This window comes from Manis javanica, chromosome 6 (assembly GCF_040802235.1).
Source record: "Manis javanica isolate MJ-LG chromosome 6, MJ_LKY, whole genome shotgun sequence".
Classification (NCBI taxonomy): Eukaryota; Metazoa; Chordata; class Mammalia; order Pholidota; family Manidae; genus Manis; species Manis javanica.
Genome location: NC_133161.1, coordinates 51,821,442 through 51,932,112, shown reverse-complemented (window position 1 = coordinate 51,932,112; position 110,671 = coordinate 51,821,442). Strand labels below are relative to the sequence as shown.

General features: G+C 36.2%; 1 protein-coding gene across 5 annotated transcripts; it reads right to left on the bottom strand.

Moving 5' to 3' along the window:
* Positions 1-6,887: 6,887 nt before the first annotated feature.
* On the bottom strand, positions 6,888-99,297 carry HYCC1 (hyccin PI4KA lipid kinase complex subunit 1). Of its 5 annotated transcripts, none has more exons than XM_073238708.1 (12): positions 98,623-99,297; positions 94,114-94,200; positions 53,719-53,797; positions 48,244-48,345; positions 42,620-42,799; positions 41,692-41,772; positions 41,120-41,235; positions 40,639-40,734; positions 34,278-34,394; positions 31,354-31,441; positions 30,677-30,836; positions 6,888-11,603 (listed from the first exon to the last, which is right to left on the bottom strand). In XM_073238708.1, exons 3-12 carry the CDS (start codon positions 53,767-53,769, stop codon positions 11,029-11,031), a joined length of 1,566 nt encoding a protein of 521 aa, XP_073094809.1. In that variant the 5' UTR covers positions 53,770-53,797; positions 94,114-94,200; positions 98,623-99,297; the 3' UTR covers positions 6,888-11,028. The 5 variants fall into 5 exon arrangements, with proteins under 5 accessions (XP_073094809.1, XP_073094808.1, XP_036877992.1 ...); XM_073238707.1 differs by lacking the exon at positions 94,114-94,200 and adding an exon at positions 63,121-63,275; XM_037022113.2 differs by lacking the exon at positions 94,114-94,200 and adding an exon at positions 12,367-12,662 and having other exon boundaries at positions 11,466-11,603.
* Positions 99,298-110,671: the final 11,374 nt, after the last annotated feature.

Below are 110,671 nucleotides of genomic sequence, written 5' to 3'. Positions count from 1 at the left end.
GGCTTCTGCAGAGATGGTTCATGTATTCATAATCATACAACCAGTATCTTCAACAAAATTTTATCCAGCCACACCCTAGGTGTTCTCTCTAGACCATGCTTTCTGATCTTTTGCTATCTGAAGCTGATTGAGAATTTTCCAAATTATCAAGTGCTGGTTCCTTTTTGCCTAACAGTTCTTTTCCCAGTTTATCTTTCACCTCTCATTTTACCATAGGCAGCAAGGAAAAACCAGGCTGCACCTTACACACTTTAATTGCAAATCTCCACTGAATCTCCAAGTTTATAATAGTGACCACTTCTTCAGTTTCCTATTTCCTTTCATCTCATCAGAAGAATTTTGAACATTTATATTTTGCTAACAATCTTTTGACGATGATATACATATTCTTAAGATGATAGAAGCTTTGCTACCATTTTCTCTTCCTTATGAGCTCTCACTAGAATCCTTTTAACATGCATATTTCTAAAAACAACCCCTTCAAGGAACTCTAGGCATTTTTATCATGCACCTCAGAATTGTCCCAGCCTCTACCCATTATCCAGTGCCAAAGCCACTTTCACAATTTTAGATATTTGTTATGGCAGCACCCCACTGGTACCAAAAATCTATATTAGTTTCCCAGGGCTCTAACAAACTCCCAGATTGTTTGGCTTAACACAATAGAAATTTATCCTGTCACAGTTCTAAAGGATACAAGTCTGAAAGTAAGGTTTTGGGAGAGCCATGCTCTCTTTAAAGACTCTAGAGAATAATCATTCCTTGCTTCTCCCTATCTTCTGATGCCCCAGGTAGTCCTTGGCATTCCTTGTCTTCTAGCTGCATCATTTCAATCTCTGACTCTGTCTTCATATGGCCTTCATCGCTGTGTATCTTCACATGACTTTCGTATAAGGACATAGAATTTAGGGCTCACTCTAATCCAATACGACCTCATCTTAACTGCATCTGCAAAGATCCTATTTCCAAATAAGGTCACATTCTGAGGTTCAGTCTTTTACTATTTTGATGCTGTGGGGTTTTAACATGTTTTTTTTAATCGGATTTAGGAAGTTCTCTGATATTTACAACTTATTGAGTGGTTTAATCATGAAACAGTGTTAGATTTTATAAAATGCTTTTATGTTCCTTTTGGGGTGTGTATGTGAATGTTTCTTTTTATTTAATGAGGTATGATTGACACACAAAAAAGCTATAATGTATACATCTTGATTTTGAAGATATATACTCATGAAACTGATACCAATGCCAAAAGCCTAACCGTCAATCACCTCTAAGTTTCCTCTCCCTCTTTTTTTAATGAGAACACAAGGTTTACCCTATTAACAATTTTTAGAGTATACCATGATATTGTACAATAGATCACTAGGACTTAATCATCTTAAGTGAAAAAACTGTGTGCCCGTTGACCAAAACCTCCTCCATTCCCTTCCCCCCATCAAATGCTTTCAGTACATCTATCAAGATGATCACATAGTTTTGGTCCTTTATTCTATTAATATGGTGCATTACATTAATTTACTTTTGAATGTCAAACTAACCTTGCATTCCTGGGATAAAGCCACTCAGTCAATTTCTTTTGTAGAATTTGTTGTGTTAATAACAAATATGTTCTGCTTGTTTTAAGGCCTAACATAGGGTCTATCCTTGGGATTGTTCCATGCGTACTTGAGAAGAATGTGTTTTCTGCTGCTGTTGGGTAGAGAGTGTTCTACAGATGTATTAGGTCAAATTTATATGTAGTATTGTTTACGTCTTCTATTTTCTTGTTGGTCTTCTGCTTTATTGTTCTATCCATTATTTAAAGTGGGGTATTGAAGTCTCCAAATATTACTGTTGAAATGTCTTTCTTCTTTCAATTCTGTCAGTTTTTGCTTCGCTTATTTTGGGGGCTCTGTTATTATGTGCATATTTTCATAATTGTTTTAGCTTCTGAATGGGCTGATCTTTTAATTATAAAATGTCCTATATACCTCTAGTATTTTGTTTTAAAGTCTATTTTGTCAGATAATACAGCCACTTCAGCTTTCTATGGTTGCTGTTTGCATGATATATATTTTCCAGACTTCTATTTTCAATCTATTTGTGTATTTGAATCTGAAGTGTATATCCTATAGACAACATGTAATTGGATCTTATGTTTTATCTGGCCTGAAAATCTCTTCCTTTTGATTAGATAGTTTAATCATTCACATTTAATGTTATTACTGACAAAGTTGGATTTACCTATTATTTTGTTTTCCACTTATGTCTTTTTAAAAATTTTCCTTATTCCTCTTTTACTGCTTTCTTTTGCATTACATGAATATTTTCTAGTGACATTTTAACTCATTTAGGTATTTTTTTCACAATAGATTTTTTTCTTTTGTTTTAGAGCTTACGGTATACATATTAATGTATCAGAATCAGTTTCAGATTTACATTAACATAAACCCAATGAGACACAGAAATGTTACTCCGTTACCTCTTCCCCCTTATATGCTATTATTGTTATACATACTAAATCCTCATATGCTACAAACCCAAGAATACATTGCTATAATTATTACTTTATGTCACTTATGTCTATTAAAGAAGCTAAGAAAAAAAAAGAAGAGAAAGTACATATGTATAGCATTTGTTATAGTTATTTACCATTTTTGGTCCCCTTGGCTTGATTTACTATTTGGTATCATTTCCTTATTCCAACACTTTGCTTCAAACCACCTCCTTTGTATTGTTATTGCCAAACATATTACATTTCTATATGTGATAAGCCCAACAACACAATTCATCATACACATATTGTTTTATACAATTGCTTTGCAAATCAGAAAAGAAACATGCATTTATACTGCAATATTTATTTATCATTACATTATTGCCCTTATACATGTTTTTGTTTTTGTTTTCATGTAGTATTTCTTGTGAGTCTACAAGCAATGAATTCTTTCAGGTTCTGCTTATCTGGCAATGTCTTTATTTCACCATAATTTCTGAAGATATTTTTGCTGGGCATGATTCTTGGTTAAGAACTTTGTTGTTCCTGCTGATAAAATCTGCTTTTAATCTTATTCAGGTTCCTCTGATATGATGGAATGTTTTACTCTTGCTTTCAAGATTTTCTTTTTGTCTTTTGTCTTTTAACATCTCTACTATCATGTTAGAGTTTCTCTGTATTTATCCTATTTGGAGTTTGTTGAGCTTGGATGTGCCGATTAGTGTGTGTGTGTGTGTGTGAGAGAGAGAGAGAGAGAGAGAGAGAGAGAGAGAGAGAGAGAGAGAGAGAGAGAGAGAGAGACTTGGCTACAGTTTCATAGTATATCCTATGTTCCCACCCACTTCCTGGATTGGATTTATTTTCTGTCTAGTAAAACAAATCTTTGTTTGGTATTATACTAAACTCATACAGGGAAATGGTCTTGTGAGGGAGACAGATTATGTGAAAAGATAATCACAATACAATGAGGTGAAGCTATTAGAGCACTTAAGTGTGAAAGAATTCAAGAAACTTCAGAAGAAATATTTGAGATCATCAGTAGAACCCTAAGAAGTCACTAAAGATACATGAATATGCTGTGTTTATAATACTGATTTACAACTTTGAATAGGGAGAAATAAACCTGATCATCAGTGTCAATATGGCTTAATGACTACAGCCCACTTATGTTAATAAGACTTAGTTGTTTATTCCAGGAAACCTTTGCTCAGGAAAGATAAGACTGTAAACAAAACAAACCAAAACAAAAAACAATCTCTTAATTTTTTTTGCATAAGGAAATTCCTATAGTATGGAGACAGTAATCTGCTTACCTGGGCAAACAGCTGGCTTCTGGAACAAGTTTACTTTTCAAGAATCTTCAAGGCCCTTGATTGCTGTGTCCACCAATCCTCAACCATTTCATTAACTTTGTCAAATCCAGTCAGTTCCCTTTCTTGACAAATGTGCCTTAAGCCAGCTGAGCAGAGATGCCCAAAGCTCTATAAATATCTAATTTTCAGGTTCTTAGACTCAGCTAAGCATATCAATGTGGTACACTCTTTTACTGCAGTAAGTTCTAGTGTTTAGTTTTGCTTTATTGATAATAGGTCATCTGATGGTATCTGGGAGAGTTCAACAGTAAGTTTTTTAAAAAAGGATTGCTCATTTAATTAGTATGTACTATATGGTCAGGAAAATTCACTTTTCTCTAAGAAGTCTATGTTGATGACTTTACCTTATAACAGCTCCACTTAGAATACAAGATCTTCTCAAGAAGTTTGTCCTTTCTGAAACACTAAGTGTCCATCAATGCATGAATGGATAAAGAAAATGAAGTATATATAAAATGGAATTTTATTCAGCCATAAACAAGAAGGAAATCTTGCATTTGTGACAACATGGATGGACCTTGAGGGTATTATGCTAAGTGAAATAAGTCAGAGGCAGGGATAGGAGGGTGAATGAAGGGGGTCAAAGGTACAAATTCCCAATTATAAAATAAATTAGTCATAGGGATGTAGTGTACAGCATAACTATAGTTAATACTACAATGCATATTTGAAAGTTGTTAAGAGAGTAAATCTTAAAAAGTTCTCATCACAAGAGAAAAAAAAAGGCTAACTATGTATGGTGATAGATGCTAACTAGACTTACCATGGTGATCATTTCACAATATATACAAGTATCAAGTCATTACTTTGTATACCTGAAACTAATATAATGTTGCTTATCAATCATACCTCAACAAAAAAATAATTTTAAAAAGTTTGTCCTTTCTAACTACAAACCACTACCAGACACACAAAGACAACCAGTTTATTGCTGTCAGTCACTAGGCCAAATATTGCTTGTATAAGGATCAACTGAGGAACTTTAATTAGAGATACAGGTTTCCATATATCCACTGTGTGCTTCCCTCACAGTGATTCTGATTCAGGGGAATTAACACAAGGCATTCCTTTTATTTTAAAAAGCATCAGTTTTTTCCCAATGCAGGCTATCTTTAGATCATATTTAGAGAAACAATGCTTTCCTCCCCACATACCAGCAAACATGCATGTGTATAAACATGCACTGTACATATGAACATTATATACTCAAATGTTCCACACACTTATGAAAATGGATCATACTACATACATATATGTATGTAAACACACACATATTTATAGCTCTATAACATGCTTTTCTCAGGGAGCATTAAATTATATCTTTCTGAATTATCAAATACAGAGCTGTGTTGTTTCTAATGGCTACATTGTATTCCACTACACGCGTGTCCCATAATTTATCCAGTTCTCCCTCTATTAATGGTCATTAAGGTTTTTGTTGTTGTTTTGCTATTACAAACAATGCTGCAATTAATTACCTTTTTTCTAAAATTTATAATGGAGAATACAGAGAGTAGAATAAACGGATAAGCAGGATTCCTAGGTCAGAGCTCTGTACACTTTAAAGTTTGATAGTGCTCAATTGCTCCCCAACTAGTTCTACTATCTACAGTCCTGCCAATGGTCTTGAAGACTAATGATTTCCCTATGCCTATACCAATACTAGTATCACTCTTTTAAATCTCTATGTATTGACAAGTAGAAAAATAAAATAAAATCATAATTTGCATTTTCCATGTTTTTAAAATAACCAGCATTCAGTTTATGACTGAAACATAATTATCTGAAGTTCTACAGAACATATCATAATTTATTTTTGGAAAAGTTTTATTTTTACCTTAAAACTTAACTCTATCATCTATAAGACAGATGGGATGAGTGAATTTCAAATTATGTCCATAATGTGGCACTTACTTAGTATCTTCTTTTGCCTAGTGATATAAAAGAAAAGTCGTCAGTCGTAAGAACTTGTGTTCAAGCCCTAGTTTTGCCACCCAGCAGCTAGGTAATCTTGGGCAAGTCACTTGCCCTCTTGAGAGCTTCACTTTCCTCTTTTGTAACACGGGGGTTCTACTTAATTTATATTATTTTGAAGATTAAATGGAATTACGATTTTTAAATATAAGTATTAGTTAATACTATTACCGCAATAACAATGCAAGGGAAATTACCAAATGACTAGAATTATTTATAAGTCTTTCTTAATAATTGTAAAGTAATTATGTTGTATTACCAAAATCAGATTCTATTAGGTGAGCCAACTGTTTATTAGGATTACTAAAGTTGTTAGAAGAACATACATTTCATAGGGCTAACATACTGCTTAAAAAACCACAGCACTGGCTCTCTATAAATATTCCTTTAAGAGTAACTTCAGAAAACATTTCCTAAATTACTCAGTTCCTTAGATTAAATGAAATTATTTAAGTATATAATCAACTATACACCAGAATATTTCCTTTCAATTTTCTAGGAGGGTCTTGTTTCTAAGCACACATAGTAATTCAATTCAAGTAATACCATGGAGATTTCCTACAGCCAATAAATGAAATTCTAAAATTTTACTGTAGTATAATACATTGGAGATCTTATCCTTGACTCTTTCCTCTAATATCAAACTAACTCATTCATTGATTAAATGTCTCAATTTCTACCATGCATAAAATTACTATGCTAGGCAGTAGGGACATAAAATCCTTACATTCAAGAGATAAAGACTTACATTAAAGGAAAAAGGGCAAAGCATTATTATTTGAATTTGCCTGTGCTTCTGATATGACAAATAATTGACCAATGGCTTATGACCATGGAGCTCATCTACTTTCGATGGACATTAATGGTATCTGTCACAGTTCGCATTCCTAGGCCATAGAAAACAAAGCCAGGAATGAGATGTCATTGTCTTAGGGCTTACTCCCAAAAGCTCTCAACCGCTCAACTCACCTAAGTCCTCCTCCTTTACTCTCTTCCTCCACATCATGAGTATTGCAAGATTTTATGATGACTTTTTTAATGCATAAAATGACCTGGAAAAATTTATTTTTTTCAATTTTTATTCAATAGAACAAGAGGCAACACTGCTATATAAAGTACTGCATATGGGGAAAATTACACACATATACAAAACCTCAAAAAATTAAACTCCAGTTTATTTCCACAGCCTTAAAAAGGTAGAGAACACATAAAAATATCCAAAATCATAGTTTATTCTTTAGGAATGTAAACTATAAGAATATAATTAGAAACAAGTATACTTACTATGAAAAAGTATCACTACATGATTAGAAGTAAAAATAAGAAGTACACAATAAATTCCACATAGAGAAAGCAACAATATGCAAAATGGTATCTTGAGTTTACTAGCAGAAACCTTGTATCAACACACAGGTACTCTAGAACTCTACTATCTAAAACACAGAAACAGCTTCCAAAATGTTCACTGCTAGTCTCTTTAGATATGCACAAGTTACAAAATACAGAAGACAACATACAGATGTTCTCTGATGTGGAATTCAGCAGTATTAAACATAAGTGTAAATAACTCAAAATATTGAGTATAATTTTACTAAGCAACAAATCTAAAGTATAAATTCATGCTACTTAAAGGACTAGAGATTTTCTATTTTTTATCCAAAGAATGGAAAGACACTATTATACATTAATTTTTCTATCTACAATGCTTAATTTAAGTACCAATCAAATTTTTGTTCTTCTTAAAGTTTTTAATAAAATACTTTGTTACAACATTTAACATATATACTTCCTTAATGTGCTTCCCTTTAATAAAGTGTAGATTTCATTGTGCCTGTAGACTCAAATAGTAGCCTTAATTATTTGTCAAAAATTCTTTTTTTCTTTATAATTTAAAAGTTTTAACTTTCATTTTTCCAAAATAGGCAAAATCCCTTAAAACTGGCATCATTTAAAAAATCTATTTTGGTTTAAAAAACATATTTCCCCTTAATCCAAGTTTTATTTTTAAATGTGTAGTGTTTGCTAAATAGTTGCTTCATAATTGAAAAGGACTGAGAATTTCAACTCTACAAGTTTACAAAGCTGCCTTCAAAAGTTCCATAGTGGTATAGCAGAGATTTCAGGTCCTCACTTGTCCAGGGTTCTCTCTTGAAAAGTCTACTTTGTTTCTCTCCCCACTTAAATTCCAAAAGGCAAATGCTGGGACTCAACTTCATGAGAATATACGCTAGGCAGTTGGGTATTTGAAGAGTGAGAGGTGGGGTAATTCCAAGAATCTCTAGAGGTTTAAAATGTAGAATGGAGCTACAATTCCTGTTTAGATACTCTGAGCTATGAGGTACAAGGCCCCAGTTTTGTGCCGAATCCTTCTTGTGATAAAATATATTATTCTGAATATATAGGGGGTCTGTGCCCAAATGGTCACATCAGAATCCTCATGAGAAAATGACCTAAAAAGCCACCCCAACTTGCAAATTTGGAAAGGTGAGTGGGAAGAAAGTAGTAGGGATAATTACAACCATTACCACAGCTAGCATTATCCAATATTTGTAATTGCTACAAAATATTTCAAATGTATAATTCTTATTTGAAATAGTATCAAATGTACTATAAAAGAATTTTACTGTTAACTCCATACACCAGAATATCAATCAAGGCAAATTACTTGAAGCAAAAATTCAGAACCACTCCGAGTGAGCCTTCAGAGTTTTTAAAAGAATATACACATGCAAATTTGTTGTGTGTTGTACAAAAGGGTGGTGCTTCTTTCATGCTTAAAATTGTAGCCATCCACAGCTCTGATTCCATTTGATTAACAAGGAAAATATAAAATGTTATGTTTTTATGGCAAAAATAAGTGAAAATCAAAAATATAGAATTGAAGGGCTTAAGAAGTCAATGTCATTGACATTATTAGAAAATAAATTAGTTGTTGAAAACAATTTAGGTTATAATGATCTGGTAGCTAACATATTTGATCTAGAATTATGAAACCACTGGAAATTCTAAACATTACATAAGTTATTTGTTTGCATTTTGATTTGCTCTCCTCTGAAACTTTAATGTGCATAAGAAACCACTTGAAAATCCTTCTAAAGAGCAGATTATAATACAGTGGATCTGAAATTCTTCATTTGTAACAAGATGCTAAGTGATATCAATTTATTTACTGGTCCTCAGACCAAAGGAGTAGCAATGACTAGAATACCAAAATGAGGTTTCATTACAGCATTTGAACATCAAAATATGACCTCAGCTAATGTTTCCTCAAATTTATTGTATGTTTCCTAAGCCCCTTAACTTGCTTAAAATGCCAATTTTTAAAATTAGCTCCTAAGATTATTAATACTGTTAGTAGCTATACCTAGGGGGAAATTCTTTGTTAAAGAATTAAAAAAGACAATAAGAAGTTAACAGTGACATTTTACAAATATTTTAAATTGTATACAGGATTCCTATTAAATTTATACTATATCAAATTTGTCTGGTTGTCTTACCTTTTCTTTACTACAATTTATGCCAATAGACCATATTCCATTTTCTATTACTGGAACTAAAAAAAATCAAGTTCACTTAAAAACCATATTCTATTCAGGGTTAATAAATGAAAACTAGTTTATGCTTTTTGAAGAATTAGATTTAAAATGGTAGCCAAAGTAGTTATGGTCAAAAGTGCATTCATAGTATAAATGCCTTAGCACTCTTCAGGACATACACATTTTTCACATATTTTAGTTCTCTATAGGCAGATATAAGAGGAAAACTAGCATTTGCTCTGTGTGACCACAACTGGGGATCATGAATAAGGAAATCACTATGTACAGAGACCAAGACTTGCTAGGCCTTCCTTCCCTGTCAACTTACTCTCGTCCTCAGGCCAGATTTCTCTTTTATTCTGAATTATTATTTAAGCATACTTGATTCACAGAGAACCTTAACCAGAGCAGAAATGACCACCACTATCAAACACCCAACTTTGACATCCATTTAGAGGTCACACTGTTCTCTACAGCTACCTGCAAGTTTGTTTAGCTTCTGCCATATTGCCTTTTTTTTTTACCTTTTGGCTGGGGAAACCACATTGATTATTCCTTCTGTAACAACATGGACTTTTAAAATGAGTTTGTTCACAAGATAACCTATATGATTTTCTTGTATTTTATAATTCTCAATTTAACAACACAAACATAAACAACCCTAAATTAGTTAATACATAAAGGTCCTTTATCCATATTTCACTATTTTATAGGTAAAAAAAATTTACCTAATTTCCTTCATTTGCAGACAAACAATTCAATATTGTATGGTTGACACTGGGTATCTGGAGAGCTGTGTTGCAAAAATTACAATGATTTCCAGAAAGTCTTTGATGATGTGTGCTTTGAATTATAGGAATCCAAACTAAGTAGGATTTCCAAAGTCGAGCAGCAGGGTAAGTCAGTTGTGTGATCTATTACATCTTAGGAATTGAAAGGGCTCTTCACCTGCTAAATCCAGATCAAATACTTCAAAACAACACATCTGCTAGCACTCTGATTTTTGATAAAATAACAGAAAGCCCTCTCCCCATCCCCTGGAATTACATAATACTCTAGGTACTGAGTTACCAGGTATTTTCCAGTGCTTTTCAGAACTACTCCACTAATCTTAAAGATGATCTGGTTACAAACATTTTTTCAGGCACTCTTCATACACATCATTTTTGTTCTTTCACATGCCTGTTTTTCAGATGGGCTTGCTGAGCAGTCAGATGTAGAATTCCTGGGGTTGCACCTCAGCCTTGTCCTTTAAAAAACAGTTTCCACACATAGAGGTTCCCTTTTATTCTGAAGGTCAAACATATAGCTACCAAAATAGGAGTTATTAAAAACAAAGAACAAAAACCTCATAACGTCACATGAGATGTAACCAATCTGATCAGACAATCTGCCAAAATATATTGTCACACTGATGATCTTAGGGCAATAAAAAACAAATGAGAAAGACTCAAATCAAAGGGGAAAAATGTAACCAAGAAATAGCAAAACCATATTTCACCTTAAGTACAACCTAGGCATTATTCCCTTCATAAAGTCAGGGTAGCCTTCAGAATTTAAGACACCAGGGCTCCTGACAGGAACAGGGAGGAAAAACCCTAAGCCCTCTCATAAAGAAGTGCTTGTGTTTCCACATTCACTGGTTACATGAGAAAACTACTATGAATTAATCTGTGGACAGAGTAATGCTAATACTAGGAGGTCTCTGCTGACCTGACTGGTGCTTCACTGGGAGCTCAGTCCTCTCAGAACCATAAATAAGCTTTTCTTCTTGGAGACTGCAAGCAGAAAACCTATTGGCATCTGTCCCAGTCCCACAGCCACCAGCAGATGATGGGTTATGTGGGACTGGGACACCACTGACTTGTTCAAAGGATTTACTAAATACAGTTGTGGCAGTCTTAGCCAAACCATGGCTACTGGGTTTCGGCAGGGATTGGCTGGTTGTTAACGTAAGTCTCTTCAGAGAGAGAAGCTCAAGGTTCTCACTTTGGGCTCTCTGAGTCTGTTTTCGAGCAAAGTGATCTTTACAAGACTCCACTGAAGTTTCTTTTTCTTTTCCTCCAGTTTTGCCTCCTCCTGACCGTCTCTGAGTCTTTCCTACACCTGTCTTGTTACTAGAATTGTGACTACTGTTTGATAAACCCGACTGGCTGGTACTAGATGCAGCCCTGGAATAAAATCCCTCATCAACTTCAGATATCTCCATCAGTTCTTCTTGACCTGTTAATTCTGTATTTCCTAAACAAAGAAATAACAAAGATTAATTAAGGATCTTCAGTAATTATTTTTTCATGATCAATATCAAATCAGTTATACATTAAATAAATTAAACTTTAGCATAATTACATAAAGCAACAGATTATAGACCAAAATCAAAGGAAAAATCAACACATTCTATAAAATGTCAAAAAGTTATTATAATTAAATAAGAGCAATTTAGAGTATATTAAACAAAAAGCATGCCATAAATAAACTACACCCCACTGTGTTTTCAGAAAGAGTTCTCTTACTATTCATGCAAAAGATCAGAAACAATTAGGAAATACCACACAGTAAAACTAGGGGTAAAGTCTCTACCAGTAGCAAGTAGTATAAAATCAAAGCTCTTACCAGGGAACTTTTTAAAAAATGCTATTAAAATATTTTAAAGATTTTTGTAAAGGTTGCATTCTACATTCTAGATTAGTTTACTAAGATAAAAAGATATAGACTATGAGTATGACAAGCTCAAACTTGTTAAAATTCTATCCAAAAATACAAAGATGAAAAAATAATTTCAGATCTCAAAACATATGCAGAAAACTGGAAGCAATTTTTTGCCTGTTTTCATAGCAATTTACTCGAGACAATATCAGTATGACCATTCCAAAGAGCATTAAAAGTCATTGAGAAATTGTGGTGCATAATTCATGCATTTTGATTATTAGATGACATGCAAAATTTTTGTGACTGTGCAACTGTTGCTTAAAACATGCAGCAGTGGCCCTGTGCCATGAGATACCTTGGAGTGCAGCTATAAAGTGCTCTGCTAAAACTGCACTCTGCCAGGTGAGTTTATTCCATCCTCCATCATTTTTCTTACAGATTTTTGCCTCCTGATCTCTGGCAAGCCTTTGCTCTCAGTTCTAGGATCTGTGGCTGTTTCCTGCACACCCTGTATATGCTGAGCATCAATCTCTCCTAGTGTTCTGCCTTTTTCCCCATTCCCGGTTCTCTCTCCGGCCACATTTGTGACACTAATCTCAGGAATGACAAGGATGCCCAATTCAGTAGTATCATTATTGTTGTCAGGTTGCTCTAGAATTGAAGATGATAAGACAAAATGACGGCTGAAAACAAAACAAAATAAAAAGGCAAAACAAGAAAAACAAAAGCTCCAAAACAAAAACTGGACAACTGAAGGTTATGAATTAAGCCAAATATCTGCACTGTAGAAACTAACACAGTTTACAATACTATGACAGCACTGGGGACAACAGGATCATGTTCTTTAATTTTAGATGTCAATGAAAAAACTCACAGAGCATCAATTTATGTTCTGCATGTTTTCACACACACATTTGACATGGACTATGAAACAATTTTTCATGAATCAAAACACAATTTCTACTGTTTTTTAATATTGTGACCACTTTAATTTATGTCAAGTACTAGGCAAATGTTTAAGTATGTACAGTCAAAACTCTACCTCTGTTAACATAAGGAACCAAGCCACTTTAGAAATTCCCCTTGCAAACTTAAAATTCTACTTTTTTATTAGATTACACTGAGGCTTAGTAAACTATATTAGAAAAATGCTTATTCACTTAAGGTATCATGGTTAATGATATCATGGTTAGTAATGTTACACATATAGTTTTTGTCTCACATTCCAATCATTGTGTATGTTTGTAAATGTTAATGTGGCTATGACATAACTAAACAGTCTATTCCTTCAGACTCATACCAAGTCCCTAAATTTAGGCTAGCTTGTAACAGCTAATTATTAAACTGAAGAAAAACAAAAATGGATTTGGAAAAACTAATTGGCTTATTGGTGCTTTATTATGAAAATGGCCATTGTAATCAAAACAAAGGAATGAAACTCCTAACTAGTTAATACTTGTAGACATTTTATTCTGTCTTACATCACAAAAGCATGGTCTTATTGAAAGTTGTCAAGAAAATATCTGTAATAAATGGGGAAAAAATAACATGAATCTATCTACTATGGCCCAGTAATGAAAAGTTAAAGTTCAAAACAATGTAAGACTATGCGAAACAGTAAATACTCTTAAAAAAGGTAGACCACAAATCTGCTTGAGGGCCATTACCTTCCTCTTTCAAATGTTTTTTATGATAGGTTTATCAAGCTCTCACTCATACTGCTAAAGCATGTGAAACAATAACAGGGGGTGAAAGAATGGAGGCTAGAGCCACACTCCTGTGAATCCTAAACTTTGCAGCAAGTTGGGATCCCCTCATTGTTAAGCACTACTGATGCCTGGTTCTCACCTAGACATTCTGCTTTTATTAGTATGAGGTATGACCTTGGCATTGGGATTTTTAAAAGCTCCCAGGTGACTAAGGTGAGCAGTTAAGGAACCACTGCTCTTTTTTGATCCTTTCACATTTTGAAAACTGAAAACAAAAAGTTATTAAGAATGCACTGGATACTCCATACCCAGCAGCAATGTGTACTTCTGGAGGTCCTCAAAGCTACATGAGCCTTGGGCTCATGAGCCAGTGTGCTGGTATAATAATTTCCCATTTACTTGGTGCTTCAGAAACTTTTGACTGAAGGTTCTCTAAATAGAATTTTTGTTTCTTAAACAGGCCAAAGCATGTTGGTGAGATAGTATCATGCTGCTGCTTTGAGTGCTCCCTAATAGAGGTTTAATAAGATTAAACAGCTTCAAACATTTCTATTCCCCATTGCTAACAGCTGTCTTCAAAGTGAGGGGAAGTAAAATCTAACTGGGATAAATGCCAGAAGCCACTGCAACTCAGAGAAGAATCGCCATGGCACTGATGGGTAACAACCAAGGCTGACCCATTTATACTGCACATGTAGTTTCATAAAACATCCATTGAAGGGACCATAGGTCCAAAAGAAATTATAAACTGTGGAAATTATCCAGACATATCAAAACTAATGAATATTAAAATTTAATAAAATTTTAAATGATAAGCATAGGTGGCCTAACAGAAAACAAAACTACTTACATTGGACGGCACTAAAATAATTTTTGTGACTGTATTCACTGTATCATTCAATTATATTCTCAAAATTGTTGGTGAGCCTTTGAAGTAGGTAGTTGGAATCCCATTTACAGACAAGGAAAGTGAAGTTCAGAAAAAGCAACACAATTATTCAGTGAGGGATCTAAACAGCAAATCTTTTGACTTCAAATGTCCATCTAAATATACTATGAATTCTAACTCTTCAATTCATTGAAGTCAGTTTGAATTAAATATCCTCTGAAATACTTCAGTTAGGTTTAACTTACTTGCTTAGATTCCTGATCACTTCACAGAAAGCAAATAATTTACTTTGGCTGAACAGAGAACAAGAGCAAATAACAGTTTTTAAGAAAACCTAAGTAAGTCATATCTCTCAAGTTCAGTTTTTTTTTAATTGTGTTTATTTTTTAAAAGATGCCAAAGAAAATTATTGATTTAAGTGGTACAATGGTGAAAATTTATAATTTTGCAAGAAAGACTAGAAAATAATGAGAAGAATATTATATAGAGCAGCACTAGGTAATAGGATTGCTAATCACATTTATGGGGATTGTGGTAAAGACTGGCAGCCCAAGAAACAATGACATTAAATTTTTTTTAATCATGAAATTCAAAGGCAAATAGAAAAATGAGACTGTGTTCTTCCACAGCACAAATATTTGACTAATTTATGTCTTATCACTCAAAAATGGCAAATTTTTTAACTGTCTATTGAAGTAAATTCATGAAAAGAAAAGCATGTAACTGTTCAGAGCTAGAAAGAACCGAAATATAGCTCTCAGGAAAATCTGAGAACAAAGAAAGTCTTACGTAACTCAAAACAAAGATTTCTTACAGGCTCCTGCTCTCTTTCTCCAGCTTCTTCCTCTGTATAACTCTGTGACCCAATGCCCCTATGCACACCTGCTTACTGTCGTGCTGTTCCCTAGGCCTGGAATGCTCTTCTGACATAGCTACATGGCTCATGCCCTTACTTCCTTCTAGGTCTTCTCTCAAAAATTTTGTTCTCTGTGAAAAGCATTCTCTGATCATCTTACTAACTTTTAAAATTTCCCTTATTTCATGTACCCTCTTCCCTACTTTGTTTCTTCTTCTCAATTACTCACCAACCTACAGATCTGTATTTTTTTTAAATCTACTAGATGTCAGTTCCATGAGGGCAGGGATTTTTGTCTGGTCATTGCTATATATCTACTACCTGGGAAAGTAGCTTGCATATAGTAGGTACCCAAAAAACATTTGTTTGATGAATTGAATCTCCTGTTATGAGATGAAATTATTATTAGAATAAATAAAGGCGAAAAAGCATGCAGAAGACATGGGAAAAGCATGATGGGAATGTGTTTTTGACTTGATAAAAAGGAAAAAATAATACATCACCTATGGTAAAAAAGAATTTTTAGATGGCAGAGAAAAGCCGAAGGCTTTTTGTTTTGGAAAAGTAGCCTCCTCTAAATGTAGGTTTTGGTAAAATTCTTAGTAATGTCATGAATAATTTTTAAATTTACAGTTCTTTTTAATGTATAGTTCTGTATATCTAAGGAGAGAAAGCTAGTTCTTTCTCTAAGAAAATTATAGGGGAGACGTTTTAAAGAAATACAAATGCATAGGAAAATAGAATCTGTTTAAAAGCCCAGAACTTAAAAATCTATGTGAAAGCTTTCATGAGTGTTCTATACCTATAAAAAACCAATGCTTACATTTAACTTCAATTAATTCAAAAAGTTCAAAAAAGATCCAAAGAGAAACTTCTCAGAGAATATTTATTTGTAAAACCTCTACAAACAGGTAACCTTCTCTCCATATACAGAAATGAGGAGAGTTAAAGAATACTGTTAATAGACATTTCCAAATTGGTTGTCAAAGGCACTCAAATCACTTCTCCCTACAAAATTTCTTCTGTCTTTGAGGAGAAAGAAAAGGTGAAACAAATTGCAAATATCATTAAAATTGATCATGAAAAGTTGTGATTTCTCTCATATGTAATTTTATAATCCCAAATATCTATCGGTCATGAAACTCTGTCATTCATGAAACTCTATCCCCATTTTAGCTTTTATTTTTTATTGCTTCCCTATTTATGAAAAACAACAATTTAAATATAGGATCACTTTTTTACAGCTCCATATTAAGACTACTTTATAAGTCTAAAGGAATCTGGTTGTAACCCAATGCACTTACAAATTTATTTGTGAAAATAGTAAAATAAACTGAAGCTTTAAAATAACTAACCTATCCCTTAAATGCCTGCACCATACAATTTTGACATTCATTATAAAAAGTATTTTAGTGTAAATCTCAGAACAAAGTTATACACATTCCTTTACAACTTGTAAGATATAAATATTTTACATTTCATAAAATACCTGAACTTCATACCCTTTAATCTAATCAGATTATGTTTATAATTTATTCTGTTCACTGGAAAAAATGTTATTTATATTCATTAAGCTATTCATCGTAGTGTTATCTATAACAGCAAAAATTAAGAAACAAATTGACAAATTAACATGTTAAAGAAATGGTTAAATAAATTATGGAAAATCAACTCAATGTGGTATTATGTAGCCATTAAAATAATTAGACTTACTAGAACTTGAGAAAATGTTTGACAATGTTAACTGAACAAAAGCAAAATACCATAAAAATTTTAATACAGCACAACTATGAAAAATACATACACATATGGAAATATCTACAAAATGATAACTCTTTAAGAACTGGGATTATAAAACAATACCCCTCTAACCCAGTTTACTATCATGATGTCACACTGTTTTTTTTTCAATAAAATAAGAGGAACAAATTGCTCAGCTATATTATAAATGTCCTCAGCATCCATTTATTCATTTATGTATTCAACTACTATTTCTTGAGTACCTATTATATGCCAGACATTGTTTTTAGATGCTGGAGATACACTAGCCAACAAAGGACGTCTTGGCCTTCAGATGCCAGAAACAGAAAAGGGGATGCCCTTCTCTTCCCTGGTGTCTTTCAGATTCGCAAATCTGAATCTAAGATCATTTTGGTCACTACTCCTCTGGGATGCAGCCTTAAAAAATGGAACACCTATGACCCCCAAACCTTGAAGAAGCATATGATCTTCTGCACCCGTGCACTAGGATCACCTAGGCCACAGTACAGAGCTTAGATTATGTTCTGATGCAAAGGGCAGCCATTGACAGGTACACAGATAAACTACTTGCATACTTTATTAGCATTTTTCATGAACAGAAGTCACATTTGTATAACAAAATACTGAGCATGAAGTGTGTCCTGAGTTAGAAAGAACAGCACTATAACACTCCACATCCTGGGCCAGGAAATTTGTAAGGTAGATTAGAAGAAAGCAAAGCTGCCACGGAAACACAGAATAAGGATCTGGCAGTGAGAGGGCTGCACCTGTGCAAGGACATGAACAAAGACTAAGATTTAGAAATCCGGGTCCTGAAGCCAGTAGATTTCCCAGATAAGAAAAGAGCAGCCAGGGGCACACAGGAAAACACAGGCTGGACCAGAACGATTATTTATAACCACACTGTTTAGGAACAATTACTAGTTTCCTCAAGTAAATAACAGTCAAGCTTTTAACTTTTGTGTGAACATAGAAAATGATACAATTCTCCTTATTGGGGTGGATTCAGTCACTCTCAGTAACTTTTTTAGTCATCTTTATTAAGTCTCAAGTTAAAAAAAAAATCACTTTGAGAACTGCAACATATAGATAATGCTGGACCAGGTGAATCCTTCATGATGATTAAGATTTTCATGACCATACAGACCAAAAATAGGTAAGCAACATCTATTACAAAATTATCTATAAAAGTTTATTTCCTCTTCTGTATGTATTGTGCAACAAAATCTCCTAAAAAGGGAAGGTTAATGTTCAATAGTAAGTAATAATAAATAATAACTTCCCTAACTACAGCAAGAAGCGTATGAGGTTTCCTTAGCAAAAAATGTAAAACACAATAAATAATATACAAACAATATCCTAGAGGGTATTATGCTAAGTGAAATTAGAGAAAGGTGAATACTGTATGATTTTACTTATATGTGAAATCAAAAACAAAACAAATGAAAAAATAAGAAACAAATGAACAAACAAAACTGAAATAGACTCATAAGCAAAGAGAAAAGACTGGTGGTTACCATGGTGGGTCGGGGTTGGGGGTGGAATGATGAGTGAAACAGAAGGGAAAAACGTAGTGAGCATGTTCAGTGTCTTGATCAGAGTGCTGTGGTTACATGACCATATACACATGTCCAAATTCGTCAAGGTGTACACTAAGATTTGTGCATTTTATTGCATGCGCCTCAATTTTTTAAAAAGTGCTTTTGCCTCATAAGACCAATAACTCTGATATGTCTTGCTTCACTGTGTAGAAAATGTTTATTTTACCTAGAAACAGAGTTTTTGTTCTTATCAAAAGTTGGCTATTCTGAGACTCCTATTTAAACCTAAAGTTCACATGTGTCAATTGTAACATGATATTTAGCTCTTTGGTTAATGCGTCCTTTTTCTTTGAGTCATCTGATGTTTCATATTGTCCTCCATGAGTATAGAGCGCTATATCAAGAATGTCAGTTAAAATTCATGCAATGCTAACTTTGGTCAGCTTATTTTTGGTCCAAATGTTTTATCATCTATATTGGGAAGGGAAAATTTGTTCCTCAAATAGCATTTTAGCATCTGAAAATAATAGTTTCTTAAAATAATACTAAAAACATGTAAACCTTTTTATAAAACTGCCAGTTTTTTCCCTTAATAGTAGAGACTTTTAAAATAAAAACAGCATTATAATTTCTAATTGCAGATATAAAATTCCAATACCAATTCTTTAATGCTTGCTACTTTTGAGTTTAAAATGACCATTTCTGTGTTTTTTGAAACACTTTTGTAACTATTAACAACTTTGTTTTTTCTCAACTAAACACTTTTCTCAAAGTCATAAAATCAGATTCACAAAATAAATGTTCCATCTCAAGACTTACGATACTTATCTTTTGCAGTATCTAGAAAAACTACCTTAAATGTGTTGATTTATAAATATTTTTTAAATATTTTACCTACATATGCCTCTTATAATTATTCAGATTTGTTCAACAGTTAGAAAGTTAGTAACATCTTGTTTCATCAATATATAAGTTAATAACCAAATTAATAAGTTCTAAATCAATAATTTTCCAACATGAATTATACCTTTGTATTGTTCCTTTTCTTTTCTCATCTAATATATTAGTAAGATTTCAATTACTAAATCTTTTTAGTATGTTCAGCCTCCTTACGTTTTTAAGTTGTTTAGTGGTTTAAGCAAATTGAAACAAATCACATTTTCCATGTTTTTTAAAGAACATAATCACACATCTTCGAATTTTGTTGTAATCATATAAGTTTAAATACCACGGCATCCATTAAATAGAAAGTTAATAGCTCTTTAAACGTTATACCATTTATTAAAATTTATTAAATCCTTTAAATAGAAACTTAAGACTGAAAATAAACAGCTACAACATGAAACTCCACTTCCTTTAGATTCAATCTGTGTAAAATGTATTGTTTGATTTTTCACTTAAACATTCCATAAAATTAATTACTCTAAAATTCTCAGTTTACTTATTTTGTATTACTACTGAGTTAAAGACTTAAATATATAGATAGTTATTTTCAATTCCTTTTTACTACTTGAAACTTTATACTCTTGGATCCCCTAAGCCAAAATAATGAAATGCAATGTTATAAAAAATAAACCATTTAAAATATTCCAGGACCAAAAGTAGGGAAAAATTCAAAGTACCTAGTTTATAGATATTGATTTTTTTATTGATGCCTATCTGTTGCAAATGTAAATATACATAATTAAGAAATATGACTTCAATCTATTTTCATGTTAATTTGGGATTGAGACATATATTAAAACAACATTCTAAAAAATCCTGACTGTAATGGTGACATAAATGTCAGATAACAATTAAAGTACTATAATTCAGGGCTACAGAAATTACCAAAAAAATAATTAAATTAGTGTATACTTTTGTGTTTAATATTATACTAAACATGTTGATTTCTAATTGAGAAAATATATAGTTTCATGAAAGGGCTAATCAGTCACAGGACCATTTGAATAGTAAATCAGCTAGTAAAAACTTATCAGAACACTATTATTATGTAGCTATAAAACAAATAGTTAATTAATTAATAATTAGCCTTTACGCAATGCTTGAAAGACTACCAAATGCTTTTCACTTTGTTGTCTCACAAATGCACAAGTGGAAAGAATGCTGGGGAATAACAAGGAATTGGAATTTCACTAGATAAGGTTTTTATTAGATAACTAGTTAGCCAAAGTTATAAGCACTCATTACTTGCAACAATAACTTAGTAAGGGGACTTTTATAGAACAAAGAGTGGTATTTCAACAACTATTTTAAAAGAAAGGAGTAAAGTTGGTTTCATTGTTCCAAGTATAGGTAATTTTTTAAAAAGTGGAAGAGTGAATCATAATGGTGTAGTGGTTGGGGTGGAACAGATAAAAGAATAGCAACTTAATTTGCTCTGGAGGAGAGGGAATGGAAAAGTACTAGGAAATAAATAAATATAGATTGTATAATAGAATCTCGAAGTGATAGAGAATCATTTGGGGATTTAAGAAAAAGGGCTTATCTTAGAGCCAAAATGGTAGATGATGAAAATAGTTTTGAGACAAAATTTAATAACAGTAGAATTGAAGCATAATTATAAAGACATACTTTGTTTTCCTTTTAGCTATTCTGCTTATTTTTTTAAAGGAAATAAACATTTAAGAAAATAAAATTGCATTTTTATTATTAATTCTAAAATTAATAGATTATTATATTGTTTTATTTTTTTATTGGGATTTTCATTTTGATTCTTGTTATGGTCATAATCTACTCATTCTTCTCTTATTTTAATACTTTTTAATGTTTAATCTATTATTATTCTTTTCTCATTGCATTTTACTTTCAAATTATGAGTTCCAAATAACCCTCAATCTGGAGGTGCTTTGAAAATCTAGGTTTAAAAATCAGTACACTAAGTGAAACACAATATGCATAAAAGAATTAACAATATATAAATAAACCTATTAATTCTGAAATTATGACTCTTGAAAGTCAAAAGCAATTCTACATTGTTATTTTAGATTCTAAACATATGTATTGACATGGTATTTTCAAGTATTAAAATTGTCTCAAAATTTATACACAAAGTTGAAAAAGTTTGAAATTCAACATTAAGTGAAACCATGTCAATACAGTATCAAAATAATCAAGTAAAAAGTGGGGAAAATTAGGCAAACTTGAGTTATCGAACATGTTTCTCCAAAATAATACCTTAGTTGAAACAAACCCTTTAAAAAACACTGTTTGGTTGATAGGAGAGTACACAGTATGGTCAAAATTAAAATAAGAGGACCTTACAAATGTACCTCTCTGGTGCAGGATGTTGATGGTGAGGGAGGATGTATGTGTGGGGTGGGTGGTGGTGAGAGGATATATTGGAACTCTCTGTATTTTCTACTCAATTTTGCTGTGAACCTAAAACTGCTCTAAAAAGTAGAGTTTATTAATTTAAAAAAATGTAGGGCCAAGCAAATAATAAAACTGGTCAAAATAAAATCCTAGATCTTTGAGTTGTTATGTAAGAATAACAAGACCATGTCAAGGGCTATATGTTCTGAAATGTGGGGAAATGTTAAACCTAAAGTAATTTTTTACCTTCCAAAAGAATACTGTCCATTAAAATGTAAGCTGTGGATAGTTCCTAATTTTAAGAAAAGAATGGCAGATTTGTGGAACTTCAGAGAATCCTTAATACATTCTAATTACTTTAATGTAAGTAATTAAAACTGTTCTGAAATAATTTTTATAAGACTAAAATATGAATCAGTTTTGGCTGTAAAAATAAGATTTTTCTGTTACAAACAAGAGAAAAGAATAAATGTGATCAATTGTTCCAGTTTAATATATTTATTTGCATGTATAATTTTTGGTGACTCAGATATGCAAACACACTAGTATGTTCACATGGCTTGATTATTTACATTCCTTAACAATAAAGGGAGATGGAAAGGGAGGAAATGAAAAAAAAAAAAAAAAAAAAGCTCTGTTTGGCTGCTTCCAATGGAAGAACCTCATTTACTCCTCTCTCTCTTCTCCCCAGAAAGGCGGAAAAGGGAGAGGAAAGTAGAGAGGCAACAAATAAAAACATAAAAATGGAAGGAACATAAATGTCCATCCATGAATAAATAAAGAAGATGTACATGTACAATGGAATATTATTCAACCACAAAGAAGCAGGAGATCCTACCATTTGGGGATGACATGGATGCCTTGTATGGGCATTACACTGAATAAAGTATGTCAGACTGAGAAAGATAAGTACTATATGATCTCATTTCTATGTGGCACCTAAACAAACAAAACAGTCAAACACATAGATACAGAGAACAAATTGGTGGTTTCCAGAGGTGGGAGAGTAAGAGGTAGTTGAAATGGGTAAAGACAGTCAACAGGTACAAATTTCCACTTATAAAATAAGTAAGTCATTTAGTGAAGACCTAATACCCATCCTCCTTAAAGTTTTCCAAAGAGTAGAAGAAGTGGGAATAATTCCAAACTCATTCTATGAGGCCAGCATCATTCTAATACCAAAACCAGCAAAGACACCACAAAAAAAGAAAATTACAGACCAATATCCTTGAACATAGATGCAAAAATACTCAACAAAATATTAGCAAACTGAATTCAAAAATACATCAAAAACATCACCCATCATGATCAAGTAGGATTTATTTCAGGGATGCAAGGATGGTACAATATTCAAAAATCCATCAATATCATTTACCACATCAACAAAAAGAAGGATAAAAACCACATGATCATCTCCATAGATGCTGAAAGTGCATTTGACAAAATTTAACATCCATTCATGATAAAAACTCTCAACAAAATGGGTATAGAGGGCAATTACCTCAACATAATAATGGCCATATATGACAAACCCATAGCCAACATTATACTTAACAGTGAGAAGCTGAAAGCTTTTCCTTTAAGTTCGGGAACAAGAAAAGGTTGCCCACTCTCCCCACTTCTATTCAACATAGTACTGGAGGTCCTAGCCCCAGCAATCAGACAACACAAAGAAATAAAAGGCATCCAGACTGGCAAGGAAGAAGTTAAATTAAACTGTCCCTGTTTGCAGATGACAAGATATTGTACATAACAAACCCTAAAGAATTCACTGCAAAACTACTAGATCTAATATCTGAATTCAGCAAAGTTGCCAGATACAAAATTAATGCACAGAAATCTGTTGCATTCCTATACACTAATGATGAACTAGCAGAAAGAGAAATCAGGAAAACAATTCCATTCACAGGTGCATCAAAAAGAATAAAATACCTAGGAATAAACCTAACCAAGGAAGTATAAGACCTATACTCTGAAAACTACAAGACACTCATGAGAGAAATTAAAGAAGATACCAAAAAAAAAAGAAGATACCAATAAATGAAAACACATCCTGTGCTCATGAATAGGAAGAATTAATATTGTCAAAATGGCCATCCTGCCTAAAGCAACCTACAGATTCAATGCAATCCCCATCAAAATACCAACAGCATTTTTCAATGAACTAGAGCAAATTGTTCTTAAATTTATATGGAACCACAAAAGACCCCGAATAGCCAAAGCAATCCTAAGAAGGAAGAATGAAGCCAGGGGAATTATGCTCCCCAACTTCAAGCTCTACTACAAAGCCACAGTAATCAAGACAATTTGGTACTGGCAAAAGAATAGACCCATAGACCAATGCAACAAACTAGAGAGCCCTGATACAAACCCAACCATATATGGTTAATTAATATACAATAAAGGAGCCATGGACATACAATGGGGAAATGACAGCCTCTTCAACAGCTGGTGTTGGCAAAACTGGACAGCTACATGCAAGAGAATGAAACTGGATAATTGTTTAACCCCATACACAAAAGTAAACTCGAAATGGATCAAAGATGAGAATGTAAGTCATGAAACCATAAAATTCTTAGAAGACAACGTAGGCAAAAATCTCCTGAATGAGCAACTTCTTTCTGAACCCATCTCCTCGAGAAAGGGAAACAAAAGCAAAAAACTAAAAATAGAAATACCATTTGATTCAGGAATCCCACTCCTTGGAGTTTACCCAAAGAATACAACTTCTCAGATTCAAAAAGACATATGCACCCTTATGTTTACTGCAGCACTTTTTACAATAGCCAAGATATGGAAGCAACCTAAGTGTCCATCAGTAGATGAATGGATAAAGAAGAGGTGGTACATATACACAATGGAATACTATTCAGCCACAAGAAAGAAACAAATCCTACCATTTGCAACAACATGGATGGAGCTGGAGGACATTATGCTCAGTGAAATAAGCCAGACGGAGAAAGACAAGTGCCAAATAATTTCCCTCATTTGTGCAGTATAACAACGAAGCAAAACTGAAGGAACAAAATAGCAGCAGACTCACAGACTCCAAGAAGGGACTAGTGGTTACCAAAGGGGAGGGGTGTGGGAGGGAGGGAGAAGGGGATTGAGGAGTATTATGTTTAGTACACCTGGTGTGGGGGGTTACGGGGAAAACAGTGTAGCACAGAGAAGGCAAACAATTAATCTGTGGCATCTTACTACACTAATGGACAGTGACTGCATTGGGGTATGGGTGGGGACTTGATAATATGGGTAAATGTAGTAACCACATAATTTTTCATGTGAAATCTTCATAAGAGTGTTTATCAATAATACCTTAATAAAAAATTTAAAAAACTAAAATTAAAATAAATAAAATAAAATAACATAAAATAAGTAAGTCCTGGGGGTCTAATGTAGAATATGGTGACTGTAGTTAATGCTATATTGTACATTTGAAAGATGCTAAAAGAAGTATCTTAAAAGTTCTCATCACAAGAAAAAAAATTTGCATGTGAAAAAATTCAACATCGATTCATGATTAAAAACTATCCACAAAATGAGCATAGAGGGAATGTACCTTAACATAATAAAGGCCATATACAACACATCCACAGCTAACATCCTATTCAATGATTTGAGTAGCCAAAAGCTTTTCCTCTAAGATCAGGAACAAGACAAGGATGTGTACTCTCACCACTTTTATTCAACATAGTACTGGAAGTCCTAGCCAAAGCAATTAGACAAGATGAAGAGATACAAGGCATGCAAATTGGTAAGAAAGAAATAAACTGTCACTATTTGCAGATGACATGATATTATACATAGAAAACTCAACACTCTATCAAAAAAACTATTACAACTAATAACTGGGTTCAGCAAAGTTGCAGGATACAAAATTAATACACAGAAATATGTTCTATATACTAACAATGAACTAGCAGAAAGAGAAATTGGGAAAAAAATTCCATTTACAACCACATCAAAATGAAAATATCTAGGAATAAACCTAACCAAGGAGGTGAAAGACCTGTACTCTGAAAACTGTAAGATACTGTTGAAAGAAATTAAAGACACAAATAAGTGGAAACCTATCCCATGCTCATGGATAGGATGAATTAATATCAAAATGGCCATCCTGCACAGGGAAATTTACAGATTCAATGCAATACCTATCGAAATATCAATGATATTTTTCAATGAACTAGAGCAAATAATCCTCAAATTCATATGGAACTACAAAAGACCCCAAACAGCCAAAGCAATCTTGATAAAGAAATCCCTGACTTTAAGCTATACTACAAAACTACAATAATCAAAACAGTAAGGTACTGGCATAATAACAGACCCACAGATCAATGGAACAGAATAGACAGCTGAGATATAAACCCACGTATATATGATCAATTGACATATGATAAAGGAACAATGGATATACAATGGGCAAAAGGCAGTCACTTCAATAAATGGTGTTCGGAAAACTGGACATCTACAAGCAAGAGAATGACACTGGATCACTGCCTAACTCCATACACAAAAGTAAACTCAAAATGGATCCAAGACCTAAATATAAGGCATGAACCCATAAAACTCTTTGAAGAAAACAGGCAAAAACCTCTTGAACATAATCATGAGTAATTTTTTTCTGGACACATCTCCCTGGGCAAGGGAAATAAAATAAAAAGTGAGCAAGTGGGACTACATCAGACTAAAAAGTTTCTGTACTACAAAGGACACCACTAGCAGAACAAAGAGGCAACCTACAGTGTGGGAGAATATATTCATAAATGATTTATCCAATAAGGGGTTAACACCAAAAATATATAAAGAACTCATACACCTCAACACCAAAAAAAACAAATAACCTGATTAAAAAATGGGCAGAGGACCTGGACAACATTTCTCTGAAGAAGTACAGATGGCTAACAGGCACATGCAAAGATGCCACACATCACTAATTGTCAAGGAAATGCAAATCAACACCACAATGAGGTATCACCTCACACCAGTTAGAATGGCCACTTCAAAAGAAAAGAAATAAAAAGTATTGACGAGAATGTGGAGGAAAGGGAACCCTCATGCATTGTTGGTGGAAATGTAAATTGCAGCCACTAAGGAAAGCAGTATGCAGGTTCCTCAAAAAAATGAAAACAGAAATACCATTCAATGCAGTAATCCATTTCTAGGAATTTACCGTAAGAAAACAAGTTCCCTGATTCAAAAGGACATAATGCACCCCTATGTTTATTGCCACATTATTTACAATAGCCAAGATATGGAAGCAACCAAAGTGTCTGTCAATAGATAAATGGATAAAGAAGATGTAGTGCATATACACAATGGAATATTATTCAGCTATAAAAAAGAACAAAATCCTGCCATTTGTGACAACATGGATGGGCCTAGAGGGTATTACACCAAGTGAAATAAGCCAGGTGGAGAAAGATAAATATCATAAGATTTCACTTATCTATGGAATCTAAAAACAAAGTGAACAAAATAGCAATAGACTCATAGACACTGAGAAGTGACTGGTGGTTACCATCAGGAGGGGTTGGGGTGGGTGAAGGGGATAGGGGTACAAAAATCTCAATCATGATATAAGTTGGTCTTGGGGATGGTAGTATAACATGGAGAATATAGCCAAAGCTTCTGTAATATATTTCTATGTTGACAGTAACTGCACTAGATGGGGTGAGAATTTAATAATGTGTGTTAACTGTTGAACCACTGTGTTGTACACTTTAAAAAAATGTAATATTGTATACCAACTACACTTCAATAAAAAAAAGAAAATGTGTAACTATGTACAGCAATGGACATTAACTAGACTTATTGTGGTAATCATTTTGCAAAATATATATATATGGAATCATTACGCTGTACACCTGAAACTAATACGTCAGTTGTACCTCAATTTTTTATAAAGTCGTAAGTAAAAAAAAAAAAAAGGGAGAGAGAGAGAGAGAGAAAAGAGGGAAGAGACCCAGGGAAAGAAAAAGGGGCCAATCGCTCTCTTTTTTCCCAGCATTGGCAGTAACAAAGAGACAAGGAGAAAAAAAAATACTCCTTAAAGTTCATGTTTCTTGTCCCTTTCTCCCCAGTTCTCATCATCACTAGCTTAAAGTTACTATTCCATGTTCCCACTGTATTTACAGTTTGGGGTCTGGAAAGAAATCCCTCTTCCTGGGAGGGTTGGTGTGCTAAGGGTGTTATAGGGATGTAGGTGGAACAGGAAAGACATTTAGAGTTCAATCAAATAAAGAAACGGTGAATGTGTTTTTCCACAGTCATAAACTAAACCTACATTCTACAGTGCTATGCTTCAAAAACATTACAGTATGAAAAGGCTTCTGTGGGTTCTGGAATCTACAAGCCCTTTAACATAGTTTCTGCAAAAATTAATGTATAAATAAATTAAATGTTATAATTTGTATATATTTAATTTATATATAAGTAAACTTAATTTTAAAATCCATTTATTATGTGAGAATTGTTTATATATTTAAGAGCTATAGCAAAGATACCTATCCTCCCACCAATTAGTCAGTGTTGGCTAGAGAGACTAGAAAAATTATGAGGTATTCAAGTAAGGACCAGGACCATGAAGATGGAAAACAAAAAAAGTTTTTAATTCAGCAGTACAGAGTAGCAATGAAAAACTATTCTAGGGAGGAAAGTCAAGATTGCCCTAAAAAGGGAGCATGCTACCCGCCTGTATAGATAAACAAGGATCTTAGACTTAAGAGTCCAATGGATAAAGGGAACTTGTACTACAGAGGAGTGGTAAGCGAGTAAGCTATATTCACTATCTGCTCTATGCACGTGACATGCTTCCAAATCCTCATCCGTGACTTTTGTTACCATAAATAGGAGTTGCCCAAATGCAAAGTTGTGAAGACAGAGTAGGTGATAAGGAAGGTTACTTTAATAAGTCTGTAGCCCCAACACACAGTGGCCAACCCCTCAAAATGGTATTTGGAAGATCTGGAAGAATCTAATAGATACAATATATTTAAGTGGTCTTTTTCTCTTGTTTATTCCTATAAAATATTTCTGAAAAATAGCTTCTATTTTATTGCAGGGCACACATCTTATTCTGTTAAATGCACACATGGACACATACACACACCTTCTCTTTCCTACACACACATGCACAAATACAACTGAATTTCACTATTTCACATTTTTAACTGTAGGACCTATTGTTCTCTCTAGTTCCCCATACATCCACCTAAACAGCAAGAAGGAAAAATGGAAAATGGAAATTCATTCTTGCATTTCCTATACTGGTAGTTTGGGAGTGATTTTGGCCTGAATGACTTATGATGTGGTTCATTGCTTCTATGCTATTTTCACCTATTAATGCCAAAACTGAAAACTGATCTCAAGGGTACCACTGTATCTAATTAAATGACTTTCTATCTTTAATCTAGTACCATTCAGCAGCATAATTTTTACTGAAGAAACTGAAGCAAGTTTGGACTTTCTTTTAAATAGCATAATTTGCCTTGCTAATGGCAATGTTACCACCTCTTTTTATGCCTTCCTAAAAGACTTTCAAGAATTGTCACAGTACTTTAAAAAAGAAGAAAATTGAAACATTGGTGAAGCTGGAAAATTTCATCATCATTCTTTTTTGACATATTATCTCTTAGATTTCCCAAGTAGGAACAATGGTAACGGTTCTCATCATATTTCACCATGAATCATCTCATTCTTTTACATTTTCTCTGTAGAGACCCCAGAGACCATTGTAACTGAATGCCCCAAAAGGAACTACCATTTTCACTGGATTTTATAGGAGGAAGAATACAGAATGAATTTTGTTTTACCCCTAATATAAATGTTTGCTTGGAACAAAGAAGTGGCTTTGCTTCCCAGTCTACAGTCACCTTCTGAGGAAGGTGACAGTAATCTTTTTACACTGATTCTCACCACTACAGTAACTTCTAGCTATGAGTCGTTATAAAAAGAGTAAGAAATTTAATTAAAAATAATAAATTAGAAGAGAAAAGAGGAAAATAGAGAAGCATTGAAGGCCATGGTGAATAAAATTAGCTTCCAGTAGAATTTTTAAATAATAAAATGAAGCAATCAAGAAGGAATATAAAAACAATCAATCTAGAAGAAAATTAACTTCTAGAAAATAGAAATGTCTAGAGTTACATCAATACTATGGTAATCTTTGCCAGAAAGTGCAGAAGAAAATGTTAAAAGTCCCTATAGTTGTTCTACATTAATATGCAAGTTTATCTGCTGAAGAGTTACTTGAGAAATCAAAAACATTAAGGAATATTTTCAAACAGTTGTGAATAGAAATCCAAAATGTATAAACAGTTTTAAAATGCATTTTCCTACTCTCCTACTCTATTGAAATAAATTTAAAAGACAATACAACGTTTAAATAAATTTTCATTCATAAATGCAACATAAGGGGGCTCTTATTTTCCTTGTTGCCTGCCACTAGTGGATAATAAATTGGGAGCAAAAGGTGATCTAACAGCTCTTTCTTCCATGCCGCTATGATACTATTTACTAAAGTTAAAAGTGTCAAGAAAAAAATGTGATAAAGTCAACAGTCCTCTAATTTGAAGTTTTTTATTTCTTACCATGTCTTTTCCATCTATGACCTCTTATTGACATGCTGGTTACTGCATTTCTTGATATTCTAGAGGAAGTTGGTGTTATTTCAACTTGAATACACCTTGTACCCTCTTTACTAGATTTCATGGTGCCATGAGGCAATGAAGCCTTTATTGCATTAGCAACCTAAGAAGAAAACACATAGTTTATGATTGGTATTAATGGATGTATTATTATACCCTAGATAAAACAAGTGCTATATATTAATAGGGTTTGAAAAAGAATACTTTGTCCAAGGTATTTCATAAAATGACATAAATCTTCCAGAATAAGGAGTTAGAGTTCAGAAGGAAACTTAAGGTTAAAAAGAATATGTAAGTGATGAAATTTAAAATTCCAAAATATTGAATTATATTTCCAAATGCCTAGTGCTAATTTATAAATGCAGAACTACCATGCTAAGGAAAACATTCTTATGTTTAAAAAGACCATTTATCACCCATATAAGAAGTCAGCCTAATGAAATTTTCAAATTTTATTATATGTACCCTATCAAGTACAAAATTTTCCTACTATAACAGGAGCATGAATTACTGAGTATTAAGGACATATTAATGCACTATGAATGGTTACTTCTCAACCTATAGTTCCAAACTGAGAAATTCTAAATTATGAAATTAACATAAATAAGTGAGGCACCCACCAGCAATGGCTCTGGATATAATTCTAGCTGGGCTCGGTATGTAATATCATCCAATGCTTTTTGTGCTAGGTCCCATTCACCATTATAACTATAAAATTAAGGAAGGAAAGTATAATTATTTTAAATTAATTCTGTATAACTGAACAAAATATAATGAGAAACTGCTATCTTTACTGAGGAAAATAATAGATCACATAAGCACATTGCTTAGCATTCCATTCTCCTGAAAAACATTTTTAAATCTTTGAATTTCTTTCAATTGTATCTGAGTCTATTAATAGCAAAGAAAACTTTATAGATATAAACTTCCTCTCTAAAGAATATGTCTTTTTTATAAAACAGACACCAAAAAAGCTAGACCATCTCAAAGCATTTTACTTTCAACGCAAGTCAGAGCATAATAAATTATATAGTTTAGAATAATGTTCAGAACAATTTATGGTCAAATTACTCTGTAACTCCCACAGTTTTTAATGAGAATCTACAACTACTGTGGCTCACAGTATCCTAAGTTGTTACTTCTTTGCTTCCTGATAGTCATTTAGAAGTGTATGTGATGTATGGTACAAATATCAAAGAGATACTGGGAGAATAAAATGTGTGTATATATTGATGTTCAAGGATATGGTCTAAAAGTCAGCTAAATGATGAAAATGGACAGAAAAATAATGGCCGGTCATCTGCCAACAAAATAAAGAAATTTGAGTTACATCAAAAGTGCAAGTGAGATCTGAAAAAGGGAGACCATTGCTTCTACCCTACAAACAAGAGAAAGCCAGGTAATCTGCAAAATCATAACTTTTCATGAATCCGGCAAAGGGCTAAGTTCACTGGACAACCAAGTAGTCTGAAACCTAAGGGCAGAGACAGAGAGGCTACAATGCAAATGGGTCAGAAGAATTCAGCTAAAGTTTTTAACAAATTACAAGCCAAGTACAGGCCAGCATAGGAGCATAGAATCTCTGGGAGCAGATACAAGGGGACTCAGACCCATTCACAAGCTTTCTCCCCAAACCTTCTTCAGGTGCTCACAAGAAAAACTGGGAGGAAGGTGGGGAACCAGACAAAGCTGCCCTTAGTCGCACAGGCCTGAAGGAGAATGACCACCGAGAAGGAAAGGCACTAATATCCAGCCAGATGCTTTTCTTATGTGGAACAAAAGTTTTAAAGCCTTTGGGAGAGAGCAGCAAGCCCTTTCACCCAAGGACAGAGGTGAAAACTACTGTTGCTGGGACAAAAAGAAAAAGAAAAAAAAACCTCTATCTGTGGGGCAGGATCAAGAACTCATCCCATGCTGAGACCACTTGAAGTCTCTCACCACTGGAGGAGGGGCAGGAACACAGGGCCTGCTTATAACTGAGGCTGCATCAGGACAACAGAGAACACCACTTCCCCACCCCACACTCCCAACAGGCTGGGGCACTTAGAAACAAGCAGCAGCAAAGCTATTGCTGGAGGAGGGGCAAGAACATGGAGAGAGACATCTGTGGTACAGACACGAAGGATGGAGCAGATACTGAGAAAAACCCTCCAGCATGCCAGACCCCACTCTAATCACCAATAACAGGAGAGGAATCTTTAGTCGGTGGTGCATGAAGGTAACCATAGCAACAACAAAATCCACCCCAGCTCACTCCTATAGCTCCACTCGCAGCCAAGAAGAGGCATTCCCACTCCAGGCATAGTAATATTTACCTCAGTCTCTACTGTTCTGTTCACAAACAAAACGGTGATCAATCAAATATTACCAGTCACACAAAAAGCAAGAAGAAAACAACCCACTGTCAGGAGACAAAGAACAATAGAACCAAATTCAAAGATGACTCAGATTCTAGAGTTATCAGGGAAATTAAAATAACACAATTAATATATTAAAAGCTCCAGTGGAAAAGATGGACAACCATGTGAACAAATGGGGATTTCAGAAGAGAGATGGGAACTGTAAGAAAGAGTCAAATGAAAAGGCTAGAAATAAAACACAGAAACAGAGATGAACTCCTTCAGCAGGGTCAGTGGTGGACTCAACCCAGTTAAAATCAGTGAGGGTGAAGACAGATCAACAGAAATTACTCAATCTGAAACAAAGCAAAAAGAGAAAACTTAATAGATGAGCACATCTAAGAACTGTGGGAGATAGAATCAGCTAACACAGGGGTCGACAAATATTTTCTTAAAGGGCCAGTATTTTAGGGTTGTGGGCTTTAAAGTCTCTACCACAGCTACTCAGCTCTGTCACTGCAGTACAAAAGCAGCCATAAATACAGAAACAAGTAGATGTGACAATGTGCTAATACAGCTTTAAAAAAACTGGCAGGTGGACAGATTGGCCCAATGATCATAGATTCTGCCTTCAGTCAAGAAGCTTATAATCTACTATGGAAAACTAAGGTATCAAGTGACTACAATGCAAAGCATAGTAAGGTATGTGTAGCAAAAGAATTACAGTATAAAAGGGTTCAGAGAAAAATATCAGTTTTAAGGCATTAAGACTGAGTATCAATATTAGAAATTAATAGTAAATTATTAATAAACTATTCACAATCAAAGAGGCTCTAAGATGTTTTTCAAGAGTTAAATTTCTGGAAATAGAAATAGACATTCATTGCAGATGAAAAGCTATTTGGAAATTACAGCAAAAATAAGAGTAATGAAGAAATGAACTGTATCTGAGTATATGTAGGTGTTGCTAATTTTCATTCTGTCCTTGAATTACAGAAAGATGATGAAGTGTTTCAGGTGGTTACAAATTCTTCAGAATATTAAAATACATGTTTTAAATAATAAAATTATTATCAAGATCTTGATTCATATTCTTTCACAAAAGTATGCTGATTGCTCATCTATTCAAATTATAATAGTAACAATAACAAACTATAATTTTCCAAAGTGATCAAAGGTTTACTTTGTATATGAATCAGACTTACAAGGCAAAATAAATCCCTGTTAACATCTGCACCAGGAATCCTGAAGAAACTGGTATCCTGCTACTTATACCTTTGTATTTTCTTACATGTTGCCTGGGATATCCACAAACACAGATTCTAGAAAGACCAAAACAAATATATTGGTAAAATTGGTAAAGATTTAGATAATTTATTTCTTAACATTTATAAGCCAACAATGTATTAGGTATGCTATCATAATAAACCTAATAGCTATAAAACAAAGTATCTTTCCTTAAAGATAGATACTTTCTATCTAAAGATAGAAAAATTGTAACATTTTCCTGAGTAACTTAGACTGGGGAAAAAAATGTATAAAGCTAAATGTTCATACATATTAAGGGACAGTCTCAGAGTTGGTTCACTAACTTTGGTCAATTCAATGATTAATTTTTTATTTCTGTAAAACCAATTACAAGGAACTTGGCACTATTTATCATAAACAGATCTGTGGTACGATCCTCTGTTCCTAACAAGGTTCTTGACCCAAATTGCAAGCTCCAAAAAAAATACTCTAAAATTACACTCAAACCTCAAAAAATACACCTTAATAAATTTCAGATAGATTAAAAAGAAACCATAAGAGAAATAAAACATAAGCAAATAGTTATTCTTTGCATGCCTAAATATGACACCAAAGGTAGAATCCTAAATAAAGACCAACAGAATTTATTTAAATTTTTAAAGAAGCTACCATAAACAAAATTTAAATGTAAAGAAGTATTTATTATAGTGAAGGGTATTTAAGGAGTACTAAAGTTAAAGAGTATTTATTATAGTGAGTAGGACGCCATCTAAAAGCCCAACACAGGGGACCAATTATATAAATCATTCAGAGAAAACTATAAAACAATTAAATGTGTTTTGAAAATCTTTTAAATGATGGAATAAAAATTTATGAAACAACACATGCAGCCCAATCCTGTTTTGTATTAACCAAATGGGTGAATAGCATGTTTCACTGCACAAAGATCATATATAAAGTCAGAGAATTATCTCTGAGCTGTGGGGATTATAGATTTATTTTCTTCTTTATATTTAAATGCATTTTCTAAATTTTCTGCATTTCTAAATGATCAACATGTATTATTTTGAAAATGGTAAGTTTCTATTTTTAATAAAACTGGAATATAGCTATTTCCTCATAATATATTGTGGTTGCTATAATACAACCTTCACTTCATTAGTACTAACCAATAGATTGTAATTATTTAACCTCTCCCCTATGCAATTACAACCTGGGACTTAATATTTCCTTTACCCAATGAATCTAAACCCTCACTAAACATACCCAAGTATACCATAAACCATATCAAAAATATCCCCCTGAAGATATCATTAATTCAAAGCAACTTTAAAGAATAGATATAAATTCATTCAATATTGAGAGGACCTTAGAATTCCCTAGAACCAAGAGTAAAAAGGACTAGGGATATTTATGGACCAAATGTTTGTGTCCCCCACACAATTCATATGTTGAAGCCCTAATTCCCCCAGTATGATGGTACTGGGAGGTGGAGCCCTTGGGAGTAACTAGGTTTGGATTAATTTCTGATGTTGGGGCCCACTGATGGGATCAGTACCCTTATAAGAAGAGGAAGAGAACAAAGCTCACTCTCCAACACAAGAAGACACAAAGAGAAGGCAATTGCAAGTAGGCAAGAGGGCCTTCACCAAAAGCTAAATCTGCCAGCACCTGACCTTGGATTTCCCAGCTTCCAGGACTGAGAAATGAATGTCTATTGTTTAAGCCAATCAGCCTACAGTATTTTGTTACAGCAGCCTGAGATGACTCAGACAGAAAACTGAGAAAACTTGGCTGTGCATATCAAAAATATCCTCCTGAAGATATCATTAATTCAAAGCAAGTTTAAAGAATAGATATAAATTTTGTCTGATATTACAAAAACCTATACTCCTATACAAACCAGAATACTCCTCTGACTCCTACTACCTAAAGGAGCATACTTAGACAAAAAATTTTTTCTTACACCTTATACCTTTATGATAGGGATAATAGTAAATAGTAGAGAATCAACATGTGAAAGATAGGCTTTTTCAATTAATTCATTTATTCAGTAAATATTTTTTCTGTGTCAGATACTATGGATATAGATGAAGAAATAGTTCCCACAAGAATTCAGTCTAATCATGGTGACTGTGTAATAAACAAGTATTTACAATGAACAAGTTACAGGGGTAGCAAAAGGAGGGAGAGGCAGACTCTACTGGAAGTAGTAGAGGAGCAGAGAAGACTTCCCAGAAAGATACTCCTTTGAACTGAGCCTTGAAGAAACATGGTACTTTCCAGGTGAAAATAAAGGAAAAAGCAAAAGCAGAGAGGAATAGAACAGCATGACACCAAGGAGACTGGGGAAATTTCAGTAGGATAGAATACTAGAACACCAGAAAATAACAGAGAAGCTTGTTAGAGGTCAGATCATGAAGTCACATCTTATAACCTGCAAGGCTTATATCATTATATCATGTAGGCAAAGGGAAGCAACTAAAGGTTTTTGTTTTGTTTTAAGCAAATGGAGTAACATGATCAGATTAGAGTTTGGATAATGCCACTCAGGTTTATTAGAAGAGTTCACTGAAACTAGTGTGGGGAGTGTCAAAATATCCCAAGAGTGAGATGAAGGGAACCTGAACTAAAGAAGTAATTGTGGGGAGAAGGAAAAATGTTGGGATTGGAGTCACATCCAGTAGGATAATTAGGGGTAAGACTGAAGGAATAAGAGGAACATATAATTATTCCCACAGTCAGTTTGGATAGATGGCTGGATTATAATGCCACTAAATGAATTTGGACAATAAGACATGCTGTTTTGGAAGACGACAAGTTTCAGATATGTTGATTTGTAGGTATATGGTACAGATGTCACTTCTGTCCACTACATCCTCTCCCCCCATCCTGCCTTCCATTAATAGCCCCTCTATCCCTCTTACCTTAAGGAACTAGTCTTCCCCTGTATAATCAAGTATAAACACATGATTGTGGTGTGGCTGCCAGTAAAATTATCTGTAACAAGAGATCACTACCCTACCATCTGTTTCCCTTCTTTCTTTTAATACATAAGGTAGGCTCTCCTCCACTCTATCCACCAATTTTAGCTAGAACAATAACTACCTGCTAGAGACCTTATTTTCTAGGCTTCTTTGCATCTGTGTGACCTTGTGACTAGTTCTGGACAATGGTCTTTTAATTGACAATGGTACAACTTCTAGGTTGTACCCCTAAAAAGCAGCTGTACGCCTTCTACTCTTTCCCCCAGCTTATAGGAGAGAGGGCAGTTATAATAGTAGTGACCCATCACCATACAGACAAGAGTAATGCTCTACGGAATGGCAGAACCCCAAGAAAGAAGAAGAGGGAACACCTTAGAAACACAGCCAATATACCCCAGACCATCTACCAGCTTGGACTTTCATGGTAAAGAAAAATAAATACCTACTTAATTTTAAGTTACCATTATTTATTTTTGTTAAAACAGTCAAACCATTATTTAAATTGATACAGTACTCTTTCAATAATACCACCCAACATGGCCCCGGGGTTGGAGGTGTTGTGGAAGCCTCAGGCTGGCATGACCAGAGCCTTTTGCTTGATTGCTTTTCATAGTGAAGCTGGGAGAGATGTTCTTTCTTCTGCATTCACTAAAAGCTGCTTGGATCTAGTTGGCTCTGAGGCCAGTTCCATCCCTGCAATTCTCAGAGCAAAATTTCCCTTTGCCATAATCTAGTTTTGTGTAGATATCAGTTGGTTGCAACGGAAAGAGCTCTAACGTTTATAAAGTATCTATGGGACATCTTGATAGAGATGGTTACTGAACTGGATACACAGGCTTAGAAATCAGGAAATAAGTATGGGTTCAGAAGAGAGGATACATTCAGAAAAATAAGTCATAGCTGTTACTACACAATTTTTTAAAAACAACTTTGCCATAGATCTAGGATGGCCAGTCAACTTTTAAATTTACTTTAGATAAGAACTAGAGAGATAATTCTCTCAAACATGAATACTCTTGAAAGACTCACAAGGGAAATAAGACTCTCGTTTTCTCTGTAAGATGCCCATAAGGAAATAAGCAGTCATCTATTAAAGGATGAACTAAAAGTTTTATTCAGAAATGCAAAGGGTTAGAGTCTTGGTCCATTCATGCCACTGTAACAAAGTACAACAAATTGGTAGCTTATAAACAACAGACACTTATTTCTCACAGTTGTGGAGGCTGGAAGCACAAGATGAGGGTGCCAGCATGGTCAGGTAAGGGCCCTTCTCAGGGCTGTGGACATCTTGTTGTATCCTCACATGGCAGAAGGGGTGAGGGAGTTCTGAGCCGTCTCCTGGTTAAGAACACTAATCCAACGCATGAGGGCTCATGGCCTAAGCACTGCCAACGGTCCCATCTCCTAACAGACCCACATCAGGCATTAAGATTTCAATATATGAATTTGGGGGAGAAACAGACATTCAGACCATAGCAGTTAGTTTTTCATAACTACTAAAACTACCCAAACTGCAGCAATTGACTACAGGAATTTTGCATTTATCAATGAAAGAGTTCCTTTAAAAAGCAAAAACCAAATTATTTCCTTTAATCATAATTGTACTTAATGAGCCATAAATCTGAAGAGATCACATATTATTTATTCATTTAACAAATATTAAGTATTAAGTATCTACTGTATGCCAGGCACTTCTCTCAACTCTGAGGAATCGGCAGTGCATGTAACATGAAGTTCCTGACCTCACGAAGTTCCAGCAGTGCCAGACTACCCAAATGAACAAACAGGGAATTACAGTGTTGTAAGTTCTAAAAGGAAATAAACTGGGGTGGGACGGTGCTACTTTAGAAAAGACGGTCATGGAAGGCCTCTCCAAGGAAGTAACATTTGAGCCGAGACCCAGACTAATAATCTACTCCTATCCAGGTGCATCTCATTCTCTGTTGAGAAACACTGTCTCATTCTTAGACTGAAAGTGCTTCTGAAGTGTTGGTCCTTTCTTTCTTTCAGTCAATAACAAAGTTTCCACTGAACCATAGTGAAATGGGAAGGAAAGCTGAATAATCCATTTTTAATTATAAATTGCTATTCTTCTCTCCCACTCTCCCCCCCTTTTTGGTGTTAAAATTGTCTTCCCTTTGGTAAATAATGTTGATAGTAGATATTTATAATATAATGACTTGCCAAAATAAAAAGTGGCAACACTATGTGGATACCTCACCTGCTCCAGCTTTTTTGAAATTTTATAGATCTGTGAATTCAGAACTCTAGGCATTTCTGCCTTTAAAGGACTTAAAACAAGAAACATATTAGAAAGACTCAGTAAGTGGGAGAGATTGCACATTGGTACTATCTTCCAAAGTCTGGGAAATGGGATTATGCTCTGGGATAATGCTCTGATTCAGGAATCATCTGAAAGATTCCTCATTTTGCTATCCTCTCAAAAAAGCCCTTTGCCTTGTTACCTCCTTCCTCCCTCTGGTCCTGCGTGGTTTTCTATTCTATTTAGTATCAGTTTCTGCTTTTTCTGTTTGTTTTGACCTCTATGTATTGCTCTATGCACCCTCCCTCTCACTAACTTACCAAAATAGTATTTTCTAAATAAGTTCCTCAAGTCTAAATCATTCTCAAAGTTCCTCAGTTCTACATTTTTTCTTATTTATTTGAATTACCAAAGGCATTCTCTCTTGTTTTGTTTTTTTGAAAAGGTAGCATGTTCATAGAAAATTTGGAGAACAGAAAACCCACACAGGAAAAAACTTAAATAAATCATATTTACACCAACTAGACATAACTATTGTTAATATTCTGGTCACATTTAGTCAATGTTGCAATTATACCAAATATATTATCATTAATACTCTTTTAAATCAGAATTTTTAATGTTTGTATAATATAACTAAGGACTATCATAATTTATTTATCTAACCTCTTGGCTCAATTTTTTTGTAAATAAGTAAAGTTAAAAAGCCTGTGTCTCTTACTTATTTCTTGGAACAAAATTAGAGCACAAGAAAATAATAATAATAACAGAAACCAACCACATGCCAAAAATTGAAAGGTTATCACAGTTCCATCCTCTTAATCATATAGTATGATCCTTTTTTTATTAAATATTCCATTGAGATATTATTCAGCTTTATTACCCTCTTCACAGTGTTCTATCACTTACAGGTAGCTTTCTTTATGTTAATTAGACTGAATTTCAGATTAACTTAATTAATGTTTTAAACAAATGATCAAACAAAACAAAGATAACTTAGATATGTAACAAACAGGCAATCCTAGATTAATATATTTCAATATTAAAAACGTCTAAATTTTAATTTACCTTGAACAGATCTGACACAGTGATTGAAGAGAAACACTAGGCATATAGGTCAAGGCAGCATTGTAACACAACAAAAGGAATGTCAAAACTTCAAACCTAAAGATAAACCAAAAGATATTTACAAATCTTATAATTTAAGAAGTCAACCATAATAAAGCAGGCACTGGGGAGAGATACTATGGTATGTAACAGACCTGTACAATATAATCACACTAATTAACAATACAAAAAAAAAAAAAAGAAATAGAAGACTTCCCAAGGTAATAGTCTTAGGAAAATTATCTTAATTCAATGTTCCAGATGACAACTGAAGCAAAGCAGAAGTGACAAATCAGGAAGATGTGTTTTCCTCTTGTATAAAATGACTCAATTTTTTTTTAAATTTTCACACACAACTCATTTAACATTATTTGTAAATCTATTGAAATAATTTTGTTTTAATCAGTGTGGTAGGACAGGAGGTTATATTTCCACAGTATACCTATTCTGTGCTGTCAGCATCTCCCTTTGGGGGTGAGGTCCACTGTACACAACTTTTGACAAACCATGCTGGGAGAGTGCACTCTCAGTCAAAGCCATTGACCCAATGCTGGAAGGCTAAAGAGAAGACATTTGAATAAAGAAAAGAGCCATTCTGTGGAAAATGTGATATTCAGAACATATACATTACTAATTGTCATGAATAGCATATATCTTAAAAATATTCAGAGTTCCTACTAAATTTTCTGCTCAGGGATTTAACAAATAATTAAAAACCAAATGACAAGTAGAAAATAAAGTTTAATTTTTAAAATTCTACCACAGAAATACATGATGGCCACACAAAAAAATTAGGCTAGTCTTATCCATCAGGAAAGAAAAATATTTCAAAATGAGTACATTCAGTAGATCTCTTACAATGAGATTTTAAAGTTTAATGCTTTTGATTTCTCATTTCACTTTGTGTGGTGTTTTATACTTTTAAGGTATTACTAATTTGATCAAATTTTTTTTTTTTTGCTTCAAAAACCAGACCCTAATTTACAGCAAATTTACTGGTAAAATTTCACTTACTTCATGATACACTGATGGTTTGGATAAAGATGGAATCGTAAAACTCAATACTTTGCTATGACCATGTTTGTCAACTATTTCCTACAAAAGTGAAATAAAATATCTTAAAATATTTATTACATATAAATTTAAAAGCTAAATTAAAATTTTTAGTCTTAAAAAAAAAGACCTGAGAGGAAATGAATCTTTAAGTCAACTAAAATCTTAAACTATGATACCCGTTTCTAATTATTCATAAACACTAAGAGTTAACCTTCCACTTTTAAAATATAAGCAACATAGTTTTAAGGATAGCTGAAATACAGATGCAGTGTCTTAATAATCATTGATTTTTCTCATGTAAAAAGTTAGTTTCTAAATCAATTAACATAGTTATGAAATCTGTCAAGAAAAGGTCCTTAAGTGCCTTTTCCATTTTAGAAAGTACAAACCTTAAATATCTAGAATACCATACTAGTTAATATACAAACACTACTAATAGTGCCAATTATTTGTTAAATCAATGGTGTGAATTCTGGAGGCAGCCCAGATTTTATGGAGTTATTAGTGGTAGATATTAGACTAGATCTTTTCTCCCAAACTTTTTTATGAAGGTCACAAACTGACAGTTTATTGACAGTGGATTTCAAGTTTAAAATGCAATGGTGATATTTTTAGAAACCTCTATAAAAATAACTGAAACGGTCTAATTTTCAGTCTTCGATCAATCCAGGAAGGTATATTCACATAACTGAAATGCACATATAGCCCTCAACCTTCATAAAGTTATTTTTTGGGGGAATGAACTATGAGTCACTTGATGTATGAAAAGAAATTTAACTTTAGTGAAGTGAAAAGTAGTTGGTGATTAATGTATTTGCTTTTGCTGAAAAGGTTATATATTTCCTTTTACCAAAAAACATCCTATTAACTACATCAAAATACAAACCAAATTGTAGACCCCTAAAAGAAGAGCTTCGATGCATCCACTGCTATGCACATTTCTGCTGGCCGACACTGCAAGGTAGCACCAAATCAGTTCTGGAAGAAACTGCAGTGTGAATCGAAGCAACTGCTCCTCTCCACTGCGATAGAATTCAAAGAGCTGGTGACAGACAGGTTCCAGCAACTGGAAACAGATGAAGTGTTAATTCAAGGATAGGACTGTGTTTCAATGACACTGATACATGAAATATAAAAGGTTTTCCCTGACTGGTAATTACTGAAATACATAAATGTTTCTGTTGAGGGGGGAATCAAAACTATTCACTGCCAAACTATTCAGTAAACCTTTAAAGTGGAAGACCAAGGAGTGCAAAAGAAGCATATATGGAAGCACTCTGTAAACTTTAAAATATTTTGTAACTCTAAGGTGCTACTGTTATTAAAGCTGTATCTTTTTAACTTCTTAAAATAGCTAGGTTGTAAGAAGTTTCTTCTTTAATATCTTTTCTTCTGATAAAACATGGAAATGTATAAATGACTGGCTACAGGGTTGTAGAAATTGAAATTGGAATCCTAAGTAGTTACTGTCACACTGCCCTCCTGAGCTTGTACCTAGGTAGCATCTGACAGCAATGCCTCATGTGTAAAGTAGTTGAATCATTATAGAACCTCTTATGGATCTACACAGATTCAGATCCCTAGTTAATCTAAACACCGCTATCACTGTTTTTTTAATGTCATTTGGAGTTATCTATAACCTTTCACTCTCCTATCACACCTCAGCATTATCTACTAAATAGAGCTGACTTTATAATAGACTTCTTTTTAAGATTAAAAAGTTAAGAGACTCTTATAGGTAAGTATTTCCTTAAAGCATATATAGTGGTCATGCACAAGCTACAAATAAATATGTAAAGAGATTCACAGGCTACTGATTTTTCAATCCATCATGCTATTATATTTGTAATGAACTATGTAATTCATTCATTTCATTAACTTAGGCAATAGATTGAAGTCAACTGACAAAAGATTTTCTACTAATAATAACTGTAATGAATGATACTCATTTACAGTGGATGTTTTTATTTCAAATAAGTTAAATGTTATATATAAACTGGGCATAATTAAAGTCAGTACTATTAATATAAGGTATTATACAAAAGTACACATTTATACTTTTGCTATAGAAAGTGTTACACTTCAATAAACATTGATTAAGTCAAACTAGTCTTTCCTATTGAAAAATTATCTAATTTCTGACAGTTAAGGAATATTTTTTCCACTCTCAAAATAGTTGTTAGAGGGCAACTGGCATCCACTGTGGCATGGCAAAGGTAACAAGAAACTGGAGGGTCAGAGACAAAGTAACCACATTTACAGAGAGCAAGAAAAGGTTTTAGGGTATAAATTTGAGAGAATGGGGTTGGGGTGGTTGGAAGAAAGATTGGTAGGGAAATATTTAGGTTTCAGAGTGGAGTTTTCAAATTTCTTTATGAACCAGCATCAGTAATCTTTTATTGTGATGTAACATCCTCATCTCTAAATACCTGGGAAAACTTTCATTGAATCAATTGATACAGTCTAACAAGAGTTTGCAAAATTATGAAACCTTATGTTGAAAATTTATTCAATAGTCTACATGAACAAAATCAATTTTGATCAACACCCTCAAAACACCTTATAATCAATTTAAAAATCCTAAACTAAGAAGGCTTTTTTTTTATCAAAGCAGAATGAATGAAGACAGATTCAAAGTGATGTAGAAATTATGTGCTGCCATGAGATTAGATGAAATTATATATACTAAACTGACAGAGATAAATACCAATATCTGTGCAGTGTTTTACAGTTTGCAAAGTGCTTTCACATACATGAATCCATTCAATTCCCACAACATTGTAGGATAGAATATTATTATCCATACTTTTTACATAAAGCAATTGACACAAAGAAGCTATCTACTATCACCAAAATCACACAGCTCACAACGGTCAGAAATGAGGCCAAGGCTTTTTGACTGCTTTATCAACATACCTGAAAAATAACAGAAAAGAATAAAACAAAATACAGTGTGGAAAATACAGGTGATTTATCTTTCTATTTTTTGAGACAAGCAATGGAGAATTAGAACACGCTGTGTTCCTAGTGTCTAAAATACATTAAAATTTTTATATATTTTCTCATGGGAACATTGTTATATTTGATAGGTAGGTTTTAGAGTACTATTAAGAGAGAATTACACCTCAAGTATAATGTGTTAAATGGGCTTTTTATGGGTCTAATGAGAAACTAATCATCATGTACTTTCTTTCCATTCTAAAATACATTCTGAATTCTAAAACAACTAAGATACCAGTGAACTTTTACAACAATCCAGTCATAAGAAGTCTGTATCCTAAGAGAGAGCTCTAACAGTAATAAAAATGTAACATAAAAATGCTTTTAAGTAACTAAAGCAGGGATAGAAGATGGGAAAGAGTTAAGTATGGGTAAATTCACAAAATCTTGCAAATGTTTTTGCACTGAACAATTACTGAGGACATAGGTAGAAAAAAGATACAGAAAACTCAGAAGGACACCATTATTCAGGTGCCAGTAGCCACTGAACTGACCTTTCCTCACTCTGGGATCCCTATACCTAGAACACCAAAGCAACTATAGGTATCTCTTTCAAAAAACAGCTGGTTTCAAAACAGACTTGAGTACTGTTAGTCTCTCAAGTTACAGTCAATTAAAATGTAATCAAAGAAACTGCACTGTACCTATAAACTGTCTCTTTTGAACACACCACACATATCTATCTCAGAGCCTTTGCACTTACTACTCCCTCTCCTAGAATGCTCTTGCTCAGTTTTATTTTCTCCCTCCAATTCATTCAGACCCTGATTCAACCATTACCTCCTCAGTCCCAACACATACTCTCAACTCCACTTTATCTATCTTCATAGCTGTATCAGTAACTGACATTGTATTATACATTTACATATTTGTTTAATGTCTATCTCACTTACCAGAATACAAATTCTAATCCTTAAGATCAATAATTTAGTCTATTTTGTTCACTGTTATATTTTTAAGTGACTTCTGGTACATTATATGGGTTCAATAAATGTGGGTTTCTTAATGAAAAATGGGTTTCTTAAATGGATTAAACTGAATAATGAAAAAGTACTATGAGTAAAATCCAAATACCAAATTTGCCAGACTTCAAATAACACCAGAACCAATGTCTCAATTTACAAAAATGCCAAAGGACAATGATATCAAGTCTTCAGGAATATTTCCATACTAAGACACAAAATATTCTAAAGTACAAAAGAAGGTTATGTCAAAGAAGATTATTATACTGGTATATTTTAGAAGCATTTCTAAATACATTTTTAAGATTGAGTTGTCTTTTAAGAATACAGAATATATACTGTCTTCATCACATTAATCAGGCTAAAAATATTCAACAAACTTAAATGCAAAACCTGCTAAACTAGTGCTTCTGAAAGTGTGGTCCATGGACTGAAGTCCTACCACATTACCAGTCCCCAACAATACAAATACAGAAATTGAGAGGAAAACCTTTAGAAACTTTTATAGCTACTTGATATTGCTGCAACATCCAAGTGGTGATCAGCAGACTGTTTGAACAAGGTATAGATCACTTAAGAGTCATCAGATTTGTGTGGCACCTCACGTGTGATGTGAGTTGCATGTTCATTGTGCACATCAAGTATACATATTGGTCAGTGACAGATTGGAAATTCTTTAAAAACTGGTCTTTCACCAAAATAGTTTGGGAAATACTGCTCTGACTCATTAGAGCTATACCCACTATTACCCAAATAAAAAAAATGCTTTTACAGGAATTTACATTACAACTCTATCCAAAATAGCCTGATTGAAATACAGTTCATTAGAGGAGTAACTTTCAAATCTTTCAAAATACTAAACAGTGAATAATAAACAAGATTTAATTTGTTTTTAAAAAATAAAGCAAATAGCTATACTTACTCTATTTGGTGAAATAACTGTCAATTAAACATGGAAAACTTTAAAATAGCTTCCACTCAAATACTTTAAAAACTAAAACCCTTCAAGAAAACAAACTACCTATACATACTATACAAATTAAGACACTTTGGGAAGCAGGAAGAGCCAAGCAAACTATGATTGTTCTTTTCAGTTATTTCAGTTAAAGTGTTTGGTTTGTCATTTTAATCCCTAAATTTTTAAGCATGAAAAATTAACAATGCACTTTATAGCACAGCCAGTAGAAGCTGGGTTATCCCAGACCCACTCCAAAAGAGGTTAACTACTCAAATAACCAAAGTCTCTAGTTTCAATAGTTTCATCTCAAAGATACAAAGGTCTGTATAGGACTGGACTCCAGGGTATGTTATTTTACCACTGACTAATAAGATTAGCGGCGTTAGAGCCTACCATGTATGTCATCTACCAAACTCAAGTATAAAGAGAATGACATACTTCATATTCCTCTCCTCTACTCCACTCTGTCAATTCCTGCTGACACTGCTCTAGTTCGGGTTCTCAACAGTTCCCTCCTGGGCTCTGTCATAACATTCCAGTGTTCTTTCAATTTTTCCGTTCTCCAATCTATCCTCCATATAGCCACCTTCCTAAAACAATAAACTGATCAAGTCATCCCTGCAGGGTAAAAAAAAGTCTAAATTGCTCATGATGGAATGCAAGGCCCACCAGAGTTACCACCTTAACCTCTCTTTTCAGTTTCAGTTCCTACCACAGTCTTACCCTCTTGTTAACTATTTCATTAGCCTGTTCACTTTTTTTCCAAATGCCATGCCTTTTTCTTTTCCACACCACTTCTCATCCTTTTCTATTTCTACTATGAATGGTGAGATTTATAAGCACCAGAATCAGGAGTATATATCATTTCATCACCACTATCTAAGAAGAGAAAAGGAGATGGTGACAAGAGAAAGGAAGGAGGGACTAGGAAAAGCACCATCAGGACCAAACTCCTTGCCATTCCTTAAACGTTTTGCATTTTCTCAGGCCTCCATATACCATCCTTATGGCTTAGAATGTCCTTTTACTTGCATACCTAGAAAACATGTACATCCATCTAGACTCAGTTAAGCATTGCCTTGAAAACATGTTTTACTATTTTCTTCCCCTTTCCTTTTTGGGATAAAGACCACGTGCTCCTCATCTTTGATATTCTATTGTCTAGCATTGCAGCTGGTTCATAAAGGGTGCACAAATTATTTGCTGAATGAATCAATGAATGTAGTGACCCAAACTTTTCTAGGCTACCTCCAGCAAGATAGACAGACAGACGAGAAGATGTTCAAGATGGCTTCTGGAATATGATACTAGTTTTATTTCAGGGCCTGGGGGATAGTATACAGGAGTTCATTTTATTACAGTTCTTGTTTTTTTTTTAATTCTGCCATTTTTTGAACATGAAGTATTCTATATTTATCCCTTTCACCCCATTTCTCAAAGGTAGTCAGCTAAACACTCTATAATATAAATGACAGTTCTTTAAATATATACTTTTTCTTACTCTTTTATATATATGTTGTATTTCACTATAAAAAATTAGAAACCAATCAACTGAATACTTTTAGCACAATAAACAGTGAGAGTACTTACCTCACTTTGTGGCTCCTGGATAACTTTATAGAGAGATGAAACTAAAGAACTCTTGTCTTTCAAATTTGTAGCATAATTTGGTAAAGATGTTTCTGTTAGTGTCTAAACAAATAAAAACAAACATTTTATTTTTTATGAAATGCCCAAATAGGCAAACCCACAGACAGAAAGTAATTACTTGTTGACAGAGACTGGGGGAAGGGAGACCTGGGAGTTGACTAACAGGTATGGAGTTTCTTCATGGGGTGATGGAAGTGTCCTAGAATCAGATGCTCCTGTTAGTCGCATAACACTGTAACAATACTAAAACTCATTGTATTTTTCAGCTTAAGACTATGACTTTTATGTTCTATGAATTGTATACCAACAACAAAAAATTAAAAGTATATTTAATCCTTTTATCAACAGGGACATAAAAATATTAACATTTCATCTTCAATCACAGTTTGGAGTTAGAAATGAAAATGCAAACCAGGTATAAAACCAGAGACATATTTTTGTAGCACTATATATATGTTATAAATCTCAGTAGTAGTATTGCTCTTGCTTCACCTGTTGCATAAGAATTTAAATAATGTTCAAACCTTAAAGTCACAGATCATCTATCAAAGTAATTCCTGAGTTACATATTGTGACTGTTAAGTAAAGCTGTTCTACTTTACAGAATTGGGAAGAAATTTTAAGACTCCTTGGAAATGAAGAAAAAGATAGCGATACTACCAACAAACTAGTTTTCCTAATGCCATTTAAAATATGGATAACTAATCACAGCTTGCCAGTACTACCCATTCAGAAAGGACACCATAACCAGAGGGGACTGGGAAGAAAGAAAACTCCAGTAGTAAGTCAGATGATTTGGGGTAAAAATAGTAGAGAAATCTAAAAAAATACAAACACAAAAGCAAAACACTTTATTACAACAAATAACAAAATCCTATCCTTCTAGAATATAGCCCTTAACAACATCTGTCTCTGAAGTCATTATTTTATCTCATATAAACTACTTCCTTCAACTAATCAATCCATCAGTGAATCAACAAATGTTAATTCTGCAGCAGCTGTAATGTCTCAAGATATGGCTAACAGTTGTGCCAAAATATCCATTTCTTACATGTCCAATATCCTAGTATTTCATGATTTAAAATGGATATGGTTAGTGTATATGTATGCATAAATAGACACAGAAAATTAAAGGGTATAAGTTTTTATAATAAGGATATTTGATTCATTTATACTTTACTGTGAGATCCTTGACAGAACTACCTTATCATCTCTTTATCCATGGCACTCAGTACAAGGCCTCATACTCAAACCTTTGCAGGAAGTTATTATAGATGAACAGCATAAGAAATAAATACTGTCACTGTTTAAATTTCAATAGACCTTTTTTTAAATAGGTCAGATTTCACCTTAGGATATGTAAGTTAATAGATTCCTTTTTAAATTTAATAAGATAATTTTGTTTACCACAATGGTAAGGAAACGTGAACTACCTGGGTATTTCCACCATTTACCATGCAACTGCTTACATAAAGAGGAGATTAGGGCATTCTCCAATATTTCAAAAGCATGTAACAAAAGATCTCCAGGCAACATTTCATTTCCGTTATTTGATCAAAAGTAACCTAGCACTGGGGGAATTTATATAAAAGTGAATAACAGTCAAATAAACAGCAGATTTCTAATCCTCTGAGTGTAAATGAACCCAGATTATATAACACATTATTATCTGTACATATGCATATATGTCTGTGTGTGTGTGCCAAATTATAAAATTTAAAACTAAGTGAACTGAAATAAAAATCTTTTAAAAATTATCAGTGGATAAAAAGATTATTATAACAAATACTACCCAAGCTAAAACTGGAACATTCATAAATATGATCATTACAATTTTCAGCTCATGTACCAATTAACCCTCATATGCGGTACAATATTTTCTGTGAAAAAGCCAAAGGCAAAAGGACCCCTCTTTTCTGAATAACAAGCTCCAGAAAATACCCTGGACCAAGGCTACTATTGCTAAATAAGAGGAAGGGACCTCCTAAAAATTAGTACAGTAAACCATTAGACATTATCACAGTTCTGTCATTATTTCATTTTGTGAATATGGGAAAAGCTACTATTGTCTATAGAAGGAGAGAAAATATGATTTCTGTGTCTATGAACAGAGCTTTGAGAAACTTAAGATCTAACAGAGCCTAGTGGATTTAAACACTGTTACAGCAAACCTTTCCATTTTTTTTGCACTGAACTAGTTCAAAGGTACTTACTGGCCTTCTTAAATGCCAGCTAAGCCTTCTCACTTTTCAGAAAGCAGTCAAAAAAGTAATAATGGGAAGTTATGTTGGGAAATTGTCTTGGCAAAATGTGAAGAAGACAGATGCTTCATACTAACGTATCATTTGGCAGATGGTTTTTTAAAAATATAAGGAGGTAATATCGGTTGGATGGAAGAGAATTAATGAAGATGGACAGATGGGTGGAGAACCAATAAATAAAACAACTCTGTTCAACAACATTACACATAAGACTGGATTTTGAGTCATATATTGAGATTCAGTGCCTAACAGAAAATAAAAAAAATTAGGAGTCTGGAAATCTGCTAGATAAATCTACAGAATTAAGAAAAACACAACACAATATGAAAGATAATATTTTACAAGTAAATCTTTAAAAAGACAAAAATTGAACTACTTATAAAAACCTTAAAATAACAAAGTCTCCGTCTAATCATTTTGTTAATACATAAAGAAAATGCTAATGAGGACACATAGCTAGAGTGGACACTGAGTAGTTCTTCCAAAGGCAAAAAAAAGGTTTGCACAAAGCAAGTTGTGCTGTCTTTGTGCATTTGAATGTTGACTGAGGTTATGAGGTTGGGAGTTCAAACTGTAACTACAGAACAGTGTAGAGCTAAAATTATCTTCCCAGACATGCTATTTCAATGTTCCCAATGAGAAACTGAGACCCAAAGAAGTCATATGCCTTGTCCACCACCATAAACCATCTAACAGAAGAATTATGATTAGATCAAAGGGCTTCTGACTTCACAGCCGCATTTACTTTGCATCACTTTTATCAATCAGATGATCTTGACTTTATTAGCACCAGTTATTCAATTAACTATATATATTCTAAAACACCCTTTTTAAGTATTTTGCCAAAATACATAATTAACATTGCAAATTATTTCAAAAGATTAGATACTCTAATTTTAAAAGCACTTAAGATATTTATTCTCAAGCACTTATCTTCTATTACCTTTAGTACGCTGCCAGTTTTGCCTGATAACTTTAACCTCTTTATCAAACAGAAACAGAACTAAATTCAACACACATTAACACAATTCAGAGTAACACCCAGAATAATTTTCTGCAATGCCTATCAAAGTAACCAAGAAATTGGAAATATCTTCCCTTAAATGGCTATAATACAGATTTGACTGTAATTTGAAATGTCATAACAAATTTATATAAAATTGGATAAATTTAATCTTGGGGGCTTAAGGGAAAATAAACTACTTCTTATTGCATGGGACCCAAGATTTTACTCCCTTTTCCCCAGTGGAAAATTTTCCTTATCCTTAATTAAATGTATAAAAATTTTAATAAAATATCAGTACCCACATAATATATGTTATATTGATGCCTATAACTGCTGCATTACTCCCCTAACCTCTCATTGCTACACTGCCTAGGATATCCACATATTCAAGCCAGGAGGAGAAGGGACTAAACAGATAGGAATGAAATGGAATCAGTCATATTTTCAATAATCTGCCTTATTTATCCCTCCCCTAAGTTCCATCCTTTAAAATGCCCTCTTTCCATAACTCCCATATTAAAGAATGGCTAACAGGCTATATTTGCTTTTGCAAATTTGACTTCACCATTAAACATGAGAATGCCCTAGAAGTTTGTACTCAACCGTTGAACTTGACAATTTCCATCAACCTGCCAAAAAATAAATCATGATATAATGAACCATATGAAACACTCTTGAAGCAGAAAAAAAAGCTCTGAAACACCTTAAACCCATATTCACAAAGACAACATGCACAGGGGGAGAAAAAGCACATACAAGATTTAATCAAACTATTAAAATACATAGAAGGTACTATATACAGTGTACTTGTAAAATAGTCTACATCACTTTATGATGACTTAGGGGATCCATAGCAGGATACCCAATTCTTGATTATAAAAGGTAAAATCTGCCCAGTTATTCTTTAGAAGGAGATAATAATGACAGATAAGGCCAGCTGCAAAATTAGCAGAAACATTGCTTCTCTCAAGGATACAGTGCAACTGAAAAGTGTCATAATCTCCTTTTCTGAGTGACTTCTGTATTCTTACTCACTGAGAAGCCTGCTGTCTAAAGTAGCTATTAAAAACTTTGTTAGTTGAACATATATCAGTAAGAATGAAATATCCTACTCTTGCCTAGAAGATCTAAGCCATCTTGACACAAAGAAGCAGGTTTGATATCCAACTTCCATGCAGAGCTTCAGGTTAGGGGTTTCTTAACACAACATTCCATGTAGATGCTAACTTGGTAGTTTCCAAGAGAGCATGACCCTGGGTCCACTTCACAGTCCAGATCAGATTTGACCCATTACACACAGGTCTACTTTGTTTTAAGCCCATTCATATTGTTTCATTAAATTTCATTTAAACTTCACCCTTCCTTAAAGCTCTATAAAAATTTTATCTTTTCCTTTGGTGAAATGTCCACCTGGTACCTGCTGTGTAGTCTCCCTCACTGAAACAAGCCAATAGGTCTGACTTGGTCAGCCTACGTGTTTGTCTCTCAAGGTCTCAGGTTCATTGGGCTGGGCAAAAAAGTGACAGTTACAGCCCAACCCTTCATTCCTATGATTCATGATCATGAATCACATAATTATGTACAATGATGAGGTGCAGAAGAGAAGGAGAAGGTAATTAACCAGTTAAAGGAACACAATTTTAGCTATAACAGAGAAAGAGACAAGAAAACAGAATTTTTATTTTCTTTGTTAACTAATCAAAAGTTATGCACCTTTATATAGGCACTAGGCTAGCCAGCTAGAGAAAGACCCATTGGTAGAATGTCAAGCAAGTATCTTCTCATATTCTCACTGTTGATCATACCCACTCCCACTGCCCCCCACATTAGAAGGAACATTTCAACACTGAAACTGTGATGGTGGTTGAAGGGAGTAACATCAACATTCACAAACGTTAACCATTCTTCGTTGTGTTGCCACAAAGAGGAGAAAACAAAATTCTTTGAATCACTTGGGAGAAAAAAAGGAATCGATTTCCTGTTAAAGATTACTATATATAAGTAATTCCCCTAATAAGATACGTGTAAGATCTATCTTCTACAGATATTTAGATTTTCAGTCATAATTTTTTTAAAAGCCACTGGAATTTAAACCCCAGACAAAACTTCTTTGGAATATAATTACTATATTTAAACAGTAAATATTACCTTAAACTCTGACAACCATTCCTCCACAACCCCTTTCTCTGAAGTGAACATCTTTCCACATCTGTTCTAAACTTTCAACCTGAAAAATAACATAGAAAAATGTTAAAATTTTGAATACACTTTTTATAGCTTGATTACTATGGACAGAAGTCATCCTTTAAAATTTAGTTACTTCTTATTTGTGAAAATAAAGCAGTTACAAACACAAATTGCTGGGTTCATTTCAAAACCAGTATACACAAACAAGGAACAAAATGCAAGCATTTTGACAAAAGTATAAACAATATAACATGATGAAATTGGCTCTACAATTTTCATTCTTCTTTCAGGAATGCCAGCTGCAAAACATAATGGACAATTTTCTCTAGTTTCAATTAAATAATTCCAAGTAGATCTTGCATCTTACAAAAATTCAGAAAATATTTTAAAACTGTGAAAATATAAAAAGACATGCATCCAAAGTTGACTTTATAGAAAGAATTAAGATAATTTAATTTGCATATATTTCAGTTATTTCCAACAGTAACAATCTACCTACACAAGCCACTTGGTTCCCTGAAAGTTTACTACTCATAAAACAAAAGTGATAATCTTCAAGATAATGACCATCTTTGACAATAGGTATTCAGTAGACTGGGCTTTACATAAGTATAAATAGGAAAAAAAGGAGCTAAAGGAAATGCAAAACAAGTTCATCAGGGAAAACTTTTGCAAAGTATACTGTAGTTTTCTTTACCCACTCATCTCTATGAGAACAGACTTAGAAACTGTTTCCTGAGGGACGACCTTAGCTCTATCTGAATTAAGATAGACGGGGCTTTGGAATTATGTCCAAAATGTTACTGAAAACACTTCGATCATATGTTATCCTCCAATAGAGGAGAAAATTCACATCTTCAGTTTCAGTATCAGGAATAATTCTCTTTTAGAGTAATGAACTGGTCTGCTTTTATATTATGGATACTGTGAATCTCATAACTGATTCTCTTTGCTTTGATTCTAATAAAATGAGAGTCAAAGTTTCACCCTCTGTCTACAAAAAAGCAGGCCTAAACTAATCTTAACTACTGTTTTATTATACTCTTATTTTCTTTCTGCCTGGATCTACTTATTTTTGTCTTGTTATATTGTACATATTTTTGAAACAAAATGAAGCAAAGTTAATATAAATGCACACAAGTTTTCTTTTGTAGTTATCCATTGTTCATCTAGCAAATTAGGACAAAAATAAACTATGCGACATCAAGTTAGAGAACTGGAGAGGCAAAATTTTTACAAAAATTCAATATAACTCAATAGTTAAAATTAAGACTGCTTGTAGAAAGGTTAAAAGGAATCAAGAGGGATATGCAAAAGATTTTTAAAAAATAGGCTAAGCAATCTTGAAGAACAACAGAGCTGAAGGACTTGGACTTCTAAATACCAAGGCTTACTATAAAACCTACCAAAATCCACAGTAATTAAGCCAGTGTGGTATTATCGTAAGGGTTGAAAAAAAACAATGAAACAGAACAGACCAGCAAGAAACAGATCTACACATACATGGTCACCAGATCTATGACAAAAGTAACACAGTAAATCAGTAGGGGAAAAACAGTCTTTATAGTAAATGAAGCTAGGTCAACTAGACAGCTACATAGGGTGGGACTGCTACATAGGGTGGGAGGTAGGGGGAGAACCATGACTTATTAGCTCATACTATATGCAAAAATCAATACCAGTTGGATCATAGATCTAATTGTAAAAGGTAAAACATAAAGCTTTTAGAAAACATAGCAGAATATCATCATAACCTTGAGGTAGGCAAAGGTTTCTTAAACAAGACGCACAAAAGCACTAATCATATGAGAATAAAAACTAAGGACAAATTGGATTTCATGAAAAGTAAGAATGCTGACAGATGAATGAATAATATATGTGTGTGTGTGTGTGTATATGTATATATATATATTCAGCCTAAAAACCCAGTGGAATGCTATTCAGCCTTAAAAAGAAGGAAATCCTGTCATTTGTGACATGGATGAACCTGGAAGACATTATGGTAAGTGAAATAAGCCAGACACACAACACAAACACTATTTATCACTTGTACATGGGATCTAAAAAGTCAAACTCACATTAACAGAGTGAAATGGTTTTCAGGGGCTGGGAGGTAGGGACAATGTGGAGATGTTGGTCAAAGGGTATAAACATTCAGTTATAAGATGAATAGTTCTGGCAGCCTAATGTATAGCGTGGTAACTATAGCTAATGGCAACATATATTTGAAATACACTAGGAGAGTACATTTTAATTTTTCTCACCACATACACAAATATGATGATTATGTGAGGTGATAGATATGTTAATTAGTTTGAGAGTGGTTTATCAAAACATCATGTAAACCTGAAATAGAATTTTTGTCAATCATAACTCAATAAAGATATAAAATAAAATTATAAAAATAAAGGAGAAAAAAGGGAAGAACTTCTATTCGCAAAAGATACCACTCATCTTACACTAATGGACAGTGCCTGTATTGGGGTATGGGTGGGGACTTGATAATATGGGTAAATGTAGTAACCACATTGTTTTTTCATGTGAAACCTTCATAAGAGTGTATATCAATAATACCCTAATAAAAATTAAAAAAAAAAAGATACCACTAAGAGAATGAAATGACAAAGCGACAGAGTGGGAGAAGATATTCGCAATTCATATATCTGACAAAAGTCTCATATCCAGAACATTTAAAGAACTTATAAATCACTATGAAAGGGTAGACAATCCAACAGGAAAAATAGGCACATCACTTTTCCAAATGGAAACAACATATGAAAGGTGTTGAACTTCATTAGTCATCAGGGAAATGTCAATTAAAGCCCACAATGAAATATTGTCAGACACACACACACTTACAAGTACGGTTAGAATGAATGACCGGTAATACCAAATGTAGAAAAAGGTATGAAGCAACCAAACTATTTCATACACAGCTAATGTGGATATAAATTGGTAAGAATAAAAACATAAATTGATATAAATCTTGTAGAACTTGGGCAATATCCTCTAAACTTGAACACATGCATACTCAATGAACTCAATTTGATGCATAAAAACATATCCTACAGAAATGTGTATATTTGTTCTCTGAAATATGTGTTCAGGAATATTTACAGCAGCAGGTTTTGTAAACAGTCAAAAACTAGAAATAAACCGAATGTCCATCAACAGTACAACAGGTAAATTATTGTATACCATACATGGAGTTCCCTACAGCAATGACATTAAACAAACTATACCTACATCAATGTCACAATGTTTGGAAAAAGAAGAGAGACAAAAAGAGTACATACTATGTAATTACATTTATGTAAACTTCAAGAACAGGCAAAACTAATTAATCGTGTTAAAAGATAGGATAATGGTGGCTCTTGAAGGAGTTACTTCTTGGGTTCTGGGAATATTCTGCTTCTTGATCTAGGTGCTGATTACACGTAGGTAAAAATTCACCAAGCTGAACACATGATTTATGCATTTCTCTGTATATATGTTATACTTAGTAATATCAGACAGCCCCAGGTCTCTTATCCTGCAATTAACAGAGATTAAATGGGAGCCCTCGAATGCATATGCAGTTCATATGAATACTCCCTTGTTTAACATATGTGCAAGCTCAGAGTAAAGTTGTCCCTTCCCATTCTTAGCATCCTTCTGCAAAGCTCAAAAGGGAGTCCTCAAAACTCCTCCCTACCCTAAATCTTTTACAGCTTCACCACCACATCTGCCTTAGGTCCACCAAGACTGAAGTCATTATTCCTTTCATGCCCATCTATGTCAGGAACCACCAGCACCCAGGTTACACTCACCCCTCACACGTTAATCTTTGTAACTCTTTGCACACACTCTATTTTACCCCCATCTCTCATCCCACCCTAATTCTGGAACGAGGTTCTCTTTCACTTGTGCCTTCTGGAATTGGCAATCTGTTACTACAAGCAAAATCCTCTATATCTGCAAGAAGTCTCTGAATGTCACTTTCTTCTTGTACAAACTAGAATTCTGGCTCTTACCTAAAGAAATGCTCTCCCTGCTACCTTCTCAAAGTGACTGCTTTGCCTCACATAGCCCTGGAAGAAACCATTGATCTAAAGGTGAAGTAAGTGTCCTCCTTCTTCCTTATTACCAGATCCATTCTCCCTCTCTTCCCTTGAACCATCCACCCAGTGTTGCCTTGAGACTCATGTCGCTGTCATCAATCAGTCATCCCCCAAATCCCTAACACCTTCATTTTTAAATTATCTCAGCTCTGTCACTCTTTCAAACTACTCCTATTTAAATTCTTAGTGATTTTTTTTCTTATACCCTGAACTTTTAAGTCCTAAAAAATCTCTTCCAACAGTACTGTCTTTCCATCCTACCTCAGCTATTCAATCCTCTGATCATTACCTAGACCAGCTATTCTCAAACATTTTGGTCAGGGCCATTTCACACTTTAAATATTGAGCCAACCTGAAAAAACACCCAATGCCAAATCAGGAACAATTTGAACAACAAAGGCAGTGCTGAATTATAAATACCAAAGCATGAAATAAATATACATGAGTCCATATTGATACAATAAATAAATTTTAAAGAATAAGAGACAAATCTTCCTTTAAAAAGAATTCCAAATAATAAATACAGAATTCCCCCTTTCAGAATTTAGTCCCTGCCTCCCAATTGAGAGTTGGCTAGACACAGTGATTTGCTTCCAAAGAAGAAAGTATAGGAAAAAAGAAAAAGAGAGAGAGAAAGAGTATAGGAAAGGGAAAAGGGCAACTTTATAGTGGAGAAATCTGGTAAACACTGCCTTGATTAAGATTAACATTACCAATGATGTCATGTGACTTTCATGTACCCCTTGATATGATATGATAAGAAGGGCACTTCACCTCTGTGGTATTCTTTTTTTTTTTTTGCAAATTTTTTTTATTAAGGTATTATTGATATACACACTTATGAAGGTTTCACATGAAAAACAATGTGGTTACTACATTCACCCATTTATCGAGTCCCCACATGCCCCACTGCAGTCACTGTCCAACAGTGTAGTAAGATGCCACAGAGTCCCTATTGGTCTTCTCTGAGCTACACTGTCTTCCCCACACACACCATGTGCACCAATCATGATACCCCTCAATCCCCTTCTCCCTCCCTCCCCACCCACCCTCTCCTACCCCTCCCCTTTGGTAACCGCTAGTCCCTTCTTGGAGTCTGTTTTGTACCTTCAGTTTTGCTTTGTTGTTATACTCCACAAATGAGGGAAATCATTTGGCACTTGTCTTTCTCCACCTGGCTTACTTCACTGAGCATAATACCCTCACCTCTGTGGTATTCTTTCCAAAAACCCATAAACCAAGTGTACTAATAAGAGAAACATTAGAGGAAATTCAAATTGAAGGATGTGCTACAAAAATATCAGACCTGTATACCTCAAAACTAACAAGGACATGAAAAACAAAAAAAGAAGAGTGAAAGGCTCTTATGGACCAGAGCCATTAAGATGACACAACTACATGCAGTATGGTACCCTGGAGTGGCTCCTAGAATAGAAAAAGGACACTAGCAAAAAAATACTCGTGAAATAATAAAGTCTGGAATTTGGTTAATAGCAATATAATAATAATGACAAATATACAATGGTATAATAATGACATTAGGAGAAACTGAAATTGGGTGTGGGGTACATAGGCATTCACTGTACTTTTCAACTTTTTCTATAAATCTAAAACTGTTTGAAAAAATTTTTAATTATTGAGGTTTTATTTGTACAGGTTAGTATCTATTAATATTTACCATATTCAAAAACAAACCAGAAAATTTTAAAACACAAGAACATGTAAGCACATAGGTATCCTATTGGTCATCACTTACCATATTGTAGCCTCTGGAATGTGATATCATATACTCAGGAATAGAGTGAAGAAGACAAATAAAAGTCCTAGTATAATTATGAAAACAGTTTTAATCTTGCAAACCACATTAGAGGGTCTTAGGGACCCCTGAGAGGTCCCCAGATGATACTTTGAGAATCACTCCTCTAGCCCTTGTCATTACCCACTCTGATCTCTCCTATCTTTTCAGCACACCCATTTATGCACTCAAACCCCAAAACTTTTTAACCATACCAGGACCTAAAGTCACTTCCCAATATTCTTCTTTCTCTCCTTCACCACTCTGACTCTCTTAACTCCTTTGCCCTTACTTGTTTTACTCCTTTGGCAAAAATACAGCCCTGGTAAAATCCAGCTCTCCACCTAGTCCTTCTCAGCACCCATGCAACTGAACAAGGTAGAGAAAGCAACTGAAACAATGCTTAAAATGTGGGACCAAGAACCTCAAACAGGCCCTTAATGCTGCCTGGCAATCATGCAGTGTTCCCCCATAGTCCATTCACTTTCCCACTTTCATACCTAATTGTTTCATACTTTCTACCAGATGATCAAAACTCCAAAACCTTCTCTCTATTCTTACTCTCAGCTGATGATCTTAATTGCTACCCCAAGGAACAATCAGAAGGAGTTTCCACAAATACCCAAATGTCTATCCACTGAAAAGCATCTTATTTTTATAATCTATCTTCCCTTCTGTTAACTATAAGCAAATTGTCCACAAGCCTGTCTGAGGCCAATCTTATGAATTATGTACTATAATCATCTTCTCTTGCCTACCTAAAGAAATTGTTACAATAAGTCTCCTCCTCTCCCAATTAAATTTCTCCCTCTCTCCTCACTCCCTCAAAGAAATGCTCAATTTCCCTGCTCCTATTTTACATTAAAACTCCTCAGAAGAGCTGTATGCTTGTTTCTAATTCCTAACTCCCCTCACAAACTTTTTTTAGTTTTCAAAATCAACTTCAAGGTATAGTTTACATAAAACAAAATGTACATACTAAGTGTACAGTTCTATGTATACATTCTTTCCATTCAATCCTTTAACCCCCTATCTTAGGCAAACTACTGATATGATTTCTATCACTATAGATTATTTCAACCTGTTCAAGAGTTCCATCTAAATGGAAAATCATACATTATATACACTTTTGTCTGGCTTCATTTTCTTGGCATATGTTTTGAAATTTACTCATACTGTTGGGTGTATCAATAACTTAATCTTCCTATTTCTGACTTGTATGAATTTACCACAATATGTTTACTTATTCACTTGTTGATGGACTTACAGATGACCTCCAGTTTGGAGCTATTATGAATAAAGCTGCTATAAACATTCAATGTGGTAGGCTATATTTTCTGAAGATGACCCCAACATGATCTTCTTACAGGACGGTTTGGACACACCTTTCATTAAGAAGTAGAATCAATGTAACATCCCCTCGAATCTAGGCAAGCTTGTTACTCCGGGTAAGTCATACAAGGTGACCTACCTGATTCTCCATGGGACTATTATTCTCAGAACTTATCCACGGTATTGTGAGGATGCTCAAAGAGTAACAAGGAAAGACCACATGTAGATATTTTCCACTGAAAATCCACTGAGTCCCACAGCTAACAGCCAGTATCAACCAGCAGACTTGCGAGTGAGTCTTCAGATATGTCCAGCCACTAGCTATCAACTCACCCCTTGCCTTTGACTCTTCTCAGCTGAGGTCACAACTTGTAGGACTAAGAAAAGTCATCTTCACCTGCCTTTTCTGATATTCTGACTATAAAATCTAAGTATACATAGGACAGTGTTTTTTTAAAAAATTTTAATAAATCAGCAAATAAAATGGCTTTATTTTATGCTGCTAATTTGGAATGGTTATGCAACAATAATACTTCCTGGAACCATCTGTATACAAATCTATGGCCACATTTTTATTTATCTTGGTAAAACACCTAGGAGTAGAACTGCTGGGACATATAATATCTGTATGGTCTAACTTCATACACACACACAACAGCCCAAACTGTTTCCAAAAGGCCTATATCATTTTACAGTTCCAGCAACAATTTATAAAATTTTCAGTTCCTCTACTCCTTGTCACCTTTTAAAATGTAGTCATTCTAGTGAGTATGTAGTGGTATTTCACAATTTCAGTTTACATTTCTACGATGATCAATGTTGATTATCTTTTCATGTACTGACTGGCCATTCATATCTCTTCTTTTCTGAAGTGTTTCTACAAGTTGTTCGCCCATTTTTAATTGGGTTATATGTGATATTATTGAGTTTCAAGTTTCTTTAACATTTTTTAAATAATGTTTTAAGTCTTTTTTATTGAAGTACACACATTAAAATACACAAATCTTAATGTACAGCTTGATAGATTTTGACATATACATATACTCATGTAACAATCACCCTTATCAAGCTGAGACAGGGACCATGGATGTATTCAGAGTAGGGTGAGGACCTCCAGAGGGGGCAGGGCAGGATATTTGCAGTCAGAGCAATGTAACTACATGCAAGGAAATCCCCCTGCTAAAACTCTTATGTTAAACATTGAGCTCTAGAATCATTCTTCAGTGAAATCAGTTAATGTTCCCCAGATAAAGAAGAGTAGTACATGTTTTATTATGCTAATCATTTGTAACCATGTGTAAGATTCACTTTAGCATGCTAAAATGCCCAGGCCTATGTGCTGTCTTTCCTCCTTCAGATCTGACAAGGTAATTTTGCAAACTGAGCAACTAACTTAGCATGCAGACCCAGCTGTAGACGGCATAGTAAAAGGCATGAAGAATTCCATCTTGAAGATTGTATTTTAACACCCAGGAAGTTCAAGAGGCAAGCTTCTTTAGCAAGTACACAATACCTCAGCCCACCTTGGGGGCTGGGCAGGCAGCCTTTTGATATGCTCCCAGACCAAGGCGCCGGTGTCCCAGAGAGAAATCAAGGCAGGAAATTCCTTACAGTTAAGTTAATTTTTAATATTCAGAGACCACTTAACAAGTCCCCACCAAGTTTTTTCATGTTCTCGAAAAATCCTCAACTGCCTATAAAACCTCCTAGACAACGCACCACTACGGACTCTCTTGTCCCCTCCTGCTGTGAGCCGGGAGCTCTGTCCTTTCACTTTATCTCTAAATAAAAGACTGTATCTTGCTCTCCTACCTTGACTGTTTGTGAAGCTCATTCTTCGGCTCTGTAAACAAGAACCCCGGCATCAAAGCTACCAGACTTAATTAAGTGTTCTTAATATACTCTGGATTCATATTTGTTTTCCAAATGATTCTCTCCTGGTTTGTGACTTGCCTTATTTTCTTAACCATGTTTTTTAAATAGGAGAAAGTTTTAGTTTTAATGAAGTCCAATTCATAATTTTTTTCTTTTATGGTTAGTATTTTCTGTGTCCTAAGAACTTACTGCCTACCCAAAGATTTCAATTTCCTTAATAGATGTTGTGGGTAAAATTGTAATATTTCCAGAATATCTCACCTGGCTTTGGTACATACGCACATCAACAGGCGTTCAGAAGTGTAAAGTAGGCTTTAGTGCATTTGCATCTTTCATCTCCATATCAATGGATGAATACCTGGGCAACAGAGGGCTTATCTGTACCTGAGAAGTGACGGGGAGAGCCGGCGTGGTTGCTGCTGGAGCAGGAGAGAGAGAGATGGGTCGGACAGCAGTTTTGTAAGACCCTTTCACCCCAAAGAGCGTTTTGCGGTCAATTTCTTTGGTCACACTGAATCCATAGAGAACTTGCCTGAGCTGAAACCCATTAGCAAGACAGATGTAAAGCTATTTTAATTTTTCTATTTCTTTTCATGTCAGTTTTGGTAAGTTGGGCAGGAACACTTTGAATGTATTGCTGCAGTTCACTGCAGGAGGAAGGAAAAAGTGTGTCCCGTGCGACCCCCCATGAGGGAGACTGTGAAAGCTTGTGGCTGATTTACTCCTGACTCTACCTGATACATATTTTTCCTTTCCTGATCCAGCTTTATACACTTTCACTGTAATAAAACATGGTGCATATAACTGCCCCTGAGTCCTGTGAGTAGGTCTAGTGAATCATCGATCATGTTGGTGCCATGGGACATCTGAAGTAGGCTTCTAGCAAGATTTCTCTTTATTTTTGGTTTTCAACAGTTTAAATATCATAAGCCTAGGTGTGTTTTTCTTTCACTTTATCCTGTTTGGGGTTAGAGTTTCTTAGGTAAGTAAACCAATGTATTTGATCAAATTTGTGAAATCCTATCCCTTTTATCTTCAAATAGTCTTACTATCCATGGTCACTGTTCTCTAATGGGACTCCCAATTACACTTAGGTAAGACTGATATTTTCCCACCAATTCTTGAGGCTTTCTGTAACTTACAGATTGGGTAATTTCTATTGATGTGTCCTCTTGATTCTGCTATCTCCAATATGCTGTTAAATTCATCCAGGAAATTTTTCATTTATTTATTCTTCAGTCCTAGAATTTTCCATTTTGTTCTCTTTTAACACTTTCCATTTTTCTCTTATATTCCCTCTCTATTCATTAAGGTCTTATTTTCTTTTAACTCTTTAAACATTTCAACATTTTAGCATATTTCTAATAGCTGCGTTAAAACTTTTCTCTGCTAAATCCAATTTATGGACCATCTTGGATTTGGTATCTATTGGTCATTCATTTTTCTTGAGTATCAGTATCATTTTCCTTCTTCTTTGTATACCTGTAAATTTGATTACAGACTGGACATTGTGGATTGAAGGGCCCCCACCAGTAAGATGGCAAACTTCCGGCTTCTGTTTGGGGTCCTCGGTTCCCGCCGGCGCCACCTGAAGCCCAATCACCTCTCGCCCCCCTCCCAATCCCAGCACCTAGCCAACAGCCACCAGCCCCGTAGAAGTGACACCTCAATCAATTCATGCCCCTTCCTACATAACCCAGCACCTTTCCCTAATAAAGCGGAACTCTCCAGTGAATTGCTGCTGTGTGTCGCTCCTTTCCTTTCATTGGTGCCGAAACCCGGGAGACGGGACACCCCAACTGGGCCCCGTCTTCCCCCCGACACCAGCAGCAGCTTGCCCTCGTCCTCTTTTTCCGGCGCTGGCTCATCACACTCACCACTCCTCTCTGGCCTTTAGGTAAGTTTTCCTCCCAGAGTGGGCCACTCTTCCCCGAGCTATCACAGTGCCATTGACCGTGATTGTCCAGCAAGGCCCTGATGCTCAGGGATGAGGAGGGAACTCTCCCCCACCTCAGGCCTTCACGGCTACGGCGGACCCTCAGGCTCCTCCTCCGACAGCCATAAATCCCCGCCTCAAGCCTTTACGGCTGCAGCGGACCCTCAGGCCCCTCCTCCAACAGTCATAAACGCATTCCCCATCCCTTCCATCAGTGCTGAAACTTTTTAAGCAAAATTTCTCCGGGGTGGGCCACTCTTCTCCGAGCTATCGCAGTGCCATTGACCATGATCGTCCGGCAAGGCCCTGACGCTCGGGGATGAGGAGGGAACTCTCCCCGCCTCAGGCCTTCACGGCTGTGGCGGACCCTCAGGCCCCTCCTCCGAAAGCCATAAATCCCCGCCTCAGGCCTTCACGGCTGCGGCAGACCCTCAGGCCCCTCCTCTGACAGCCATAAATCCCCGCCTCAGGCCTTCACAGCTGCAGCAGACTCTCAGGCCCCCTCCTCCAACAGCCATAAACGAGGTGACTCCTTTGCGGATGAGAATGCTCCCTTTCCCCGCTCCCTCCTCCTTCTGTTCCGTCCGCCGAAATCTGTTCTGTCTGCCGAAAACGCCTAGCGCTAGGTACCTCGTGACTCCGGCACTCTGCCTTCTTAGCAAAGTCTGGGTGACGACCCACACATCCTAAGAAATTCCGACTCGTATACGAGTTTCCGCAGACCACCAAGGATCATTGGGGCGCCCTTTCTCTCCTTGCGGTCTGCTTCCAGTCCGAGGATCTCCGTTCGTCTTCCCCTGTTTGTCTCCTTCTCTGTCCTTCAGCCATGGGAGCCTCCTCATCCCTCCCTGAAAGTTCACCTCTTGAATGCCTACTTAAGCATCTGGCTACCCTCTCCCTGACGCCTGATATAAAACCAAAACTTTTCCGTAAATATTGCTCCCAAGATTGGCCGACATACCCCCTAGACAATAACAACCAATGGCCTGCAGGGGGAACTCTTGATCCTAACATCACTCGCAATCTCTTTAACTACTGCCAGCACCTGAAAAAATATGGAAGGAGATTCCCTATATTGAAGCTTTCCACCTCCTCCTCCCCCCGCCCCCTCCCAAGTTCTCCTAGCCTGCAAGCCGCTGCCCCCACAGAAGCCTCCCGTTCACTCCCTTCCCCTTCTTCTCCTACAACAGCCCTTCTCCCTTCCTCCCCAACCATCTCCTCCCCCATCTCACCTCCTCCACCTTCGTCCCCCGCAGATTAAGCCTGAGCCTTTCAGCCCCCCCCCTTTAACTAGGTCCCAAGAGCCTCCTCCGTCTTTGCCCTCATCACCTGTTTCTCCCCTGTTAGGGACCGCCTTTGTCTTCTCACATGTTTGTAGAGAGAATGGGAAAGCACCTTCCCCCATGTCTGAACGCAGCATGGGAAAGCACAAGCTAAAGAACAACCGGTGCAGTCCTTAGAAGTTATCTGTCCACAAAAACATATCTTGCCAAGACTCCTCACTCTGAAAATAGGGAGACCTTGAAGATGTGTAGAAACACCGCCCCTGCTTCTAGCTATGCCCTTCCCCCACTTGCCATGTGGCAGGAATGGAGAACAAAGAACATTTTGTTTACGCATTTCATAAGCAATTAACTGGAGCCCTGCTGTAGCTCAGTTAGTAGAGCATGGGACTCTTAACCTCAGAGTCATGAGTTCAAGCCCAACTAGAGTGGTACAGGCAAGCAGCTGGGCTGCTAGTTGGCGACACGTGGGTCCGATTCTATCTTTCTTTATTTTCTTTGCCCCCCTTCTGCACTTCAGGACCTGCTCGACTAGGCACGGCTAGACCGTGTCACTCCCCCACAGACTGAGCCAGAACCCTTCAGTCCCCCTCAGACTCAGTCCCGAGAGCCTCCCAAAATTATCGCCCCCCTCCGGGAGGTAGCAGGATCCAAAGGCATCATGCGCGTTCACATCCCTTTCTCCTTAGGAGATTTAGCCCAACTAGAGAAACGCTTAAGTTCCTTTTCCACTGATCCCACGACATACATCAGGGAGTTTCAATGGACCCTCCAGTCTTACAGCCTCACACATCATGACATTTTCATGCTCCTGGCCAATATTCTCCTCCCTGAAGAACGTAGACGAGTTTGAGACTTCGCCCAAACGCAGGCTACCGAAACCCACAGGACTGACCCCACCTATCCCCCTGGCCCCACTGCTGTCCCCAAACAAGACCCACACTGAGATTATAACACCGCCATGAGTCTCCGCTCTCGAGATATTTTTGCCTCCTGCTTAATAGCAGGTCTGAAAAAGGCAGCTTGTAAGGTAGTCAATTTTCAAAAGCTCCAAGACATAATTCAAAAGAGAGACGAAATCCCCTCTGAGTTCTTAGACAGACTCACTCAAGCCCTATTACAGTATACCAGCCTGGACCCAGAAACACCTGAAAGAAGACATGTCCTTATGACATACTTCCTAGCTCAAGGCTACCCCGACATTAAAGCTAAACTCAAAAAGTTAGAACAGGGCCCCGCTACCCCACAGACTGAGATCCTAACAGTGGCCTTTAAAGTCTTCCATAACCAGGAGGAGGAGAAAGAACGCCGTGAACAAAAGGCTGATCAGGCCAATTTCCAGATGTTGGCCCAGCTGATAAAACCACAACCTGGGCGCCCCTCTACAAACAAGCCCCCCCCAGGAGCTTGTTTCAAGTGCGGAAAAGAGGGACATAGGTCAAGGGCGTGCCCCTCCCCCAAATCTCCTACCACCTCATGCCCCAGATGCCACAAAAAGGGCCACTGGGGGTCTGATTGCCCAACCACCCGAAGGGGAGGCTGGACGAACAACCCCCATCCTAAGCCCGTCGTAGTGGGGCTGGCAGAAGAAGACTGACGGGGCCCGGGGGCTTCTCGCCCGACCATTTCCATCACCAAACAGGAGCCCAGGGTTACTTTAACAGTAGACGGTCGCCCAATCTCCTTCCTTCTAGACACAGGAGCCACCTTCTCAGTCTTGCGAGAATACCGGGGCCCTACCATGCCTGCCATTACTCCTATAGTCAGGGTAGGAGGTAAACAGATTTTCCCATTAAACCCCCCCCTTTTATGCACAATCCTAGACAACCCCATACCTTTCTCCCACTCCTTCCTGGTTATGCCCCAGTGTCCCGTCCCTTTACTAAGATGGGACATCCTTTCCCTCCTCCACGTTTCCATAACTATATCCACTCCCACAGCCCCCAGTACTCTCTTTCTGATAGCCCTCATAGCCGACGACCCCCCTCTACCCAATGAAAGCTCCGGTTCTGCCCTCATACACCATGTAAATCCCCATGTTTAGGACATTACAAGCCCCTCCGTGGCCCTATGTCCCCCTGCCTCTATCAAATTACGTGACCCCTCTCAGTGTATCTGTCAGGCCCAATACCCCCTAACTACTTCAGCCCTCATAGGCCTCCAACCCATCATTCAAGATCTCTTAAACAAAAATTACCTCAGACCCACTCACTCCCCATTTAATACCCCCATATTAGCTGTTAAAAAAACCAACGGATCTTTCCGCCTTGTCCAAGACCTGCGCCTCATCAACATAGCCATTGTCCCTATCCATCCCTTAGTTCCAAATCCATACAGCCTTTTATCGCAGATCCCTGCCTCGGCTTCCCACTTCTCAGTCCTAGATCTCAAGGACCCATTTTTCTATCCCTCTAGACCCCTGCTCCCAAGATTTTTTCATCTTCACCTGGACGGACCCATACACAAAACATTCTGAACAACTCACTTGGACAGTTTTGCCACAAAGCTTCTGAGATAGTCCCCATATTTTTAGACAGGTCCTAGCTCAGGACCTCAGTTTCATCATGATCACTCCAAGTCCACCTTATTATAACACATGGACAATCTTCTACTCTGCAGTCTCCGTGGGAACAGTCTCAACTTGACACTGCCTCCCTACTTAACCTTCTAGCTTCCAGAGGTTACCGAGTATCCCCCGTCAAAGCTCAAATCTCTTCCCCTCCTGTCACTTACCTCAGATTCCTTCTATCTCAACAAAGAAAGTCCATTACCTTAGACAGAAAATAGCTCCTCTCTGACCTGCCCATTCCCAAAACCAAGACAGAAATCCTTTCCTTTCTAGGCCTGGCTAGATATTTTAGAGCATAGATCCCTAACTTCTCCCGGCACCCTGTTGGCAAGACCCCTATACGACCTCAGCAAGAGCCCCCCTAAAAAACCATTATCCTCCTCACCCCGACACTCCTTCATTAAGCTCCATCAAGCCCTTGTAGAAGCCCCAGCTCTCCATCTTCCTGATTTGTCGAAGCCCTTCTCATTATACATTCATGAGAAGTCCAGTCAAGCTCTAAGAGTCCTAAGCCAATATTATGGCCTATCCTTTGCCCCAGTAGCTTATATCTCCAAGCAATTAGACCCCACAGTTCAGGAATGGGCCCCCTGCCTACGAGCATTAGCCGCTAGACAGCTCTTGCAGAAAGAAGCTCATAAACTGACATTCAGGGCGCCCCTTACCATTCTGTCCCCACATCACCTAAAAGATCTCTTAACCTACAAAAGTTTACAGACTCTCCCTCCCGCCAGACTCCTGACCTTACTGTCCTCTTTCCTCCAAAATCCCGTTCACCCCCTTTGCCATCCATAACCGAATCATGACTTTTTCCTCCTTTACTGTGCTCTCACTTTTTTTTCCCTCATTCCTATTGTCTTCCCCACCACCCCAGCCTCCTTTGTATGGCGATTCAAAGTCAGACAGACTTACACACAGCATCAAACAAAAGTTACTTCCCTCATTGCCACACCAGACTGCCCTCTGAAAAGCTGCTCTGAGCCTTTATACCTCCACTTTCCTCCCTCCACCGAAGTGTTCACTAGCAGCTACCCTTATTCTCCCTACCTCTGCTTCCTCTATGACCAAAAACAAGCCTATTGCAGGCGATAGCCAGACACCTACAGGAGATGTCCCTACTAGTCTTGCGCCATTCACTACATGGGTAACTTCTAGTACCCACAGTATTACTCATCCAACCGTTTCATGAAATATCCCAACGGCTCATTCTCCTTATCAATCCCAGATCCCTGGGACTCTCGATGGGCTGCCGGAGTAAAAGCCTCAGTTTACTACAAGGGGTCCTCGACCCCCCACAGTACCCTTCATATCTCTCGAGAGTATGTTCCCTCTCGCTCCCAGATCTCTCAAGTTGCATCAGATATCAGACATTCTGAGAAAGTCATTATCCAAACTCTTGATGGCACCTCTTCATCTTCTTATTCCTCCTACTCTTGGTTACAGCTCATTCAAGACACCACCATCTTTCTCAACCACACCTTCAACACCGCCAATTGTTTCTTGTGCGCATCACTACAGCGCCCACTGCTGGCCGCCGTGCCCCTCAATATTTCCAACTACTCTTTCCATGCAGAAGGACAACCCCTCCGCCCCCTGGCAGACATACCCCTATGGGAACCAGAATACGCAGATAATCTCACCATCCACCACTGTGTAGGCCCAACTCCACCCCCCTCCAGTGCACTTCACTGCCTCTCTATCTGCACCCCTACCTCCGGCTCTAAGACTTTTACACAACCGGGACACTTCTTTTGGTGTAATGGCAGTCTTTTCAACTCACTGCCTCTCAACTCCGATACACCCTGCATTCTCGTCACCCTAATCCCACAGCTTACACTTTACAGCATGGCAGAATTCCTTGAGCTCCAACCTCCCTTGCCCTCACGCACAAGAAGGGCTGCTTTCCTTCCCATCATGGTCGGTATCTCTTTGATCACCTCAGCCATTGGGGCAGGGTTTTCGGGAGGAGCCTTTGGTCACTTTCTATGGGCAGTTAGAGATCTCGATGCCAAACTTGAGGGAGCCCTGACATCCACTGCCGATTCCCTAGCCTCTCTCCAAAGACAGGTCACTTCGCTAGCTAAAGACACCCTTCAAAACCGGCGGGCCCTAGATCTGCTTACAGCCGAGAAGGGCGGCACCTGCGTCTTCCTCCAAGAAGATTGCTGCTATTACATCAACGAATCCAGCATTGTAGAAACTGACATTAACAAACTCACCGACCTTGCCTCCAGTCTCCACTCTGCTTCCAATTCCAACCCATTCTCTTCAATACTAACAAATCCCCTCCTCACCTGGCTCTGGCCCATTGCAGGCCCCATAATAATCATTCTTCTCGTCTGTCTCTTCTTACCATGTATAATAAAGTTCATCAAATCCCAAGTTGGAAAAATCTCTAATCAAGCTTTCAACCAGCTTTTACTCAGGAACTACCAGCTTCTGGCCACAGAAGATCCCTCACCCTCACGTGACCTCCTCACCACATGCTGAGATGGACCCCTCTCTCCACTGGAAACTGTTCCTAGAAACAATGGCTGCAGACGCCTGGCTCCTGACACCCATATCCTCTTAGCACCATTGGAATCAACAGGTCCTCAACCTATGGTTACAGGGAACCTTCATTGATTTCTAAACCTGAAGAAGTCCACATCTACTCATCCTTACTGTGGGGAGTCCTATCAACCCTTTCCTCCCAATCCTCAAGCCCTCACTCCCTTCTCCGCCCCTGTTCAGCACGAAGCAGCCAGAGAGAAAGCAACGTCCACAACCCCATAGAGGAGAAAGGGGGGAATGAAGGGACCCCACCAGTAAGATGGCAAACTTCCGGCTTCTCTTTGGGGTCCTCGGTTCCCGCCGGCGCCACCTGAAGCCCAATCACCTCTCGCCCCCCTCCCAATCCCAGCACCTAGCCAACAGCCAACAGCTCCGTAGAAGTGACACCTCAATCAATTCATGCCCCTTCCTATATAACCCAGCACCTTTCCCTAATAAAGCGGAACTCTCCGGTGAATTGCTGCTGTGTGTCGCTCCTTTCCTTTCATGGATGATATTTTGAAGAGACTGATTTCTATTACAATCCTCTAAAGAATGTTAGCTTTTGTTCTAGTAATCAATTCAATTACTGTCTGATCACCTTGAATTAGTGTATGCTGACACAGACTTGGAGGTAGGAAAAGCTTCCCTAACTAACTGACACTTGAGCTGACATTTAAGTAAGTGTTAGTTAACTAGCACAAAAAGAAAGATGGGGTGAGAAAGTGTGGTGTGTAGTGTTCCAGGCAGAATGAACCTTCTAAGGGACCTGGAGAATGAATCACCACACTTGTTCAAAGAAAAGAAAGAAGTTCATAGTGAGAGTGTAGAGTGTGAGGGGAGAGCCAAATGTCCAATACAAGGCCTGCTTCTTTTTCCTGGAATGAGCGACATGTGGACAGAGCCACAACTAATCAACACTTACAGACACCATAAGCAAGAAATAAATTATTGCTGTGGAGATGTGGTTGGCAGTCTGTTTTTTGCAACAAAGGTGAATAATATACCAACCAGAGTACATATGCCTTAACAGCAGGAACAAAGTCTAGTTTTGCTCACACTGCATTCTCAAGACCCAATCCAGTACCTGTCAGATAGGAGATATTCAAGAAAGACCTCTAAATTAATGAATGGCCTCTATTTACATACAAATGTAAGCTCTTTTAAAAAAAAAATCTATCTTACATTATACAAATACATATACTATCAATACAATAAAGCTGACACATAGTAGTTAAGCAAGTTAAACAAGTTTTCAAAACTGTTCATGTTTTTTTACTCCAAACTGAACCAACAATTTGACAACTAGTTCTAAAGCAAATAACTATAGATGTTGTCTTCATTCTTTGCAAAGAAATGGTAAGTGCAAAGGGGAGAAGGGAATCAAGAACAATTAAAAAGACAATAACCACTAAAGAAAAGTAATTGAACTGGGTTCAACCTAATCCTATTGTGCTTGCCTTACTTGTTATTTATATCTACTTATTCTACTTTCAATATGAAAGATATTCATAAAATAACCTTCAAATTTCACCCCACCATATCATACCTCCTCTTCAATCTCTACAAAAGGATACTTATCCAGGGGATGCCTGAAGTAACACAAGGAAAACTCACATTGATCTTGCCAAAATGAGAGATGAGTATATGAAATAGGGAACCAAGAAAGAATGAGAATGAGATTTAGAGATTTTCAAATTAGGGTAATAATCTCTACCTTATTCTTTCAATTCCTCTATTGCTAGCATATTTTAAGCAATTTAAAATCATTAAACATTATATTAGTTTTAGGTGTACAATATAAAAATATGATAGTGGTATATATTGTGAAATGATCACCACAATAAGTCTAGTTAACATCCATCACCATACATGGTTACAAAAGTCATTTTCTTTTAATGAGAACTTTTAAGATCTACACTTTTAGGAAGTTTCAAATATGCAATAATAATTTTTTTCAAAAATGCAAAAAACAAGTGTTGGTGGGGATGTGGAGAAACTGTAACCCTTATAGACTGCTGAAGGGAAAAATGGCTTAGCCATTCTGGAAAACAGTATGGCAATTAGCAGAATTACCATGTGACCCAATAATTCCAATCCTAGAACTATACCCAAAAGAACTGGAGGCAGTTGTTCAAACAAAAAGTTGCATATAAATGTTCATTGTAGCACTATTCACAATACCCAAAAGCTGGAAACAACCCACAAATCCATTAACTGATAAATAGATGAAACAAAATAGATATAAAAAATATCCATACAATGGAATATTATTCAGTCATAAAAAGAAATGAAGGATATATGAACAACATAAATTAACCTCAAAAATATTATGCTAAATGAAATTAGTCAAATCTCAAAAGTCATATACTATATGATTTCATTTATATGAAATATTCCGAATAGGTAAATCCACAAATATAGAAAGCAGATTAGTGGTTGTCAGGGCCTAGGAGGAGGAGATGAGGCAGAGAAGCTTAATGGGTACAGGGTTTTCTTTTGGGATGATGAAAATGTTTTGGAATTGCTAGAGTAGGTAAATAGCCAGACATGAGCAGGGGAACTTAAGCCAGTGCTTACATTCAACTAGATGCCTGCTTACATTCTACATGTTCTGCATAAGCTGTTCTTACAGGAGGAGGGGAGTAAAAATATAGATAACTGACTGAATGGCCAAAACTGGCTAGTTACAATATGGAGGAGAAATTGATACAAACTTCACCTCAAAATCCATTAACACAGTAAAAATCATGCCCCTTTGTCATCAGCATAGTAAAAATCACACCTCCCTGTACCATGACAGTTCCAATGGGACCAAATATAGTCATAAATCCCTCCGCCCAACTTAAGGGTGGAACAAGCCCAAACTACGAAAAATTCCACCTGTTCCCTTTGAAAATTAGTCCTACTTAGTGAATATTCATCTCCCACCCCCAGGCATAGGGAGATGAATAGTCACTAATAAAGGGTCTCAGGCATGTACTCTTGCCTTTTTCTCAACTGCATCTCCAAATTCTTAATGCTCAACCACTTTTTGTGCCCATTCTTGAATTTTTTCTTGCTGAGACCAAGCGCCCATTTCTTGTACCAATTAGAGGCAATGTTTGCACAATATTATAAATGTACTAAATTCCTCTGAATTGTACACTGTAAAATGTTAGTTTTATGTAAACTTTACCCCATTAAAAAAATAGTACAGAGATATCCATGTGCCCTTTATCCAGTTTCCCTCAATGGTTACAACTTAGGTAAATATGATACAATATCAAAACCAGGTAACTGACATTGGTACAATGTGAGTGTATAATTTTTTTTAATTATCTTCACTTTAATCAGTAGCATAATGTACATATCATTTTATTTAAAAGGTTATTCATTGAAAATCATGAGGTATTTATTGTACAGATGCCTTTAAACTTGGGTTTTAAATATAGGTTTTGTTTTTTCTTATTCTAGAAATGTTCATTAGTTTATCTTAATTTGAATTAATTGGAAATGGCAGTCACCTGGGGGAAAATGCAGACCTAAATGTAGGCTCATCTCTGGGCTTCTCTTCTCTGTCTTGTCTCCGCAGTGTCTCACTGCTTTAGCAGCTCTTTCACACAGCCATGCCTTCAAACAGATGTGCTCTTCATCTTCTTCAGCATTTGCTGCTTGCCCTCAGCAGGTGGTTCGTGTAGAACACTGTACTAGGCCTTTGCCACATTTTGTTGTAAAGTTCCCATTACCAGTGGAGCCTGTGGCCTACTGCAAGATGTACACTCACTGACACTGACAGTTTTTGGATATTCTGTTGTGAGTAGTTAGCAGCCCCCTATAGATGTGCGATGTTTGAAAATGTAAGTTCTCAGAAGCAGGTCTCAGGAAGCAGAGACTATATATGAACCTTCTTTACCTGAGTGTATAATTTTATGCCACTTTATCACATGTGTAGATTAATGTAACCTCCAGCACAATCAAGATACAGAATTACTCTATCACCACAAAGATCTACCTAATACCACCCACTTATAGTAACACCCACCTTCTTCACCTCCATCATCCATAACTCCTAGCAAACCCTAATCTGTTCTCCATCTCTAAAACTTTTCTTTCTGAGGCTGTTATATAAGTGGAATCAAACAATATATAACCTTTTGAGATAGCTTTCCTTTTTACTCAGCATAATGTCCTTCAGATCCATCTAAGCTGTTGAATGTACCAACAGTTTTATCCTTTTTATTGATGAGTACTATTACATGAAACGAATATACTACAGTTTTTTAACCATTCATCTACTGAAGGACATTTTGGCTGTTTCCAGTTTTTGGCTATTATTGCTTCCATCAATATTATTATACAAGTTTTTGTGCAAGCCTAAGTTTTCATTTCCCTGACATAAATGTCCAGTTCATATGATAACTGCATGTTTAGTTTTTTTAAGAAAATGCCTATTTCCCAGATATATTATCTTCCAGGCTGTACCATTTTATATTCCCACCAAAAGTATAAGCAATTCAGTTTCTCTACATCCTTATCAGCATTTGGTAGTCACTATATTTCATTTTAGCATGAGTGTATGGTTATATCTCAGTGTGGTCTTAATTTACACTTTTCTAATGGCTAGTTGATACTTAATGTCTGCATAATGTTTTAACTGCAAGATCACACTCAAGATCTTCACTGCCAGATCAGCATTATGATGCCAGCCACTCTGTAGGGCAGAACTGAAATGAAAATTAGTATAGACACTTCTAATTTTTAAAGGTAAATTTATTTGATCAGATATAGGATAATGTAGTGTATTATCTGCCACAAGTGTAATCTGAAAGCACCTTCCAACAATGGGATTAAGAGCACATCAAAGATATTCATATCTTCTGATAATATTCTATATCATTCATCTTTTTTAAATATATATAACAGCACATAAAGCTTCAGTTTCAATACTTTCATAATATTTTATTACATGAGGGCTTCTCAGAGGCCTAAGGGGAACATTACTTTCTATTGAACCTTATTCTCTTCCCTAAACTGAGGTGACAAACTAATTTATAGAAGAGATACACTATTTCTTCTCTAGGTGTTGCTGTAACTTAAAAAAGGAAAGTAATTAGTACCAATTGGCAAATGTGAATGAAAATTCAAATCATGTTGACTTGTCAGTTGCTTTTTCTTTAATAGCAACATACTTCAGCATTTTAGTTGTCTTTATAGTGAGTCGTCAAGAACCTTCAGTACAATGTAGAAATGTTTTTAACTAAATTTATAATTTCATAGAAATATTAAGTTATACCATAAATTATAAGTGAAAAATTTTAAGGACATGTAAATCATTTTAAATTATCAAGTCAAACCAGTTCAAAACAAATTTAAATATGGTAAAACTTACAAAATTCTATCGGATAAATTTTTTTTAATTTCATAAAAGAAAAAATATCTTTAGAAAAATAGAAAATGTATAAATACTAAAAACAGTACCTGAAATATCAGTGCACTATGTGGGAAAGAGGACAATGGAATTCTACAAAATCAGATGTTACTTTATAATTCTATAAAAGGTAAGTAAGTATTTAAAGAAATAGAAGATGAAAAGCTAACAGTACCAACTGATTGAAGCTTTCTTTGTCCTTACCACACACTGTAATATTATCAAAAAAAAATCTCCTTTCCATTAGCCCTGGGCTACAAGATGAGTAATAGTTATGACTTATGGTACCACTGAAGACTAGGTGGGGCAAGAAGCAAAGTGACCACAAAATAGAAACAGTGATTTAAAAACTGCTTGTCTCTCCCAGCACTCAGCGCAAGGCTCTCTACAATTGCTAACCCACCCCTACATTTCATATCTAATATGTTACCTATTTACATTTATGGCAAAGTCTTAATTATGTAACTTTCCAGATTTATAAACCTAATTAGGTATTTCAAGTAATATGCAAAATATTCTCACATTTAAAAATCTTTATCTTTCTTAAGGCAAAAGAAACAAAACTATTTTTAAAATAGATGTTTCCTGCTAATTTCCTATTTTTCTCAAATCTAACTTGGAAAAGAGAATATTCTAAATTATATTAGAAAGTTTACTAGGATTTCTATATGGTATTTCACAAGGAAAGTCAGCCTGTGTGAAACTTTAGATATTTTCAGTATCTAATAAAATCTTTCTAAATCCAGTGCCGTTTTCTTCAATCATGACATTAAATTCTTATCTTAATGCTAATAGTAATTACTAAATTCCTCAAGGAGCTTTCCAGAGAGCATACCATAAAGGTGTTGTCATCAGAGATATACAACTTATTGGTTTGTTATTATCCAATTAAGGAAAAAATTAAAAAGAAAAAAATACATTTCTAACTTTCATGTAAAACTTAAAATTTCCTTATTTTTTCGTATTTCACATCGTTGCCTTCATCATTAAGTATTAACTATAAATTACTACCAAATCTTTTATAGACACTAGCTTTATATGTCATTACGAAATCAAGTTTCTGTAAATCTACAGAACAATCAAATTCTATAAATGGATTGGGGCACATTACAAGTTTTGAGCTTCTTATCCTATGAAATAGGTCCACTGCAGTAAATTAAATGTTGCTAGAAGATTGTCAAGATTCTTTTTCTTTTTTTCTTTTGATATCCTTAATGTACAATTACTTGAACATTATGGTTACTAGACTACCCCTATTATCAAGTCCCCCCACATACACTCCATTACAGTCACTGTTGTCTTCTTACAGCCACTACTTGTCTTCTCTGTGTTGCACAGCCCTCCCCGTGGCCCCCCCCCCACATTATACATGCTAATCATGATGCCCCCTTTCTTCCCCCCCCATCCCTCCCTCTCCCTTTCCCTTTGGTAACTGTTAGTACATTCTTGGGTTCTGTGATTCTGCTGCTGTTTTGTTCCTTCAGCTTTTTCTTTGTTCTTATACTCCACATATGAGTGAAATCATTTGGTACTTGTCTTTCTCTGCCTGGCTTATTTCACTGAGCATAATACCCTCTAGCTCCATCCATGTTGTTGCGAATGGTAGGATTTGTTTTCTTCTTATGACTGAATAATACTCCATTGTGTATATGTACCACATCTTCTTTATCCATTCATCTACTGACAGACACTTAGGTTGCTTCCATTTTTTGGCTATTGTAAATAGTGCTGCAATAAACTTAGGAGTGCACCTGTCTTTTTCAAACTGGAGTGCTGCATTCTTAGGGTAAATCCTAGAAGTGGAATTCCTGGGTCAAATGGTATTTCTTTTTTTAGTTTTTTGAGGAACCTCCATACTGCTTTCCACAATGGCTGAACTAGTTTACATTCCCACCAACAGAGTAGGAGGGTTCCCCTTTGTCTACATCCTCACCAACATTTGCTGTTGTTTGTCTTTTGGATGTTGGCCATCCTAACTGGTGTGAAGTGATATCTCATTGTGGTTTTAATTTGCATTTCTCTGATGATTAGCAATGTGGAGATTCTTTCCGTGTGCCTGTTGGCCATCTGAATTTCTTCTTTGGAGAAGTGTCTGTTCAGATCTTCTGCCTATTTTTTAATTGGCTTCTTAGCTTTTTGTTTGTTGAGGTGCGTGAGCTCTTTATATAATTTGGATGTCAACCCCTTATCAGATATGTCATATATGAATATATTCTCCCATATTGTAGGATGCTTTTTTGTTCTACTGATGGTATCCTTTGCTGTATACAGAAGCTTTTTAATTTGATATAGTCCCACTTGTTTATTTTTGCTATTGTTTCCCTTGCCCAGGGAGATATGTTCATGAAGAAGTTGCTCATATTTATGTCCAAGAGATTTTTGCCTATATTTCTTTCTAAGAGTTTTATGGTTTCAGGACTTACATTCAGGTCTTTGATCCATTTTGAGTTTACTTTTCTGTATGGGGTTAGACAGTAATCCAGTTTCATTCTCTGACATGTAGCTGTCCAGTTTTGCCAATACCAGCTGTTGAAGAGGCTATCATTTCCCCATTGTATATCCATGGCTCCTTTATTGTATATGAATTGACCATATATGCTTGAGTTTGTATCTGGACTCTCTATTCTGTTCCACTGGTCTGTGGGTCTGTTCTTGTGCCAGTACCAAATTGTCTTGATTACTGTGGCTTTGTAGTAGAGCTTGAAGTCAGGGAGCATAATTCCACCTGCTTTATTCTTCCTTCTCTGGATTGCTTTGGCTATTCAGGGTCTTTTGTCATTCCATGTGAATGTTAGAACTATTTGCTCTAGTTCATTGAAGAATGCTGTAGGTATTTTGATAGGGTTTGCATTGAATCTGTAAATTGCTTTAGGCAAGATGGCCATTTTGACAATGTTAATTCTTCCTAGCCAAGAGCATGGGATGAATTTCCATTTATTAGTGTCCTCTTTAATTTCTCTTAAGAATGTCCTGTAGTTTTCAGGGTATAGGTGTTTCACTTCCTTGGTTAGGTTTATTCCTAAGTATTTTATTCTTTTTGATGCAATTGTGAATGAAATTGTTTTCCGGATTTCTCTTTCTGCTAGTTCATCATTACTGTATAGGAATGTAATAGATTTCTGTGTATTAATTTTGTATACTGCAACTTTGCTGAATTCAGATATTAGATCTAGTAGTTTTGGAGTGGATTCTTTAGGGTTTTTATGTACAATATCATGTCATTTGCAAACAGGGACAGTTGAAGATTGTCAAGATTCTTAGCTGAATTTCAGGAAAATGGAGCAGAAGGAAATGCTCAGATTATGTTACAGAATAAAACTAACTTAATTTTAGGAATTTTACTGCTTAGAAATGGACGAACCACCTGGAGAGTCCTATGAAAGAGTAGGGTATGTGTGCTGTTGCCCAAAAAGAAGTGTTGCTCTTTGTCTCACTGACTACCTTTACCCTCAAGGGAATAAAGTTTCCCCTCAAGGCACAGGGAGAAAGCATGTATTTATAGGGCCAATAAGACAGGCATGGGCAGTCTTTCATAAGTCCCAGAATTTAGGCATATTTTCCCCCTAAATCACAAAACAAGTATTTGGTTACCGAAAACAGAGTAGAGATTTTTACTATAGGAAATTTTTTTTGACTAAAGCTATTTTGCCTACCTCAAGGACAAACAAAATCATGTTGGGATATCAATGTACTACGACAGCCAGCCCAGTGTTTCTTTTAGTGCAAGGCATTTTGCTAACTTCTATCAGAGAATGCTAGATTGATCAAGGTATGTTCTGCCCTGAAGGAATTAGATTTTTCTCTGGGAAAAATTGTAGTAAAACCTACTGTAAATAGGACATAATCTATGGATCTCCAATAAATGTGATTACATTCTGCAGATGTATACTTTTTTGCCTTATTCTATTACTAGTAATGGCAGGCATTGTGAAATCATTGGCTAGAATTCAAAGTTTGGAGAAGGCCATAGCCACAAAACAAGACAAAACTAACTGACTAATAACCATCCTACCACAAATGCAATGTTTAATCAATGGAGCAAATATATTATAGTTAACCAATAGTTGCTACTATATTATATAAAAGTTGCTTTGACCATTAGATATCAACAATCTTATTATGTACATATCCTGATGCCAGCACCACAGAATTTTCCTGAGATGTCAAATGATTTCATTTAAATATTTAGTTAAGAAAATTGAAGTTTCATTGTGATTTTCTGATTTATAGTACAAGAACCTTACAAATTTGAAGTTTGACAGAATAATTAATAACCCTTATTATTGGGAACTTCAATATAAAATAAACAACTGAAAGAAAACATACTATTACCAAAATTCTTTCAGATTGTGATAAGTTTTTAATCTGTCTAGGATTTTTAAAGAAAACTCTCATAAAAGTTTTGGAAAAACTAGTAGATTCTTAAAGTCCCTGCTCATCCATATGTAAAAATTAATTATTCAAAAGAAAATTTTGTAAAATGCTATTGCATTGCTAGACATTTTGAAACAATTTACCTTCTTAATGTTACAGAAAGGAATATATGTAGGAGACCACAAAACCCATATGTCGAATGCCCATATCTCAACCTATCAAATACAGGTTGCTTTCACAGTATTGATGTTTTCCAAAGAGATGATTTTTATTAATTTAAAGGTAAAATTCAAAGCATATTTATGTAAAACATCTTTAAATTAATCCTGAATATTGGAGCCTACAAACTCTTCCATTCTACAAAAGATGGAAGGAAAGAAAGAAAACATCAATGGTAACTGTATAATAAAACACCAAGAAACACATTTTCACTTCATCAGGAAGCCACAGGTCATAAAACCCATCACAAACCACAGTATGAAACAGAATACTTAAAAATGTTCAACCACTGAGGCATATGTTATGTTAATAACAACAAGAAGTGCTCATTTCAGTGACAGGATTCCCAGAGATATCACCATCCTGGTTGCTCTTACCAAAAAGAGATTTCATTTGTCAATAAATTGCACATTATTTTAATCAAGGCTATTTGAATACTCACTCAAAAAAAGAGAATGTTTGCAAAGAATCTTGCAGCAATCTGAGGGTAGGAGCTGAAGCACAAATGGGGCTTAAGGAAATTGAACCTAAAAAATAGAAATCAGAACTTAAATCCCTGTCTTCTAAATGCAGTCAGTCTGCTCTAACTTCTCCGGTTTGTTCAATGTATCTGTTCCATTCTTTATTTGCTAAATGGCTTCCTAACTCACATGCCCTGCCTATGGCCCGCTATGGCTATTTTAGTCCTAACTATCATGACCTTTCTGCTTCAAACACATACTCTTTTCTATACGAAACCTGTATTTCTCAATTTCCCAAATATAAATTCTTTAAATGAATCTCTGATTGTGCCAGTTCCTTATTGTGATCCTGATTGTAGCTGCAGCCAGGCTGAAGATCAGCCATCCTTGGGACAGACCTCCCCTTGGCCCAATAGTTGAGACCAAGGATACAGACTCATGCAAACACAGGTTGATTTAGAAGGGGCTGTGCATGGGTAGAAATGGTAAATAAACCTAGTCTCTATCATAAATATAATATCCCATGAGAAATTTAACAAGCTAAATTATCAAGACACAACAATTCAATGAGAGAGACATACTTACAGAAACCATACTTACAAGATGCTGAAAGTATGGCAAAAAGGAATAGTTGGCATTATAAGGCTACAATGATTTTTTTTAATTCACTAGAACATTCTTAATAGTCTACAAATACAAATGTCAGCTTTCTTTAAAAATAAAGCATTCTGGTTAAGAAACTTACATTTGCTTGCCAGAGGATTTCTCATATGCATAATAGCTCCCTCTCAATTTGTTAATCAAATAAAGTACAAATTATTTTTGAAAAATTAAGGAAAAAATGTTTGCTTTTCATTTTAGAAAGCTCTATAAGATTAGTTATTTTTTAAATTACAGGTCACCAGAAAAGAGAACATTAAGAACTTCACCACCAGTGTATATAATTTTAAAGTTTAAAATTATAGGCAAAGTTCAGCCCAGATATTAAAGGAATAAATAAATACAGTAAGAATGTAATAAATATTTGTTGACTAAAGGAATAAATTTCATCCTTCATAATGCCTGTCAAATTTACCTCTCTCTCCATCTCCTAGAGCAATGTCTTAGTCCGGGCCTTTATTGACTCTGCATGTTCAGTTCACATAGCCTTCCTGCTCCTGTTTCTTCTCCAGGGCACAAGGCACATTAGGACAGCCTAAGCTTCCTGAAACAATGCTTCTTTCCTGAAACATGCTATGACACTTTCCCACATCACATCCAGCAGATCTCCCACCTCAAGCTGTCCCAATAATACAGTCATAATTTACCTACCTAAATTTTATTTGCTGCCATTCTCCAAGATACATGCCATTCTAACTTCCATGTCTTTGCCTGTGCTTTTCCTCTCTAGTTATTTTCCTTTTACTCCTCAGTTTTTTGCAGCCTACCCAGGAAAAACTCAGGGCCCATGCTGAGGAAGTATACAGGCAGGTAAAGCAAACTGTCAGGAGAGAACCATGGCTCTGCTTCTGTGAGCCACACAACAGCAATCAGCTCACTGATAATTCACCCCCTTGGCTTAGAAAATCTCATCTAGAAGTTTATAAGCATTCTAAAGAGTCCACTAATGTAAGTTATTCATTTCCTTAAAGTATCACAAATTGCATAATTTTAAATTTAATATTGGGTAGAAATCTACAAGAGCAATAATTGGCTGAAATAAGATTTCCCACAATGTTTGTAGCATCTTTTAGAAAATATAATTATAGTATATATTAAATAATTCAAGCACTACCCTCAGTAAATCAAAGTCCACAAAGCCCTGATAACTAAGACACAGATTGTAAAGTTTATGTTGACAGATTTTAATGGCTAAGTAGAAAAGTTTCAAAGTACAAAAACTACCTGAATTCTATTCACCGAATGATTACTGTACAAGTGATAAGTAGTTTAGTGATTAGTAATGCTTTTCACATATTCACCAGGCCAAGTACCCAAGTTCACAAATTTCTTACTTATATACACTGTCTAGCTCATACAGTTTATCTAGACTATAGGCCAGGCAAGGTCACAGTAGGAACAAAGAAAGATAAAAAAGATTAGGCAAAAACAGACATAGGATAAGAGGTCATGTGGGTAACTCATTTAGTACTTTTATATATGCAAAAAGTCAATATTAATATATATTCAAATTGCAACATTAATAATTCAACAAGAACTTGAGTGCCTACTGAGTATAATGCAAAGTGGTTTTATTACTTTGTACTATTAGCAAAAGGACAGTAAAATATGGTCTGTGTCCATAGGAGCCTGTAAACCAGGTGGCAAAGGAACAGAAGAGGAAAGATGAGGGGCAAAATGAATCAAGGTAGCACCCTACATTTTTTAGAGGAATAATTACAAGTGCTAAAATCAGGATAAAATCATCAGAAGAACACAAAATCAGCAATGTAAAACAAGGACTCTGTTTATTATGCAACTACAAAATTTCCATTAAGAAAGAAGATAAAACAAACAAAAAACTATAAACTCTTTGGTAGAATGTTAATCTCCCAACCACTAATATTCCTTTATTGGAGATTTTTTTTTAATTGCTACACTTACGTCTTTCCATATAATTAAAAGAAATAGGCAGAAGGATGAACATTTTGTCTTCTCACTAGGAAATCAAGGCACATTTAGAGGTCAAAAAGAAGATCACTCTCCTAGTTAATTGTGGAAATACTACTAGAATCCCAAACTCCCGGCTCTCTCCCAATTACTCAACATACTGTCACTGTAGAGTACCAACAATCAAGGAAAATAAAAGATCACAAATTCACTAAACGGGGTAAATACAAGTATACATAGTTTAGGCAGTGCTTCCTATACTGATGTTATAAGAAAACTATTCTGAAAGTTATTAACAGATGGTAGTACTGAAGAAAAGATTTTCCCTGTGAAAATTTAACTATTTCAGGAAAGTTAATTTTCATTCTTTTTTAATTAAAGGACTTCTCAGGGGCTTCAATATGCTAAATCTGTTATGAATCTCCCAGAAAAGTATTTAGAATGAAATATTTTCCCAAGTGTATTTGACCATGGTATCCTTTACTGTCCAGACACAATTGGCATCATTCAGAACACAGTCTAGAAAATACTTAGTATGAGTCAAATGAGTCACAAATAGCAATGACAGACATCCATGGATACAGTAATGGCTACCATTCCTCAAGCATTTATGTGTCTGGCACTATGCTAAGTGCTTTATGGGAATTTTTATTTAATCCTCACAGCTTACTAAATGGTGAATTAAAATAATCTCTATTCCACAAACTTGAATAACTCTTCAAGTCAGACTCTTGTAAGTGGTTGAGCCAGGGTTAGAACCCAAGCAGCCAACCCATTCTCAATCATTACTCATTCTACCAACAATTCCAACCCCCCAGCACATTAACAGTTCAAAGTTTATAATACCCTGTCTTATGAATAATTCACTCTTTTATTCTTTCCTTCTTCCTAATATTTTCATTCTAAATTGAAAACCAGAATGTTTTAATCTGTTAAAAAATTCAACTGAGTAAATTTGAAGATGTAATTGGCTTTATTAAAAGATTCATGAATTAGTCAATGTCTCACCTAGCAAATAGAAAGGAGCTCCAAGGAGGTATACAGAATGGAAGGCTTTTATATGCAGAAAGGGGTGAGAAAAAGTTTCTAGAAGAGTAGACTGGTTCATTAAAATCAACTTCCTTTGGGGGGAATGGCGGCAGGGGTCTAATCAGGCTGTTCCCTCTCTAATGCTCATCAGGTAATCCTAGATTGACTGGTTAAAGGTCATATTCCTGAGGGAAGCAGAAACTACAATTAGATTAGATATTAAGTCTTGATTTGTGGATGTGAGGCTCAATACAAGTGACTCCATATTGGGCGTGTTCCTTTTTTTAACATTCCAATATAAATTGGTGGAGAAAATTAATTACATGGGTGATTCCACTTGGCAGGAAGTTAAGAACAACAGGGTTACAGAAAGAGCATGGTAGGGTACTAGAGTAAAGGACTTCAATTCATAGTGAGACCCAGCTCTGCCAATTGTTGGCATGTGACTTTGAGGTAATTCTTGGTTTCAGTATTTTTCTCAACAACTGGAATAAGGAACAGAAAAGGGATGAAAATATACTACTGTTATTTACCACAGTGATTACAGACTGTTGACAAGAGTGCTCCAGACTGTATGGATTAAGTTTAAATGACAAAATTAGATTAAATTTTTATGTGCCTACAAACTGGAGGTTTTTGTTGTTTTATTTTGCTTTATGGCAGACAGTCTCTTTTTTTTTTAACCCTGGGATGGACACCTTAATTCAGCTCACTAGTTAATGTAGTTTACCCTATTCTCAGAACTCTGGTAAAATGCTTCTGAATGATGAAAGAGCAAATGTTCTACTTTTATGTTCAAAATTTTCTTTCTCAAAACACTACAAAAGAGTTGACTAAAGACAGCACTATTTAATATATGACCCAATTAAAACTTGACAAGAAATAAATGGTAAAAATTGCATATACATTTACCTTATGGGTAAAGCATGTGATGAAAAAATGCTGAAAACAGCTAACTCACTATGGACTGGTTGATGATCAGCGGGCATGGCAACTATCAAAGCAACAGGCATGAGCCAAAAGACACACTGTTCTGCCCTATTGATTAAAACACAGGCAAAATAATGTTGCTACGATTATACACAAGCAATTAGTTCAAATTAACATATTAAGAATTATTTTATTCAGTCTTCCTCTTCCACTTTCTACTTTGAAAAAGCAACCAGGTCTATTGGCAGAGGCTCCTGAACACTCAAGAATATAAATAACCCCAAAAACACTTTCTCCTTGCCAAACCAAACAAATCCAATTGAACTAAACAATCAGCCAGCAATGTTTGTCACTGACTGTATTGGAAGGAGATGAACAGTTATTTATTTCTCCATTAAGCCATCCAAATTTCCCTCTCCCGTATCTTGCCTGTAAAAAGTTTTAAGGTTTTGGCATTGAGCTTTGTAAATTGTTCCTTGGGGACAGGCAAATTAAAGATATTTGGGACTTTGCTACATCCAAGCACACAAGCCACCTGCATCAGTTCACTAAGGTTACTGTAACAAAGTACCACAGACTGGGTGGCATAAGAAATTAATTTTCTCACAGTTCTGCAAGCTAGAAGCCCAGAATCAAGGTGACAGTGGGATTGGTTTCTGCTGATAACTGTAAGGAAATGATCTATTCTAGGCCTTTCTCATTGGCTTGTAACCATCTTTTCCCTGGGTCTTCACATCATTTTCCATCTGTACACTCTGGATTGTACAGTCATATTGGATTAGGGCCCACCTTAATAACATTTTAACTTAATTACCTCCAAAAAAACCCTATCTCTAAAGACAGTTACATTCTAAGGTACTGGGGATTAGGACTTCATCATGATTTGTGGTGGGGTTTTACAATTCAGCCCACCAACACCATCAAAGCTGCAATAAACTAAGATTGCTGCAATTAATCTGACTCTCTTTCCTTGTACAAGAGATGCTTAAATATCATCCATTCATTCACAAACTATGCAATGTCTACTATGTCCCAGGTGCTAGGTTTACAAAAACAAATATGAAATAGTTCCTGACTTGAGGGATTCACAGTCTATGTGAATAAGCAAATAAAATAATAAAAACAAATATATGATGAAAATGAGGAGAAATGTAAATAAAAGAAAGCCCAAGTAAATGTTATCTTGCAATTATTTTGCTATCATTCACCCTTCTTTCCTCTCTCTTTCCCAAAAATAGTAGCATATAAAAATACACTTTCCAAAGCACAGCTCTTTAATTCCTCTGAAGCTTTTTGCATTCTAAGTGACAGTGTTCTCTACTCTAATATTGGGGGCAAACGAAGAGCGACATGTTAGGAGAACCAAATTCCAAATGACTTGTAGGTTGGGATGATGTCTTAGGGTGAGTCACTGCCATTGGAATGAGACTCTCAACAGTTACTGAAGTCTGCCAATAGAGGCTCAGATGTTCAACTAGAAAGTGGAGGGGGCAAAGGAGTGTGCGATAAGAAAATGTAAGCAAGCACAGTTAATGGTGGTAATGTGTACTAATAGAGCCATATTAATAAAAGCAACAGATCTTGATTGTACTACAAAATTTTATTTGATTTTTCTCTGTCAGAAACTCAGTAGATCTTACTAATAAAGTTGTTTTTCCTGGTTTAAAAGTTATAGTAACCAAAATAGAAATACATAGTTCAGTATGACTATTGATGTTGGTTTATATTAACTGGGCTAAGAGTCGATTTGTTTTAGCAGAGAATGAATTATAAAATTATTTTTAAAATAAAGTTCTCAATAACATTAAGTCTTATATGAGTATAACAAAAATGTAACTTAGACACTGCCTTGCAGCTGAATATGAAACTAAAATTAGTATAATAAAAATTTCTATCTTTATTTCTCCCAAAGTACTTGAAAGTCCTGTAAGAATATTTAATCCCTAAAAAAGTTTAAGCATTTCTTTTTCAATTATGCATTGTTTCTGAAGAAAGGGTTTAATAACAAAAAACTAAACATTTGTTTGGACCCTTTCACCAATAACCAATTCCTGATTGATAGAATCCAAATTCAATAAACCACATTATATTCCAATAAACTCTAGAGCTTTATAATATGGTGACATGAAAGGCATCTGCCCTGATTACCACCTTGTGACCAGCTCAATATGATTTCCATGAAGAAACTCACTTTTTGAGGTGCTACCTAAAGTTGTATAACATACTTGAAGTTCTCATTGTGAAAAGAGCAAGTTTTACTACTCTTATTTTCTTGATTTTTTTTTTGGCCTGTCCTTCCTTTACTTTCAACCTATCTTTACCATGGATATAAAGAACATTTCATAACCAAGTAAAAGCGATTGTTAAAAATTTAATAGTATACATATGGTAGAGAAGTTAATTGAAAGGACTCCTTTTATAAAACATTTCAAATAGAAAATATACTTAACACAAATTATAATGAGTATAACTAAAAATTCTCTTCTCCTTTCTATAAGGAGAGAAATCACACCTTTTTTTTCCTTTTACAACTGCCTCTCCCCAGCCCCAGTGTTTTAACACAGCTCAATAAATAGAAGCAGCAACATGGCATCATGAAGAGTCCAAAAAACCAATGTCCACTTTCCAGCAAGTTACAAAACTTTCTAAGTCTCAGTTTCCTCAACTGTTAAAAGCATGTGATAACATCTACACTCAGCAATGTTTCAGGGATTAAAAATAATACAAAGCCCCAGCACACCATAGACGCTCAATAACAATAGCTCTAATTGACGCTAATGAAATATTTAACAGTTGGACAACTGAAAACTCATTTCAGGATCTTACAGTTCCTAAAAGTGGAGGTTCGGTGGGGGGCTTGGGGTGTGGGGCAAGGCATCATTAGATTCTAATGACCTCCATTATTTCCATCTTTATTCTTCACTGATTAGCTTTCTGATTTGGTAGCCTTATCTACTGCTATTGCGTCCAATTATTTCACCACCAATTTATTCCTTAACCCCTTTACAGTACATTATTTGGTTCTCATTATATTCTCTCCATGGTCTTATAAATGACAAATCTATTGATTCTTTCTCAATATTCATTTTTTCTCTTTACCTTGCTACAACTGTCTTCCTTTCTGAAACTACTAAGAAGACTTCATTGACTAATATTCTGGTCCTATCACCCATGTAACCATTCTTCTGATTTTCTGTACTTCTCTAATAGTCTATTCTATTTGCACATTTCTACATTCCCTATTTAGCTGATGTTTCTCCCCCACCCACTTCTAAAATTTGTCTAGCTTCCTCTCTATTCTTTTATCAAGTCCCACTTAAGGTTTCATAATCTCCCAAAACAGTCTCTCCCTCTCCTAAACCACTAAAGTGGACACTCTGTTAGGGGCTGTTGTCACTCCATCCACCATAGTAGTATCTATGGATTATGAAATCAGCAGGAACCTTAAACTTTAGATCAGAAGGGCATACATGTGCCTGGCAAGTTTAAAGAGGTCAAACTGGCAACTTTTTATGCCCCCATGGGCTGGATGTGAGGAATACAGTAATGTTGGTTAGAACCAATACCCTAACTGAATTAATGAAATGTTACATTTCAGAAGCGAAAAACCCAGAAGAGTGCAAAAAAATAAAAACAGAATTCATAACTTCTTGCCCAAGTTAAGCACTTTTAAGGGTTACATTATCTCTTATATATCCAAGACTATAAGCAACTCTACAGAAAAATAAATGTGTGTCTTCCAACAGCTGAAATCTCAAAAAGTTTTCATAGTAGTTTAAGAACTCATATGATGTTTTCATTAAGTCAAGTGCAAATAACTGAATGAATCCTTATGTATTTATATGAGAAAGCAACTAATGTTCATCAGCTAATCAAAAGACTCTTTGTTCAAGAAAACACCAAACAAATATCACTTAACATTTACTACTAAAAGGCTACCCTGATGCAAGCCTCAACAATGACAAATATTTAAACTAGAATGGAAAAGTACTGTTTCCAAAACTCCTTCATCTCTTATATGTGCTGCATTTAACATTCTTTACAACATACAAAAAGGATTCAGGAATGCATATTGATTTTATATACTCAATAAAGTAAAATGTGAATTCTATAAAGTGCACTATACAAATATTACCCCCATTCCCATTCCAGGATCTTCTATCATAACTATACTGGGCTGTGTTTGTTAAAATAACAGAAGATATCAACACAGAACAGACCAGTAGTAATTATGATAAGGTTACCAAAAACGAACTAATTGGGCCAAGAGGAAAACACTTAACACCCTCAAATAAAATGTTAAACTTACTTCTCAGTAACAGAGGGTAAGGGTAGAGTCCTGATTAGGAAAAATTTAGGGTACTGATTAAAAACATGAGTTATGACCTCAGATAGGAATTGAGCTGCTTAAACTCTCTCTACCACTAAATAGCTATTGATCTTGAACAGGTATCTTAACCTTTTGGAATCTGTTTCTTTATCTATAGAATAAAGGTAATCATACTTATCTCATAAAGTTGTGCACAAATTAAATGAATCATGCAAAGTACTTAGAAAGTAGCACATACTAAAATCTCAATAAATTGTATTCAATCCAAAAAGACTTAGACATTTTTATAGCTAAATTATTTCAGACATTCAAAGAAGAAATTAATTGCCAAAGCATTTAAAAGGATGGAAAGCTTCTCTCTCTTTTTATAATTTTTTTTTACACAGCTAGCATATTCAGAAACCAAAACCTGAAAAAGGTAACACAAAAGGAACACTTGAGATCAATCTTACATAGTAATCAAATCTAGCACTACTTTAAAGAGGCATGCTATTATCAAGTCCCATTATCCCAAAGAGAGCAACTGTTTGGTGAAATCTACTAGGAAATCTTCTAATATAATTCATAAACCAATAAGTAAAAGAAGAAAACCATATGATCATCTCAATAATCAAATTTAATATCTTTTTTCAATGTAACCTCAATTCCAAAAAAAGGGAATAGATTATTTCCTTAACATACTGAAAAAAATGGTCAAAAAGAATACACAACTATGAAACCCTAAAGGCATTCTTATCAAATGAGAAATGAGCCAAAGATGCTCACCATCTACTACTATAATTTAACATTATTCTAGGTGTCCTGATCAATGTAATTTTAAAAAAAGAAAAAAAGATCATGTGTTGGCAAGAAGATAAAATTATCACCATTAACAAATGCTGTAATTGCCTTAACACAAAATCCAATAAAAACTATTAGAACTAAAGATGACCAGTTAGAGAATAGTATACATAAATCCCAACTTTTCTATGTTTCATCAAGATGTAACCCTCTTTAAAAAACAATGAAAAATATTCCATTCCCAATAGCCAACAAGTTTTAAAATAACAAAAATTAAAAATGGGCAGAACCACATGAAGAAACTATAATACACTGAGTCATAAAAGATGACAAAGAAATAATGATATCACAACTGTCTCCAAAAAATTAATTTAGAAAGTCCAGTGGGGTTCTTTTAGGATTTTAATAAATTGAATGAAATGTAATCTGAAAAAAGAAATAATGGGAAATGTTGAAAATATTTTTTAAGATAAAAGGAATTCACACAACCATATAGTAAGATACATTAAAAAGTTAAAATAATCAGGACTGTTTGATTACTGGAACAAAAAATAAATGGCCCAACAAAGCAAATAGAAACTATAAAAAAGTTTTACACACACACACATATATATGTTTTATATATGTATATATATGTATATATATATACATAAAAATATGATTTGGTATATAATAAAGATGACATTTAAAACCTCTGGGGAAAGACAATTGTTTAATAAAAAAGGTATAAAATAATTGACTTGCCATTGTACATTAAAATATATTCCAAATAGGTTAAAGACTAAATGTTTTTAAAACCTGTAAAAGTAATACAAGTAGAGGTGATTAGTTATATAATTGGGGAATTCAGAAAGACCTTTCTAAGCAGGCAGATACCATAAAAGAAAAATTAGATAGATTTAACTACACTAAAAATGTTAAAAATCTGGTTAAAAAGGAAAACCCACAACAAAAACAAAATTAGGATGTAAATGACAAGCTGGAGAAATTATTTGCAATATAACTTGACAAAGGCCTAGTCATTTTTTATCCTAAGAACTCTCCTAACTCAGGTTAAAAATCTCCAATATCATAATGAACAAAGGTCACTAACAGATAATTCACAAAAGAAACACAAATATTTAACATCCCCAATACTCAATGAAATAAAAACTTTATAGAACATACAACTTTTCATGTCAGAATGGTATCTTTTAAATTGCTAGTTCTGAGTATGGAGAGGTTGCTGGCATTCTCAAGCATAATTAATAAAATGAAATTTAATTAAACCTTTCTGGAAGGTAATCTATTAATCTATCAAAAATAATTAAAATATGTGTAACATTTGACTTCAGAATTTATCCTAAGGAAATAAAGATACCGGCAATGATTAATCCATCAAGAAGCTAACTGCTCCATTCAATACAGTAATTCCACTTTTAAGAATTAACTCTTAGAAAACAAAATCCCTAATTCAAAAATATACATGCACCCCTATGTTTATCACTGCATTATTTACAATAGCCAAGATATGGGAAAAACCTAAGTGTTCATCAATAGATGAATAGATAAAGAAGATGTGGTACATAAACACAGTGGAGTATTATTCGGCCATGAAGAGAAAAATCCTGCCATTTGCAACAACATGGATGGATCTAGAGGGTATTAGGCTCACTGAAATAAGCCCGGTGGAGGACAAAAACCATATGATTTCACTTATTTTTGGAATATAAATACAAAGCAAAACAGAAGGAACAAAACAGCAGTAGACTCATAGACACTGAGAAGTGACTAGTGGCTACCATAGGGTAGGGGTTGGGGTAGGTGGTTGGAGAGGGTGAGGGGGATAAAGGGACATAAAAATTCTCAATCATAATGTAAGTTGGTCAAGGGGATGGTAGTACACCATGGAGAATACAGTCAATGATTCCGTAACATCTTTCTGTATTGACTGATAGTAACCACACTGCAGGGGGTAAGGATTTAATAATATGGGTAACTGTTAAACCACTGTTGTTAAACCATTGTGTTGAAATCAATGCTAAGATTGTATATCAATGATGCTTCAATAAAAAAAATGAAGCTAACTGCTACACTATTCATTCAAAATTACTGTAAAGAGCTTAAATTTTCAACAACTGGAATGTTCATTGGAATAAAGGGTGTTAAACACATATGCTAAATACATTTGTTAAATACAAATAAATATGGAATAATAGCCACACATTTAAAATGATGCTATGTTGTCAAAGAACAATATTTTTTGGACTTGAATATGGTTTCTTTTTGCTAAAAAAAAAGGAAATACCCGTTTAAAACAAGGATCTATAAGGATAATCACCAGTGTTAATAATGATTATCTCCGGGTGGAAGCATTATAAATGTTATCATTTATGCTTTCCTACATTTCCCAAATTTCCTATTGTTATTACATATTATTTTAGATTAAGAAAATACAGAATGTTCACAATATTACTATAGTAATAATAGTATCTAAAATCATGCTAGCACTGATATTCTCACTCAGGCTGTACCAAAATTAGGGATGCCTACCTCTTTAGATCATACTCTGATACTTTAATCACAATGAAAGAAATATTCAGAACTCTAGAAAACAGACAAGTTCTCATTCCATCTTTATTTATGATCAATGACAATTTTAAATAATATTTATATATTAGGCAATCTGCCTTCAGCTCCTGTCAAAGATAAGAATCAAGAGTGAGGAGAAAGCCCTGGACCACAGAACCAGCCAGGTTCAGCTTTCACCTACATCCAAATCCTGAGTCAGAAATGGGGAAAAAAAAATGAATGAGTGAAATATAAGTATTACCTTTCTCAGAACAGGAAGTATGGGCCTTCGACAAGTTCTATCACAGCACTCTCTGTCTCATTTGGGAGACAGAGGAATGATTTTCTTCTGAAATATATTTAAAAGGCATATATCCAAAGGGTAAGCAAGCAGGATTTCTTCTTAACAAAGATGCTTAAACAAACAGGAGCTTTTTTTCAAATGGTAAATGTTTTCTTTCCTCAGTGCAGATATGCAGCCTAACTCTGAGAGTGCCAAAAAGACTCTGTTAGTATTTGGCTCTCAACAAGAGGCAATAGTCAAACTGTCAATTCCATCTGCTTCCTCCGAGACATAACAAAGTATGACATGGTGGGTGAGAGGGGCTTTCCTGAGGGGCATCCATTTCACAACTAGAGGGGCTCTCTAATTCTTTTGAGTACTTCAGAGATCTAATCTCTTGATACTACAAGTTGATAACTTTGCTTCTGCTAACAAAGAAATATACTATCTTTAACAACATATTCTTTGTTAAAGATGTTGCTTTCAGAATAGTCTTCCTTTCTTATTGGTCAAAGCTCTGAATTCCATCCACATCTATCTCCTCAGCTACCAACTTACATCCTGCACTTAGCAAAATTATATTATACTTCAGAACTCTACAGTGTGCTCCTGACTCTACCTTCATCCAAGCCATGTTAGCCATCTTCTACTCAGCTCCCTTACTACACTAGGCGTTCTAATAAATATCTCACCTTTCCTGAATCTCTTCTTTCCTTATGCTTGTAAAAAAACAAACATAACATTCCTTCAACCTATATCCCTCTGCAGTGATTTTCAACCAGGACTGTACACTGGAATTGCCCAGGGAACTTTAAAATACCTATGCAACTAATCTATAGTAATAGGAAACAGATCAGGCATTTCCTGGGGATGAGAAGAAGAAATTACACAAGGTAACTTTTGAAGATGATGCATATGGTCATTATTTTCATTGTGGTGATGGTTTTACGAGTGTAAACCTATGTCAAATATTAATGACACACTTTAAATATATGTAGTTTATTACATGCCAATTATACTGCAATAAAGCTGTTGAAATAAATAATGATGCCTAGATTCCATCTCCCAAATTGGTATGGGGGGGTTCTCCTGGAAATCAGGATTCTTAAAAGCTTCCCAGATAATTGTAAATGTGTAGCTAAGATTGCAAACCACTGCTCTATAGCTATAATTCTCTCCCTTCTTTACTTCAGTGTTCCTGAAATGCCTCACTCAAGCGTGCCTACTTTATCATCACCCATTCTTTCCTAATATTCTGCAGACTGGTTTCCAAACCACCACTCAGCTAAAACTGCACATGTTAAAGTCACCTATTCCTTGGTCCCTAGAGACCTCTCTTTACTTGCCACTTCTTCACAGCCTTCAAATTGTTGACCCATTTCCCTCTATTTAAAATCTATCCATCCTTAGCATCTTTCTTGATGTTCCTCCTGCCTTTCTAACTACTATTCTTCTATCTATTTCACACTATTCTTCTGTCTATTTCTGCTTTTTATCAGTCTGTCATCTGGCTGCTGCATTTCTCATGCTAAAGGTTTTCCCTGAGTCATTTCAACATAACCAAATCAATAGTTTCAATTCAACCCCCAACTTCCCTCTAATCATAACTTCTAAGTTTTATATCCACAGATCCGAACATCTGTCTACATCTTCACCTGCATGCTCCACAGCTTCCTGAAATTCAAAAAATCCAAGACAGAATTCATCATTGTCCCTTTATGTGTTCTTCATTTCCAATCAATAGAACCAAGTCAAACCCTCAAGATCCTGATTCTTCCTTCTTTCCTCCCAAAGGTGGCAGGACCTATCAAATTCTACCTCAGTCTGTCATGGCAAGGTTCTAAAACACAAATCCATTAAATGGCTTATATATCACCTTCAATCCAATCACCTTAGCCAAGGATACAGTGCCATACATTCTGACCCTCTGCCTTCCTCACTATTATCTTCTACCACCCATTTCCCTATCTAACCCCTTCATTCAAGGCAGGTTAATGTCAATGTTACTACTGACTTTGGACTTGTCATTGGCAATAACTTCTCTAAACTTCCATGGTTTTCCATGTAACTTTGCCTTCTCACTTATTATATTCTCCTCTGGAAAGCTACCAACTTACTTCCTGCACTTGGCAAAATTATATTATACTTCAGAACTCTACAGTGTGCTCCTGACTCTACCTTCATCCAAGCCATGTTAGCCATCTTCTACTCAGCTCCCTTACTACACTAGGCGTTCCTCTACTCACACTTGTTACATGGTATTATAATTGTTATTTCACTTATCTTTCTTGTACATTAGAGAGTAAATTCCCTGATGACAAGAGCTCCAACATTCATTTCTGTATCCTAGTACCTCTTCAGCTTAAGGCAGTGCAAAATAAATTTGCTTGACATAATTTCAACTATTTACAAAATGTAAACTTGATACCCCCAAAATGATCTTGATACCAATATTTGTTAGAGATTTCTTAACATTCTTTATAAAATAAATATCAGGCAACAGGATCCTGAATAAAATAGTTGACTATAAGATATATTTGAACTCTTTCGAAACACCACTCTAAAAAATGCAACCAAAAGCAGATATCAGAAAGTAGAAGTACAACACAGCAGGGATAAAATACTAACCTAACCAACACCTCATCTGGGTGTCCATATCCAGGTGCTGTTAGTGCTGATAACTAAGAGGGTTTATAATCCCTCTATGGTAATAATTGTAAATTTTTTTTTTAAGTATAAAGTAAACCAAATCCAGAATTTGTTTTCAAATGATAGTTTTCCCCCTTGCCACTTTATTTAAATGAATCATTTGACTGACTTGAAGCTACTATTGGCCAAACAGATCCTAAAGATATTTTTCTCTCTTGCCCTTCCCAGCCCTTCAAAAATATGGTGCTTTCCATGTAAGAACTTGTTCATTATGCTTCAGAAGATTGGAGACTGACGAGAATTAGACTTGAGATGGATTAATGATTGTACATTGAGCATTGACCCCCCTATACTGAATTTTATTGTTGTTAACAACCATTTGATCAATAAATATGAGAGATGCCCTCTCAAAAAAAAAAAAAAAAATGATGCTAAACTTTGTTACTGAATGTTTTGTGTTACCGAAATATCCAAATTTCCTTATGACAACTGTCTTACAGTAAAAATACTTGGAATTCTTTAAAAAAAAAAATTTGGTGCTTTGTACTAATATTCATCTTGTAAACCTTAAAATGTATTAACCAAAAGAAAAGATGCTTAGAAATTGGGGCGGGGGAGCTGTGGATGTTAGTAGAATGTGTTCCACAACAACCCTCCCAGGGTTATCACACTGACTCCAGGTTACATCAAGCCTTATGACTTTATGCAGATAATATTTTGAAAGCTGAAAATCTCAAACTGTAAAATGCCTCAGGAACCAAACAGGTGGCATATCTGCTCCGAAACCTGCCGTGCGACTCAAAGGACAAATAATTTGCAAAAGGACAGCTTGGTCCTAAGCCTGTAGAATGGTCTGAGATAAGTTGTAGCTGCCAGGGAAACAAACTCCCTCCTACCTGAAGAGCCGAGCGGCTGCGGGGCGTGATAGTGTATTTATCAGAGAGCGGATTCTGTGCAGTACAAAAGACTAGGGCAGAATTAAAATCCTTTAGGAATGTCCCAACTTAGAGGGTAAGAGGCAAACCTGTGCACGCTTGAAGGGTGGATACCCGGTTTTGCTGAAGCGTGCAAATTTGGGGTCTTTTAATATAATAATTTTCACACAAAACCCCGACGATTCTTAAGTAGTTAAAATCAGCCTCGGGAGAGGAGTAACTCATAGAAAGAAGGGAGGTCAAGGGCTGCAGAGGGGAATCTCTACTGTAATAACCAAGGAAGGAATCCTGGCTGCTTTCTTAATCTCTCCGCCCTGCTGGGGGCCAAAGACCGAGGAGAACGCTGCCTTCAAAGGCTACGGGGGTCGGCGGTGACCATTTTGGCCACTGAGCTGATCGCATAGCGGAGGACTTGCGGGGGCGGGAGGGGTGGGCGAGGCCAGGCCGGAGCATCAGCCACGATGGGGTGGGGGTCGGGGGAATCCCATTCCAGGCCTACCCCGCAAAGGGGCTGCCGCTCGGGCGGAGGAGGCTGCACCCGGGTAACGCCCGGAGTCTGGACCGCTCTTTGCCAGGAGGAGCAAGACCCGAACCGCGCTCATAAAGCTGCTGCCGCCCAGGCAGCAGGCGGGCTGCGCCTAACTTCGCGGCGAGCAGCGCTGGCCGCAGCCCACTCACCCCGCCCGCCCGCTCGCGCCTCCCAGACGCCCCCCTCGCCCGGAGCTCTCGCGCGCCCACCCGCGGCGCCTCGCGAGGGAGCCGTTACCCCAACGAAGGCGCCGTCCCGGGGACAAAGTCACGGTCCCTTCCCAGCCGCCGCCTAACCCCAGCTCCTCCCAGACAAAAAAGTTATCGGTCGCCGGCTGCCCCGGGGGCCCGGCGTGGGTCACTCTGCCGGACTCACCAGAGCGGCTTCCCGAGCTCCACCTACGGAACCTCGACTTGTCTGGCTTGCAGCGACAGCGACGGCGGCTGCTCTGCTTTCTCCCGAGTAGCAGCACCACCTGCCCTTCTTCTTCCTAGCAGAACGGAGTTCAGCGAGCCATCTTCCCCTCCGCTCGAGGACTGACAGCCCAGCCCCGAGAGCCGCCACTGCCGCCAGCCACTCTGACAGACACGACTAAGGACCCGTCTCCAGGCAGCCAACCACTACCGCCCCACACCTCTTAGGCCTATCGCGGTCCTCTGGGGCGGGACCAGACAACTTCTCCACCAATGCTAATCTTGTTCTGCTAGGCCTGGGGCGGAGCCACGAGGTAGGAGGGAGGACGATTTTAGGTAGGCGTGGTCTGAGCAATGGGCGTAGTCGGGGCTTCCAAGGGACAATGATTGACTGTAAGATCTGCGGTAGCCTCCAGCGGGTAGTGAGCAGTGGTCTCTTAGACTGAACCTTCAGGATTTGGGGCCCTCAGAAGAAAATAAGCCTTTTGGAGTGATTTTAACCATAACCACAGAAGAGGAACTAACTGATATTTTAATTCCTCGGTCAAGAGGAATTATTTCTCAATAATTCGAGTCACAAAAATTTATTAAAATCTTATATTCCTGGAGGAAAAAAATGTACGTTTTTGCAAAATGGTAATAAAAACTCTTACCATCTTATTACGCCATTGCTTTTGCCATTAGTCTGGACAAAGTCAAACGCAATTCCTTAATTTTCTTTCTATGGGCTCCTCTTATTTTTTCCCATCTTCCCTCCCTTTCTCCCCAAAACACATTATTTTGTATAACTCGTGGAACCTGAGCACATCTAAACTAGCTCCTACATTTAGTCCATCTGTTTTTTACCTCAATTGCTGCTACGACATCCCTCTCAAATCCAATCAGAATTAATTAGAAGAAAAATGGACTTTCCACTTGGAAGACAGGAAGTCATTCTAGGTTTACACTAAATAGGTGGAGGGCTTTTAAAGTATCACATGATCTTTCCAAACATGCCAAACATAATAAACAAGAACATAACTAAAATATATTACTTGATATAAAAAAGGCACCAAGCAAACAATTTCAAGTAATTTTTAGGACAGATCTATAAAACAATTAGACAGAATCCGCTTTCCAAGAGCATAGCCAGAATTATAAGCAAATAATAACAAAACATGATGATAAGGGCAACAGAACTAGGATCGATGAGCAAGGAAAACACAGAGGAAGAAATTACTGTTTAGCAAAGTCAAGGAACTTCACAATGAAGGTGCTGTTTGAGTTGGATCTTAAAAGGTAAATAAGAGTTTGCCAGAGAAGAAAGTCAAAGCATTTCAGGAAGAAAGAACAGCATGATCAAACGCATACAGTTTTGAAAGGGCACAGAGTGGTTGGGGAACATAGACAAAGTGGGTGGGGCTTAAAGGTGAGTAGCAGCTAAAATTAAGCTAGAGCAAAAAAGGTTGAAATGAGATTTAAGAAGACATCAAAAGCTACACTAGGGTATTTAGATGAGCACTGTCCAACAGAGCTTTTTGCAATGATAGAAATGTGTCTGTATGTGTTGTACGAATAGATAGCCACTAGCCACATGTGCCTATCAAATACTTGAAATATGGCATAGCTGAGGAACTGAGTTTCTTATTTTAATTATAATAACTCCCACATTGGACAGCTCTGGTTTCGACTTAATTCTACAGGCAAATGAGGGATCAGCAGAAGCTTCTAATCATGTGGACAACACAATCAGGATTCCTTTAAAGGGTGAGAATCCTACAGACAGTGTAAGAAAGTGTCTGTTTTCTTTGAGGAGAATCTTGACAGATCAGACCAGTGTACTGTTGAAAGACTGGCAGAATACTTTAGATTGGCTGGGCCAGAGCATGGCTAGGGACGTGTTTACCCAAAGGATGGGAACAGGAAGATCCAGAGAGAATGTCATACGCTGTCATTTTGGAGAACGCAAGCAGTCAAAACCCAAGAAATTGAATTCTGCCATCAAGTCCTGGCAGAAAAGGGAGTAGGAGAATGAGGGTCCAGAAAGGGAAAGAAAGCCAAAGGATCAGCTAGATCATAAAATAGGGACAGAGCTAGAGTGAGCAGAGGATTATACATAACGATATGCCAGCCCAATTTAAGGAGCCAGAGAGGCTGGTGTTAGAAAGGCCAACTGGGAACACAGCAAGACTCCAGAAGAGATGAAGACCTTAACCACACCTGTGGAAGTGGGTCTGAAAGGGAGAAGCAAATATTCATTGACTTCCTATAGTATGTAAGGCAGTCAGCTTACCAAAAATGCAAAAGACAAGAAGCTTACCATGTAGGTAGCTGGATAGCAAACAAGTGAAAAGTTAAGTAAAAATTAATTATTTAATACAACAATAGAAGAGATGACACAAAGGAGAACATGACTGGCTTGTTCAGATAATTTTTTAGACATTAATAACTGTGTGAGTTCTGAAGAGGGAGTAAACATTCCAGTCAAGGGTGCCCAGAAAGGCTTCCTGGAGGAGGTAAAAACTCAGCCAGGTCTTTAAAAATGGATAGTAATTTGAATCTGAAAAAAATGTGTGAGGTGGAAACTCTTAGAATGCCTGGAAAAGGAACAGAAGAGGGGAAGCACAAGCGATGTACAGAGGGCATGGGGGACATTTGGGTTGGCCAGAGCCTGGCAAACTGGATTAGGGATAGATAATAGAGTGCCTTGAATGCAAACTCGAATGTTTACATTCTATCCTTCTGCCTAGCGGCTTCCTATCTCCTCTTTAGAATTACTTAGGCTGCCTTTCAAAATTATCAGTGCCCAAAACACACCCACACCAAATAAATCAGAAAATTGGAGACTGGGGCCTGGATATAAGGTTTATCTTAAAAGCTTCCCAAGTGATTCTAACATACACCCAGGGTTGAGAACTAGGGAATGACATCATAACATTTTATTAAAGCTAAATCAGAACTCTGAATAGCTGGATTGAATGGGGAAAGATTGAAGGCTGCCTATGTGTATTTAAGCATTTGTTTCCTTTCTGCAAAAAGACAGGAAGCAGTTTATTGCCTGATTTCACTTCCCATTTTGCAGTGGTAAGATGATAAAGAAGGCAATTTGAGTTAAGTCAGAGTTAAACCAAAACACAAATTTATGTTTGTAATCCACTCTTTTCCATCACAATTTGTGCAGATAAAAATAATTTTCAACAATAACAGTCTGCAGTTAACCGTTACCCATAACCATTTATAGTTCAGCAGCAAAGCAACAGGAAAATGCCTGAGAACATTTTGTTTCAAAAGAGAAATGTTTTTACCTACTTTTTGAAACTCAGTGTATTTCAGACCTTCCCTACCCATCCTTGATAGTCTCTCACATCTGTAAGCACAATTCTACATTAACTATTAAAATGTATTTACCTTCTTGCAAATAAGTTTATTAAAATGCTGGTTGAACCTCGTAAAGCATGAACATTTTCCCTATGATATTAAATTTCAGGAGCTTTAAGAAAAAATTTAGCTCAATATATTTTTATTAAAGTCAGCTAGAAAACAGGTCACATGACTATTTTCCTCAGTTTTATTGAGAAGCTTAATGTACAATGTGAAGATTTTATATAAATATATATTGTGAAATGATTACTACAAAAGGTTAGTTAACACATCCATCACCTCATACATAGTTACCTTTTCTGTGTGTGTGTGTGTGTGTGTGTGTGTGTGTGTGTGTGTGTGTGTAGTAAGAACCTCTAAGATCTAATCTCCTAGCAACTTTCTAGTATACAATACACTATTGTTAATTATAGATACCATGCTGTACATCATATACCCAGAACTTGTTCATCTTCTAACTAGAAATTTGTACCCTTTGACAAGCATCTCCCAGTTCCCCTAGCCTCCAGCTGTTGGCAACCACCAATCTACTCTTTGTTTCTATGTAATGTGATTATTTTAAACGAAAGAGTCAGGAGAAATTTTTCTCAAAAAAAAAAAAAACAACATGAAAAATATGTTACTTTACTGGTAAGTATGTTAAAATGTATCTTTTTCAAAAAATCTAAAGAAAAAGAATGTGCCTAAGAGGTCATTCTGTCTTGCTGAGCCACATTCCCCTTTGAATGGAGCTTCCCCAACCAGTGTCCCCAGCCAAGGCAGCAGCCTGAGCTATGATCTGTGCCATATAACCCCCTTCATAGAATCATATGACCCAAGGACAGCCATGCATAAGAGATACCTCATATGCAAACACTCCACCCAAATAGGGATGACGGTGCCTACCAAGACCTGTTCTCTTTCAAGAATTTGAACTGGAAATGTGAAGAGAACATCAATCATGTGGTGGGAGCAGAAGCTAAAAATGTCAGGCAGTAGAAAATTCCCCTAAGAAGCACTAAGTAGGACAAGTTATGGATAAACTGAAGCCATTAGGCAGAGAATTGACATATAAAGTAGAGGATGAAGTAACTGGTAACAAAGGAGAGAAGTAGAGACAGAGTAGAATGAGTCACTGTAATAAAGATTAGGATCAATGAAGTCTGGCTGTTGAGGGGACAATGAGATAACCCATTTCCTACAGTTGCACAAAATCACACCATTTCCAGTGTTTGCATTCAATAACTGTGAGGTCCAACTACAGCTGTTCCCAGAATCCTGTAAGATTCCCATCTACATTACCGAAGCTATTCAAAGTGAATTGTGTCTTTCACCCCTCTGTAAACCAGTCAGTCAATTTTCGGAATCATGGACCAAGGAAAAGAATTTTGCAAAGATAACTTTATCTTTCAAGGTTGGTTACAGGTTTTTCTAGGAATAACATCCTGGAAAGAAGAAAACATTCTCCACATCTTAAAAAAGAATTCATATATTAAAATTAAAATTTCAATATCTTTGTAACAGATTTTGTGTGTGTGTATGTGCTATTTATTTTTTTCTTAAGGTATTATTGATATACACTCTTACGAAGGTTTCACATGAAAAATTTGGTTACTACATTCACCCATATTATCGAGTCTCCCCCATACCCCTTTGCAGTCACTGTCCATCAGTGTAGTAAGATGCCACAGAGTCATTATTTGCCTTCTCTGTGCTACACTGTCTTCCCCATGATCCCCACCACACCATATGTGCCAATCACAATACCCCTCAATCTCCTTCTCCCTCCCTCCCCACTTGTCCTTCCCCATCCCTCCACTTTGGTAACCACTAGTCCCTTCTTGGAGTCTGTGAGCCTGCTGCTGTTTAACAGATATTTTAAGGGCAAAAATGTCTTTCTCCTATCTTTTAATTACAGAGCCAATATTGTTCATATTTCTGAGAAAGCCATATTGATAGGGGTGGAAACCTAAGACTATCTGCTACCCTTCAGTGAATGGAAATGAAGAATGTCCATATATATCTTCTAAGACATTTTAAACCAATGTCTTCAAGAAGTAGTATTTCCCAACGAGTCTTGCTATGCAGCTTTTATCAATCATGTGTTTGAAAATTATTTTATAACATGGGAAAAAATGAAAAAGATGGGCACAAAACTGCATATATGATATTGTCACAATTTTACAAATGTTCATGTCAGAAGGATAAATCAGCAACCTGTAAGCATGGAGAAATCATGGGTGAATTTTATTCTCTTTTTCACTTGCTTTTAATTTACCAAATGTTGTACAGTAAACAGGTGTTAGTTGTATAGCCAAAAAAAGAAATGCACATTATTTTTTAAGATGAAGAGACAGCAGACTGTACATCACTTACTGTTAATTCTGCCCAGTGAACTTCAGTTAATGCATTATTCAAAATTCTTTAAAGAGCTCTCATAAATCCATGGAGAAGTTCTTGTTGTCACTGTCAAGCAAAAGACCTCAGTAGTATTTAGTATAGAAGCACCAACTTGTAGGTAGATTTTCTCTTCCATAGGGAGACCCAGAGAACAGAAAACACAGATAAAATATACAGATAACCCTCATAAACAGCAATACCCCACCCTAGAGGAAATGGAACTGTATTTTGTCATCTTCAGGTCCACCGCAGCAGTTAAGTCCTCAGCCCATGGAAGAATGTCAGAAACACAGGTTAAAGGAGAACATGAAAAGATGGCCATTTTCTTCCTCTATCTCAGTTTGGTTTATGTATCTTTTTCAGGTTTGCACACCTATCCCAAATCTATAAGCTAAATGGAAACATGATCCTCTTCTTTCTAACCACTCACTGCATTTATCAGTTGCAAAATATTTCAGCTGTATTCAGTGTTACACTTCATTATTTATCACCTTGAGTATTTCCCAAATTGTTTCTCATGTGTTAACTTCACATCCAGATTACAGACACTGCAATCAGGCCACTTCCATGCTTTCCTTGCCCAGTAGTACAATTCAACAAGTACAAGTACTGGTTGAGGGTAGCCAAGTCTGGAAACTCCAGACCCAGCTGCAAGGACATGGATGGAAGAATGGTAGGAAAAGGCACACGCCCCAAAGGGTTCTGCCAGCCCATTCACTTGGGTCTGTAACCCTTGCGTTATGAGAGTCCAGTGTATGAATAATACATTCATTCCTCAATTTTGTTCCCATCTACTTAGTCATCATCACCACACCCTAATATTTATGCCAAATAAGAAGAAGTTACAATGAGTGAATTCAACATCATCAGCAGTGTTCAGTAAGGACAAGCACAGCACCCATTTCCTCCAACACCATGGTGAAGTGACCCAGCCTACCACCAAGCTGGTCTTTCTTGATATCCATTATACTGGCAGAACCAAGGAACACCTTCTCTAGACTTCTCTACTTACCTGAGGCAAGTCCTCAGCATAGGCATAGTATATGTGTTCAGGTCCATCTACCCTGTGTAATAAAGGGTGTCATCCCCAAAAAAACCTCTGCCTCTATGGGCTGAACTACGGTACTAATCCTTAACATCACTCTTGAGGGTTTGTTCAAATTTGAATTACACCAGGAAGAGAAGAAGTCACATCAGTCATCAAAAAATTAGCAAAGATTAATTGTTCATGCCCCTAAGAAAGAACAGGACTTAAGGAAAGAAAATAAGGCAGAGGGAAGGAATGCAGGTATCTGAGCCTGGGACAGTATTCTAGGGAGGTCTTCACTGTGGAGACCAGGGACAGTAAGACACTATCTAGAGCTGAAAAGAATCAGAGGGATTGTTGAACGAAATATGATATGCTAAAAGGGTCAAGGGGCAGGATTGGACAAATCCTGTCAGCTCTGCAATTTTAATTTTGTTTTTAATTGAAGTATAGCATACTTACAGAAAAATAGAGAAAACAAAAAATATGATTACCTCAGTAGGTTGTTACAGGTGAACATTGCAACCACTGGCCCAGGTCAAGAAAAAGAACATTGACAACAATGCAGCAGCCCCATTCAGCCTGCTCCCAATAACCACTTTCTCCCCCTCCTTCCCAAAGATAACTTCAGTTTTGACTCTACTACCTTAATGTGCCTATGCTTATTAAATTTTCTCCAAGTGGAATCATACAGAAAATACAGTTTTGAGTCTGATGTCCTTCTCTCCATTTTATGTTTGTAGAGTCCATCCATGTTTCTTTTGTAAATATAGTTCATTCTTTTTCATTGCTGTGTGGTATTCTACTGTAGGACTATGCCACAATATATCTGACAATTCTACAGCTGGTGGGCATCTGGGCTGTTTCCAGCAGAGGGCTAATAATGCTGCTGGGAGCAATCTTGTATGCCACTCTTGGTGCACATGTATGCGAGCCTTTGTGGTATATAAGCCCAGATGGAATTGCTGGGTCTAGGGACGTCTTTACATGATACTGTCAAATCACTTTCCAAAGTAATCATACTATTTATGCACCCATTAGTGCAATATGAGAGTTCTAATTGCTCCACATCCTTGTCAATATTTGTATTACCAGTCTTTTAAATTCTAGCTATTCTGATGAGTATGTAATGTTATTGTGGTTTTAACTTGCATGTCCCTGGTGACTAGTCATCATCAGGCACTTCCATGCTCTGCAATTTCAAAGCATCTCTGTATGCCTGTTTCATTGCGAATCACTGCTCAGCCACATTTTGACTCAGAATAAAGAAACATTTTTTTAATGAAATATATTTGACATATAACATTGTGTGTACAACATGTTGACTTGATAAGGCACATACTGTAATATGATTACCATTGTAGCTATAGTTAGCACAGCTGTCTATAAACATAATTATCATTTCAGCAAATTCACCCACCAAAATTTTTTTGGTGCAAATATCAGGGTGTGGTTAGAATTATTGACTCTTGGCATGTTTGATGATTACAATACAATATTGTTGTCTATATTCGCTGTATTGTGCATCAGATGTCCAGGACCTATTTGTCTACTAGTTGCAAGAACAGTCATTTAATAAGACCAAACTGTGAGTCAGAGGCTACATTTATATTAATTGACTCAATGTACAGGGTCTGTGGGTTAGTAGCGACAGATTTTTCTGGATGAGGTGATTTCTGGTCAGTCTTGCTGGTTTAGCTCCAGGATTTTGTCACTGACATTGTAGAGAGAACACTTCTGAGAGAACAATGTGCCAGATCAGGTGGGAGAAGAGGGGTGGGAAAGGAATTAAATATAAAGAGTGAAAACAGCTGGGTTTTCAAACTTTACAGCTTGAAAATAGTTAATGACAGTTTCTACAACAAGGTAAGTTAATCTATCAGCCATAAAGTAGGAATAATTAATACTAATACAGATAATACTAGTTCTTCTAAGTAAGGGAAAAGTGAACTTTGACAGGTGTTTGATGGTATTGTGAAATTAAAATCTCCAAGAAAGATCTGTCTTTGAATGACTGTGGATAAAATGAGAGTTCCTGTGGCCAGGATTATCACCTGGCCATGGTTGACTAGCTCACTGCACACCTGTGGGCAATACATGGCTGTTGATTCTATAAAGAGCTCTGCCCAGAGCTCTGGGCATGACATGGTGGCAGGGCTGCAAGGCTGCAGGAGAGCAGAGCAGAGGCTGGAGTGGCGGCAGCACCGAGGACAGAGGCCCAGAGGATGGCTGTGCAGGACAACTGTGTAGAGAGGCCTGGAGGATGGCTGTACAGGACGGTTGTGAGAACAGAGGGGTCCAGAGGCAGAAACCAGCTTGCTGCATGCAGACTCACTCTGAGTGGACGGGATTTTAGTGACTGACCTGCCACCTGGAAATAAAGTTGGGTATAACCCTTTCACCCCAAGAACGTTTTGCTGTCATTTTCTTTGGTCACACTGAATCCATAGTGAACTTGCCCTGGGCTGAAACCCATTGGCAAGACAATGACTCAGAACAGATCTTCTGAAAATACAGGTAAACCTCTGATAACATGACAGTCCTTGATTGCCAAAAAGAGGTTTAACTTGGCTTCAAATCCCACCTGGCAGAGTTTTTCCCAGATCAGGCAATAGGGGCCAAGAAACTTCTCTGTTTTAGCAAAAGAGGCTGTGAATTACTTCCCTCAGCATCTCAAACAATAGATAACTTTCCCCTGCTGCTCTATCACAGATTACCTGGAGTGTATGAATATTCCATCATAGGCTCTGTTTAGCAGGTTGAGATGCTGTAAATGTGAGACAGTGGCCAGGAATGGGAATATGGGGAGATTTCTTGGGAAGGTAACACATTAACACACTAAGTAACCTTGAACAATTAGACACACCTGTTTTTAGCAGATCTCTTACTGAAATCTCAATGAAAGGGAAACCTAAAAACAGGCCCCAGTTGAGCAGAGGACAGTCTGAAATGCTGGGTCACATTCAAGGAAGCCACATTCAAGGGGACAGGAAGGTCAGCTAAGTCAGGAACTAGCTCTTGGTGATAAGGAAATAGAGAAGGAAGTACCTTGGAAGGAGGACTAGGCATTAGGTGATTTAAGACAAAGGTAAAGCATTTCCCAATTTTCCCTAAGGCTACCCCTGAGGTTTTACTAAAATCTAAGTGCCCAGCATTCCCTGGGTGGCTGAAGCCACCACTAAACCTAATAATAGACCCAACATTTTGGGCACCTGAATTGTCCACTCAGTTTGCCATATGACACACTGATTTTGCATTTGGAAGGATCAAGCTGACTTCTCCTGGTAAGCCAGCTTTTTCTTATCCATCCTACTTGCCCAAAGCTGGGCTTTAATGTAATCACATTTTCATTTCTGTGCAATTTGCACCTTATTCAGATGAATAGCCCAGTTGTTGGTGGCATATGTCTGCCTGGCGAGGAAATTTTCATCTCTCTCTTTCCTTCTCTAGGATACGTAGGAGACCTGAGAAACTGAATTTTGAGGCAGAAGTAAGAAAATGAGTAGACCCAAAGGGTCTAAGAGATGCAAAGTGAGCTAGAGGAGTTGTGGAGCTAGAAGTCAGCATTGGGCTGTAACCTCACACTGATCTTGTAAGATGTATGACTTTGGACAAGCTGTGTGGGTCTCAGTTTTCTCACCTGTCAACTGAGGGGATTGGACTCTGACCTGAAAGTAAATTATCCTCCTGAGATTGAGGTTTTGCTCTAAGTTTTTACCCAGAGGTTAGAAGTATGGCAAAAACGGCCTGGATTTTCTCCATTTCCTCCCCAGAGCCTTGCTTGATCTGGTCCCTGAGAGGCTGTCACTACTCACACCACATCTTTTGGACTCCTTTGCTCTCTGGTTCTGCCTGGCCTTAGCCAGTGGGCTATACCTAGAGAACTGAGGGCTGAAAGAGAGACAGAACAGGAGAAAGACAAATGTGTTTCCTTCCCACTTCTTCCTGTCGTGGTGTCCTGCATCTGAAAGCCCAGCTTCCGTGGGATGGCCCTTCCTCCAGAGGGCAACACCTTTCCTCTCTGCCCCTCAGACCTGCTAATATAATAATTGCCCACTGTTGCTAGTCCCTGAGTACCTCAACATCCTTGCTGGCTCTCTTATCCATGTCCTCATCTCTCTAAACAGTCCCTTTACTAAGAAACCTCTTCTGTTGAACTGTTTTGAACGGAGAATTCAGTTTCCTACCAGATCTTGGCTCATACAAAATCTTTCTCTTCAAAAAGAAGTTCTCAAGTACAGAATTCCCTAAGCCTCCCCTCTCTCCACTTGGTGCTAACTGTTACTCTTTTTCTCATTTCCAGAGAATGATGAGGCCGGACGGATGTATTTACTTGGAGGAGGCTTCCTTTGTTTATTACTTACATTATTGTTTTCCAACTGAACTTAGTGCAGCAACTGGTAACAACAGGCAGCTACTCTCTTCACATGCAAAAAATCCAGGTCTGGAAATGGTTAGGTCACTTAGCTAACATAAATCCCAGATTACATGATCTGAGTTCCAAAGACTATTCCCTCCTCCACACCTCCTCCAACAAGAATTATTGGCCTTGACTTGGAAATGTGACCAGAATGAATAGGCAGTTTCCAGGTTTTCCCTTTCATTTTGCATCCAGGATAAACAGGATTCATGACTTTAATTTTTCTGCATCTTGGTTTCAGTCAGGAGCTGGCAGTTTTTCAGAAGGGCTTTGCCAAGTTTCATTTATTTAGTGAAATTTACATTTTTCCTTTCCTGGTTATAATCTTCTTCCCTCGGTCCTTTTCCCTCCTCTCATAGTCATTGAGGATCGAGGTCACTGTATCCAGAAATGAAGGGATTTGAGAAGCAAATGATCTGTTGTAGACATCTCAAATTTGACTAGAAATCTCTGTGAGGTCTGAAAACTAGATGTAGTTGAAGACTCAAAAAATTGGCAGGGACGTGGGGAGTTTGCAGTTGTGGAGAATAAAACCTGGAGCTTTTAGAGCACTAGAGAGCTTTGAAGTGAAGGGAGGAATGAAAAAACTTTTAACAGCAAAAATAGCTTAGGTCAGCCTTTCCTGAACTGTATGCCATGGACCCTTAACACTGTACCCCTGTGGGATAGAGGTCAATGGGGCAGTTATGGTCAAATAAGTTTGGAAAATTGTGCAAAATGTGGCACATTCTTGTAGAGTCCCAAAGTATATTATAGGCACTGAGAACTCCTATAATACAGAATTCTGTTTAATGATTGAGTCCCTATGTTTACCCTCAAAATTTT

Excerpts from the sequence above, each read along its gene's own strand:
- HYCC1 (XM_073238708.1), bottom strand. The coding sequence starts at position 53,769 with ATGTTCACTTCAGAGAAAGGGGTTGTGGAGGAATGGTTGTCAGAGTTT. Across the intron at positions 48,346-53,718 it reads AATGGTTGTCAGAGTTTAAG|ACACTAACAGAAACATCTTT; the intron begins GTAATATTTACT and ends TTATTTGTTTAG. Across the intron at positions 30,837-31,353 it reads TATATCCAGAGCCATTGCTG|GTTGCTAATGCAATAAAGGC; the intron begins GTGGGTGCCTCA and ends TTTTCTTCTTAG.